This window comes from Camarhynchus parvulus, unplaced genomic scaffold (assembly GCF_901933205.1).
Source record: "Camarhynchus parvulus unplaced genomic scaffold, STF_HiC, whole genome shotgun sequence".
Lineage (NCBI taxonomy): Eukaryota > Metazoa > Chordata > Aves > Passeriformes > Thraupidae > Camarhynchus > Camarhynchus parvulus.
The window spans coordinates 1-117,209 of record NW_022148655.1 but is presented as its reverse complement, the minus strand read 5'-3'; the positions used below and the strand labels follow the sequence as shown (position 1 = coordinate 117,209).

The 117,209-nt window shown below is 57.6% G+C and overlaps 2 protein-coding genes across 2 annotated transcripts; both read left to right on the top strand.

Moving 5' to 3' along the window:
- Positions 1 to 26,697: 26,697 nt before the first annotated feature.
- C3 (complement C3) lies at positions 26,698 to 71,042 on the top strand. Its single transcript, XM_030970741.1, has 40 exons — positions 26,698 to 26,798; positions 27,813 to 28,005; positions 30,222 to 30,381; positions 31,726 to 31,796; positions 31,888 to 31,982; positions 32,076 to 32,158; positions 32,262 to 32,352; positions 33,234 to 33,336; positions 34,175 to 34,295; positions 34,799 to 34,914; positions 36,029 to 36,175; positions 38,064 to 38,276; positions 40,212 to 40,406; positions 41,973 to 42,131; positions 43,369 to 43,498; positions 44,572 to 44,643; positions 45,522 to 45,722; positions 46,672 to 46,837; positions 47,692 to 47,777; positions 48,655 to 48,794; positions 48,875 to 49,087; positions 50,055 to 50,121; positions 50,853 to 50,939; positions 51,024 to 51,227; positions 53,419 to 53,494; positions 53,577 to 53,736; positions 55,795 to 55,890; positions 55,979 to 56,129; positions 57,541 to 57,704; positions 58,527 to 58,685; positions 59,504 to 59,654; positions 59,770 to 59,821; positions 60,344 to 60,431; positions 61,586 to 61,672; positions 62,355 to 62,460; positions 63,850 to 63,939; positions 65,900 to 65,986; positions 67,053 to 67,136; positions 68,788 to 68,923; positions 70,901 to 71,042. Exons 1-40 carry the CDS (start codon positions 26,698 to 26,700, stop codon positions 71,040 to 71,042), a joined length of 5,043 nt encoding a protein of 1,680 aa, XP_030826601.1.
- Positions 71,043 to 82,380: 11,338 nt separating this feature from the next.
- On the top strand, positions 82,381 to 113,977 carry ILVBL (ilvB acetolactate synthase like). The gene is made up of 18 exons (XM_030970740.1): positions 82,381 to 82,446; positions 82,500 to 82,544; positions 89,328 to 89,529; positions 91,260 to 91,387; positions 92,196 to 92,296; positions 92,844 to 92,881; positions 93,590 to 93,701; positions 96,278 to 96,371; positions 102,688 to 102,785; positions 104,125 to 104,264; positions 104,958 to 105,092; positions 106,222 to 106,336; positions 108,886 to 109,055; positions 110,672 to 110,742; positions 111,549 to 111,649; positions 112,548 to 112,624; positions 113,674 to 113,686; positions 113,734 to 113,977. The coding sequence occupies exons 1-18, from the start codon at positions 82,381 to 82,383 to the stop codon at positions 113,900 to 113,902; spliced, it is 1,875 nt and encodes a 624-aa protein (XP_030826600.1). The 3' UTR covers positions 113,903 to 113,977.
- Positions 113,978 to 117,209: the final 3,232 nt, after the last annotated feature.

Below are 117,209 nucleotides of genomic sequence, written 5' to 3'. Positions count from 1 at the left end.
AAATCCCCCCTGGGATGCCCAAATCCCCCCTCGGGACCCCCCAAAATCCCCCCAAAGCGCCCCCAGCCCCACCCTCATGGCGTCCAGCGCCCCCCTCAGCCGCTCCCGCGCGGCCGCGTCCGGGGTCAGCTTCACCAGCTCCTGGGGTCAAAGGTCAGCGTGGGCCCAGGTGTGCCCAGGTGTGCCCAGATGTGTCCCCAGGTGTGTCCCAGGTGTGCCCAGGTGTGTCCCAGGTGTGCCCAGGTGTGTCCCAGGTGTGTCCCCAGCTGTCCTCAGGTATCCCCAGGTGTGCCCAGGTGTGTCCCAGGTGTGACCCAGGTGTACCTAGGTGTGCCCAGGTGTGTCCCAGGTGTGCCCAGGTGTGCCCAGGTGTGCCCAGGTGTGTCCCAGGTGTGCCCCAGGTGTGCCCAGGTGTGTCCTGGTGTCCCCAGGTGTGCCCAGGTGTGTCCATGTGTGCCCCAGGTGTGTCCCCAGGTGTGTCCCCAGGTGTGCCCAGGTGTGTCCCAGGTGTGCCCAGGTGTGCCCAGGTGTGTCCAGGTGTGTCCCAGGTGTGTCCCAGGTGTGTCCCCAGCTGTCCCCAGGTGTCCCCAGGTGTGCCCAGATCTGTCCCAGGTGTGCCCAGGTGTACCCCAGCTGTGTCCATGTGTGCCCCAGGTGTGTCCCCAGCTGTCCCCAGGTGTGCCCAGGTGTCCTCAGGTGTGTCCCAGGTGTGCCCAGGTGTGTCCATGTGTGCCCCAGGTGTGTCCCCAGGTGTGCCCCAAGTGTGCCCAGGTGTGCCCAGGTGTGTCCCAGGTGTGCCCAGGTGTCCCCAGGTGTGCCCAGGTGTGTCCCAGGTGTCCCCAGGTGTGCCCCAGATGTGTCCCCAGGTGTCCCCAGGTGTGCCCCAGGTGTGCCCCAGGTGTGCCCCAGGTGTGCCCAGGTGTGTCCCTAGGTGTGCCCAGGTGTGTCCCCAGCTGTCCTCAGGTATCCCCAGGTCTGCCAAGGTGTGCCCCAGCTGTGTCCATGTGTGCCCTAGGTGTGCCCTAGGTATCCCCAGGTGTGCCCCAGGTGTGTCCCAGGTGTGCCCAGGTGTGTCCAGGTGTGTAATGGGTGTCCCCAGCTGTCCCCAGGTGTCCCCAGGTGTGTAATGGGTGTCCCCAGGTGTGTCCCAGGTGTGCCCAGGTGTGTCCCCAGGTGTGCCCAGATGTGTCCCCAGTTGTCCCCAGGTGTGTCCCAGGTGTGCCCAGGTGTGTCCCCAGCTGTCCCCAGGTGTCCCCAGGTGTGTCCCAGGTGTGCCCAGGTGTACCCCGGTGTGCCCTAGGTGTGTCCCTCCCCTCCAGGTGTGTCCCAGGTGTGCCCAGGTGTGTAATGGGTGTGCCCATGTCCCCCCAGGTGTGTCCCATGTCCCCCCAGGTGTCACCTGGAGCAGCAGGTGATATTTCAGCACCCTCTGCATGGGCACCATCAGCAGCTGCTGATCCCAGGTGTGCCCAGGTGTACCCAGGTACCCCCCATGTCCCCCCAGGTGTCACCTGGAGCAGCAGGTGGTATTTCAGCACCCTCTGCATGGGCACCATCAGCAGCTGCTGATCCCAGGTGTGCCCAGGTGTACCCAGCTGTCCCCATGTCCCCCCAGGTGTGCCCAGGTGTGCCCAGGTGTGTCCATGTCCCCCCAGGTGTGCCCAGGTACCCCCCATGTCCCCCCAGGTATGCCCCAGGTGTGCCCAGGTGTGTCCCAGGTGTCACCTGGAGCAGCAGGTGGTATTTCAGCACCCTCTGCATGGGCACCATCAGCAGGTCCCGCAGCGAGAATCGCCCGTTGGTGGCGCGCTGGGAGCACTCCTGGGGACAGCGGGGACAGTGGGGACATTGGGGACATTGGGGACATTGGGGACATTTGGGGTTATCTGGGGACATTTGGGGACATTGGGGACATTTGGGGCCGTTTGGGGTCATTGGGGACATTGGGGTCACTTTGGGGACGTTTGGGGACACGTGGGGACATTTGGGGACATTTGGGGTTATCTGGGGACATTTGGGGACATTGGGGACATTTGGGGACATTTGGGGACATTGTGGTCATTGGGGTCATTGGGGACATTGGGGTCATTCGGGGACATTGGGGACATTGGGGATCATTCGGGGACATTTGGGGACATTTGGGGCCGTTTGGGGTCATTGGGGACATTGGGGACATTGGGGACATTTGGGGACATTTGGGGACATTGGGGATCATTCAGGGACATTTGGGGTTATTTGGGGACATTGGGGTCACTTTGGGGACGTTTGGGGACATGTGGGGACATTTGGGGACATTGGGGTCACTTTGGGGACGTTTGGGGACACGTGGGGACATTTGGGGACATTTGGGGTTATTTGGGGTCATTCGGGGACATTTGGGGTCACTTTGGGGACAGGTGGGGACATTTGGGGCCATGTTGCGCATGGGGACATTTAGGGTCACTTTGGGGACACTTGGGGACATTGGGGTCACTTTGGGGACATTTGGGGCTATTTGCGGACATTTTGGGACATTTGGGGACATTTGGGGACACTTTGGGCTCATTTGGGGACATTGGGGTCACTTTGGGGACATTGGGGACATTTGGGGACATTTGGGGACATTGGGGTCACTTTGGGGTCAATTTGGGGCAATTTTGGGTCACTTTGGAGTCACTTTGGGATCATTCGGGGACATTTGGGGACATTGGGGTCACTTTGGGGACATTTGGGGACATTGGGGGTCACTTTGGAGACATTTGGGATCACTTTGGGGTCAGTTTGGGGACATTTTGGGGCCATTTGAGACATTTGGGGTCAGGTGGGGACATTGGGGTCACTTTGGGGACATTTGGGGACATTTGGGGACAGGTGGGGCCATTTTGGGGCCATTTGGGCCATTTGGGGCCATTTGGGGACAGGTGGGGACATTGGCGTCACTTTGGGGACATTCAGGGTCATTTTGGGTCAGTTTGGGGTCAGCAGGGACATTTGGAGCAATTTTGGGTCAGTTTGGGGCCGTTTGGGGTCAGTTTGGGTAATTTAGGATAATTTGGGGTCACTTTGGGGTCATCGGGGTCATTGGGGTCACTTTGGGGTGATTCGGGGTCACTTTGGGGACATTTTGGGGATTTTTGGGGCCCACCTGGAGCTTCTTGGGGAGATTTTGGGGGATTTTGGGGTGGTTTGGTGGTTTTTTGGGGGGGCTCACCTGGAGCTTTGTGGGGAGATTTTGGGGGATTTTTGGGGGATTTTTGGGTGTTTTTGGGTGTTCTGGCGGTGGGTTGGGATTTTGGGGGGTTCATGGAGAGGTCAGGGAGGATTTTGGGGCGGTTTTGGGGTTTTTGGGGCTCACCTGGAGCTTCATGCGCAGGTCCGTGCAGGTGGAGAGCTGGTCCAGGCGCCGCGCGGCCGCTTCCACCTGGCTGCAGTAGCGGCCGTAGAGCAGGAACCTGCCAGGGAGACCCAAAATCACCCCAAATTCACCCAAAATCCAACTAAATCCAACAAAATAAAAAAAATCCCAAAAAAACCCAACAAAATTCACCCAAAATCCAACAAAATTCATCCAAAATCCACCCAAAATCCACCTGGCTGCAGTAGCGGCCGTAGAGCAGGAACCTGCCAGGGAGACCCAAAATCACCCAAAATTCACCCAAAATTCACCCCAAATTCGCCCAAAATCCAACAAAATCTGACAAAATCCAACAAAATAAAAAAAAAAAATCCAACAAAATCCAACAAAATTCACCCCAAATCCACCCAAAATCCAATTGGCTGCAGTAGCGGCCGTAGAGGAGGAACCTGCCAGGGAGACCCAAAATCACCCAAAATTCACCCAAAATCCAACTAAATCCAACAAAATTCACCCAAATTCCGACCAAAATCCAACAAAACTCACACCCCCACAAAAAAAATCATCAAAAATCCAACAAAATTCATCCAAAATCCAACAAAATTCACACAAAATCCACCCAAAATCCACCCGGCTGCAGTAGCGGCCGTAGAGCAGGAACCTGATGTGGAAACCCAAAATCACCCAAAATCACCCCAAATTCACCCAAAATCCAACTAAATCCAACAAAATAAAAAAAATCACCAAAAAATCCAACAAAATTCACCCAAAATCCAACAAAATTCATCCAAAATCCACCCAAAATCCACTCGGCTGCAGTAGCGGCCGTAGAGGAGGAACCTGCCAGGGAGACCCAAAATCACCCCAAATTAACCCCAAATTCACCCAAAATTCACCCAAAATCCAACAAAATCTGACAAAATCCAACAAAATAAAAAAAATCACCAAAAAATCCAACAAAATTCACCCAAAATCCAACAAAATTCACCCCAAATCCACCCAAAATCCAATTGGCTGCAGTAGCGGCCGTAGAGGAGGAACCTGCCCTGGAGACCCAAAATCACCCCAAATTCACCCAAAATCCAACTAAATCCAACAAAATAAAAAAAATCACCAAAAAATCCAACAAAATTCACCCAAAATCCAACAAAATTCACCCCAAATCCACCCAAAATCCAATTGGCTGCAGTAGCGGCTGTCGAGGAGGAACCTGCCCTGGAGACCCAAAATCACCCCAAATTCACCCAAAATCCAACTAAATCCAACAAAATAAAAAAAATCACCAAAAAATCCAACAAAATTCACCCAAAATCCAACAAAATTCACCCAAAATCCACCCAAAATCCACTCGGCTGCAGTAGCGGCCGTAGAGCAGGAACCTGCCAGGGAGACCCAAAATCACCCCAAATTCACCCAAAATCCAACAAAATAAAAAAAATCCCCCAAAAATCCAACAAAATTCATCCAAAATCCAACAAAATTCACCCAAAATCCACCCCAAATCCACCCGGCTGCAGTAGCGGCCGTAGAGGAGGAACCTGCCAGGGAGACCCAAAATCACCCAAAATTAACCCAAAATTCACCCCAAATTCGCCCAAAATCCAACAAAATCTGACAAAATCCAACAAAATAAAAAAAAAAATCCAACAAAATCCAACAAAATTCACCCAAAATCCACCCAAAATCCAATTGGCTGCAGTAGCGGCCGTAGAGGAGGAACCTGCCAGGGGAGACCCAAAAATCACCCAAAATTCACCCAAAATTCACCCCAAATTCACCCAAAATCCAACTAAATCCATCTAAAATTTGCCAAATTCCAAAAAATATCCCACAAAATTCACCCAAAATCCAACAAAATCCACCCAAAATCCAACTAAATTCACACAAAATCCACCCCAAATCCACCCGGCTGCAGTAGCGGCCGTAGAGGAGGAACCTGCCCTGGAGACCCCAAATCACCCAAAATTAACCCAAAATCCAATAAAATCCAACAAAATTCACCCAAATTCCGACCAAAATCCAACAAAATTCACACCCCCACAAAAAAAATCATCAAAAATCCAACAAAATTCATCCAAAATCCAACAAAATTCAAGCGAAATCCACCCCAAATCCACTCGGCTGCAGTAGCGGCCGTAGAGCAGGAACCTGATGTGGAAACCCAAAATCACCCAAAATCACCCCAAATTCACCCAAAATCCAACTAAATCCAACAAAATAAAAAAAATCACCAAAAAATCCAACAAAATTCACCCAAAATCCAACAAAATTCACCCCAAATCCACCCAAAATCCAATTGGCTGCAGTAGCGGCTGTCGAGGAGGAACCTGCCCTGGAGACCCAAAATCACCCCAAATTCACCCAAAATCCAACTAAATCCAACAAAATAAAAAAAATCACCAAAAAATCCAACAAAATTCACCCAAAATCCAACAAAATTCACCCAAAATCCACCCAAAATCCACTCGGCTGCAGTAGCGGCCGTAGAGCAGGAACCTGCCAGGGAGACCCAAAATCACCCCAAATTCACCCAAAATCCAACAAAATAAAAAAAATCCCCCAAAAATCCAACAAAATTCATCCAAAATCCAACAAAATTCACCCAAAATCCACCCCAAATCCACCCGGCTGCAGTAGCGGCCGTAGAGCAGGAACCTGCCAGGGAGACCCAAAATCACCCAAAATTAACCCAAAATTCACCCCAAATTCACCCAAAATCCAACAAAATCTGACAAAATCCAACAAAATAAAAAAAAAAATCCAACAAAATCCAACAAAATTCACCCAAAATCCACCCAAAATCCAATTGGCTGCAGTAGCGGCCGTAGAGGAGGAACCTGCCAGGGAGACCCAAAATCACCCAAAATTCACCCAAAATTCACCCCAAATTCACCCAAAATCCAACTAAATCCATCTAAAATTTGCCAAATTCCAAAAAATATCCCACAAAATTCACACAAAATCCAACAAAATTCACCCAAAATCCAACTAAATTCACCCAAAATCCACCCCAAATCCACCCGGCTGCAGTAGCGGCCGTAGAGGAGGAACCTGCCCTGGAGACCCCAAATCACCCAAAATTAACCCAAAATCCAATAAAATCCAACAAAATTCACCCAAATTCCGACCAAAATCCAACAAAATTCACACCCCCACAAAAAAAAATCATCAAAAATCCAACAAAATTCATCCAAAATCCAACAAAATTCAAGCGAAATCCACCCCAAATCCACTCGGCTGCAGTAGCGGCCGTAGAGCAGGAACCTGACATGGAAACCCAAAATCACCCAAAATTTACCCCAAATTCACCCAAAATCCAACAAAATCTGACAAGATCCAACAAAATAAAAAAAAAAATCCAACAAAATCCAACAAAATTCACCCCAAATCCACCCAAAATCCACCCGGCTGCAGTAGCGGCCGTAGAGCAGGAACCTGCTGTGGAGACCCCAAATCACCCCAAATTCACCCAAAATTCACCCCAAATTCACCCAAAATCCAACTAAATCCATCTAAAATTTGCCAAATTCCAAAAAAAATCCCACAAAATTCACCCAAAATCCAACAAAATCCACCCAAAATCCAACTAAATTCACACAAATCCACCCAAAATCCACCCGGCTGCAGTAGCGGCCGTAGAGGAGGAACCTGCCCTGGAGACCCAAAATCACCCCAAATTCACCCAAAATCCAACTAAATCCAACAAAATAAAAAAAATCACCAAAAATCCAACAAAATTCACCCAAAATCCAACAAAATTCACCCAAAATCCACCCAAAATCCACTCGGCGTAGCAGAGCAGAACCTGCCAGGGACCCAAAAACCCCAATCACCCAAAAAACAAAAAAAAAAATCACCAAAAATCCAACAAAATTCATCCAAAATCCAACAAAATTCACCCAAAATCCACCCCAAATCCACCCGGCTGCAGTAGCGGCCGTAGAGCAGGAACCTGACATGGAAACCCAAAATCACCCAAAATTCACCCAAAATTCACCCCAAATTCACCCAAAATCCAACAAAATCTGACAAAATCCAACAAAATAAAAAAAAAATCCAACAAAATCCAACAAAATTCACCCAAAATCCACCCAAAATCCACCCGGCTGCAGTAGCGGCCGTAGAGGAGGAACCTGCCCTGGAGACCCAAAATTCACCCCAAATTCACCCAAAATCCAACTAAATCAACAAAATAAAAAAATACCAAAAATCCAACAAAATTCACCCAAAATCCAACAAAATTCACCCAAAATCCACCCAAAATCCACTCGGCTGCAGTAGCGGCCGTAGAGGAGGAACCTGCCAGGGAGACCCAAAATCACCCCAAATTAACCCCAAATTCACCCCAAATTCGCCCAAAATCCAACAAAATCTGACAAAATCCCACAAAAAAAAAAAAAAATCAAAAAATCACAAAATACCCCAAATACCCAAAACAATGTGCAGTAGGAGGAGAACCAGCGTGGAAACCCAAAATCCAACTAAATTCATCCAAAATCCAACAAAATTAAAAAAAAAAAATCCAACAAAATTCACCCAAAATCCCCCCCAAAATCCCCCACAACCCCCCCCCCCAAATCGCCCACAAACTCCCCTAAATCCCCCCCAAATCGCCCCCAAGACCCTCTCGGGACCCCCCAAATCCCCCCAGTTCCCCCCCGTACCTCTCCTTGTACCGCAGGAACAGGGGGGGCAGCGCCCGCCCCCCCCCGGGACCCCCCAAATCCCTTCAGAACCCCCCAAATCCCCCCAAGGATCCCCCAAACCCCCCCAAATCCCCCCAAGGACCCCCCAAATCCCCCCAAGGACCCCCCATATCCCCTCAGAACCCCCCAAACCCTCCCAAGGACCCCCCAATTCCCCCCGTACCTCTCCTTGTACTGCAGGAACAGGGGGGGCAGCGCCCGCCCCCCCCCGGGGCCCCCCAGCGCCGCCCGCAGCTCCCCCAGGAACCGGCGGTGGAGCCCCAGGAGCTCCTGCGGAGCGCGGGGACCGGGATGGGACTGGGAGCACTGGGAGCACTGGGAGCACTGGGAGCGCTGGGAGCACTGGGAGCAGTGGGAGCGCTGGGAATGGGGACTGGGAACGGTGGGAATGGGGACTGGGAGCACTGGGAGCACTGGGAGCACTGGGAGTGCTGGGAATGGGGACTGGGAATGGGGACTGGGAGCACTGGGAATGGGGACTGGGAATGGGGACTGGGAGTGCTGGGAATGGGGACCGGGAGCACTGGGAGCGCTGGGAATGGGGACTGGGAGCGCTGGGAGCACTGGGAGCGCTGGGAGCACTGGGAGCACTGGGAGCGCTGGGAATGGGGACTGGGAGCACTGGGAGTGCTGGGAACACTGGGAATGGGGACTGGGAGATGGGGACTGGGAGCACTGGGAGCACTGGGAATGGGGACTGGGAGCGCTGGGAGCACTGGGAGCACTGGGAGTGCTGGGAATGGGGACTGGGATGGGAATGGGGACTGGGAGCACTGGGAATGGGGACTGGGAGCACTGGGAGCGCTGGGAATGGGGACTGGGAATGGGGACTGGGAGTGCTGGGAATGGGGACTGGGAGCACTGGGAGCGGGACTGGGAGCACTGGGAGCACTGGGAGCACTGGGGAGTGCTGGGGAATGGGACTGGGAACACTGGGAACACTGGGAATGGGGACTGGGAGCACTGGGAGCACTGGGAGCACTGGGAGCACTGGGAATGGGGACTGGGAGCACTGGGAGCACTGGGAGCACTGGGAGCACTGGGAGCGCTGGGAATGGGGACCGGGAGCACTGGGAATGGGGACTGGGCACTGGGAGCGCTGGGAACACTGGGAGTGGGGACTGGGAATGGGGACTGGGAGCACTGGGAGTACTGGGAATGGGGACTGGGAGCGCTGGGAGCACTGGGAATGGGGACTGGGAGCACTGGGAGCACTGGGAGCACTGGGAGTGCTGGGAATGGGGACTGGGAATGGGGACTGGGAGCACTGGGAATGGGGACTGGGAGCGCTGGGAATGGGGACCGGGAGCACTGGGAACGTTGGGAATGGGGACTGGGAGCACTGGGAGCACTGGGAGCACTGGGAGCACTGGGAATGATGACTGGGAGACTGGGGGCACTGGGAATGGGGACTGGGAGCACTGGGAATGGGGACTGGGAGCACTGGGAGCACTGGGAGCACTGGGAGTGCTGGGAATGGGGACTGGGAGCACTGGGAATGGGGACTGGGAGCACTGGGAGCACTGGGAGCACTGGGGCACTGGGAGCACTGGGAATGGGGACCGGGAGCTGGGAATGGGGACTGGGAGCACTGGGAGTGGGGGGCACTGGGAGCACTGGGAGCGCTGGGAATGGGGGACCGGGAGCACTGGGAGCACTGGGAGCGCTGGGAGCACTGGGAGCACTGGGAATGGGGACCGGGAGCACTGGGAATGGGGACTGGGAGCACTCGGAGCACTGGGAGCACTGGGAATGGGGACTGGGAGCACTGGGAGCACTGGGAATGGGGACTGGGAGCACTGGGAATGGGGACTGGGAGCACTGGGAGCACTGGGAGCACTGGGAGCACTGGGAGCACTGGGAATGGGGACCGGGAGCACTGGGAGCACTGGGAGCACTGGGAGCACTGGGAGCACTGGGAATGGGGACTGGGAGCGCTGGGAATGGGGACTGGGAGCACTGGGAGCACTGGGAATGGGGACTGGGAGCGCTGGGAATGGGGACTGGGAATGGGGACTGGGAGCACTGGGAGCACTGGGAGCGCTGGGAATGGGGACTGGGAGCGCTGGGAATGGGGACTGGGAGCACTGGGAGTGCTGGGAATGGGGACTGGGAGCACTGGGAGCACTGGGAATGGGGACTGGGAGCACTGGGAGCACTGGGAGCACTGGGAGTACTGGGATGGGGACTGGGAATGGGGACTGGGAGCACTGGGGATGGGGACTGGGAGCACTGGGAGCACTGGGAGCACTGGGAGCACTGGGAATGGGGACCGGGAGCACTGGGAGCACTGGGAATGGGCACTGGGAGCGCTGGGAGCACTGGGAGCACTGGGAGCACTGGGAATGGGGACTGGGAGCACTGGGAGTGCTGGAATGGGGACTGGGGCCTGGGAGCACTGGGAATGGGGACTGGGAGCACTGGGGGCACTGGGAGCACTGGGAGTGCTGGGAATGGGGACTGGGAATGGGGACTGGGAGCACTGGGAATGGGGACTGGGAGCACTGGGAGCACTGGGAGCACTGGGCTGGGAGCGCTGGGAGCACTGGGAGCACTGGGAATGGGGACCGGGAGCACTGGGAATGGGGACTGGGAGCACTGGGAGCACTGGGAATGGGGACTGGGAGCACTGGGAGTGCTGGGAATGGGGACTGGGAGCGCTGGGAGCACTGGGAGGGTTTACTGGGAACAGTGGGGGGGCACTGGGAGTGCTGAGAGGGGTTACTGGTGTCACTGGTGTCACCGGTGTCACTGGTCAGTGTCACTGGTCAGCGTCCCCATGTCCTGGGGTCCCCTGTCCCCATGTCCCCAGTGCCACTGTCACCTCCCCGTCACTGGTGTCACTGGTGTCACTGGTGTCACTGGTCAGGGTCCCCTGTCCCCATTGTCACCTCCACGTTGATGAAGACGTTCTCCATGCCCCCCTGTCCCCCTGTCCTGGTGTCCCATTGTCCCCTGTCCCCATTGTCACTGTCACCTCCATGTCACTGGTGTCACTGGTGTCACTGGTGTCACCGGTGTCCCCCTGTCCCCATGTCCCCATTGTCACTGTCACCTCCATGTCACTGTTGTCACTGGTGTCACTGGTGTCACTGGTGTCCCCCTGTCCCCATGTCCCCATGTCCCCATTGTCATTGTCACCTCCATGTCACTGGTGTCACTGGTGTCACCGGTGTCACTGGTGTCCCCCTGTCCCCATGTCCCCATTGTCACTGTCACCTCCATGTCACTGGTGTCACTGGTCAGTGTCACTGGTGTCACTGGTGTCACCGGTGTCCCCCTGTCCCCATGTCCCCATTGTCACTGTCACCTCCATGTCACTGGTGTCACTGGTGTCACTGGTGTCACTGGTGTCACCGGTGTCACTGGTCAGTGTCCCCTGTCCCCATTGTCACTGTCACCTCCATGTCACTGGTGTTACTGGTCAGTGTCACTGGTGTCACTGGTGTCCCCCTGTCCCCTGTCCCCATTGTCACCTCCACGTTGATAAAGACGCTCTCCATGTCCCGGGGGCTCAGGAAGTGCCGCAGCGGCCGCAGGAAGTGCTGGGGACACCAGGGGACATGAGGGACATGAGGGGACATGAGGGGACACCGGGGACACCGCGACTTACTGGGAGCACTGGGAGCACTGGAAGGCCACCTCTGTCCCCAATGTCCCCAATGTCCCCAGTGTCCCCAAGCCCCCAATGTCCCCAGTGTCCCCAATGCCCCCGATGTCCCCAGTGTCCCCAGTGTCTCCGATGTCCCCAAGGTGTCCCCAGTGTCCCCACCTGGCAGATGGACTCCAGGGTCTCCGTGTACCCAGTGTCCCAATGTCCCCAATGTCCCCAATGTCCCCAGTGTCCCCAGTGTCCCCACCTGGCAGATGGACTCCAGGGTCTCCGTGTACCCAGTGTCCCCAATGTCCCCAGTGTCCCCAGTGTCCCCAATGTCCCCAGTGTCCCCGTGTCCCCAGTGTCCCCACCTGGCAGATGGACTCCAGGGTCTCCGTGTACCTCTCCTCCGTCTGCCGCAGCTCCTGGAGGCAGCAGAGTCCCGGGTCCAGGCCCCTTCTGTGGCGCCACGTGGCCAGAGGGCCCAAGGTGTCCCCCTTCTGTGGCGACACCGGGGAAGATGGACAGTGGGGTCACCACAGAGTGCCCAAGAACGTCCCCTTCTGTGTGGACACAGGGGACACAGGGGACAGTGGGGACACCGGGCAAGGGGACCCTCAGGACGTCCCCTTCTGTGGGGACACAGGGGACAGGGGACAGTGGGGACACAGGGGACAGAGGGGACAGTCAGGAACGTCCCCTTCTGTGGGGACACAGGGGACAGAGGGGACAGTGGGGACACAGGGGACAGAACAGACAGTCAGGAACGTCCCCCCCTTTCTGTGGGGACACAGGGACAGAGGGGACATCAGGGACGTTGGGGACACAGGGGACACAGGGGACAGTCAGGAACGTCCCCTTCTGTGGGGACACAGGGGACACAGGGGACAGTGGGGACACAGGGGACAGAGGGGACAGTCAGGAACGTCCCCTTCTGTGGGGACACAGGGACACGGGGGACACAGGGGACAGTGGGGACACAGGGGACAGAGGGGACAGTCAGGAACGTCCCCTTTCTGTGGGGGACATGGGGACAGAGGGGACACAGGGGACAGTGGGGACAGAGTGGACAAGGGGACAATCAACCAATCAATCAATCAATCAACCAATCAACCAATCAATCAATCAATCAATCAACCTCTGAAAACCACCTGGGAGCCCAAAACACCTGGGACCACCCCAAAAACACCTGGGACACCACCAAACATCTGGGAGTCCCCAAAACACCTGGAACCACCCCAAAAAACACCTGGGAGTCCCCAAAAACACCTGGGAGTCCCCCAAAACACCTGGAACCACCCAAAAAAACACCTGGGAGTCCCCAGAAACACCTGGGAGCCACCCCAAAAACACCTGGGACACCACCAAACATCTGGGAGTTTCCAAAACACCTGGAACCACCCCAAAAACCACCTGGGAGTCCCCAAAAACACCTGGGGCCACCCCAAAAACACCTGGGACCACCCCAAAAACACCTGGGACACCATCAAACATCTGGGAGTCTCCAAAACACCTGGAACCACCCCAAAAACACCTGGGAGTCCCCAAAACCACCTGGGGCCACCCCAAAACACCTGGGAGTCTCAAAACACCTGGGAGTCCCCAAAACACCTGGGACCACCCCAAAAACACCTGGGACACCACCAAACATCTGGGAGTCTCCAAAACACTTGGAATCACCCCAAAAAACACCTGGGAGTCCCCAAAAACACCTGGGACACCATCAAACATCTGGGAGTCTCCAAAACACCTGGGGCCACCCCAAAAACACCTGGGACCACCCCAAAAACACCTGGGGCCACCCCAAAAACACCTGGGACACCATCAAACATCTGGGAGTCTCCAAAACACTTGGAACCACCCCAAAAAACACCTGGGAGTCCCCAAAAACACCTGGGGCCACCCCAAAAACACCTGGGACACCACCAAACATCTGGGAGTCTCCAAAACACCTGGAACCACCCCAAAAAACACCTGGGACCACCCCAAAAACACCTGGAACCACCCCAAAAAACACCTGGGAGTCCCCAGAAACACCTGGGGCCACCCCAAAAACACCTGGGACACCACCAAACATCTGGGAGTCTCCAGAACACCTGGAACCACCCCAAAAAACACCTGGGAGTCCCCAAAAACACCTGGGGCCACCCAAACCCACCTGGGAGTCCCCAAAAACACCTGGAGGTCCCAAAACCACCTGGGAGCGTCCCCAGAAACACCTGGGGGTCCTTCTCAAATATTTGGGACACCATCAAACATCTGGGAGTTGGGTTCCCAAATACTTGGGGTTCCCACCCCAAACACCTGGTATTTTGGTCCAACCCTTTTGGCCCCCTAAAACCTGGGTCTCCAAAACCTATTTTGGGGTTCCCCACCACCTGGGACATCCAGTGTTTTTGGGGGTTCCCAGGTATTTTTTTTGGGGTTCCCAGATATTTTGGGGGTTCCCGGATGATTTTTTTTGGGGTTCCCAGATATTTTGGTTCCCGGATATTTTTGGGAGTTCCCAGGTATTTTTGGGGCTCTCCCAGGTATTTTGGGGGGTTCCCAGCCTTTTGGGGGGTCCGCCTTGGGGATTCTAATATGGGGTCGGTTTTGGGGGTTCCAGATTTTTGGGGGGTTCCCAGATATTTTTTGGGGTTCCCAGATATTTTGGGGTGTCCCGGATATTTTTGGGAGATCCCAGGTATTTTTGGGGGTTCCCAGGTCTTTTTGGGAGGTTTTTTTGGGGGTTCTCAGATATTTTTGGGGTTCCCGGATATTTTTGTGGGGGTTTCCGGATATTTTTGGGGGTTCCTAGATATTTTTGGGGTTCCCAGATATTTTGGGGTGTCCCGATATTTTTGGGAGATCCCAGGTATTTTTGGGGGGGTTCCCAGGTATTTTTGGGAGGTTCCCAGCCCTTTTTGGGGGTTCCCGGCTCTTTTTTTGGGGATTCTCAGATATTTTTGGGGTTCCCGGATATTTTTTGGGGTTTCCGGATATTTTTGGGGGGTTCCCAGATATTTTTGGGGTTCCCAGATATTTTGGGGTGTCCCGGATATTTTTGGGAGATCCCAGGTATTTTTGGGGGGGTTCCCAGGTATTTTTGGGAGGTTCCCAGCCCTTTTTGGGGAGGTTCCCTGCTCTTTTTTGGGGGTTCTCAGATATTTTTGGGGTTCTCGGATATTTTTTGGGGTTTCCGGATATTTTTGGGGGGTTCCCAGATATTTTTTGGGGTTCCCAGATATTTGGGAGTGTCCCGGATATTTTTGGGAGATCCCAGGTATTTTTGGGGGGTTCCCATGTGTTTTTGGGGTTTCTCAGATATTTTTGGGGTTCCCAGATATTTTTTGGGGTTCCCGGATATTTTGGGGGGTTCCCAGATATTTTTTGGGGTTCCCAGATATTTTGGGGTGTCCCGGATATTTTTGGGAGATCCCAGGTATTTTTGGGGGGGTTCCCAGGTATTTTTGGGAGGTTCCCAGCCCTTTTTGGGGGTTCCCCGCTCTTTTTTTGGGGATTCTCAGATATTTTTGGGGTTCCCGGATATTTTTGGGGTTTCCGGATATTTTTGGGGGGGTTCCAGATTTTTTTGGGGTTCCCAGATATTTGGGGGTGTCCCAGATATTTGGGGGTGTCCCAGATATTTTTGGGAGATCCCAGGTATTTTTGGGGGGTGTCCCAGATATTTTTGGGGGTTCCCCACTCTTTTTTTGGGGTTCCCGGATATTTTTGGGGTTCGCAGATATTTTGGGGGTGTCCCGGATATTTTTGGGAGATCCCAGGTATTTTTGGGGGTATTCCCATGTGGTTTTTTGGGGCGGTTCCCCACTCTTTTTTTGGGGGGTTCCCGGCTATTTTTTGGGGTTCCCAGCTATTTTTTTGGGGGGTGTCTCAGCTGTTTTTGGGGTCGGGGGTCCCACCCACCGCGGCCGGGGGGGGCTCCACCCTCATCAGGTCCTCGTAGACGTCGTCGCCGTCGTCGCCTTCGGCCTCCACGCAGTCGTAGAGCTCGTCGTCCTCCTCGGCCGTGTCGCTGCGGGCGCGGGATACTTGGGGACACTTGGGGACACTTGGGGACGCTTGGGGACACCCCCCGGAGCCCCCCAAAATCCCTCGGGGGGCTCTGACCGTCCCCAAATCCCTCGGGGGTCCCCAAGTGTCCCTGATTGTCCCCGAATGTCCCTGACTGTCCCCAAAATCCCTCAGTGTCCCCAGAATGTCCCTGATTGTCCCCAAGACTCCTCCCAATGTCCCCAAATGTCCCTGATTGTCCCCAAAATCCCTCAGTGTCCCCAAATGTCCCCCAGTACCCCCACAGACCCATTAATGTCACCCAAAATCCCTCAGTGTCCCCAAATGTCCCTGATTGTCCCCAAATGTTCCTGATTGTCCCCAAAATCCCTCGGGGGTCCCCAAATGTCCCTGATTGTCCCCAAATGTCCCTGATTGTCCCAAAGACTCCTCCCAATGTCCCCAAATGTTCCTGATTGTCCCCAAAATCCCTCGGGGGTCCCCAAATGTCCCTGATTGTCCCCAAATGTCCCTGATTGTCCCAAAGACTCCTCCCAATGTCCCCAAATGTCCCTGATTGTCCCCAAATCGGGGTCCCAAATGTCCCTGATTGTCCCCAAATGTCCCTGATTGTCCCCAAAATCCCTCGGGGGTCCCCAAATGTCCCCCAGTACCGCCCACAGACCCATTAATGTCACCCAAAACCCCTCAGTGTCCCCAAATGTCCCTGATTGTCCCCAAGACTCTCCCGAATGTCCCCAAGACTCCTCCCAATGTCCCCAAATGTCCCTGATTGTCCCCAAAATCCCCCCAATGTCCCCAGATGTCCCTGATTGTCCCCGAAATCCCGCAATGTCCCCAAATGTCCCCAAATGTCCCTTATTGTGCTCAAAATCCCTCGGGGTCCCCAAATGTCTTTTTTTTGTCCCCAATGTCACCTCCAGTGTCCCCAAATGTCACTGATTGTCCCCAGTATCCCCCAATGTCCCCCCCAAATAACCCCAAACCCCCCCAGTAGCCCCCAGTGGCCCCGGCACCCCAGAATCCCTCAATGTCCCCAAATGTCCCTGATTGTCCCCAAATTCCCCCCAGTGCCACCAAATGTCCCTGATTGTCCCCAATGCCACCCCCAGTGACCCCAAACCCCCCAGTATCTCCCAGTATCCCCCTGTATCCCCCAGTAGCCCCTGGCACCCCAAAAACCTTCAATGTCCCCAAATGTCCCTGATTGTCCCCAAAATCCCCCCAATGTCCCCAAATGTCCCTGATTGTCCCGAATACCCCCAAATGTCCCCAAATGTCTTTTCTTGTCCCCAAACGTCCCTTTTTGTCCCCAGTGCCACTCCCCAATGACCCCGAACCCCCCCAGTAGCCCCTGGCATCCCAAAAACCTTCAATGTCCCCAAATGTCCCTGATTGTCCCCAAATCCCCCCAATGTCCCCAAACGTCCCTTTTTGTCCGCAGTGCCACCAGACCCCCCCCCAGTGTCCCCAGTGTCCCCAGTGTCCCCAGCGCTCACTCGATGAGGTCGGAGAGGCCGCTGTAAACGTCATCGTCCCCAACACTGTCCTCGGACGGGAACGGCCTGGGGGACACGGCCGGACACGGCCGGACACTGCTGGACATTGGGGCTGGACAGGAGTGACCACTGGGACTGGACACTGCTGGACACTGCTGGACACTGGGGCTGGACACTGCTGGACACTGCTGGACATTGGGGCTGGACAAGAGTGACCACTGGGACTGGACACTGCTGGACACTGCTGGACATGGGGACTGGACACTTCTGGACACTGGGACTGGACAGGAGTGACCACTGGGACTGGACACTGCTGGACACGGGGACTGGACAGGAGTGACCACTGTGGACTGGACACTGCTGGACACTGCTGGACATGGGGACTGGACACTGCGGCTGGACACTGGGACTGGACACTGCTGGACACTGGGACTGGATAGGAGTGACCACTGGGACTGGACACTGGGACTGGACACGGCCGGACACTGCTGGACACTGGGACTGGACACTGCTGTCCCTTGGGGACTAGACACTGGGACTGGACACTGGGACTGGACACTGCTGGACACTGCTGGACACTGGGGCTGGACACTGGGACTGGACACTGCTGGACACTGGGGCTGGACGCTGGACACTGGGACTGGACACTGCTGTCCCTTGGGGACTAGACACTGGGACTGGACCCCACTGACCATGAGGGACTGGACACTGCTGACCCTCAGGGACTGGACATCATGGACTGGACATTTGGGACCCTCATGGGACTGGACACCTGGGACTGGACACTGGGGTCCCTCAGAGATGGGACTGGACACCAGGCACTGGACACCAGGGACTGGACACTGGGACTGGACACTGGGGTCCCTCAGAGATGGGACTGGACACCAGGCACTGGACACCAGGGACTGGACACTGGGGTCCCTCAGAGATGGGACTGGACACCTGGACTGGACACCAGGGACTGGACACTGGGACTGGACACTGGGGTCCCTCAGAGATGGGACTGGACATCACGGACTGGACACTGGGGTCCCTCAGAGAGAGGACTGGACATCATGGACTGGACAGTTGGGACCCTCAGGGACTGGACATCATGGACTGGACACTGGGGTCCCTCAGGGACTGGACTGGACACCTGGACTGGACATTTGGGACTGGACACTGGGACTGGACACTGGGGTCCCTCAGGGAGGGGACTGGACATCATGGACTGGACATTTGGGACTGGACACTGGGACTGGACACTGGGGTCACTCAGGGAGGGGACTGGACACCTGGACGCTCAGGGACGGACACCTGCGCCCTGTGCACTCACGTGAATCCTTTGCTCTGCGCGATGGGCGTCCAGGAGAGCGTGGAGAGCGTCTCGATCACCTGGGGACAGCGGGGTGACATCGGGGCACGGACAGGTGACCCCCGGGCGCCACCCCCGGGACAGCCGGTGCCCCGAGCCCACCTTGCCGAAGTCCTGGACGTCGAAGAGGTCGAAGGCGCCGAAGAGGCGGTGCTTGGGGAGCCCGAACTTGTCGGCGCAGGCGGTCAGGAAGGTGCGGATGTTCCTCAGGCACAGGAACTGTGGTGGCACCGGTGGCACCAGCGTCACCAGCGTCACCACTGGCACCCCCCGTTGTCACCATCAAAATCAGTGTCTTTGTCCCGCCATGGGTGCGACCACGGTTGTCACCAGTGGTGACGTCATCTCTGTCACCGGCGCTGTCATTGTCATTGTCAACCCCGCGAACATTGCCACCATCAGCATTGTCATTGTCACCCCAAGAACATTGCACCATCATTGTCATTGTCACCCCTGTGAACATTGCCGCCATCATTGTCATTGTCACCCCAAAAACATTGCCACTATCATTGTCATTGTCACCCCAACTCTGTGATTGTCCCTGTCCTTGTCACCCACTTGGCGCCACCAGCATTGCCATTGTCACCCCCATCAACATCACCACCAATGGTGGCAGTGGCACTGCCATCATCTCTGTCACCAACACTGTCATTGTCACCCCTGTGAACATTGCCACCAGCATTGTCATTGTCACCCTGTCAACGATTGTCCCTGCCCTTGTCACCCACTCGGCGCCATCCCAGCCACCGGCATTGTCATTGTCACCCCATCAACATCACCACCGTTGTCACCAATGGTGACATCATCTCTGTCACCGGTGCTGTCATTGTCACTGCCACCCTTGTCCTTGTCACCCCTCGGCACCATCATTGCTAAGATTGTCACCATCGGCACCGTTGTCCCTGTCCCTGTCACCTCCTTGGCACCGTGGCTACCGTTGTCACTGTCATTGTCACCATCACCGCATTGTCACTGCCCTTGTTCTCACCAGCCCTGCCATTGTCACCATCAATGTCACCACCATCATCATCCCCATTGTCCCATCATCATCATCATCATCATCATCATCATCATCATCATCATCATCATCCCCCCCCGTCTCTCAATCACGGCAGTCCCATCATTGTCACCATAAATGTCACCATCACCATCATCCCCATTGTCCTATCATCATCATCATCATCATCATCACCCCAGGTCACGCCAGTCTTGTCATTGTCACCATCATTGTCACCATCAATGTCCTCATCATCATCCTCATTGTCCCCATCATTGCCGCCACCCTCTTCCACACCCACCATTGTCACCATCAACGTCCCCATCTCCATTGTCACCATGAACATCCCCATCCCCACTGTCCCCATCACCCACCACTGTCACCATCAATGTCACCACCATTGTCACCATCAACGTCCCCATCTCCATTGTCCCCACCATTGTCCCCATCCCCATTGTCCCCATTTTGGCTCTCACCTGTGACATCTGTGGCCGGGGCAGATGTCCCGCGGTGGCACGGCGCGGGGCAGGAGGACATTGTCACCCCCATGTCCCCACCATTGTCCCCTCACTGTCCCCATGGTGGCTCTCACCTGTGACATCTGCGGCCCGGGGCAGATGTCCCGCGGTGGCACGGGGCAGGAGGACATTGTCCCCACCATTGTCACCCCCATGTCCCCATGGTGGCTCTCACCTGTGACATCTGCGGCCGGGGACAGATGTCCCGCGGTGGCACGGGGCAGGACATTGTCCCCACCATTGCCGCCCCCATGTCCCTACCATTGTCCCCACCATTGTCCCCACCATTGTCCCCTCACTGTCCCCATGGTGGCTCTCACCTGTGACATCTGCGGCCGGGGACAGATGTCCCGTGGTGGCATGGGGCAGGAGGACATTGTCCCCACCATTGTCACCCCCATGTCCCCATGGTGGCTCTTACCTGTGACATCTGCGGCCGGGGACAGATGTCCCGCGGTGGCACGGGGCAGGACATTGTCCCCACCATTGTCACCCCCATGTCTCTACCATTGTCCCCACCATTGTCCCCACCATTGACACCCCCATGTCCCCATTGGGGCTCTCACCTGTGACATCTGCGGCCGGGGGCAGATGTCCCACGGTGGCACGGCGCGGGGCAGGAGGACATTGTCACCCCCATGTCCCTACCATTGTCCCCATCATTGTCCCCATCCCCATTGTCCTCATGGTGGCTCTCACCTGTGACATCTGCGGCCGGGGGCAGATGTCCCGCGGTGGCACGGGGCAGGACATTGTCCCCACCATTGTCACCCCCATGTCCCCATTGGGGCTCTCACCTGTGACATCTGCGGCGGGGCAGATGTCCCCGTGGCACCGGGCAGGACATTGTCCCCACCATTGTCACCCCCATGTCCCCATTGGGGCTCTCACCTGTGACATCTGTGGCCGGGGGCAGATGTCCCGCGGTGGCACGGCGCGGGGCAGGAGGACATTGTCACCCCCATGTCCCCACCATTGTCCCCTCACTGTCCCCATGGTGGCTCTCACCTGTGACATCTGCGGCCGGGGGCAGATGTCCCGCGGTGGCACGGGGCAGGACATTGTCCCCACCATTGTCACCCCCATGTCCCCATTGGGGCTCTCACCTGTGACATCTGCGGCCGGGGGCAGATGTCCCGCGGTGGCACGGGCAGGACATTGTCCCCACCATTGTCACCCCCATGTCCCCATTGGGGCTCTCACCTGTGACATCTGCGGCCGGGGGCAGATGTCCCGCGGTGGCACGGGGCAGGACATTGTCCCCACCATTGTCACCCCCATGTCCCCATTTTGGCTCTCACCTGTGACATCTGTGGCCGGGGGCAGATGTCCCACGGTGGCATGGCGTGGGGCAGGAGGACATTGTCACCCCCATGTCCCTACCATTGTCCCCATCATTGTCCCCATCCCCATTGTCCTCATGGTGGCTCTCACCTGTGACATCTGCGGCCGGGGGCAGATGTCCCACGGTGGCATGGGGCAGGAGGACATTGTCCCCACCATTGTCACCCCCATGTCCCCATTTTGGCTCTCACCTGTGACATCTGCGGCCGGGGACAGATGTCCCGCGGTGGCACGGCGCGGGGCAGGAGGACATTGTCCCCACCATTGTCGCCCCCATGTCTCTACCATTGTCCCCACCATTGTCCCCACCATTGTCACCCCCATGTCCCCATGGTGGCTCTCACCTGTGACATCTGTGGCCGGGGGCAGATGTCCCGCGGTGGCACGGCGCGGGGCAGGAGGACATTGCCACCCCCATGTCCCCACCATTGCCACCCCCATGTCCCCATTGGGGCTCTCACCTGTGACATCTGCGGCCGGGGGCAGATGTCCCTCGGTGGCACGGGGCAGGACATTGTCCCCACCATTGTCACCCCCATGTCCCCATTGGGGCTCTCACCTGTGACATCTGTGGCCGGGGGCAGATGTCCCGCGGTGGCACGGTGCGGGGCAGGAGGACATTGCCACCCCCATGTCCCCACCATTGTCACCCCCATGTCCCCATTTTGGCTCTCACCTGTGACATCTGCGGCCGGGGGCAGATGTCCCGCGGTGGCACGGCGCGGGGCAGCAGCGCGTTGAGCAGGTGGCACAGCAGGACCCCGTCGCGCAGCGCCTGCGCCAGGTCCCACACCTGCCCCCCGGGGCTGCTGGCCCGGTGTCCCGCGGGCAGGACGCGCGCGGCCACCAGCCAGTGGGCGCACTGCCGCCACACCTCCATGGGGACACCGTGGGGACACCGCGGGCAGGTGGCTCCTGGTGGGATGGACTGCTGGGGAGGTGGGGCCTGGTGGGAGGAGCTTCAGTGGAAGAACTTCGATGGAGGTGGGTCCTGGTGGGATGAACTTCAATGGAGGTGGGTCCTGGTGGGATGAACTTCAATGGAGGTGGGTCCTGGTGGGATAAACTTCAATGGAAGAACTTCAATGGAGGTGGGTCCTGGTGGGATGAACTTCTGTGGAGGTGGGTCCTGGTGGGATGAACTTTAATGGAGGAACTGATGGAGGTGGGTCCTGATGGGATGAACTTCTGTGAAGGAGTTGATGGAAGAGGGTCAAACCATCAACCTCTGGCCAGGAGCTGATGGAGATGGGATCCTGGTGGAGATGAGATCTGGAGGAGGTAAGATCCCAGTGGAGATGGGATCCTGGTGGAGATGGGATCCTGGAGGAGATGGGATCCCGGTGGAGATGAGATCCCGGTGGAGATGAGATCCCAATGGAGGTGGGATCCTGGAGGAGATGAGATCCCGGTGGAGATGAGTTCCCAATGGAGGTGGGATCTTGGTGAAGATGAGATCCTGGAGGAGATGGGGTCCTGGTGGAGATCCCAATGGAGATGAGATCCCAATGGAGATGAGATCCTGGCGGAGATGAGATCCTGGTGGAGATGGGATCCTGGTGGAGATGAGATCCCGGTGGAGATGAGATCCCAATGGAGGTGGGATCTTGGTGAAGGTGAGATCCTGGAGGAGATGGGGTCCTGGTGGAGGTGAGACCCCAATGGAGATGAGATCCTGGTGGAGATGGGATCCTGGTGGAGATGGGATCCTGGTGGAGATGGGATTCCAGATGAGATCCCAATGGAGATGAGATCCTGGTGGAGATGAGATCCTGGTGGAGATGGGATCCTGGTGGAGATGGGATCCTGGTGGAGATGAGATCCAGGTGGAGATGAGATCCCAATGGAGGTGGGATCTTGGTGAAGGTGAGATCCTGGAGGAGATGGGGTCCTGGTGGAGGTGAGACCCCAATGGAGATGAGATCCCAATGGAGATGAGATCCTGGCGGAGATGAGATCCTGGAGGAGATCCCAATGGAGATGAGATCCCAATGGAGATGGGATCCTGGCGGAGATGAGATCCTGGAGGAGATCCCAATGGAGATGAGATCCCAATGGAGATGAGATCCCGGTGGAGATGAGATCCCAATGGAGATCCCAATGGAGATGAGATCCCAATGGAGATCCCGGTGGAGATGAGATCCCCGTGGAGATTCGATCCTGGTGTCACCACTCCTGCCCAGAGCAGCACCCGCTGAGGCCCTGCCTCGTGTGGCCTTGGCAGGACCGTGTCCGGCGAGGAACCTGTGGATGACCCCTGGATGACCCCTGGATGACCCCCGGACGCCCCCCGGACGCCCCCTGGCCAAACCTCAGCCCCTCCCAGCGCCCCTGGGCCCCCTCCCCCGGCCCGGGAGGTCCCTCCCTTCCCCCCAGGAAAGGGAGGAACCGGAGGCGCCGGGGCCCCGTGGGGCCACCACCGGTGACAAGTGACAAACGCCGCTCCCGGCGCCACCGCCACGTCCCGAGGGTCCCGATGGGCTCCTCCTGCGGCTGGAGAAGCTCCGGTGGCCTGCAGGAGCTCCTGGGGTGGCCGGCGGCGGCCTGGTGGCCAAGGCAGAAGTGTCACACCCCGGAGGTGACACAGGGGGTGACACAGGGGGTGACTTCCTGTCCCAGCGGTGGCACCGGGGAGGAGCTGCCACCAGGGGGGTGGTGGCCACGAGGGGACAACGGGGGGGACGTGGGACACGGCGGGGGATCTGGGCTGGTGGGGCTTGGAGAGGGGACAAGGTCACAGGAGGGTCCTGGTGGGATGGACATGGTGGGGCCAGGGGATCCAGGAGAGGTCCAGGTGGGCTGGAAGTGGTGGCCCAGGGGGTCCAGGTGGGCTGGATGTGGTGGACCAGGAGGGATGCAGGTGATCTGGACATGGTGGAGGTGGGTCCAGGTGTGTTGGAAATAGTGGACCAGGGGGTCCAGGTGGGCTGGACATGGTAGCCCATGGAGTCCAGGAGGGGTCCAGGTGGGCTGGACATGGTGGAGATAGGTCCAGGTGGGCTGGACATGGTGGTCTGGGGGGTCCAGGAGGGCTCCAGGACCTGTCAGGGGTCTCAGGATGGACCCAGGTGTCCAGGCCCAGGTGGGCCCCAGGTGTGCAGGTCCTACCAAAGCTCCAGAAGGACACCTGGACGTTCCAGGTGTCACCCAGGTGTCCAGGCCCAGGTGTCCAGGACCACCGGGGGTGGCTGGAGGTGGTCGCAGGGGTCCAGGAGGTCACCCAGGACCTGTCAGGGGTCACCCAGGTGTCCAGGTCCTACCAAAGCTCCAGAACGTCACCTGGACGTTCCAGGTGTCACCAGGTGTCCAGGCCCAGATGGGCCCCAGGTGTCCAGGTCCTACCAGGGTCCAGGAGGTCACCCAGGACCTGTCAGGGGTCTCAGGACAGACCCAGGTGCTCAGATCCAGATGTCCCCTGCTGTCCCCTGCTGTCCCCTGGTGTCCCCAATGTCCCCCCGTGTCTCTGCTGTCCTCTGATGTGCCTGGTGTTCCCCACTGTCCCCCACTGTCCCCTCGTGTCCCCTGTTGTCCCCTGCTGTCCCCCTCAGTGTCCCCCGCTGTCCCCAATGTCCCCGCTGTCCCCCGGTGTCCCCCCAGCCCCGGTGTCGCGCTCCCCCCTCGGCTGTCCCCAATGTCCCCGCGGTGTCCCCTGCTGTCCCTCTCTGTCCCCTCGTGTTCCCCACATCTCCCGCTGTCCCTGGTGTCCCCCGGTGTCCCCCGGTGTCCCTCCCCTCCGCGCTGTCCCCTGCTGTCCCCCTCTGTCCCCGGTGTCCCCCGGTGTCCCTCCCCTGTCCCCGCGCTGTCCCCCGCTGTCCCCGCTGTCCCCCGCTGTCCCCCGCTGTCCCCCACTGTCCCCTGCTGTCCCCCTCTGTCCCCTCGTGTCCCCCCCTGTCCCCGGTGTCCCCCCCTGTCCCCGCTGTCCCCGCTGTCCCCCCGCTGTCCCCCGCTGTCCCCCGCTGTCCCCGCTGTCCCCGCTGTCCCCCGCTGTCCCCCACTGTCCCCTGCTGTCCCCCTCTGTCCCCTCGTGTCCCCGCTGTCCCCGGTGTCCCCCTGTCCCCGCTGTCCCCTGCTGTCCCCTGCTGTCCCCGCTGTCCCCCCTGTCCCCCTGTCCCCTTTGTCCCCCGCTGTCCCCCCGCTGTCCCCGCTGTCCCCAATCCCCGCTGTCCCCCGCTGTCCCCCACTGTCCCCTGCTGTCCCCCTCTGTCCCCTCGTGTCCCCCGCTGTCCCCGGTGTCCCCCCTGTCCCCCGCTGTCCCCCCCTGTCCCCGCTGTCCCCCGCTGTCCCCCGCTGTCCCCGCTGTCCCCAATCCCCGCTGTCCCCTGCTGTCCCCTGCTGTCCCCCTCTGTCCCCTCGTGTCCCCGCTGTCCCCCCTGTCCCCGGTGTCCCCCCGCTGTCCCCGCTGTCCCCGCGCTGTCCCCGCGGTGTCGCAAGCCCCGCGCTGGCCCCGCGCCCGCTCCTTCCCCGAAATGAGCAGCGCCCGCCCCTCCCCCACCCCACCCCGCCCCTCCCCCACCCCAACCGGTGCCACCCCACCCCCACCCCCCCTTTGTCACCGGGGTCCCCGCGGTGTCACCCCCAGACCCACACGGGTGGCCACAGGTGACAGAAAGTGACCAAAGGTGGCCGGGGGTGGTCGCAGGTGACAGAAAGTGACCAAAGGTGGCCGGGGGTGGCCGGAGGCGGCCAAAGGCCGTCGCAGGTGGCCGCAGGTGACCAAAAGTGGCCGGAGGTGGCCGGGGGTGGTTGGAGGTGACCGAAGGTGGCTGGGGGTGGCCGACGGTGGCCGGAGGGGACTGAAAGTGACCAGAGGTGGCCGGGGGTGGCCGGAGGGGACTGAAAGTGACCAGAGGTGGCCGGGGGTGGCCGGAGGTGACCGAAAGTGGCCGGGGGTGGCCAAAGGTGGTCACAGGTGTCCGCAGGTGACCAAAGATGACCAAAAGTGGCCGGGGGTGACCGAAGGTGGCTGGAGGTGACCGAAGGTGGCTGGAGGTGGCCGGGGGTGGCCGAAGGTGGCCGAGGATGACCAAAGGTGGCCAGAGGTGGCCGGAGATGGTTGGAGGTGACCGAAGGTGGCCGGAGGTGGCCTGGGGTGGCCGGAGGTGGTCACACCTGGCTGGGGGTGACCAAAAGTGACCGGGGGTGGCTGGAGCGCCCCTCCCACCCCACCCCCCACCCTGACCCCTCCCATGGGTGGGGGCGGGGCTCGGGTTACCCATTAACCGCCCCGGGGCCACCCCCATAAAGGGACCCCCCCGTGTCCCTGTCCCTGTCGCTGTCGCCGTCGTTGTCGCCGTCGCCGTCGCTGTCGCTGTCGCCGCCCCCTCCCTGCGGCCATGGGGGCTCCGGCGCTGCCGCCCCCTCCTCATCCTCATCCCCTCCTCTTCCTCCTCCTCGGATCCCTGGCGCTGCTCGGGACCCCCGCCCGCGCTCAGCTGTGAGACACCGGGGACCCCCGCCCCAAACCCAACCCCCACCCGTGGGACCCCCGCCCCAAACCCAACCCCCGCCCGTGGGACCCCCGCCCCAAACCTTGGGACCCCCCCCACCCATGGGACCCCCGCCCCAAACCCAACCCCCACCCGTGGGACCCCCGCCCCAAACCTTGGGACCCCCCCCATTCATGGGACCCCCAACCCAAACCCACCCATGGGACCCCCACCCCACCCATGGGACCCTCATGGGACCCCCAACACACCCATGGGACCCCCACCCATGGACCCTCACCCCCACCCCATTCATGGGACCCCCACCCCAAACCCACCCATGGGACCCCCACCCCATTGTCCATGGGACCCCCCAAACCATGGGACCCCCATCCAAACCCCACCCCCACCCATGAGACCCATCCCCACCTATGGGTGCTCTGGGGTTGTGGGGTTTCTGGGTCCCCGAGGTGTTTTTGGGACAGATTTTGGGGTTTCTGGGTGCTCTGAGGTCCCCAATTGGAACAGATTTTGGGGGTTTTGGGACAGATTTTGGGGTTTTTGGGACAGATTTTGGGGTTTCTGGGTCCCCAAGGCGTTTTTGGGGCAGATTTTGGGGTTTCTGAGGTCCCCAAGGTGTTTTTGGGGCAGATTTTGGGGTTTCTCGGTTCCCAAGGTGTTTTTGGGGCAGATTTTGGGGTTTCTGAGGTCCCCAAGGTGTTTTGGGGACAGATTTTGGGGTTTCTGGGTTCCCACGGTGTTTTTGGGGTTTCTGGGTCCCCAAGGTGTTTTTGGGGCAGATTTTGGGGTTTCTGAGGTCCCCAAGGTGTTTTGGGGACAGATTTTGGGGTTTCTGGGTCCCCAAGGCGTTTTTGGGGACAGATTTTGGGGTTTCTGAGTTCCCCAAGGTGTTTTTGGGGCAGATTTTGAGGTTTCTGGGTCCCCAAGGTGTTTTTGGGGCAGATTTTGGGGTTCCTCATTCCCGTGCCCCCCCGAGCCCCATGCCAGCCCGCTGCTGTCCCCAGGGTGACCATGGTGACCCCGGCCGTGCTGCGGCTGGAGACGGACGAGCAGGTGCTCCTGGAGGCCCCCGGGGTGGCTGCGGCCACCCAGGCCCTGCTGCTGGTCCAGGACTTCCCCCAGAAGCGCCAGGTCCTGTTCCGGACCAACGTGGCCCTGAGCCCGGAGCAGGGCATGATGGCCACGGCCACCATCAAGGTACGGGTCACCTCCCCGCCCTGGCCAGTGTCACCTCCCCCTGGTCAGTGTCACCTCCCCTTGGTCACTGTCACCATCAAGGTACGGGTCACCTCCCCACCCTGGTCAGTGTCACCTCCCCCTCTGGTCAGTGTCACCATCAAGGTACGGGTCACCTCCCCATCCTGGTCAGTGTCACCTCCCCTTCTGGTCAGTGTCACCATTCCCTTCTGGTCAGTGTCACCTCCCCCTCTGGTCAGTGTCACCTCCCCTTGGTCACTGTCACCATCAAGGTACGGGTCACCTCCCCCTCTGGTCAGTGTCACCTCCCCTTGGTCACTGTCACCATCAAGGTACGGGTCACCTCCCTGCCCTGGCCAGTGTCACCTCCCCCTTCTGGTAACTGTCACCCCCCCCTGGTCACTGTCACCTCCCCCTTCTGGTAACTGCCACCATCCCCTTCTGGTCACTGTCACCTCCCCCTGGTCACTGCCATCCCCCTTCTGGTCAGTGTCACCTCCCCCTGGTCAGTGTCACCTCCCCTTCTGGTCAGTGTCACCTCCCCTTCTGGTCACTGCCACCATCCCCTTCTGGTCAGTGTCACCTCCCCGCCCTGGTCAGTGTCACCAACCCCCTCTGGCCACGGCCACCATCAAGGTATGATGTCACCTCCCCACCCTGGTCACTGTCACCTCCCCGTGGTCACTGTCACCATCAAGGTACGGTGTCACCACCCGCCCCCGGTCACTGTCACCACTCCCTGGTCAGTGTCACCAACCCCCTCTGGCCACGGCCACCATCAAGGTACGGGTCACCTCCCCACCCTGGTCACTGTCACCTCCCCACCCTGGTCACTGTCACCTCCCCCTTCTGGTAACTGCCACCATCCCCTTCTGGTCACTGTCACCTCCCCCTGGTCACTGCCATCCCCCTTCTGGCCAGTGTCACCTCCCCTTCTGGCCAGTGTCACCTCCCCTTCTGGTCAGTGTCACCTCCCCATGATCACTGTCACCATCCCCTTCTGGTAACTGCCACCATCCCCTTCTGGTCAGTGTCACCATCCCCTTCTGATAACTGCCACCATCCCCTTCTGGTCAGTGTCACCAACCCCCTCTGGCCACGGCCACCATCAAGGTACGGGGTCACCTCCCCGTCCTGGTCACTGTCACCTCCCCACCCTGGTCAGTGTCACCTCCCCGTGGTCACTGTCACCATCAAGGTACGGTGTCACCACCCGCCCCCGGTCACTGTCACCACCCCCTGGTCAGTGTCACCAACCCCCTCTGGCCACGGCCACCATCAAGGTACGGGTCACCTCCCCACCCTGGCCAGTGTCACCTTCCCACCCTGGTCAGTGTCACCTCCCCCTTCTGGTAACTGCCACCACCCCCTTCTGGTCACTGTCACCTCCCTGTGGTCACTGTCACCATCAAGGTACGGTGCCACCTCCCCCTTCCAGTCACTGCCACCCCCTTCCAGTCAGTGCCACCACCCCATTCCAGTCAGTGCCACCACCCCCTGGTCAGTGTCACCACCCCCTGGTCAGTGTCACCTCCCTGGTGACCAGCATGGGTCACCGTCCCCACGGTCACTGCCCAGGACGGGAAACGGGAACTGACCCTGACCGGGGCTGGGGAATGGCCGGAGGGGACAGAGGGGTGGTCACTGCTGGGGACAGTGGTCACTCCTGGGGACAGAGGGGTGGTCACTCCTCGTGTCCATGGGGATGGTCACCTTCAAGTGTCCCCACAGATGTCCCCAATGTCCCCAATGTCCCCTGTCCCTGTGGATGTCCCCAATGCCCCCTGTCCCCAATGTCCCCTGTCCCACAGATGTCCCTGTGGATGTCCCCAGTGTCCCCAATGTCACCCTGTCCCCAATGTCACCCTGTCCCCAATGTCCCCAGTGTCCCCAGTGTCCCCAATGTCCCCAATGTCCCCAATGTCTCCAGTGTCCCTAATGTCCCCTGTCCCCTGTCCCTGCAGATGTCCCCAATGTCCCCAATGTCCCAATGTCCCCAATGTCCCCAGTGTCCCCAATGTCCCCAATGCCCCCAATGTCTCCAGTGTCCCTAATGTCCCCAGTCCCTGCAGATGTCCCCAGTGTCCCCAATATCCCCAATGCCCCTGTCCCTGTGGATGTCCCCAATGTCCCAAATATCCCCTGTCCCTGCAGATGTCCCCAATGTCCCCAGTGTCCCAGTGTCCCCAGTGTCCCCAGTGTCCCCCTGTCCCCAGGTGCCAGCCAAGGCGCTGCCGCAGGCGCCAGGGAAGCAGTTTGTGGTGGTGACAGCGCGGGTGGCCGCGGTGACACTGGAGAAGGTGCTGCTGGTGTCCCTGCAGAGCGGCCACATCTTCGTGCAGACCGACAAACCCATCTACACCCCGGGCAGCACGGGTGAGGGGACAGCCGGGGACACCCTGGGGACACCCTGGGGACAGCTGGGGACACTGCGGGGACAGCTGGGGACATTGGAGGGGATGGGGACACCGAGGGGACACCCTGGGGAACCCCGGACACTGCAGGACAGCTGGGGACATTGGAGGGATGGGGAGGGGAGGACACGTGGGACACCGAGGGGACACCCTGGGGACACCCGGGGACACCCTGGGGACAGCTGGGGACACTGCGGGACAGCTGGGGACATTGGAGGGGATGGGGACACCGAGGGAGTGGGGACACTGTGGGGACACCGAGGGAATGGGGACACCCTGGGGACATCCTGGGGACACCCTGGGGACACTGCAGGGACACCCCGGGGACACCTGGGGACATTGGAGGGGATGGGGACACTGAGGGAGTGGGGACACTGTGGGGACATTGGAGGGGATGGGGACACCCCGGGCAGCACCGGTGAGGGGACACCCTGGGGACACTGCGGGGACAGCTGGGGACACTGCGGGGACACTGCGGGCACAGCGCAGGGATACTGCAGGGACAGTTGGGGACATCTGGGGACACTGCAGGGACACCCCGGGGACACTGCAGGGACAGCTGGGGACACTGCGGGGACATTGGAGGGGATGGGGACACTGTGGGAACATCAAGGGGGTGGGGACACCTTGGGGGCTTGGAGACACCCCCGGGGAGCACCGGTGGGACACCCTGGGGACAGCTGGGGACACTGCAAGGACAGCTGGGGACACTGCGGGGAGGGCAACATTGTGGGAACACCAAGGGGATGGGGACACTGAGGAGATGGGGACACTGTGGGAATGGGGACACTGTGGAGATGGGGACACTGTGGGGACATCACAGACAGGGGGACACCCGTGGCAGAACCGCTGAGTGACCCTGGGGACACCTGGGGAGAGAAGGGGACACTGGGGGACACCGGGGGACACTGCAGGGACAGCTGGGGACATTGGAGGGGATGGGGACACCGAGGGGATGGGGACACTGTGGGGACATCACAGGCAGGGGGACACCCCCAGCAGCACCAGTGAGCGACCCTGGGGACACTGGGGGACACCAGGGGACAGCTGGGGACACTGCAGTGACACTACAGGGACAGCACGGGGACACTGCAGGGACACCTGGGGACAAGGTGGGGGGACACAGGGGACACGTGGAGACAGCCAGAACTGGGAGGGGACACAGGGGACAAGGTGAGAAGGGACATGTGGGGACAGCCAGCACCGGAGGGGACACTGTGTCCCCTCACCTTGTCCCTTGTGTCCCTTTACTTTGTCCCCTCACCCTGTCCTTGTCCCCTCACCTTGTCCCCGTGTCCCCTGCCAGTGCTCTGCCGCCTCTTCACCGTGAACCACCTCATGCAGCCGGTGGCCAAGACGGTCACCGCGGAGGTCAAGGTGAGTGCCCTGGGGTGACACGGGTGGGTGACACAGGTGGGTGACACAGGTGGGTGACACGGGTGACACGGTGCCACCCGCGTCCCCTCAGACGCCCGACAACGTCATCATCAAACAAGTCCTGGTGTCGTCTCCGGCCAAAAACGGGATCCTGTCCCTCACCCACAACCTGCCCGAGGTCGTCAGGTGGGTGTCACCGTCCCCCGCGGTGGCCTGGGGACACCCCCAGGTTGTCACCTCCCTGTCACCTCGCTGTCACCTCCCTGTCACCTCCCCCAGCTTGGGCATGTGGACGATTTCGGCCAAATTCGAGGATTCTCCGGATCAGGATTTCAGCACCCAATTCGAGGTCAAGGAATACGGTGGGTGAGGGGTGAGGGGTGGCCTTGGGGACAATCGGGGCTGTCCCCAAGGGGTGGCGGTGTCACCGATGTCACCGGTGATGTCACCGCTGTCACCCCGCAGTGCTGCCCAGCTTCGAGGTGTCCCTGACTCCTGAGAAGAAGTTCCTGTACATCGACAGCCAGGAGGACTTCAAGGTGTCCATCCACGCCAGGTGACACCAAAATGTCCCTTTTTGGGGACAAAAGTGTCCCCTCTGGGGTCACAGCTGCGTGGGGGGACAGGGGACAGCTGGGCTCAGCTGGTGGCCCTGGGGGTGGCACGGGGACAGGGTGGAGGGGGACACGGGGTGACATGGGGACATCGGTGGTGGTGGCAGGATGGGGACATGGGGACATTGATGGCATTGGTGGTGGCAGGGATGGGATGGCAGGGACAGGGTGGGGACATGGGGACATCGGTGGTGGTGGCAGGGATGGGATGGGGACATGGGGACATTGGTGGTGGCAGGGATGGGACGACAGAGATGGGGTGACAGGATGGGGACATGGGGACATTGTTGGTGGTGGCAGGGATGGGATGACAGGGACAGGAGTGGCAGGATGGGGACATGGGGTGACATGGGGACATGGGGACAATTGCGGCATTGATGGTGGCTGGGATGGGATGACAGAGACAGGATGGGGACATGGGGACAATGGGGTGACATTGGTGGTGGCAGCGATGGGATGACAGGGACAGGGGTGGCAGGATGGGGACACTGGTGGTGGCAGGATGGGGACACGGGGACATTGGTGGTGGCAGCGATGGGATGGCAGAGGGGTGACAGCATGGGGACATGGGGACAAAGTGACACAGTGACATGGTGGCACAGTGATAGGGTGACACGGTGACACGGTGGCACGGTGACACGGTGACACGGTGACAGGGTGACAGAGTGACACAGTGACACGGTGACATAGTAACATGGTAGCACAGTGACAGGGTGACAGGGTGGCATGGTGACACAGTGATAGGGTGACAGGGTGACAGGGTGAGACAGTGACAGGGTGACAGGGTGACAGGGTGACAGGGTGGCACGGTGGCTGTCCCCAGGTACCTGTACGGGAAGAAGGTGGAGGGGATGGCCTTTGTCCTCTTCGGGGTCATGGTGGACGACGAGAGGAAGAGCATCCCCCAGTCCCTGCGGCGCGTCCCGGTGAGCCTGGCACTGCCACTGCCACTGTCACTGTCACTGTCACTGTCACTGTCACTGTCACTGTCACTGTCACTGCCACTGTCCCGGTGAGCCTGGCACTGCCACTACCACTGTCACTGTCACTGTCACTGTCACTGTCCCAGTGAGCCTGGCACTGCCACTGTCACTGTCCCTGTCCCTGTCACTGTCACTGTCACTGTCCCTGTCCCGCTGAGCCTGGCATTGGCGCCGTCCCTGTCCCCAACCCTGGCATTGTCCCTGTTCCCAACCCTGTCCCCAACCATGTCCCCAACGATGTCCCCAACCATGTCCCCAACCATGTCCCCATGTCCCCAGGTCCAGGACAGTGACGCTGATGCCCTGATGTCCCTCTGCTGTCCCATCCCCATGTCCCCAATGTGTCCCCAATGTGTCCCCAGGTGCAGGACGGTGACGCTGATGCCCTGCTGTCCCTGTGCTGTCCCTAACCCTGTCCCCAATGTGTCCCCAGGTGCAGGACGGTGACGGACGCCCTGCTGTCCCTGTGCTGTCCCTGTGCTGTCCCTGTGCTGTCCCTGTACTGTCCCTAACCCTGTCCCCAATGTGTCCCCAATGTGTCCCCAGGTGCAGGACGGTGACGCTGACACCCTGCTGTCCCTAACCCTGTCCCCAATGTGTCCCCAATGTGTCCCCAGGTGCAGGACGGTGACGCTGACGCCCTGCTGTCCCTGTGCTGTCCCTAACCCTGTCCCCAATGTGTCCCCAATGTGTCCCCAGGTGCAGGACGGTGACGCTGACGCCCTGCTGTCCCTGTGCTGTCCCTAACCCTGTCCCCAATGTGTCCCCAATGTGTCCCCAGGTGCAGGACGGTGACGCTGACGCCCTGCTGTCCATGGCTCACCTGCGCGAGCGCTTCCCCAAGCCCCAGGAGCTGGTGGGACACTCCCTCTATGTCACTGTCACCGTCATCACCGAGTCAGGTCTGTGTGGGGACACGCGGGGGACACGGGGACATGGGGGGGCACGGGGGGACAGGGACAGCACGGGGACACATGGGGACACAGGGGGACAGGGACAGTGAGGGGACAGCGGGGGGACACAGGAGGACATGGGGGGACAGGGACAGTGGTGGGACACAGGGGGACAGGGACAACAGGGGGACACAGGGGCATAGGGACAGTGAGGGGACAGGGACACGGGGGGACACGGAGGGACAGGGACAGCGGAGGGACCCGGGGGGACATGGGGGCACATGGGGGGACATGGGGGGACAGGTACAGCGAGGATGGGGGGACACCTGGGGTGGGGGACACCTGGGGTGGTGACAGGGACGTCAGGTGACACGGCCACCACGGTGTCCCCACAGGCAGTGACATGGAGGGTGGCACGGGGACATAGAAGGGACAGGGATGGCAAGGATGGGGGGACACCTGGGGTGGTGACAGGGCTCGGAGGTGACACGGCCACCGCGGTGTCCCCACAGGCAGTGACATGGTGGAGGCCCAGCTCGGTGACATCAAGATCGTGACGTCCCCCTACAGCATCCACTTCACCCGCACCCCCAAGTACTTCAAGCCGGGGATGCCCTTTGACCTCATGGTTGGTGACATCCTGGGGACAGCGGTGGCCCAGGGGGGTGGCACGGGACCCACGGGGTGTCCTGGGGTGGGGACAGGGCACAGCTGGGGCTGGAGGAGGAGTCAGTCCCTGGGTGACGTCCCTGTGTCACCTGAGAGGGGCTGGGGACTGTCCCCGTGTCACTGGGGTGGCACTTCCTGGTGCCAGTGTCCCTTTGCAGTGCCACCACCCCTTCCTGGTGACATAAACCCCTTCCCAGTGTCCCCTCCCATGGGGACATGGGGACATTGGTGTCACCACCCCTTCCCAGTGTCCCCTCTCAGTGCCACCAGCCCTTCCCAGTATCAGTGTCCCCTTCCCGGTGCCACCACCCCCTCCCGGTGTCACCACCCCTTCCTGGTGTCACCACCCCTTCTCAGTGTCCCCTCCCCGTGCCACCACCCCCTCCCGGTGTCACCAGCCCTTCCCGGTGTCACCACCCCTTCCCAGTGTCCCCTCCCCGTGCCACCACCCCCTCCCGGTGTCACCACCCCTTCCCAGTGCCACCACCCCTTCCCAGTGTCCCCTCCCAGTGCCACCACCTTTTCCCAGTGTCATTGTCCCCAGTGCCACCACCCCTTCCCAGTGTCCCCTCCCAGGGCCACCACACCCTCCCGGTGCCACCACCCCTTCCCAGTGCCACCACCCCTTCTCAGTGTCCCCTCCCAGTGCCACCACCCCCTCCCGGTGCCACCACCCCTTCCCAGTGTCCCTTCCCTCACTCCATGTCCCCCCGTAATGTCCCCACGTCCCCCGGTGTCCCCTCCAAGTTTATGTCCCCATGTCCCCGGTGTCCCCTGCAGGTTTATGTCACCCCCGGTGTCCCCTGCAGGTTTATGTCACCAACCCCCAGTGTCCCCTCCAGGTTTATGTCCCCATGTCCCCGGTGTCCCCTGCAGGTTTATGTCACCAACCCCCGGTGTCCCCTCCAGGTTTATGTCCCCATGTCCCCGGTGTCCCCTGCAGGTTTATGTCACCCCCGGTGTCCCCTGCAGGTTTATGTCACCAACCCCCAGTGTCCCCTCCAGGTTTATGTCCCCATGTCCCTGGTGTCCCCTGCAGGTTTATGTCCCCATGTCCCCGGTGTCCCCTGCAGGTTTATGTCACCAACCCCGACGGGTCCCCGGCGCCGCGTGTCACCGTCCAGGCCGATGGCTTCCAGGGCCAGGTGTCCACCCGGGGCGATGGCACGGCCAGGCTGGTCCTCAACATGCCGGCCACCAAGGACAGCGTCCCCATCACCGTGAGTGGGGACACCGCTGTCACCTCACCGCGGTGGCACCGGGCTGGGGAGGTGACCGGGGGTTGGGGTGGCTGAGATGGCCGGAGTGACCAAGGACCAGGGGGTTCGGGTGGCCGGAGTGACCCATGGTGGAGATGACCAAGGGTCAGGACAGCAGGACTGGACATCCATGATGGTCACAGGACCATCCAGGACAGCAGGACTGGACATCCATGATGATCACAGGACCATCCATCCACTGGATTGTGGTGGTCAGCTGTCCAGAGCATCCAAGGACCAGGGGGTTGAGGTGGCTGAGATGTCCAAAGTGACCCATGGTGGTGATGACCAAGGCTCAGGACAGCAGGACTGGACATCCATGATGGTCACTGGACTGTGGTGGTCAAGATGTCCAGAGTGACCAAGGACCAGGGGGTTGGGGTGGCCGGAGTGACCAAGGACCAGGGGGTTCAGGTGGCCGGAGTGACCCATGGTGGTGATGACCAAAGGTCAGGACAGCAGGACTGGACATCCGTGATGGTCACTGGACCATCCATCCACTGGACTGTGGTGGTCAAGATGTCCAGAGTGACCAAGGACCGGGGGTTGAGGTGGCTGAGGTGGCTGGAGTGACCAAGGACTGGAGGGTTGAAGTGGCCGGCGTGACCCATGGTGCTGATGACCAAGGGTCAGGACAGCAGGACTGGGCATTCATGATGGTCGCTGGACTGTGGTGGTCAAGATGTCCAGAGATCTCCATAGTGGCCAAAATCTCCATGATAACCAGCACACTTCCATAATGGCCAAGACCTCTATGGAACCCTGTGGTGGCCAAGATCTCCATGATGGTCAAGGCCTCTATGGTGGCCAAGACCTTTATGGAACCTCTGTGGTGGCCAAGACTTTTATGGAACGTCTATGGTGGCCAAGCTCTCCATGATGGCCAAGGCCTCCATGATGGCCAAGACCGCCATGATGGCCGAGCCCTCCATGATGGCCAAGACCTCTATGGTGGCCAAAATCTCCATGATAACCAACACAACTACATGATGGCCAATACCTCTATGGAACCTCTGTGGTGGCCAAGACCTCCATGATGGCCAAGACATTTATGGTGGCCAAGACCTTTATGGAGCCCCTATGGTGGCCAAGCCCTCCATGATGGCCAAGAGCTCTGTGGTGGCTAAGCCCTCCATGATGGTTCCTCTATGGAACCTCTATGGTGGCCAAGACCTTTATGGAACCTCTGTGGTGGCCAAGCCCTCCATGATGGCCAAGACCTTTATGGTGGCCAAGACCTTTATGGTGGCCAAGACCTTTATGGAACCTCTGTGGTGGCCAAGCCCTCCATGATGGCCAAGACCTTTATGGAGGCCAAGACCTTTATGGAACCCCTATGGTGGTCAAGCCCTCCATGATTGCCAAGGCCTCTATGGTGGCCAAGACCTCTATGGAACCTCTCTGGTGGCCAAGCCCTCCATGATGGCCAAGCCCTCCATGATGACTAAGACCTCTCTGGTGGCTAAGCCCTCCATGATGACCAAGACCACCATAGTGGCCAAGCTCTCCATGATGGCCAAGACCTTTATGGTGTCCAAGACCTCTATGGAACCTCTCTGGTGGCCAAGCTCTCCATGATGGCCAAGGCCTCTCTGGTGGCCAAGGCCTCCATGATGGCCAAGACATTCATGGTGGCCAAGACCTTTATGGAGCCCCTATGGTGGCCAAGCTCTCCATGATGGCCAAGGCCTCTATGGTGGCTAAGCCCTCCATGATAGTTCCTCTATGGAACCTCTCTGGTGGCCAAGACCTCTATGGAACCTCTGTGGTGGCCAAGCCCTCCCTGCTGCCCCCAGGCAGGCCCGTGTCCCTCCCCGCTGACCGAGTGCCACCGTGTCACCTGTGCCAGGTGCGGACGGCGCAGGCGGGGCTGCCCCCGGAGCGCCAGGCCTCGCGGCAGATGACGGCCCAGGCCTATCGCAGCCAGGCCGGCTCGGGCAACTTCCTGCACCTGGCGGTGGCCGCCACCGAGCTCCAGCCCGGGGACAACCTGGCCGTCAACTTCCACCTCAAGACCAGCAACAACAACGTCCGCAACTCGGTCCCGTTCTTCACCTACCTGGTGGGTACCCGTGGTTGATCGGTGGTGCCCCCACCTTGACCACCTGGATGTCCAGGGACCTGGAGGACATTTGGATGAGCTTGGGGGAACCGGGGAGGTCCTTGAGGGGTTTGGGGGGGTCCTTGAGGGTTTTAGGAGGTCCTTGAGGGAACTGAAAGGTTCTTGAGGGGTTTGGGAGGTTCTTTAGGGAACTGAGAGGTTCTTGAGGGGTCTGGGAGGTCCTTGAGGGGTTTGGAAGGTCCTTGAGGGAACTGAGAGGTTCTTGATGGGTTTGAAAAGTTCTTGAGGGAACTGAGAGACCCTTGAGGGAACTGAGAGGTTCTTGAGGGGTTTGGAAGGTCCTTGAGGGAACTGAGAGGTCCTTGAGGAACTGAGAGGTCCTTGAGGGGTCTGGGAGGTCCTTGAGGGGTTTGGGAGGCCCTTGAGGGAACTGAGAGGTTCTTGATGGGTTTAGGAGGTTCTTGAGGGAACTGAGAGACCCTTGAGGGAGCTGAGAGGTTCTTGAGGGGTTTGGAAGGTCCTTGAGGGAACTGAGAGGTCCTTGAGGGGTCTGGGAGGTCCTTGAGGGGTTTGGGAGGTCCTTTAGGGGTTTGGAAGGTTCTTGAGGGAACTGAGAGGTTCTTGAGGGAACTGAGAGGTTCTTGAGGGGTTTGGAAAGATCTTGAGGGAACTGAGAGGTTCTTGAGGGGTTTGGGAAGTCCTTGAGGTGTTTGGGAGGTCCTTGAGGGAACTGAGAGGTTCTTGATGGGTTTGGAAAGTCCTTGGGGGAACTGAGAGATCCTTGAGGGAACTGAGAGGTTCTTGAGGGGTTTGGGAGGTCCTTGAGGGAACTGAGAGGTCCTTGAGGGGTCTGGGAGGTCCTTGAGGGGTTTGGGAGGTCCTTTAGGGGTTTGGAAGGTTCTTGAGGGAACTGAGAGGTTCCTGAGGGTTTTAGGAGGTCCTTGAGGGAACTGAGAGGTTCTTGATGGGTTTAGGAGGTTCTTGAGGGAACTGAGAGACCCTTGAGGGAGCTGAGAGGTTCTTGAGGGGTTTGGAAGGTCCTTGAGGGAACTGAGAGGTCCTTGAGGGGTCTGGGAGGTCCTTGAGGGGTTTGGGAGGTCCTTTAGGGGTTTGGAAGGTTCTTGAGGGAACTGAGAGGTTCTTGAGGGAACTGAGAGGTTCTTGAGGGGTTTGGAAAGATCTTGAGGGAACTGAGAGGTTCTTGAGGGGTTTGGGAAGTCCTTGAGGTGTTTGGGAGGTCCTTGAGGGAACTGAGAGGTTCTTGATGGGTTTGGAAAGTCCTTGGGGGAACTGAGAGATCCTTGAGGGAACTGAGAGGTTCTTGAGGGGTTTGGGAGGTCCTTGAGGGAACTGAGAGGTCCTTGAGGGGTCTGGGAGGTCCTTGAGGGGTTTGGGAGGTCCTTTAGGGGTTTGGAAGGTTCTTGAGGGAACTGAGAGGTTCCTGAGGGTTTTAGGAGGTCCTTGAGGGAACTGAGAGGTTCTTGATGGGTTTAGGAGGTTCTTGAGGGAACTGAGAGACCCTTGAGGGAGCTGAGAGGTTCTTGAGGGGTTTGGAAGGTCCTTGAGGGAACTGAGAGGTCCTTGAGGGGTCTGGGAGGTCCTTGAGGGGTTTGGGAGGTCCTTTAGGGGTTTGGAAGGTTCTTGAGGGAACTGAGAGGTTCTTGAGGGGTTTGGAAAGATCTTGAGGGAACTGAGAGGTTCTTGAGGGGTTTGGAAGGTCCTTGAGGGAACTGAGAGGTTCTTGAGGGGTTTGGGAAGTCCTTGAGGTGTTTGGGAGGTCCTTGAGGGAACTGAGAGGTTCTTGATGGGTTTGGAAAGTCCTTGGGGGAACTGAGAGATCCTTGAGGGAACTGAGAGGTTCTTGAGGGGTTTGGGAGGTCCTTGAGGGGACACTGAGGGATGTCCAGGTGGTCACCAAGCTTGGCTTCCTGGCAGATCATGACCAAGGGACGCATCCTCCGAGCCGGCCGGCAGCGGCACGAGGCCGGGCAGAGCTTGGTGACCATGACCCTGCCGGTGACGGCCGAGCTCATCCCGTCCTTCCGCATCGTGGCCTACTACTACGTCCTGCCCGGCGAGATCGTGGCCGACTCCGTCTGGGTGGACGTCAAGGACACCTGCATGGGCTCCGTCAGTGTCCCCTGGTGGTCCCAGGGGGGTCAAAGGGGGTCTTGGAGACATTGGATGGGCCTTGGTGGTGGCTGGAGTGGTCCTTGAGGTGGACCTGGAGGGATCTGGGAGGTCCTTGAGGTGTCTGGGAGGTCCTTGAGGGACCTGGGAGGTCCTTGAGCGTTTTGGGAGGTCCTTGAGGGGTTTGAGAGGTTCTTGAGGGAACTGAGAGGTTCCTGAGGGTTTTGGGAGGTCCTTGAGGGGTCTGGGGGTCCTTGAGGGACCTGGGAGGTCCTTGAGGGTTTTGGAGACATTGGATGGGCCTTGGTGGTGGCTGGAGTGGTCCTTGAGGTGGCCCTTGAGGGATCTGGGAGGTCCTTGAGGGGTCTGGGAGGTCTTTGAGGGTTTTGGGAGGTCCTTGAGCGTTTTGGAAGGTCCTTGAGGGGTTTGGGGGGTCCTTGGGGGTGTTGGAGACATTGGATGGGCCTTGGTGGTGGCTGGAGCGGTCCTTGAGGTGGCCCTTGAGGGGTCTGGGAGGATTTGGAGGTGTTTGGGTGGTCCTTGAGGGGTCTGAGAGGTCCTTAAGGGGTTTGGGAGGTCCTTGAGGGGTCTGGGAGGTCCTTGATGGGTTTGGAGGTCCTTGAGGGGTTTGGGAGGCCCTTGATGGGTTTGGAGGTCCTTGAGGGGTTTGGGAGGTTCTTGAGGGGTTTGGAAGGTTCTTGAGGTGTTTGGAAGGTTCTTGAGGGAACTGAGAGGTTCCTGAGGGGTTTGGGAGGTTCTTGAGGGATCTAGAAGGTCCTTCAGGGACTTGGGTGGCCTTGAGGTCCTTGGGGTGGCCCTCAAGGGGTCTGGGAGGATTTGGAGGTGTTTGGGAGGTCTTTGAGGGGTTTGGGAGGTTCTTGAGGGGTTTGGGGGGTCCTTGAGGGACTTGGGTGGCCTTGAGGTCCTTGAGATGACCCTTGAGGGTTTTGGGAGGTCCTTGAGGGTTTTGGGAGGTCCTTGAGGGGTTTAGGAGGTCCTTGAGGGACCTGAGAGGTCCTTGAGGGACTTGGGTGGCCTTGAGGGACCTGGAGGACATTTGGATGAGCTTGGGGAGCACTTGAGGGACTTGGGGGGCACCTGAAGGGCTTGGGGGACCTTTGAAAGTGTTTGGGGGAGTCTTGAGGGAGCCTTGAGGGGTTTGGGGGCTTCTGGAAGGGGTGGGTGGGACCTTGTGGGACCTGCGGGTCCTTGAGGGTCCTTGAGGGATCTGGAGAACTTTTGGAAGGGTTTGGGGGACCTTGAGGTCCTTGGGAACCTTTGGAAGAACTTGAGGGGACATTGAGGGACCTGAGTGGTCCCTGGTGGGGATTTGGTGTCACTTGTGTGGTTTTGGACACTCCATGGGGAGCTTGGACATCTCCTGGGTGACCCAGGTGGCCCTGGTGGCACTGGTGGCCCTGGTGGCCCAGTCATGGCCCAGTCATGGCCCAGCCCATGGCCACCAACTGCTCCTGAGGTCCAAATTTGGTGTCTGCCGTGGTGGGGGGTGGACAAAAGTGGCTTTTGGGGACATCCTGGGGACGTCACCTCCTGTGTCTGTGGCAGCTGGTGGTGAAGGGGGCGACAGAAGGTGACAACCGTGTCCAGGAGCCGGGGACAAGGATGAGTCTGCGCATCGAGGGTGACCACAAGGCCCACGTGGGGCTGGTGGCCGTGGACAAGGGGGTCTACGTCCTCAACAAGAACAAGATCACCCAGACCAAGGTGGGTGGCCCTGTCCTCGATGTCCCATGGTGGTGGCCACCATGGTTGTCCCTGTCCCCATCATCCCCTGGTGGTGGCCACCATGGTTGTCCTTGGGCCTGATGTCCCCTCGTGGTGGCCATCACAGCTGTCCCTGTCCCCATTGTCCTTGGATGGTGGCACTGGCTGTCACAACTGTCCTGTCACCTCTGGGTGGTGGCAGTGGCCATCACAACTGTCCTGTCACCTCTGGGTGGTGGCAGTGGCCATCACAGTTGTCCCCATCACCCCTGGGTGGTGGCACTGGCCATCGCAGCTGTCCTGTCACCCCTGGGTGGTGGCAGTGGCCGTCACAGCTGTCCTGTCACCCCTGGGTGGTGGCAGTGGCTGTCACAACTGTCCTGTCACCTCTGGGTGGTGGCAGTGGCCATCACAGCTGTCCTGTCACCTCTGGGTGGTGGCAGTGGCTGTCACAGCTGTCCTGTCACCCCTGGGTGGTGGCAGTGGCCGTCACAGCTGTCCCCATCATCCCTGGGTGGTGGCAGTGGCCGTCACAGCTGTCCTGTCATCCCTGGGTGGTGGCAGTGGCCATCACAACTGTCCTGTCACCCCTGTGTGGTGGCAGTGGCCGTCACAGCTGTCCTGTCACCTCTGGGTGGTGGCAGTGGCCATCGCGAGTGTCCCCATTGTACTTGGATGGTGGTGGTGACCATCACAGCTGTCCTGTCATCCCTGGGTGGTGGCAGTGGCCGTCACAGCTGTCCTGTCACCTCTGGGTGGTGGCAGTGGCCATCGCGAGTGTCCCCATTGTACTTGGATGGTGGTGGTGACCATCACAGCTGTCCTGTCACCCCTGGGTGGTGGCAGTGGCCGTCACAGCTGTCCTGTCACCTCTGGGTGGTGGCAGTGGCCATCACAGCTGTCCCGTCACCCCTGGGTGGTGGCAGTGGCCATCACAGCTGTCCCGTCACCCCTGGGTGGTGGCAGTGGCCATCACAACTGTCCTGTCACCTCTGGGTGGTGGCAGTGGCCGTCACAGCTGTCCCCATCACCCCTGGGTGGTGGCAGTGGCCATCACAACTGTCCTGTCACCTCTGGGTGGTGGCAGTGGCCGTCACAGCTGTCCTGTCACCCCTGGGTGGTGGCAGTGGCCATCACAACTGTCCTGTCACCTCTGGGTGGTGGCAGTGGCTGTCACAGCTGTCCTGTCACCCTGGGTGGTGGCAGTGACTGTCACAGCTGTCCCCTGTGGTCGCAGGTTTGGGACACGGTGGAGAGAAGCGACATCGGCTGCACGGCGGGCAGTGGCCGGGACAACGTCGGCGTCTTCGCGGACGCCGGCCTGAGCCTGACCACCAGCGTCAAGGTCACCACGCCCCAGCGGTCAGGTGGGGACAGCTGTGGTGGCATCTCGGGGACAGGGTGTGGCACCTCAGGGAGGTGGCGTCTTACAGAGGTGGCACCTCGGGGATGGAGCAGGGGACGGGGATGGTGGAGGTGACACCTCAGGGATGGGAGAGGTGACATCTCGGGGATGGTGGAGGTGACACCTTGGGGATGGTGGAGGTGACACCTTGGGGATGGTGGAGGTGACACCTCAGGGATGGGAGAGGTGACACCTCAGGGATGGGAGAGGTGACATCTCGGGGATGGTGGAGGTGACACCTTGGGGATGGAGGAGGTGACACCTTGGGGATGGTGGAGGTGACACCTCAGGGATGGGAGAGGTGACATCTTGGGGATGGAGGAGGTGACACCTTGGGGATGGAGGAGGTGACATCTCGGGGATGGTGGAGGTGACACCTCGGGGATGGGAGAGATGACATCTCAAGGATGGTGGAGGTGACACCTTGGGGATGGTGGAGGTGACACCTCGGGGATGGGAGAGGTGACATCTTGGGGATGGAGGAGGTGACACCTTGGGGATGAAGGAGGTGACATCTCAGGGAGGATGGAGGAGGTGACAGCTTGGGGATGGAGCAGGTGACACCTCAGGAATGGTGGAGGTGACACCTTGTGGATGGGAGAGGTGACATCTCAGGGATAGTGGAGGTGGCACCTCAGGGATGGTGGAGGTGGCACCTCAGGGATGGGGGAGGTGACATCTCAGGGATGGTGGAGGTGACACCTTGGGGATGGGAGAGGTGACACCTCGGGGATGGTGGAGGTGACACTTCAAGGATGTGGCACCTCAGGGACAGGGGAGGTGACACGTTGGGGATGGAGGATGTGACATGTCAGGGATGGTGGAGGTGACACCTTGTGGATGGGAGAGGTGACACCTCAGGGGTGGTGGAGGTGACACCTCAGGGGTGGTGGAGGTGACACCTCAGGAATGGTGGAGGTGACACCTCAGGGATGGTGGAGGTGGCACCTCAGGGATGGGAGAGGTGATCCTGAACTTTGGGATGTGACACCTGGGACACCGTGGGGTCCTGACCAATGTCCCCTCTGTCCCCAGAGCTCCTGTGTCCCCAGCCTGCCAAACGCAGGCGGCGCTCGCTGGCACTCGCCGAGTACAAGGGCACCAAGGGTAGGTGGCACTGCGGTGTCCCTTGTCCCCAGGGGTCCCCATCCCAGGGCCACCAGAGTGTCCCACACCCCGAGGTCCCCATGTTCCTGAGAGCCACCAGAGTGTCCCACACCCCAAGTTCCCCATTCCAGAGCCACCAGAGTGTCCCACACCCCGAGGTCCCCATGTTTCTAAGGGCCACCAGAGTGTCCCACACCCCAAGATCCCCATCCCAGAGCCACCAGAGTGTCCCACACCCCTGAGGTCCCCATTCCAGAGCCACCAGAGTGTCCCACACCCTGAGGTCCCCATCCCAGAGCCACCAGAGTGTCCCACACCCCCGAGGTCCCCATGTTTCTAAGGGCCACCAGAGTGTCCCACACCCCTAGGTCCCCATTCCAGAGCCACCAGAATGTCCCACACCCCTGAGGTCCCCATGTTTCTAAGGGCCACCAGAGTGTCCCACACCCCAAGGTCCCCATCCCAGAGCCACCAGAATGTCCCACACCCCTGAGGTCCCCATGTTTCTAAGGGCCACCAGAGTGTCCCACACCCCAAGGTCCCCATCCCAGAGCCACCAGAATGTCCCACACCCCTGAGGTCCCCATTCCAGAGCCACCAGAGTGTCCCACACCCCAAGGTCTCCATTCCAGAGCCACCAGAGTGTCCCACACCCCTGAGGTCCCCATTCCAGAGCCACCAGAATGTCCCACACTCCAAGGTCTCCATCCCAGAGCCACCAGAGTGTCCCACACTCCAAGGTCTCCATTCCAGAGCCACCAGAATGTCCCACACCCCTGAGGTCCCCATTCCAGAGCCACCAGAATGTCCCACACCCCAAGGTCCCCATTCCCAAGGGCCACCAGGGCCTGTCCCAGCCCTGTCCTGGTGTCCACCAGCGGCCGAGTACTCGGACAAGCTGGAGAGGAGGTGCTGCGAGGACGGGATGAAGGACAACCCGATGGGGCACGGCTGCGAGCAGAGGAGCGAGTACATCCTGGAGGGCGAGTCCTGCGTCCGCGCCTTCCTCGACTGCTGCAGATACATCAAGGCCAAGCGGGACCGGCAGAACCTCTCACCCAGCGCCGGCCTGGCCAGAAGCAAGTGTTGGGGCACGGAGGGTGGGAGAAGGTCAGGGGAGGTTGGAGGAGCCTCGGGTGGAGCTTTGGTGGAGTGTCTTAGGTGGGTTTTGGGTGTTCCTTGGTGGAACTCGGGTGAAGGTGAGCTTGAGCAGAGCTTGGGTGAAGGTTGGATGTTCTTTGGTGAAGGTCAGGTGAACCTTGGGTGTTCTTTGGTGAAGGTCAGGTGAACCTTGGGTGTTCCTTGGGTGTTCCTCGGATGTTCCTTGGGTGTTTTTTGGATGTTCCTTGGGTGTTCCTTGGGTGTTCCTTGGGTGTTCCTTGAGTGTTCCTTGGAGGTTCCTTGGGTGCTCCTTGGATGTTCCTTGGGTGTTCCTTGGGTGTTCCTTGGGTGTTCTTTGGGTGTTCCTTGCATGAAGGTCAGGTGAACGTTGGGTGCTCCTTGGGTGTTCCTTGGATGTTCCTTGGGGTGACACTGGGTGACACTGGGTGGCACTGGGTGACACTGGGTGACACTGGGGTGACACTGGGTGACACTGGGTGGCACTGGGGTGGCACTGGGTGACATTGGGTGACACTGGGTGACACTGGCTGGCACTGGGGTGGCACTGGGTGGCACTGGGTGAGAGTGGGTGACACTGGGTGACACTGGGTGACACTGGGTGGCACTGGGGTGGCACTGGGTGGCACTGGTGGCGCTGGTGGCACTGGGGTGACACTGGGTGACACTGGGGGGCACTGGAGTGACACTGGGTGGCACTGGGTGGCACTGGGTGACACTGGGTGACACTGGGGCACTGGGGTGACACTGGGGTGACACTGGGTGACACTGGGGTGACACTGGGTGACACTGGGTGGCACTGGGTGACACGGTGACACTGGGGTGACACTGGGAATGGGGTGATGGGGTGACACTGGGGTGACACTGGGTGACACTGGGGTGACACTGGGTGACACCGGCTCCGCTCAGGGGTCTCAGCCCTGAGGCCACGTTCGAGGGGTCCGATGCCACCACCCCCAGGCTATGAGGACGAGGACCCCTTCATGCAGGACGACGAGATCACCTCGCGGACCCTCTTCCCCGAGAGCTGGCTGTGGCAGGTGGAGCAGCTGACGGAGCCGCCCAACGAGCTGGGGTGAGCCTGGACCTCCTGTCCCACCAGCCTCCCACCCCACAGCCCGGCCTGGGCACGGTCACCCTGTCCCCATCCAGCTCGGACATCTCTGGGGAGCGGTTACGGTCACCCCAAAGCCGGACAAAGGTCACTGCTAAACTCCCGGGCCAGCCTCAGGGGTTCTTGGTCCACTCAGGGGTCATCTCCAAGCTCCTGGTCCTGCCTGGGGATCTGTGGGGCGGGGACATCTCTGGGGACCAGGGAGGTCCCACTGAGGGTTTGGGATATCTCTGGAGACCAGGAAAGCCCAGCTGTGGGTTTGGGACATCTCTGGGGACCAGGGAGGTCCCATGGTGGCTTTGGGACATCTTTGGAGACCAGGAAAGTCCAGCTGTGGGTTTGGGACATCTTTGGAGACCAGGAAAAGTCCAGCTGTGGGTTTGAGACATCTCTGGGGACCAGGGAGGTCCCACTGAGGGTTTGGGACATCTTTGGGGACCAGCAAAGTCCAGCTGTGGGTTTGGGACATCTTTGGGGACCAGGGAGGTCCCATGGTGGCTTTGGGACATCTTTGGAACCAGGAAAGTTCCACCGAGGGTTTGGGACATCTTTAGGGTCCATGGAGGTCCCACTGAGGCTTTGAGACATCTCTGGGGACCAGCAAAGTCCAGCTGTGGGGCTGGGACATCTTTGGAGACCAGCAAAGTCCAGCTGTGGGTTTGGGACATCTTTGGGGTCCATGGATGTCCCACTGTGGGTTTGGGACATCTCTGGGGACCAGGGAGCTCCCACTGAGGCTTTGAGACATCTTTGGGGACCAGAGAAGTCCCATGGTGACAGCCCTTGACCCCCTTGGTCACTCCTGTCCTCTCCAGGGTCTCGGCCAAGACGGTGCCCGTGTACCTGCAGGACTCCATCACCACCTGGGAGGTCCTGGCCGTCAGCATCTCCCCCACCAAAGGTACGGGGTCATGGAGGACAAGGGGGGTCCTGGGGTCAGCAGAACATCCCCAAACCTTGTGGGGGGTCCGTGAGACCTGAAGGTCCCCTAAAGCCTGGAGGGGTTCACCAGGGATTTGAGGGATCTCCAAAATCTGAGGGGGACATGCCCCAAAGCCTGGTGGCCATCCTAGGGATTTGAGGGATCTCCACGGAACTTGAGGGATCTCCTAAACGTTGGGATTCAAGGGGTCTCCTAGACCTTGGGAGGACTCTCTGAGTCTTGATGGATCTCCTAATCCTTGGAAGGATCCCATAGTTCTTGATGGATCTCCTAAGCCTTGGAAGGATCCCATAGTTCTTGATGGATCTCCTAAGCCTTGGGAGAATTCTTTGAGATTCAAGGGATCTTCCAAACCTTGGGAGGACTCCATGGATCTTGAGACATCCACCAAACCTTGGGAGGACTCCATGGATCTTAAGGGACCTCCCAAACTTTGGGATTCAAGGGGTCTCCTAAACCTTGAGCAGATCTCACAGTTCTTGATGGATCTCCTAGATCTTGTGAGGACTCTGTGGGCCTTGATGGATCTCCCAAACCTTGGGAGGTCCCACAGTTCTTGATGGATCTCCCAAACCTTGGGAGGACTCTGTGGGTCTTGATGGATCTCCCAAACCTTGGGAGGATCCCACAGTTCTTGATGGATCTCCCAAACCTTGGGAGGACTCTGTGGGTCTTGATGGGTCTCCCAAACCTTTTGAGGACTCTGTGGGTCTTGATGGATCTCCCAAACATTTTGAGGACTCCCTGGACTTCCAGGGACCTCTGAAGACCTCAGGGCTGCCTTGGGGACACGAGGAATCCCCAGCCCCAAACCCTCACATGTCCCCAACCCCAGGGCTGTGCGTGGCCACCCCCTACGAGATCACGGTGATGAAGCCGTTCTTCATCGACCTCCGCCTGCCCTACTCGGTGGTGAGGAACGAGCAGGTGGAGATCCGCGCCATCCTCTACAACTACATGAAAAACCCCATCACGGTCAGTTGGGGACATTTTTCTGGGGACGCCAAAGGTCACCCTCTCCGGAGCTCAGGTGTGACCTCCTTGTCCCCGTCCAGGTGCGCGTGGAGCTGGTCCACAACCCCGACCTGTGCAGCGCCTCCACGGCCAAGCGGCGCTTCCAGCAGGTGCTGCAGATCAAGGCCGAGTCCTCGCGCGCCGTGCCCTTCGTCATCGTCCCCCTCAAGCTCGGCCAGCTGGACGTCGAGGTCAAGGCAGCCGTCCGCGACCGATACATGGGCGATGGGGTCAAGAAGAAGCTCCGGGTGGTGGTGAGTGGCCACTGGCAGCCGTGGTGGTGGTGGTGGTGGCATCTACGTTCTTGAGATGTTCCCAGCATGGTGGCATCCATGGTGTTCTCCTTCAGTGGTTGGGCGGCCACCATGGGTGGGCCAGGTCCACCACAGCAGAAGGGGGTGGTGGGTGGTGGCACGTCCAGTCAGGCGTGGTGGCACCAAGGGGTCGGTGTGTGTGGCCAGTTTGGTTTGATTGCATTACTGATTTGGAGTTTTTAATCAATATCTTCATTGATCACCTGGATGGGATCAGGCTGACCATGGGATTTGATATTTCAATCAATATCTTCATTGATCACCTGGATGGGATCAGGCTGACCATGGGATTTGATATTTCAATCAGTATCTGCATTGATCACCTGGATGGGATCAGGCTGACCATGGGACCTGATGCCCTCATTGATTTGGTGGTTTTAATCAATATCTTCATTGATCACCTGGATGGGATCAGGCTGACCATGGGACCTGATGCCCTTATTGATTTGGTATTTTCAATCAATATCTTCATTGATGATCTGGATGGGGTCACCAAGCTCAGGCTGACCATGGGACCTGATGCCCTCATTGATTTGGTGTTTTCAATCAATATCTTCATTGATCACCTGCATGGTGTCACCAAGGCCAGGATGACCATGGGACCTGATGCCCTCATTGATTTGGTATTTTTCAATCAATATCTTCATTGATCACCTGGATGGGGTCACCAAGCTCAGGCTGACCATGGTGGCCACACAATGAAGTTGGCCAAGACACAAGAGTCACCTTGGGGTCTCCAGGACCTCAGCGACCTGTGTGACCTGGTGTGGCCTCCTGGGGTTGTCCCCATGTGTCACTGGGGGTACTGGTTTATTCTGGGAGGCCTCTCCCGGCGGTCCAGAGGGGCTGGGACGGGGAGGACCCCAGACCCAAGCCCACCCTCACTGCCGGGCTCTGCCCTGGACAGCCCGAGGGGATGCGGCTGGAGAAGACGGTGAAGATCGTGGAGCTGGACCCGCAGAACAAGGGAGTCAGTGAGTGACATCTCTGGGGAGGTCCCACGGTGGCTTTGGGACATCTTTGGGGACCAGGAAGGTCCCACGGTGGGTTTGGGACATCTCTGGGGTCCATGGAGGTCCCATGGTGGCTTTGGGACATCTTTGGGGTCCATGGTGGTCCCATGGTGGGTTTGGGACATCTCTGGGGTCCAGGAAGGTCCCACGGTGGGTTTGGGACATCTTTGGGACCCATGGTGGTCCCATGGTGGCTTTGGGACATCTTTCAGGATCAAGGAGGTCCCACAGTGGGTTTGGGACATCTTTGGGGTCCATGGATGTCCCATGGTGGGTTTGGGACATCTCTGGGGAGCAGGAAGGTCCCACAGTGGGTTTGGGACATCTTTGGGAACTATGGTGGTCCCATGGTGGGTTTGGGACATCTCTGGGGTCCAGGAAGGTCCCACGGTGAGACATCTCTGGGGTCCATGGAGGTCCCACAGTGGCTTTGGGACATCTCTGGGGTCCAGGAAGGTCCCACGGTGGATTTGGGACATCTCTGGGGACCAGGAAGGTCCCACCGTGGGTCTGGGACATCTGGAGGGATCAAGGAGGTACCTCCAAGCTCAGGTTTGGGACAACTTGGAGGACAAGGGGCGTCCCACCACGGAATTGGGACATCTCAAGGGACAAGGGACACCCTGATGTGGGGTGGGGCTGGGTCACCTCAGGGGAGGATTTGGGGTCACCACGTCCACCCCACCGCACAGACGGGGTTCAGGAGGAGCGGGTGAAGGCCGCGGACCTCTCGGACATCGTCCCCAACACCGAGTCGGAGACCAAAGTCAGCCTCCAGGGTGAGCACCACGGAGAAGACACATGGGGACAACCTGGTTGTGGGGTGGGACATCTTGAGCGTGACGCGTCCTCTCGTGGCCCAGGCAACCCCGTGTCCATCATCGTGGAGAAGGCCATCGATGGGGCCAAGCTGCAGCACCTGATCGTGACGCCGTCGGGCTGTGGGGAGCAGAACATGATCGGCATGACGCCCACGGTCATCGCCGTCCACTACCTGGACAACACCATGCAGTGGGAGACCTTCGGCATCGACCGCCGGGCCGGCGCCATCGAGCTGATCAAGAAAGGTGGGAACGGCCCCAGAATGGTGGGAACGGCAACAAAATGGTGGGAATGTCACCAAAATGGTGGAAACGTCCTCAAAATGGTGGGAACATCCTCAAAATGGTGGGAAAGTCCTCTAAATGGTGGGAATGGCACCAAAATGGTGGGAAAGTCCTCTAAATGGTGGGAAAGTCCTCTAAATGGTGGAAACGTCCTCAAAATGGTGGGAATGGCACCAAAATGGTGGGAACGGCAACAAAATGGTGGGAGAGTCCTCAAAATGGTGGAAATGTCCTCAAAATGGTGGGAATGGCACCAAAATGGTGGGAAAGTCCTCTAAATGGTGGGAAAGTCCTCTAAATGGTGGAAACGTCCTCAAAATGGTGGGAATGGCACCAAAATGGTGGGAACGGCAACAAAATGGTGGGAGAGTCCTCAAAATGGTGGAAATGTCCTCAAAATGGTGGGAATGGCACCAAAATGGTGGGAAAGTCCTCTAAATGGTGGGAAAGTCCTCTAAATGGTGGAAACGTCCTCAAAATTGTGGGAACAGCAACAAAATGGTGGGAGAGTCCTCAAAATGGTGGAAACGTCCTCAAAATGGTGGAAATGTCCTCAAAATGGTGGGAACGGTAACAAAATGGTGGGAATGGCACCAAAAGGGTGGGAATGTCCTCAAAATTGTGGGAACGGCAATGAAAATGGTGGGAATGTCCTCAAAATGGTGGGAACGTCCTCAAAATGGTGGGAACGGCAACAAAAGTGGTGGGAATGTCCTCAAAATGGTGGGAACAGCCCCGAAAGGAGTGGGAATGGCCCCAAAATGGTGGGAATGTCCTCAAAATGATGTGAACAGCCTCAAAATGGTGGAAATGTCCTCAAAAGTGGTGGGAGTGTCCCTCGGTGTCCTCTCTCGGGTCACAGAAGGTCCCTATCATCCGAGGTGGTGCAGAAGGTCGCTCCTCTGGAGGTGACCTGGGTTGGGTGACGCCAGTCTGGGGTTTCCAGAGTTACTGGTGTGCACTGGGAGGGGCTCCAGAGTAGGTTGGTGGCCTGAGGGTTCCTCAGCTTGGGTGGGTGCTCTTTGTGTTGGCCAACGGTTGGAGAACATTGGTGGCCTGAAGCCACCACTGGCCACCCCTCGTGTTGACCAGCAGTTGGAGGCCATTGGTGGCCTGAAGCCACCACTGGCCACTTCTCATGTTGACCAACTGTTGGAGGCCATTGGTGGCCTGAAGCCCACCCAGGCCACCCCTCGTGTTGACCAGAAGGTGGAGGACATTGGTGGCCTGGAGCCACCACCTGCCACCCCTTGCATTGACCAGTGGTTGGAGAACATTGGTGGCCTGAAGCCATCCCTTGAGTTGAACAACGGTTGGAGAACATTGGTGGCCTGAAGCCCACCCAGGCCACCCCTTGTGTTGACCAGCAGTTGGAGAACATTGGTGGCCTGGAGCCACCACCTGCTGCCCCTTGCGTTGACCAACGGTTGGAGAACATTGATGGCCTGGAGCCACCCCTCATGTTGACCAACAGTTGGAGAACATTGGTGGCCTGAAGCCACTACCAGCCACTCCTCATGTTGACCAATGGTTGGAGAACATTGATGGCCTGAAGCCACCACTGGCCACCCCTCGTGTTGACCAGCAGTTGGAGGCCATTGGTGGCCTGAAGCCACCACTGGCCACTTCTCATGTTGACCAACTGTTGGAGGCCATTGGTGGCCTGAAGCCCACCCAGGCCACCCCTCATGTTGACCAGAAGTTGGAGGACATTGGTGGCCTGGAGCCACCACCTGCCACCCCTTGCATTGACCAGTGGTTGGAGAACATTGGTGGCCTGAAGCCATCCCTTGAGTTGAACAACGGTTGGAGAACATTGGTGGCCTGAAGCCCACCCAGGCCACCCCTTGTGTTGACCAGCAGTTGGAGAGCATTGGCGGCCTGGAGCCACCACCTGCCGCCCCTTGCGTTGACCAACGGTTGGAGAACATTGATGGCCTGGAGCCACCCCTCATGTTGACCAACAGTTGGAGAACATTGGTGGCCTGAAGCCACTACCAGCCACTCCTCATGTTGACCAATGGTTGGAGAACATTGATGGCCTGAAGCCACCACTGGCCACCCCTTGTGTTGGCCAACAGTTGGAGGCCATTGGTGGCCTGAAGCCCACCCAGGCCACCCCTCTCATTGACCAACGGCCATCTCCTCGCAGGTTACACCCAGCAGTTGGCCTTCCGCAAGCCCGACAGCTCCTACGCCGCCTTCCTCAATCGCCCCTCCAGCACCTGGTGAGGGACCTGCTGCCACCACCACCACCACCCAGCCCAGGTGACAGGAACAGGTGTGACCCTCAGGTGTCCCCATCTCCAGGTTGACCGCCTACGTGGTGAAGGTGTTCGCCATGGCCAGGAAGCTGACGGACATCGAGCACGGCGAGATCTGCGGCCCCATCAAGTGGCTCATCCTCAACAAGCAGAAGCCGGACGGGGTCTTCCAGGAGGACGCGCCCGTCATCCATAAGGAGATGGTGGTAGGGGGACACCTCAACCCTGTCACTGATGGTGGCCGAAGCTCGGAGGACCTTGGGTGGAGGGTGGGAGGTTTTGTGGGGGTTTTGGGTGAAGGTCTGGTGAACTTTGGGCGTTCCTGGGGTGAAGGTCAGGTGAGCCTCAGGAATTCTTTGAGTGTTCCTTGGTTGAAGTTCAGGTGGGTTTCGGGTGTTCCTTGGGTGAAGATCAGGTGTTCCTTGGGTGTTCCTTGGGTGAAGGTCAAGTGTTCCTTAGATGGTTTTTGGGTGTTCCTTGGACGTTCCTAGGGTGAAGGTCAGGTGAGCCTCAGGAATTCTTTGAGTGTTCCTTGGTTGAAGTGCACGTGGGTTTTGGGTGTTCCTTGGGTGAAGATCATGTGTTCCTTGGATGGTTTTTGGGTGTTCCTTGGAGTTTCTTGGTGTGAAGGTCAGGTGAACCCCAGGAATTCTTTGAGTGTTCCTTGGTTGAAGTGCAGGTGGGTTTTGAGTGTTCCGTGGTTGGTTTTTGGGTGTTCCTTGGAGTTTCCTGGGGTGAAGGTCAGGTGAACCTCAGAAATTCTTTGAGTGTTCCTTGGTTGAAGTTCAGGTGGGTTTCGGGTGTTCCTTGGGTGAAGATCAGGTGTTCCTTGGGTGTTCCTTGGGTGAAGGTCAAGTGTTCCTTAGATGGTTTTTGGGTGTTCCTTGGACGTTCCTAGGGTGAAGGTCAGGTGAGCCTCAGGAATTCTTTGAGTGTTCCTTGGTTGAAGTGCAGGTGGGTTTTGGGTGTTCCTTGGGTGAAGATCATGTGTTCCTTGGATGGTTTTTGGGTGTTCCTTGGAGTTTCTTGGTGTGAAGGTCAGGTGAACCCCAGGAATTCTTTGAGTGTTCCTTGGTTGAAGTGCAGGTGGGTTTTGGGTGTTCCGTGGTTGGTTTTTGGGTGTTCCTTGGAGTTTCCTGGGGTGAAGGTCAGGTGAACCTCAGAAATTTCCTTGGGCATTCCATATGTGAAGGTCAAGTGAAGGTCAAACATTCCTTGGGTCTTCCTTGGGTGACCCTTGGGTGCTTTTTGGGTGTCCCTTGGGCAAAGTTGAGGTATCCCTTGGGTGTCCCTTGGGTGTCCATTGGGTGTCCCTTGAGTGTCCCTTGAGTGTCACTTGGATGTTCCTCACCTGAAGGTCAGGTGAAGGTCAGATGTTCTTTGAGTGTCGTTTGGGTGTCCATTGGGTGTCCCTTGAGTGTCCCTTGGATGTTCCTCACCTGAAGGTCAGGTGAAGGTCAGATGTTCTTTGAGTGTCCCTTGGGTGACATTTGAATGTCCCTTGGCTGTCCCTTGGGTGAAGTTTGGGTGTCCCTTGGGTGTCCCTTGATTGTCCCTTGAGTGTTCCTCACCTGAAGGTAAGATGAAGGTCAGATACCATTTGGATGTCCCCTGGGTGTCCTTTGGGTGTCCCTTCAGTGTTCCTTGAATGTTCCTTGCATGAAGGTCAAGTGAAGGTCAAACATTCCTTGGGTGTCCTTTGGGTGTCCCTTGATTGTCCCTTGGGTGCTCCTCACGTGAAGGTCAGATGTCCTTTGGGTGTCCTTTGGGTGTCCTTTGGGTGTCCCTTGGGTGTTCTTTGGGTGTCCCTTGAGTGTCCATTGAGTGTTCCTCACCTGAAGGTCAGATGTTCTTTGGGTGTCCCTTGGGTGTCCCTTGGGTGTCCCTTGGGTGTTCCTTGGGTATCCCTTGAGTGTTCCTCACCTGAAGGTCAGATGTTCTTTGGGTCTCCCTTGGGTGTCCTTTGGATGTCCTTTGGGTGTCCCTTGGGTGTTCTTTGGGTGTCCCTTGAGTGTTCCTCACCTGAAGGTCAGATGTTCTTTGGGTGTCCCTTGGGTGTCCTTTGGGTGTCCCTTGGGTGTTCCTCACCTGAAGGTCACATGAAGGTCAGATACCCTTTGGATGTCCCTTGGGTGACATTTGAGTGTCCCTTGGCTGTCCCTCAGACCGGTCAAGGACAGATCTTTGCAATGAGCTGCTGGTGGACCACCGAGCGCTTGGAAAACCCCAATCCCGAGGTTTTTTCCCTCTTTTTTGTCCCACAGGGAGGCTACCAAGGTGCCGAGCCCGAGGTGTCCCTCACCGCCTTCGTCCTCATCGCCCTGGAGGAGGCACGGGACATCTGCAAGGACCACATCAACGTGAGTGACCCCACAGGTGACATTCCCGAGGTTCCAGACCACCGTGGAAGCCACCTGAGATGCCAAATTCTCCACCCTTGGTTCCCAGAGCTTGGACGACAGCATCAACAAGGCCGCCGGGTTCCTGGCGCGGCGCTACGAGCAGCTGGCCCGGCCCTACACGGTGGCCCTGGCATCCTACGCGCTGGCCCTGGCCGGGAAGCTCAAGAGCGAGAGGATCCTCATGAGGTTCTCCAAAGGTGACGTCTCAACAGGGTCAAAATTGGGGTGAAAGGAGGTGGGTTTGGGTCTTCAGGAGGTTCTCCAAAGGTGACACCAAACCTGGGGTGGAAATTGGTCAAAATTGGGATGAAAGGAGGTGGGTTTGGGTCCTCATGAGGTTCTCCAAAGGTGACGTCTCAAATGTGGTCAAAATTGAGGTGAAAGGAGGTGGGTTTGGGTTCTCATGAGGTTCTCCAAAGGTGACTTCTCAAACGGGGTCAAAGTTGGGATGAAAGGAGGTGGGTTTGGGTCTTCAGGAAGTTCTCCAAAGGTGACACCAAACCTGGGGTGGAAATTGGTCAAAATTGAGGTGAAAGGAGGTGGGTTTGGGTCCTCATGAGGTTCTCCAAAGGTGACATCTCAACAGGGGTCAAAATTGAGGTGAAAGGAGGTGGATTTGGGTTCTCATGAGGTTCTCCAAAGGTGACTTCTCAAACGGGGTCAAAGTTGGGGTGAAAGGAGGTGGGTTTGGGTCTTCAGGAAGTTCTCCAAAGGTGACACCAAACCTGGGGTGGAAATTGGTCAAAATTGAGGTGAAAGGAGGTGGGTTTGGGTTCTCATGAGGTTCTCCAAAGGTGACGTCTCAAACAGGGGTCAAAGTTGGGATGAAAGGAGGTGGATTTGGGTCATCATGAGGTTTTCCAAAGATGACGCCTCAAACGAGGTCAAAGTTGGGGTGAAAGGAGGTGGGTTTGGGTTCTGATGAGGTTCTCCAAAGGTGACGCCTCAACAGGGGCCAAAATTGGCATCAGGAAAACTGGTTTTGGGTCTTCATGAGGTTCTTCAAAGATGACACCAAACCTGGGGTGGAAGTTGGTCAAAATTGAGGTGAAAGGAGGTGGGTTTGGGTTCTCATGAGGTTCTCCAAAGGTGACGTCTCAAATGTGGTCAAATTGGGGTGAAAGGAGGTGGGTTTGGGTCCTCATGAGCTTCTCCAAAAGTGACACCTCACCTTGGGGTTAAAAGGGATGAAAATGGGGTGAGGGGAGGTGGTTTTGGTTTCTCCTGAGGTTCTCCAGAACGGATTCCTCTCCCAGGGTGGGAATTTGGGGTCAGGGGAGGTGGTTTTGGGTCCTCCTGATGTTCTTGAAGGTGACACCTCACCTTGGGGTTATGAGGGATGAAACTGGGGTGAAGGGAGGTGGTTTTGCGTTCTCCTGAGGTTCTCAAAGGTGGTTTTGGGTTCTCCTGAGGTTCTCCAACCTCACCTTGGGGTTATAAGGGATGAATCTGGGGTCAGAGGAGGTGGTTTTGGGTTCTCCTGAGGTTCTCCAGAAGTGGTTTAGGACCCTCCTGAGATAACGCCTCACCCGGGGCTGTAACTTGTGGCCGGGCTGAGGTGGCCGTGGGGGTCCCTGGTGGCCGAAGGTGTCCCCGATGTCCCCGCAGGTGGGGCCAGCTGGGAGGAGCGCAACGCCCGCACCTACAACATCGAGGGCACGTCCTACGCGCTGCTGGCCCTGGTGCAGATGAAGAAGTCCGAGCTGGCCGGGCCGGTGGCCCGGTGGCTGGCCCAGCAGAACTACTACGGAGGGGGCTACGGCTCCACCCAGGTGGGACACGGGACATCCCCGGGACACCTGGTGGCGCTGGGGGTGACAGGGATGGGCGTTGTCATTTTGGGGACGTCTTGGGGGGCACAGGAGCCAAAGGTCACTCAGGAGAGTTTGGGGGTGCTCCAGGTGATGTCCCCAAGCCCTGGTAACACTGGTGTCCCCTCAATGCCACTCAGAAGATCTTGTGGGTTCTCCACCAGTGTCCCCAAGCCCTGGTGACCCCCATGTCCCCTCAGGCCACCATGTCCACCCAGGAGTCTTTGTGGGTTCTCCATCAGTGCCCCCAAGCCCTGGTGATCCTGGTGTCCCCTCAAGGCCACTCAGAAGACCTTGTGGCCTCTCCGCCAGTGTCCCCAAAGCCTGGTGACCCCGATGTCCCCTCATGCCACCCAGGAGTACTTGTGGGTTCTCCATCAGTGTCCCCAAAGCCTGGTGACTCCAGTGTCCCCTCAGGCCACCATCCTGGTGTTCCAAGCACTGGCCCAGTACCAGGTGGACACAGAGCTGGTGTCCCCAAGCCCAGGTGGACACACAGCTGGTGTCCCCAAGCCCTGGTGATCCCGATGTCCCCTCAGGCCACCATCCTGGTGTTCCAAGCGCTGGCCCAGTACACACAGCTGGTGTCCCCAAGCCCTGGTGATCCTGATGTCCCCTCAGGCCACCATCCTGGTGTTCCAAGCGCTGGCCCAGTACAAACCCAAGCCATGGTGACCGCAATGTCCCCTCAGGCCACCATCCTGGTGTTCCAAGCGCTGGCCCAGTACCAGGTGGACACACAGCTGGTGTCCCCAAGCCATGGTGACCCCGATGTCCCCTCAGGCCACCATCCTGGTGTTCCAAGCGCTGGCCCAGTACCAGGTGTCTGCGCAGGACCAGCAGCAGCTGGAGCTGGACGTGTCGGTGCTGCTGCCGCGCCGCGCCAGCCCCGTCAAGTACCGCATCGAGAACCGCAACGCGCTGGTGGCGCGCTCCGCCGAGGTGATGTCCCTGGCACCTGTCCCTGGCACCTGTCCCTGTCCCTGTCACCTGTCCCTGGCACCTGTCCCTGGCACCTGTCCCTGGCACCTGTCCCTGGCATTGTCACCTGTCCCTGGCATTGTCACCTGGCACTGTCCCTGTCCCTGTTACCTGTCACCTGTCCCTGGCATTGTCACCTGTCCCTGACATTGTCACCTGTCCCTGGCATTGTCACCTGTCACTGTCCCTGCCCCTGTCCCTGGCACCTGTCCCTGGCATTGTCACCTGTCCCTGGCATTGTCACCTGGCACTGTCCCTGTCCCTGTTACCTGTCACCTGTCCCTGGCATTGTCACCTGGCACTGTCCCTGCCCCTGTCCCTGGCACCTGTCCCCTCTCAATGTCCCCTGTACTCTCCTGATGTCACCTGTCCCCTTCCCAATGCCCCCTGTCCCCTCTCGATGTCCCCAATGTCCCCTGTCCCCTCCCAATATCCCCACCGTCCTCTGTCCCCTCCTGATGTCCCCAATGTCCCCTGTCCCCTCCTGATGCCCCCAATGTCCCCTGTCCACTCCCGATGTCACTACGTCCCCTGTCCCCTTCCCAATGTCCTCTCCTGATGTCCCCTGTCTCCTCCCAATGTCACCAATGTCCCCTGTCCCTCCTGGGGATGTCACCTGTCCCCTCCCAATGTCTCCTGCCCCATTCCCGATGTCCCCTGTCCCCTCCTGATGTCCCCAGTGTCCCCGTCCCTCCTGGGGATGTCGCCTGTCGCCTCCCAATGTCCCCTATGTGCCCTGTCCCGTCCCGATGTCCCCAATGTCCCCAATGTCCCCTCAGACCAAGCACAACGAGGACTTCACGGTCAAGGCGGAGGGCGTGGGCAAGGGGACAATGACAGTGGTGACCGTGTACCACGCCAAGGTCCCCGAGAGGGAGGACAAGTGTGACAAGTTCCACCTGAGCGTGGACGTGCAGGAGGTCGACAAGGGTGGGTCCCCAGCTGTCCCCTCCCTGTCCTGGCGGTGTCACCGCCAGCCCCTCCCCGTGTCCCCTCTGTGAGTGCCTCGTGTCACCTGCGATGTCACCTCGGTGTCCCCACCCAGGCAGGGAAGAGGAGGACGTCATCAGGACGGTCAAGATCAACATCTGCACCAGGTGGGGACACTGGGGACGCTGGGGACAGAGGGGATATTGGGGACACTGGGGACATTGGGGACACTGGGGACTTTGGGGACTGGGTGGGGACATTGAGGGGATTTGGGGACATTGGGGACATTGGGGACTGGGTGGGGAATGGGATGGAGGGACATTGGGGACAGGGAGGAAAAAAGGACACTGGGGACAGGGACATCAGGGAGAGGATGGGGACATTTGGGACAGGGTGGGGACATTGGGGACATTGGGGACAGAGATGAGGTGTTGGGGACAGGGACATTGGGGAGAGGATGGGGACATTGAGGACAGGGAGGGGACATTGGGGACAGGGAGGGGATGTTGGGGACAGGGACACTGGGGACACTGGGGACACTGGGGACACTGGGGACACTGGGGACATTGGGCACAAGGATGATGACGCTGGGGACAAAAGGCACTCACCTTGTCCCATGGGGACATTGGGGACATTGGGGAGAGACGGGGGTGGGGACAGGCGGGGTGGCCTCAGCTGTGTCCCCACAGGTACCTGGACACCGTGGATGCCACCATGTCCATCCTGGATGTGTCCATGCTCACGGGATTCACACCGGACGTGCAGGACCTCAGGAGGGTCAGTGTGGGGACATGGGGACACTGAGGGGCACCATAGGGACATGGGGGCACCAGGGGAACATGGGGACACTGAAGGGACATGGGGACACCACAGGGGACATGGGGACACTGAGGGGACATGGGGACAAAGACAGGGGACCCCAAGTCTTTGTGCCATCATGTGCCACCATGTCCCCTCATTGCCACACGTGCGTCCTCGTGTCCCCACATCCTTGTTGTCCCCATCTGTCCCCACGGTCCCAGTGTCACACTGTCCTGCTGTCCCCATTGTCCCCTGTGCCTGGTGTCACACTGTCCCTGCTGTCCCCGGTGTCACACTGTCCCCACTGTCCCCACCATCCCTAATGTCCCCAATGTCACTGTGTCCCCACTGTCCCTGGTGTCACACTGTCCCCGGTGTCACACTGTCCTGCTGTCCCCATTGTCCCCTGTGCCTGGTGTCACACTGTCCCCGCTGTCCCCAACGTCATGCTGTCCCCGGTGTCACACTGTCCCCAATGTCCCCAATGTCACTGTGTCCCCGCTGTCCCTGGTGTCACACTGTCCCCGGTGTCACACTGTCCCCAATGTCCCCAATGTCACTGTGTCCCTGCTGTCCCCAGTGTCACACTGTCCCTGGTGTCACTGTCCCCGCTGTCCCCAATGTCCCCCGTACCCCATGTCACACTGTCCCTGCTGTCCCCGGTGTCCCCAATGTCACTCTGTCCCCAGTGTCACTGTGTCCCCGCTGTCTCCGGTGTCACACACTGTCCCCGCTGTCCCTGCTGTTCCCGGTGTCACTCTGTCCCTGCTGTCCCCAATGTCCCCAATGTCACTCTGTCCCCAATGTCACTGTGTCCCCGCTGTCCCCAGTGTCACACTGTCCCTGGTGTCACTGTCCCCGCTGTCCCCAATGTCCCCCGTACCCCATGTCACACTGTCCCTGCTGTCCCCAATGTTCCCAATGTCACTCTGTCCCCAATGTCACGTGTCCTCCCTGTCACACTGTCCCATGTCTGTCCCCAATTCCCTGTCCCGTGTCAAATTCCCAATTCCCAATGTCACTCTGTCCCCAATGTCACTGTGTCCCCGCTGTCCCCGGTGTCACACACTGTCCCCAATGTCCCCAGTGTCACTCTGTCCCCAATGTCACTGTGTCCCCGCTGTCCCCAGCTGTCCGAGGGCGTGGACAGGTACATCTCCAAGTTCGAGCTGGACCAGGACAAAGAGCGGAGCAACGTCGTCATTTACCTGGACAAGGTGGGGACATTGGGGACACTGGGGACACGGGGGTGGGGACAGGACTGGGGTGGTGGCAGGGACAGGATGGGACAGTGGCAAGGTGGGACAGGGACAGGGACAGGGACAGGGGCAGGGACAGGGACAGGGAGAAGGTGGGACAGGGGTGGGGACAAGATGGGACAGGGACCACGGTGGAGTTGGGGACATGAGCAGGGACAGGAGGGTGACAGTCGTGATGATGAAGGTGGGGACAGGGGGGACACTGGGGACAGGGACAAGATGGGACAGGAATGTGAGAGGACAGGGATGTGGACAGGGACAGGACAGGGACAGGGGTGGGGGGGACAATGCCGGGGGACAGGGGTAGGGACAGGGACAGGACAGGGACAGGATGGCACAGGGATCAGGATGGAGTTGGGGACATGGACAGGGACAGGAGGGGGACAGGGCTGTGACAGGGACACAGCTGGGGACAGGGGTGGTGACAGCAGCAGTCTCAAGGTGGTGACAAGGACAGGGATGAGTGGGGACAGGACCAGGTGTGCTGGGGAGGTGACTCGCAGCCTGAGTGCCACCCCCATGTCCCCTGTCCCTGTCCCTGCCATTGTCCCTGTCCCCTATCCCCTGTCCCGATTACTGTCCCTGTCACTGTCTGATGTCCCTGTCCCTGTCCCTGTCCCTGTCCCCGTGCTGTCCCCAGGTGTCACACAGGGCCCAGGAGTGTTTCGCCTTCAAGGCCCACCAGAGGTTCCAGGTGGGGCTGATCCAGCCCGCGGCCGTCAGCGTCTACAGCTACTACAGCATCGGTGTGTCATTGTCACTGTCATTGCCACTGTCATTGTCACCTCTGTCACTGTCTACAGCTACTACAGCATCGGTGTGTCACTGTCACTGTCATTGTCACTGTCACTGTCACTGTCACTGTCACAGTCATTGTCACCTCTGTCACTGCCTACAGCTACTACAGCATCGGTGTGTCATTGTCACTGTCATTGTCACTGTCACTGTTCACTGTCACTGTCACTGTCATTGTCACCTCTGTCACTGTCTACAGCTACTACAGCATCGGTGTGTCACTGTCACTGTCATTGTCACTGTCACTGTCACTGTCACTGTCATTGTCACCTCTGTACTGCCTACAGCCACTACAGCACGTGTGTCATTGTCACTGTCACTATCGCTGTCACTGTGTCACTGTCACTGTCACTGTCATTGTCACCTCTGTCACTGTCTACAGCTACTACAGCATCGGTGTGTCACTGTCATTGTCACTGTCACTGTCACTGTCACTGTCACTGTCACTGTCACTGTCATTGTCACCTCTGTCACTGCCTACAGCTACTACAGCATCGGTGTGTCACTGTCATTGTCATTGTCACTGTGTCACTGTCACTGTCACTGTCACTGTGTCACTGTCACTGTCATTGTCATTGTCACTGTGTCACTGTCACTGTCTACAGCTACTACAGCATCGGAGTGTCATTGTCACTGTCACTGTCATTGTCACTGTGTCACTGTCACTGTCACTGTCATTGTCACTGTCATTGTCACCTCTGTCACTGTCACTGTCTACAGCTACTACAGCATCAGTGTGTCATTGTCATTGTCATTGTCATTGTCATTGTCATTGTCACCTCTGTCACTGTCATTGTCATTGTCACTGTCACTGTGTCACTGTCCCTGTCTACAGCTACTACAGCATCAGTGTGTGACTGTCATTGTCCCTGTCCCTGTCCCTGTCCCTGTCCCCTTTCCCTGTCCCCAGTGTCACCCAGGTCACCTCTGTCACCCGTGTCCCCATCTCCTTGTGTCCCACTGGCTGATGTCCCCTCTGTCCCCTGCCATCCCCTGCTGTCCCCTCTGTCCCCCGCTGTCCCCTGCTGTCCCCACTGTCCCCACTGTCCTCACTGTCCCCTGCCATCCCCTGCTGTCCCCTCTGTCCACTGCTGTCCCCTGCTGTCCCCACTGTCCCCACTGTCCCCTGCTGTCCCCCGCTGTCCCCTGCTGTCCCCTGCTGTCCCCTGATGTCCCCTGCTGTCCCCACATTCCCTGTCCCCAGCTGTCCCCTGCTATCCCTCACTGTCCCCTCTGTCCACCACTGTCCCCAGCTGTCCCCTGATGTCCCCACTGTCCCCACCGTCCCCTCTGTCCCCTGCTGTCCCCTGCTGTCCCCTGATGTCCCCGTGTCCCCGCAGACGATCGCTGCACCCGGTTCTACCACCCGGACAAGGAGGGAGGGAAACTGAACAAGATCTGCCAGGGGGACGTTTGTCGCTGCGCCGAAGGTGACACGGGGACACGGGGACAGGGTGGGACACGTCATGGCCATGGTGGGACAGTCATGGCCATGGTGGGACACGGTGATGTGATGGGACACGTCATGGCCATGGTGGGACATATCATGGTCATAGTGGGACGCGTCAATGATGAGATGTCACATGTCATCACAATGGGGATGTGTCATGGTCATGGTGGGACACATTGATGTGATGGGGACATGTCCCTGCCATGATGGGAACATGTCATGGTCATGGTGGGACCCATCAATGATGAGATGTCACATGTCACCACAATGGGGATGTGTCATGGACATGGTGGGACACGTTGATGTGACGGGGACACGTCCCTGCCATGATGGGAACATGTCATGGTCATGGTGGGACACGTCAATGATGAGATGCCACATGTCACTGTGATGGGGATATGTCATGGTCATGGTGGGGACATGTCATGGTCATGGTGGGACACGTTGATGTGATGGGACACTACATGGCCATGGTGGGACAGTCATGGTCATAGTGGGACACGTCAATGATGAGATGTCACATGTCACCATGATGGGGACATATCCTGGCCATGGTGGGACACACTGATGTGATGGGACACTTCATGGCCACGGTGGGACAGTGGTAGGACACGTCATGGTCATGGTGGGACACATCAATGATGAGATGTCACATGTCACCACAATGGGGATGTGTCATGGTCATGGTGGGGACATGTCATGGACATGGTGGGACACGTTGATGTGATGGGGACATGTCCCTGCCATGATGGGAACATGTCATGGTCATGGTGGGACACATTGATGTGATGGGACACGTCCTGGCCATGGTGGGACACGTCGTGGTCATGGTGGGACCCATCAATGATGAGATGTCACATGTCACTGTGATGGAGACATGTCCTGGCCATGGTGGGACACGTCATGGCCATGGTGGGGACATGTCACGGCCATGATGGGACAAGCCACATCCAAGGTGGGACATGCCCCTGAGGAACTGTCACATGTTACCACCATGATGGGGACACGTCCCTGCCGTGGTAGAACACATCACGGCCATGGTGGGGACATGTCACGGCCATGATGGGACAAGCCACATCCAAGGTGGGACATGCCCCTGAGGAACTGTCACATGTTACCACCATGATGGGGACACGTCCCTGCCGTGGTAGAACACATCACGGCCATGATGGGGACACGTCCCTGCCGTGGTGGGACACATCACGGCCGTGATGGGGACACGGCCCTGAGGAACTGTCACATGTTACCACCATGATGGGGACACGTCCCTGCTGTGGTGGGACACATCACGGCCGTGATGGGGACACGGCCCTGAGGAACTGTCACATGTTACCACCATGATGGGGACACGTCCCTGCCGTGGTGGGACATGTCATGACCCTGGTGGGGACATGTCATTGATGACATGTCACATGTCATGACTGTGATGGGGACACGTCCCTGCCACAGCTGACCTTGTCATGGTTGTGTCCCCATGATGTCCCCATGATATCCCCACAATGTCCCTGTGATATCCTCATGTTGTCCCTGTGATGCCACTGTGATGTCCCCACAGTGTCCCCATGATGTTCCCATGATGTCCCCGTGTCGTCCCTGCGATGTCCCTGCGATGTCCCTGTGATGTCCCCATGATGTCCCCATGATATCCCCACAATGTCCTGTGATGTCCCCGTGTTGTCCCCGTGTTGTCCCTGTGATGTCCCTGTGATGTCCCCACAGTGTCCCCATGATGTTTCCACGATGTCCCTGTGTCATCCCTGTGTCGTCCCTGTGATGTCCCTGTGATGTTCCTGTGGTGTTCTTGTGATGTTCCCATGATATGTCCCTGTGATACCCCATGATGTCCCCGTGATGTCCCCGTGATGTCCCCACGATGTCCCCATGATGTTTCCATGATGTCCCCGTGATGTCCCTCTGATGTCCCCGCGATGTCCCCACAGAGAGCTGCTTCAAGCGCCAGGAGGAGCCCAAGGACATCACGGTCAACCAACGCATCGAGAAGGCCTGCGAGCCCGGGGTGGACTTCGGTGGGACATGGGGACATTGGGGACATTGGGGACATTGGGGGACATTGGGGGACATTGGGGGACATTGAGGGCATTTGGGACATTGGGAACATTGGGGACAATGGGGGCAATGGGGACATTGGGGACATTGGGGGACATTGGGGGACATTGGGGGACATTGAGGGCATTTGGGACATTGGGAACATTGGGGACAATGGGGGCAATGGGGACATTGGGGACATTGGGGACAATGGGGGACATTGGGGGACATTGAGGGCATTTGGGACACTGGGGGCACTGGGGACAATGGGGACATTGGAGACACTGGGGGGATTTATGACACTGGGGACATTGGGGGACAATGGGGACATTGAGGGCATTTGGGACATTTTGGACATTGGGGACAATGGGCACATTGGGGACATTGGGGACAATGGGAGCATTGAGGGCATTGGGGACATTGGGGACAATGACGACAGTGGGGACATTTGGGACATTGGGGACATTGGGGACATTGGGGACAATGGGGACAATGGAGACATCAGGGATGTTGGAGACGTGGTGACATTGGGAGGATTGGGGACATTGGGGACAATGGGGACATGGGGGACATTGGGGGCATTGGGGACACTGGGGACACTGGGGACATGGGGTGATACGGGGTCATGGCAGGTGGCATTAGGGACATCGGGGACATGGCAGGACCGGGGACGGACACAGTGGGGACAGGGGACGCAGAAGGGTCACCCTGGTGGGGGTGACTGTCCCCATTGTCCCCAGTGTGTCCCCTGGCAGTGTACAAGGTGAGGGTGGTGGCGGGGGTGACTGTCCCCATTGTCCCCATGTGTCCCCTGGCAGTGTAAAGGTAGTGGTGGGTGACTGTCCCCATTGTCCCCATGTCCCCTGGCAGTGTACAAGGTGAGGGTGGTGGCGGGGGTGACTGTCCCCATTGTCCCCATGTCCCCTGGCAGTGTACAAGGTGAGGGTGGTGGCTGTCCCCATTGTCCCCAATGTGTCCCCTGGCAGTGTACAAGGTGAGGGTGGTGGCGGGGGTGACTGTCCCCATTGTCCCCATGTCCCCTGGCAGTGTACAAGGTGAGGGTGGTGGCCCAGGAGGAGACCCCGGCCTACGACAATTACATCACGGAGGTGCTGTCGGTCATCAAGATGGGTACGGCCACCATGGGCTGGGGACAAGGCCACCTCAGGGGGGGGACAAGGCCACCTCGGTGAGGACAAGGCCACCTCGGGGGACAAGGCCACCATGGGAAGGGACAAGGCCACCTTGGGCGGGGGACAAGGCCACCTGGTGGGGACAAGGCCACCTTGGGAAGGGACAAGGCCACCATGGGCTGGGGACAAGGCCACCTCGGTGGGGACAAGGCCACCTCAGGGGGGACAAGGCCACTACAAGGGGACAAGGCCACCTTGGGAAGGGACATGGTGGGGGTCACCTGCAGATGGGGACACTCAAGTGGGCTGGTTGGGGACAGCCAGGTGGGTCGGTGTCACCTGGGTGGGGTTGGTGTCACCCAGGTGGAGTCAATGTCACCCAGCTGGGGTCAGTGTCACCCATCTGGGGTTGGTGTCACCCAGATGGGTTGGTGTCACATAACTGGAGTCAATGTCACCCAACTGGGGTCGGTGTCACCCAACTGGGGTCGGTGTCACCCAGGTGGAGTCACTGTCACCCAGCTGGGGTCAGTGTCACACAATTGGGGTCGGTGTCACCCAGCTGGGGTTGGTGTCACCCAGCTGGGGTTGATGTCACCCAGATGGGTTGGTGTCACCCAGGTGGGGTCAGTGTCACCCAACTGGGGTCAGTGTCACCCAACTGGGGTCGATGTCACCCAATTGGGGTCGGTGTCACCCAACTGGGGTCGGTGTCACCCAGCTGGGGTTGGTGTCACCCATCTGGGGTCGGTGTCACCCAGATGGGGTCGGTGTCACCCAGGTGGAGTCAATGTCACCCAGCTGGGGTCAGTGTCACACAATTGGGGTCGGTGTCACCCAAATGGGGTTGATGTCACCCAGCTGGGGTCAGTGTCACCCAGGTGGAGTCAATGTCACCCAGATGGGGTCAGTGTCACCTGGGTGGGGTCGGTGTCACCCTGGTGCACTGGGGACACCAAGGCTGATGACAAAGCTGGAGGCAGCCGGTGCCACCACAGCTGGCACCGCTGTGGGCCATGTTTGGGGGGTGGAGGTGACACAGTGACACAGTGACACAGTGACACAGTGCCATGGTAACACGGTGACACGGTGACACAGTGACACAGTGCCAAGGTGCCACGGTGCCATGGTAACACGGTGACACGGTGACATGGTGACATGGTGACATGTGACACAGTGACACAGTGACACAGTGCCATGGTAACATGGTGACATGGTGACACAGTGCCACGGTGACACGGTGACACGGTGCCATGGTGCCATGGTAACATGGTGACACAGTGCCACGGTGCCATGGTGACACGGGGCCATGGTGACATGTGACACAGTGACACAGTGACACAATGCCAAGGTGCCACAGTGCCACGGTGACATGGTGACATGTGACACAGTGCCACGGTGACACGGTGCCATGGTGACATGTGACACAGTGACACGGTGACACGGTGACACGGTGCCATGGTGCCATGGTAACATGGTGACACAGTGCCACGGTGCCACGGTGACATGGTGCCATGGTAACATGGTGACACGGTGCCACAGTGACATGGTGACATGTGACACAGTGACACAGTGCCATGGTAACATGGTGACACGGTGCCACGGTGCCATGGTGACATGTGACACGGTGACACGGTGACACATGACAGGCACGGACGAGGACCCGGCCGGCAGCAACAGGACCTTCGTGAGCCACCAGCAGTGCAGGGACGCCCTGAGGCTGCAGAGGGGACAGGACTACCTGGTCTGGGGACAGGCCAGCGACCTCTGGGCCAGCGGCAGACAGTAGGACACGGTCCCCACTGTCCCCTGGGTCCCCTGGGTCCCCAGTGTCCCCTATGCCCCAATGTCCCCTGCCCCCATTGTCCCATTGCCCCCTGTGTCCCCAGTGTCCCAACTGTCCCCACTGTCCCCACTGCCCCTCTATCCCCATTGTCCCCACTGTCCCTCTTGCCCCATAGTCCCCTGTGTCCCCAGTGTCCCCAGTGTCCCCACTGTCACTATTGGCCCTATATCCCCACTGTCCCCATTGCCCCTCTATCCCCATTGGCCCCTGAATTCCCGATATCCCCATTGTCCCCACTGCCCCCTCTATCCCCACTGTCCCCATGTCCGTCTCCTGTGTCCCCATTGTCCCCTATATCCCCACTGTCCTCACTGTCCCCATTGTCCCCATTATCCCCCTGTCTGTCCCCATGTCCCCCTGGCTGTCCCCATGTTCCCTGCTGTCCACTATGTCCCCTCTGCCCCCTCTGCCCCCATATCCCCGCTGTCCCCACGGCTGTCCCCGTGTCCCCCTGGCTGTCCCCACGTCCCCATTGTCCCCACTGTCTCCATTGTCCCCACTGCCCCATGACCCCATGGCTGTCCCCCCGTCTGTCCCCCTGTCTGTCCCCATGTCCCCCAGCTGTCCCCGTGTCCCCAGCTGTCCCCGGTGTCCCCACGTATAGGTACCCTGGTCGGAAGGACACCTGGCTGGCGGAGTGTCCTCCAAGGGCCACTATATCCCCACTGTCCCCACTGTCCCCATTGCTGTCCCCATTGTCCCCACTGTCCCTATTGTCCCCACTGTCCCCATGTCCCCCTGTCTGTCCCCATGTCCCCCTGTCTGTCCCTGTGTCCCCAGCTGACCCGCGTCCCCAGCTGTCCCCGTGTCCCCAGGTACAGGTACTTGATCGGGAAGGACACCTGGCTGGAGGAGTGGCCTCCAAGGGCCACTATATCCCCACTGTCCCCACTGTCCCCATTGTCCCCATTGTCCCCATTGTCCCTATTATCCCCTCTGTCCCCATGTCCCCCTGTCTGTCCCCATGTCCCCCTGTCTGTCCCTGTGTCCCCAGCTGACCCGTGTCCCCAGCTGTCCCCGTGTCCCCAGGTACAGGTACTTGATCGGGAAGGACACCTGGCTGGAGGAGTGGCCTCCAAGGGCCACTATATCCCCACTGTCCCCACTGTCCCCATTGTCCCCATTGTCCCCATTATCCCCACTGTCCCCATGTCCCCCCGTCTGTCCCCGTGTCCCCAGCTGTCCCCTGTGTCCCCAGGTGTCCTGCGTACAGGTACCTGATCGGGAAGGACACCTGGCTGGAGCAGTGGCCCTCGGAGGCCGCCCCTATATCCCCACTGTCCCCACTGTCCCCATTATCCCTATTATCCCCTCTGTCCCCATGTCCCTCCATCTGTCCCCCGTGTCCCCAGCTGTCCCCGTGTCCCCAGGTACAGGTACCTGATCGGGAAGGACACCTGGCTGGAGGAGTGGCCCTGGGAGGCTGCCCCTATATCCCCACTGTCACCATTGTCACCATTGTCCCCATTATCCCCTCTGTCCCCGTGTCCCCAGCTGTCCCCCGTGTCCCCAGCTGTCCCCGTGTCCCCAGGTACAGGTACCTGGTCGGGAAGGACACCTGGCTGGAGGAGTGGCCTCCAAGGGCCACTATATCCCCACTGTCCCCACTGTCCCCACTGTCCCCATTGTCCCCATTGTCCCCATTATCCCCTCTGTCCCCATGTCCCCCTGTCTGTCCCCGTGTCCCCCTGTCTGTCCCCGTGTCCCCAGCTGTCCCCCTGTGTCCCCAGCGGTCCCCGTGTCCCCAGGTACAGGTACCTGATCGGGAAGGACACCTGGCTGGAGGAGTGGCCTCCAAGGGCCACTATATCCTCACTGTCCCTATTGTCCCCATTGTCCCCATTGTCCCCATTATCCCCTCTGTCCCCATGTCCCCCTGTCTGTCCCCGTGTCCCCAGCTGTCCCCATGTCCCCAGGTACAGGTACCTGATCGGGAAGGACACCTGGCTGGAGCAGTGGCCCTCGGAGGCCGCGTGCCAGGACGCGGCGCTCCAGCGGCGCTGCCAGGACTTCGTCGAGTTCTCCGAGTCCATGACGTTCTTCGGCTGTCCCAGCTGAGTCCCCGAGGTGCCACCACCCTGGGGTGCCACCACCCCGGGGTGTCACCAACGCGCCGGTGGCACCCGGTCCTGGGGTGTCACCGCTCTTCTCCTGTCGATTTTTGTCCCCTCCTCGCCTTTTTTTGTTTTGGGTTTTTTTCGGTTAAAAAAGTCATTTCTGAGCAACTGGGTTTGGTGTCCTTGAGGGGGGGGACATGTGGGGGGGAGTGGGGACACCAAGGGGACATGGAGACATCAGAGGGGACAGGGGGACATCAGAGGGGACAGGGGGACATCACAGGGGATGTGGGGACACCATAGGGGACATGGGGACATCACAGGGGATGTGGGGAGATTGTAACAGACATGGGGACATCACAGGGGACATGGGGACATCATAGGGGATGAGGGGACATCATAGGGGATTTGGGGACACCATAACGGACATGGGGACACAGAGAGGACATGGGGACATCACAGGGGGACACACATGGGGACATCCTGATAGAGGTCATGGGGACACCAGAGGGGACATGGGGACATCACAGGGGACATGGGGACACCACAAGGGACATGGGGACATGAAAGGGACATGGGGACATCACAGAGGACATGGGGACATCCTGATAGAGGTCATGGGGACACCAGAGGGGACATGGGGACCTCACAAGAGAGACATCATAGGGGGCATGGGGACATGGTAAAAGACATGGAGACACCATATGGGACATGGGGACACCAGAGGGGACATGAGGACATCACAGGGGACATGGGGACATCACAGGGGATGTGGGGACATCATAAGGGACATGGGGACACCACAGGGGTCATGGGGACATCACAGGAGAGACATCATAGGAGACATGGGGACATGGTAAGAGACATGGGGACACCATGAGGGACAGGGGGACACCAGAAAGGTCATGGGGACACCACAGGGGTCATGGGGACATCATAGGGGACATGGGGACATCACAGGGGTCACAGGGAGTCCGTAGGGGACAGGGAGACACCACAAGGGACATGGGGACATCATAGGGGGCATGGGGACATCACACCAGTCAAGGATTCCAAACCCCACACCCCAATCCCCACACCACAAACCCTGCACCCCAAATTCTGCACCCCAAAATCCGCACCCCAAATTCACACCCCAAAATCTGCACCCCAAATTCTGCACCCCAAAATCTGCACCCCAAATTCTGCACCCCAAAATCCGCACCCCAAATTCTGTGCCCCACATTTCACATCCCAAATTTCACACCCCAAAATCCGCACCCCAAATTCTGCGCCCCAAACTCTGCACCCCAAATTCTGCACCCCAAAATCCACACCCCCAAATTCTGCACCCCAAAATCTGCACCACACACTCAGGACCCCAAACTCTTCACCTCCAAACCCCACACCCCAAAATCTGCACCCCAAATTCTGCACCCCACATTTCACATCCCAAATTTTGCACCCCAAACCCCACACCCCCCACACAATTTTGATGTCTCAGGCAAATTTTGGGGACTCTGGGGCAAATTTTGGGGTCTCTGGGGCAAATTTGGGACATGGGGACAAAACTGGGGACTCTGGGGCAAATGTTGGGGTCTCCAGGGCAAATTTTGGGGTCTCTGGGGCAAATTTGGGGGTTCTGGGGTTAAATTTGGGGGGTTCTGGGGTAAATTTGGGGGTTCTGGGGTAAATTTTGGGAGATCTTCAGCAAATTTGGATTTCCTGGGGCAAATTTTGGGGGATTTGGGGGTAAATTTGGGGGATTTGGGGGTAAATTTGGGGGTTGCAGGTGGGGACCCCCCGATGTCCCCTCAGCGCCACCCCAGGGTTGTCACCCCCGTTTTTTTTGGGGACAATCCAGGCGGTAAAAAGAATCCATAAATAAATTTATTCATTAATTAATAAATAATTAATTAAGGTGAGTCATTAATAAATAATTAATTGAGAACAATAATGAATTGAGGACAATAATTAATTAAGGACAGTAAGGGACCACCCCCCCAAAGTGTCCCCAATGTCCCCAAGGAGGTCCCAAGTGTCCAGCACCGGGTCCCCAAATGTCCCCAAATGTCCCCAGGTGTCCAGCACCGGGTCCCCAAATGTCCCCAAATGTCCCCAAATGTCCCCAGGTGTCCAGCACTGGGTCCACGAGGTCCCCAAATGTCCCCAAGCACCAAATTGGGGGCTCAGTGATGTCACTCAACGTCCCCAGATCTTCAGGTGAGGAGGTCACCGATGTCACTTGATGATGTCCCCAATCTCTGGGTGAGGAGGTCACCAATGCCCCTTGATGTCCCCAAATCTCCAACCATGGATGTCACCAATGTCCCTCGATGTCCCCAAACCTTTGGGTTTTCACCGATGTCCCTCAATGTCCCCAAACCTTGGGGTTTGGATGTCACCGATGTCCCTCAATGTCCCCAAACCTTGGGGTTTGGATGTCACCGATGTCCCTCAATGTCCCAAATCTCTGGGTTTGGACGTCACCGATGTCCCTCAATGTCCCCAAACCTTTGGGTTTTCACCAATGTCCCTCGATGTCCCCAAACCTTGGGGTTTGGATGTCACCAATGTCCAATGTACCCAAATCTCTGGGCATTGTCCCCAAATCTCCAACCACGGATGCCGCCGATGTCCCTTGTCCCCAGATCTCGGAGCATGGAGGTCGTGTCCCCAAATCTCTGGGTTTGGACGTCACCGATGTCACCTGATGTCCCCAAATCTCTGGACACAGGGCTCTCGTCACTCAAATCTCCAGCCATGGACATCACTGATGTCCCTTGTCCCCAAACCTTCGGGTTTGGATGTCACCAAAGTCCCTTGTCCCAAATCTCTGGGTTTGGACATCACCGATGTCCCTTGTCCCCAGCTGCTGGGTTTGGATGTCACCAATGTTCCTCAATGTCCCCAGATCTCCAACCATGGAGGTCACCGATGTCCCTTGTCCCCAAACCTCCAACCATGGAGGTCACCGATGTCCCTCGATGTCAAACCTTTGGGTTTGGACATCTTCGATGTCCCTCGATGTCCCCAGATCTCCAACCATGGACATAACCAAAGTCCCTTGTCCCCAGACCTTCAGGTTTGGATGACACCGATGTCCCTTGATGTTCCCAAACCTTTGGGTTTAGACGTCACCGATGTCCCTTGGTGTCCCCAAACCTCCAACCATGGAGGTCACCGATGTCCCTTGGTGTCCCCAGATCTCTGGGTATGGCTGCCACCAATGTCCCTTGTCCCAAACCTTGGGTTTGCACATCACCGATGCTCCTCGATGTCCCAAACCTCCAACCATGGACGTCACTGATGTCCCTCGATGTCCCCAAACCTCCAACCATGGAGTCACAATGTCTGATGTCCCCAACCTCCAACCATGGACGTCACTGATGTCCCTCGATGTCCCCAAACCTCCAACCATGGACGTCACCATGTCCCTTGATGTCCCCAAACCTCCAACCATGGACGTCACTGATGTCCCTCGATGTCCCCAAACCTCCAACCATGGACGTCACCAATGTCCCTTGATGTCCCCAAACCTCCACTCTCGGGACTCACAGATGTCCCCAAGCCCCAGCCCGGCAGGTGACCAGCAGGACACAAGGCTGGCCACCCCCTCGTCACCCCGGTGCCACCACCAGGTGCCACCACCCGGTGCCACAACCCGGTGTCACCACCAGGTGCCACCCCCTCATCACCCCGGTGCCACCACCCGGTGTCACCACCCGGTGTCACCACCCGGTGTCACCACCCGGTGCCACCCCCTCGTCACCCTGGTGCCACCACCAGGTGCCACCGCCTCATCACCCCGGTGCCACCACCCGGTGCCACCACCCGGTGCCACCACCCGCTGTCACCCTAGTGCCACCACCCGGTGCCACCACCCGGTGCCACCGCCCGCTGTCACCCGCCCGCGATCCGCAGCAGCCCCACAAAGTTCCCCTCGCGCTCCTCCTGCTCCAGCTGCCACCCGCCCGTGTCCCCAGCGCTGTCCCAACGCTGTCCCCAACGCTGTCCCCTGCCAGCTCCAGGCTCAGGATGTCCCCAGGCCACAGCTGGGCCACCGCCTGGGCCAGCGCTGCCCGCTGGCGATGTCCCCCGGCCGCGGGCGGCAGGGACAGGGACACGGCCAGCAGCGGCCGCGGGGACGCGGCGCGGCGCAGCCGCAGGGTGACACCGCCTTGGGGACAGCTGGGCGCCACGCAGGTGACACCCAGCTGGCCGTAGAGCAGGTAGAGGCCGCCGGACGCCACCCGGAGCGATGTCCCCGAGGTGTCCGGCCGGATGTCACCGCTCTGGAAAACGCCCCGGACGCCGTCCTGGTAACGCCAGCGGGGGGACGGGGACAGCGAGCCTGGGGACAGAGGGGACAGCGGTCAGGGGACACAGGGACACTGGGGACACAGGGACACTGGGGACACAGGGGACAGCGAGCCTGGGGACACAGGGGACAGCGAGCCTGGGGACAGAGGGGACAGCGGTCAGGGGACACAGGGACACTGGGGACACTGGGGACAGCGAGCCTGGGGACACAGGGACAGCGGTCGGGGACACAGGGACACGACACAGGGACACTGGGGACACAGGGACACAGGGACACTGGGGACACTGGGGACAGCGAGCCTGGGGACACTGGGGACACTGCGGACAGCGAGCCTGGGGACACAGGGACAGCGGTCAGGGGGGACATCAGGGGACACTGGGGACAGTGAGCCTGGGGACAGAGGGACAGAGGTCAGAGGACACTGGGGACACTGGGGACAGTGGGGACAATGGGTGACAGAGGGAAGATGGGAGCCTGGGGACACTGGGTGGGGCTGGGGACAGAGGGGACAACGGGGGGTAGGGGACAGTTGGGGACACCCTGGGGACACTGAAACCTTGGGGACACTCTGGGACACCCTGGGGACATTCCACGACAGCTTGGGGACACTCTGGGACACCTTAGAGACGTTCTGTGACAGCTTGGGGACATTGAAACCTTGGGGACACTCTGGGACACCCTGGGGACATTCCATGACATCTTGGGGACACTCTGGGACACCTTAGAGACGTTCTGTGACAGCTTGGGGACATTGAAACCTTGGGGACACTCTGGAACACCCTGGGGACATTCCAGGACATCTTAGGGACATTCCGTGACACCCTGGGGACATTCTGGGACATCCTGGGGACATTCCAGGACATCCTGGGGACTACAGGGGACAGGGACACTCCGTGACACCCTGGGGACAGTCTGGGACACCTTGGGGACAATTCGTGACATCCTGGGGTCATTCCGAGCCATCCTAGGGACACCCCGTGACACCCTGGGGACAAGGACATCGTGGGGACAATGACACCGTGGGGACACCCCGTGACACCCTGGGGACACTCCAGGACACCTTAGGGATATTCCATGACACCCTGGGGACATTCCATGACACCCTGGGGACAATGACACCCTGGGGACAATGACACCGTGGGGACACCTTATGACACACCTGGGACACTCCATGACACCGTGGGGACAAGGACATCGTGGGGACAATGACACCGTGGGGACACTCCGTGACACCCTGGGGACACTCCAGGACACCTTAGGGGTATTCCATGACACCCTGGGGACAATGACACCCTGGGGACAATGACACCTTAGGGACAATGACACCCTGGGGACACTCCATGACACCCTGGGGACAATGACACCCTGGGGACCACATGGACAGGGACACTCCGTGACACCTTAGAGACACTCTGGGACCTCTTGGGGACAATCCATGACACCCTGGGGACAATGACACCCCGGGGACATTCCGACACCCTGGGGACAATGACACCCTGGGGACATTCCATGACACCCTGGGGACAATGACACCCCGGGGACAATGACACCCCGGGACAGTGACACCCTGGGGACAATGACACCCTGGGGACACTCCGTGACACCCTGGGGACAATGACACCTTAGGGACAATGACACCCCGGGGACATTCCATGACACCCTGGGGACACTCCGTGACACCCTGTGGACAATGACACCCCGGGGACAATGACACCCCGGGGACAGTGACACCCTGGGGACACTCCGTGACACCCTGGGGACAATGACACCCTAGGGACAATGACACCCTGGGGACATTCCATGACACCCTGGGGACAATGACACCCTGGGGACAATGACACCCTGGGGACATTCCATGACACCCTGGGGACACTCCGTGACACCCTGGGGACAATGACACCCTGGGGACAATGACACCCCGGGGACACTCCGTGACACCCTGGGGACAATGACACCTTAGGGACAATGACACCCCGGGGACATTCCATGACACCCTGGGGACAATGACACCCCGGGGACAATGACACCCCGGGGACATTCCATGACACCCTGGGGACACTCCGTGACACCCTGGGGACAATGACACCCTGGGGACAATGACACCCCGGGGACATTCCATGACACCCTGGGGACAATGACACCCTGGGGACGATGACACCCTGGGGACAATGACACCCTGGGGACATTCCATGACACCCTGGGGACAATGACACCCCGGGGACAATGACACCCTGGGGACAATGACACCCTGGGGACACTCCGTGACGCCGCCTGTGCCACCCCCGGATGTGGCGGGAGAGGTGACATCGGGGAGGGGACACGGGGGAGGTGACACTTCCTCTGCGAGGAGCCCGGGTGACAATTTCGAGATGACTCCGGTGGGGGGAGGGGGAGGTGACATCAGGGGACAGGAGGGGACACCAAAGGACAGGAGGGGACATCAGGGACAGGAGGGGACATTGGGGACATCAGGGACATCAGGGACAGGAGGGGGACAGCAGGACAAGAGGGGACAGGAGGGGACAGGAGGGACATCAAGGGACATTGGGGACACAGGGGACAGGAGGGGACACAGGGGACAGGAGGGGACACAGGGGACATCAGGGGACATTCAGGACTTACCGGGGCTGAGCAGGATGTGGGCAGCGGTGGCAGCCTGAGGGGACAGGAGGGGACAACGTCAGCAGGGGGGTCCCCAATGTCCCCAAGGTGTCCCCAAGGTGTCCCCAATGTCCCCAATGTCCCCACAGTGTCCCCAAGGTGTCCCCAATGTCCCCGATGTCCCCAATGTCCCCAATGTCCCCAAGGTGTCCCCAAGGTGTCCCCAATGTCCCCAATGTCCCCAATGGTGTCCCCAGTGTCCCCAATGTCCCCAGTGTCCCCAATGGTGTCCCCAATGTCCCCAATGTCCCCAAGGTGTCCTCAATGTCCCCAATGTCCCCACAGTGTCCCCAATGTCCCCAATGTCCCCGATGTCCCCAATGTCCCCAATGTCCCCAAGGTTTCCCCAATGTCCCCAGTGTCCCCAAGGTGTCCCTGTTGTCCCCAAGAAGGGAAAGTGGAAAACACAGGACGGACACCTGGGTGGACAGATGGACACCCAGACAGACGGACGCCCGGACAGACGGACAAAGCCCCGGGCAAGGAGGACGCCCAGACGGACAAACACCTGGACAGACGGCTGGACACACAGCCGGCCGGACGGACAGACGGACAGCTGGACAGTCAGGTTGGTCACCGGACACCCGGACGGACGGACGCCTGGGCGGACACCTGGACGGACAGACAACCAGACGCTCGGACAGACGGACGCCCGGGCGGGCGGACACGCCCCCAGAGGGACGGACAGACAGACAGACAGACGGAAAGCAGGCAGACACCTGGATGGACAGCTGGACAGCTGGACACCGGGACGGACAGAGGGATGGACACCGGGACACACGGACAGCCGGGCAGACGGACAACCGGACACCTGGGCAAGGGAACAGCAGGACAGACGGACACCGGGACAAACGGACACCCGGACAAACAGACGCCAGGACAAATGGACACCAGGAAAATCACCCAGACAAACGGAAAACCGGACACCCGGACACCAGGACAAACGGACACCGGGACAAACGGACACCGGGACAAACACCTGAACAACGGGAAAACCGGACACCAGGACAAACGGACACCGGACAAATGGACACCGGGACAAACGGACATCAGGACAAACGGACACCGGGACAAACAGCTGAACAACGGGAAAACCGGACACCTGGACAAACGGACATCAGGCCACAAGGACAAACGGACACCAGGACCAGCGGACGCTGCGACAAACGGACACCGGGACAGGACGGACGGACACCACCGGGACAAACGGACACCGGGACACGCCAAGACCCCGGAAGGCCGGGGAGAAGGGGACAAGGGTACCCGGCCCCAAAGAGGAGGGGAGGAGAAAAAACGAGGGGAAAAAGGACACGGGACACGCCGACCCCGGGGCAAGCGGCCACCCCGCCCTCAGGACAGACGGACGGACAGACGGAGGGACAGACGGACAGACCCCTCCCCCGCCCCGTGCCCACCTTCACCGGGGGCGGCCCCCGGAGCGCGGCCAGGGCGGCGGCGGCGGCGGCTCCGAGCGCGGCCAGGGCGGCGATGGCGGCGAGCGCCGGGAGCAGCGACCGGCACCGGCACCGCGGCTGCCAGCGGGCCCGGCTCCGCTCCCGGGCCCGGTTCTGCTCCAGGTCCCGGCTCCGCTCCCGGGCCCGGTTCTGCTCCAGGTCCCGGCTCCCCTCCCGGTTCTGCTCCAGGTCTCGGTTCCGCTCCAGGTCCCGGTTCTGCTCCAGGTCCCGGCTCCGGTCCCGGTCCCCGTTCTGCTCCCGGTTCTTTTCCCGGTTCATGTCCCACTTTTGGTCTCGGTCCCGGGTCACGTCCCGGTCCCAGTTCCGGTCCGAGTTCTCGTTCTGGTCCCAGTTCTGGTACCGATTCGGGTCCCAGTTCTGGTGCCCGTTCATGTCCCGGTTCATGTCCCACATCCGGTCCCGGTTCCGGTCCCAGTTCTGGCTCTGGTGCGGGTTCTGGTCCCGGTTCTGGTGCCCGTTCATGTCCCGGTTCATGTCCCGGTTCTGGTCCCAGTTCTGGTGCCCGTTCATGTTCCGGTTCATGTCCCGGTTCTGGTTCTGGTGCGGGTTCTGGTCCCTGTTCATGTCGCGGTTCCGGTCCCAGTTCTGGTTCTGGTGACCGTTCTGGTGCCAATCCCGGCTCTGGTCCCGGTTCGGGTCCCGGTCCCGGTCCCGGTTCGGGTCCTGGTTGTGGTCCCGCTCCTGGTGCCAGTCCCGGTCCCGGTCCCGGTTCGGGTCCCGGTCCTGGTGCCAGTCCCGGTCCCGGTCCCGGTTCTGGTCCCGCTCCTGGTGCCACTCCCGGTCCCGGTCCCGGTTCGGGTCCCGGTCCTGGTGCCAGTCCCGGTTCGGGCCCCGCTCCGGCTCCGGGCAGAGGCACCGGCAGGGCCGCGGGGCCGCCGTGGGATTCTCGGGGTCGGCGAGCGGCGACATCGCGGCGACATCGGCGACAGAGCGGAGCGGGGCCGCCTTTAACGGGACAGGAACGGGGAGGGGACAGTGACATCAGGGAAGGGACATCACGGAGGGGACAGCGGGGAGGGGACAGCGGTGACATCAGGGAATGCACCGGGGACAGCGGGGAGGGAACAGCGGGGAGGGGACAGCGGTGACAACAGGGAATGGAGCGGGGACAGCGGGGAGGGGACATTGGGGAGGGGACAGTGGGGAGGGGACCGTGGAAGGGACGGTGACATGAAGCAAAGGGACATCGGGGAGGGGGCGGCGACATCGGGGAAGGGACTGCGGGGAGGGGACAGCGGTGACATCAGGGAATGCACCGGGGACACGGGGAGGGAACAGCGGGGAGGGGACACGGTGACATCAGGGAATGCACCGGGGACATTGGGGAGGGGACATTGGGGAGGGGACAGGGACAGCGGGGAGGGACGGGGGACATCAAGGAATGGAGCGGGGACATCGGGGAGGGGACACGGTGACATCAGGGAATGCACCGGGGACACGGGGGAGGGGACAGCGGGGAGGGGACACGGTGACATCAGGGAACGGGACATGGGGACGGCCAGGTGTCACCTGTCCCCAGCGTTCCCCATCGCACCGGTGCCACCTGTGGTCACCACGGGGTCACCACGGAGTCAGGGGTGACACCAGTGCCACCAGTGTCACCTCAATGTCCTCCGTGCCACCGGTGCCACCAGTGTCACCTGTCCCCGGTGTCGCCCCTTGTTCCGCCTGTCCCACCTGTCCCACCAGTGCCACCGGTGTCCCCTCAATGTCCTCCATCGCACCAGTGCCACCAGTGTCACTTCCCCAGTGTCCCCTCCATGTCCTCCGTGCCACCAGTGCCACAGTGCCACCAGTGCCACCAGTGCCACCTGTCACCGGGGAGGTGACATCGGGGAATGCACCGGGGACACCGGGGAGGGGACAATGACACCGAGGGGGGGCAAGAAGGAGTTGGGGACACCGAGACGGGGTTGGGGACACCGGGGAGGGGTTGGGGACACTGGAGAGGGGACAGTGACACACCAAGGGGGGACCTGGAAAGGGTTGGGGACACCGGAGAGAGCACGGCGACACCGAGGGGACATCGAGGAGGGGTTGGGGACACTTTGGAGGGACCGAGGGGACCCCGAGGGGACAACGGCGACACCGGGGACAAATCCATGGGGGGAGGTGACAAAAGCCACCCCGGGGGTGGGGACAGAGGAAGCGGCGACACCGTGGGCGGGTGGGGGAGGGGAGGTTTTGGGGACCCTCCCGGCCGTGACGTCACGGACGGGAATTGTCCCCAAGGTGTCCCCGAGTGTCCCCAGCGCCACCCGCGGGGGTTTCCGGCGGGGACGGAAATTTTGGGGCCTCTCGGGTTTTGGGGGGGAGGGGAGGGGGAGGTGGGGACAGCCTGGGGGGGGGGAGAGACCCCCAAAAACCAAATCACCCCAAAAATGGGACCTCAAAAAAGCTCAAACCCCCCCAAAAAACCCCAAAAACCCACCAGAGTGGGACCCCAAAAAAACCCCAAAAACGCCCGAGTGGGACCCCCAAAAAACCCCAAACCTCCCTCAAAACACCCCAAAGAACCCCCCAGAGTGGGACCCCCAAAAAACCCGAAACCTCCCCCAAAAAACCCCAAAAACCCCCAGAGTGGGACCCCAAAAACCCCAAATTCCCCCAAAAAACCCCCAGAGTGGAACCCCAAAAAACCCCAAATTCCCCCCCAAAAAGACCCAAAAAAACCCCAGAATGGGACCCCCATAAAAACCCCAAACCCCCCCAAATACTTTATTTATTTTATTTTATTTTATTTTATTTTATTTTATTTTATTTTATTTTATTTTAATTTTTATTCCCCTCCTTGTCCCCCGCAATTGGGGGCTCCCAAGGGGGCGTGGTCTCCCATCGCCCCGCCCACTCCCCCGCCCTTTTTGCAACCCACCAATCACCGCGCCGCGTTGGGGGGGCGCATGCCCATGACGTCATCGGGCCGACCCGGAAGCGAGGCGAGCGCGGAGCGCGGGGGGGGAAAGGCGGTGCGCGCGTCACGTGACCGCGAGGGGGCGCGCGGATTGGGCGGGGCCGGCAGGTGTGGGCGGGGCCGCGGCGCGCGCGGCGCTTCCGGGAACGGCAGGTGAGGGGACGGGGGAGTCTGGGGACATCTGGGGACATTTGGGGACATCTGGGGACATCTGGGGACATCTGGGGATATCTGGGGACATTTGGGGGGGTCCTGGAGAGTTTTGGGGCACTTGGGGACACCTGGGGGGGGGTTGGGGACATTTGAGGGGGTTTGGGGACACCTGAGGGGGTTGGGGACACCTGGACACACCTGGAGGAGGTCCCGGCCGTTGGGGTGGCCTTGGGGACAAAGGTGACAATGTGGGATCGAGGTGGCTTTGGGGACACTGAGGGACCGGGGTGGCCTCGGGGACAAGGGGGACAATCAGGGGTTGAGGTGGCCCTGGGGACAAGGGGGACAATGAGGAACTGGGGTGGCTTTGGGGACAATGAGGGCCCAGAGTGGCCTTGGGGACAAAGGTGACAGTGAGGAACAGGGGTGGCCCTGGGGACACTGAGGGGTCGAGGTGGCCCTGGGGACAAGGGGGACAATGAGGGCCCAAGGTGGCTTTTGGGGACAGGGTGGCCTTTGGGGACAAAGCTGACAGTGAGGAGCCGGGGTGGCCTCGGGGACAGGGGTGACAATGTGGGACTGAGGTGGCCCTGGGGACAATGAGGGACCGGGGTGGCCTTGGGGACAAAGGTGACAATCGGGGATCGAGGTGGCTTTGGGGACACTGAGGGACCGGGGTGGCCTTGCAGACAAAGGTGACAATGAGGAACCAAGGTGGCCTTGGGGACAAAGGTGACAGTGAGGAACAGGGGTGGCCCTGGGGACAATGAGGGGTCGAGGTGGCCTTGGGGACAAGGGGGACAATGAGGGCCCAAGGTGGCTTTTGGGGACAAGGGGGACAATGAGGGACTGGGGTGGCCTTGGGGACAAAGGTGACAGTGAGGGATTGAGGTGGCCCTGGGGACAATGAGGGATCAAGGTGGCCTCGGGGACAGGGGGGACAATTGGGGGTCTGGGTGACCTTGGGGACAATGAGGGACTGGGGTGGCCTTGGGGACAAAGGTGACAATGTGAGACCAGGGTGGCTTTGGGGACAAAGGTGACAATGTGAGACCAGGGTGGCTTTTGGGGACAAAGGTGACAGTGAGGAACAGGGGTGCCCTTGGGGACAAAGGGGACAGTCAGGGATTGGGGTGGCCTTGGAGTTAAGGTGGCCCTGGGGACACTGAGGACCCAGAGTGGCCTTGGGGACAAAGGTGACAATGAGGGACCAAGGTGGCCTTGGGGACAGGGGTGACAGTGTGGGATCGAGGTGGCTTTGGGGACAAAGGTGACAATGAGGGCCCAAGGTGGCCTTGGGGACAAAGGTGACAGTGTGGGATCGAGGTGGCTTTGGGGACACTGAGGGGTCGAGCTGGCCTTGGGGACAAAAGTGACAATGAGAGACCAAGGTGGCTTTGGGGACAATGAGGGACCAAGGTGGCTTTGGGGACAAAGGTGACAAAAACCCCAAAACCGCCAGGACTGAGCTCCTTTGTCCCCTCATTGTCCCCTCATTGTCCCCTCATTGTCCCCTCATTGTCCCCTCCCTGTCCCTTCCCTGTCCCCGTCCCCAGCAGGTACCAACCCCCCCCGGAAATGCCCCAAAATTGGAGATTTTTACCCCAAAATTTGGAATTTTGGACCCAAAATTCGGAGGGTTTTGCCCCAAAATTTGGAATTTTCGCCCCAAAGTTGGGATTTTTGGACCCAGAATTTGGAATTGTCACCCAAATTTGGAGATTTTTGCCCCAAAATTGGAATTTTCGCCCCAAAATTTGGAATTTTCGCCCCAAAATTGGGATTTTTGGACCCAGAATTTGGAATTTTCACCCAAATTTGGAGATTTTTACCCCAAAATTGGAATTTTCGCCCCAAAATTTGGAATTTTCACCCAAATTTGGAGATTTTTACCCCAAAATTGGAGATTTTTTGACACAGAATTTGAGGATTTCACCCCAAAATTTGGAATTTTCGCCCCAAAATTGGGGATTTTGGACCCATAATTTGAGGATTTCACCCCAAAATTTGGAATTTTCACCCCAGATTTGGAGATTTTTGCCCCAAAATTTGGAATTTTCGCCCCAAAATTGGGGATTTTGGACCCAGAATTTGAGGATTTCACCCCAAAATTGCGAATTTTTACCCCAAAATTTGGAATTTTCACCCCAGATTTGGAGATTTTTGCCCCAAAATTTGGAATTTTCACCCCAAAATTGGGGATTTTGGACCCAGAATTTGGAATTTTCCCCCCAAAATTTGGAATTTTCCCCCAAAATGTGGAATTTTCTCCCCAAATGTGGAGATTTTTGCCCCAAAATTGGGAAATTTTCCCCAAAATTTGGAGATTTTTGCCCCAAATTTGGGATTTTGGACCCAGAATTTGAGGATTTCACCCCAAAATTGAGGATTTTTGGTTAAAATCGGAGATTTTGGACCCCAGTTTGGGATTTTTTTACCCAAATTTGGGAAATTTGCTCCAAAATTTGGGATTTTCTCTCCAAGATTTGGAATTTTTTTGGGCCCCAAAATTGGGAATTTTTGCCCCAAATTTGGGGGTTTGGGGAATTCGGGAATCCCAGGAATGTTTGGGGGAGGGGCGAAAGTTCGTTAGGGGTAATTAAGGCGGTGGTGATTATGCAAATGAGCCTCTGATTATGCAAATGAAGGTGGGCGGGTGGAGGAATCCGGATAAACCGGGACTGGTTAAACCGGGTCCAATTAACCCAGAGCTTAATTAACCCAGTCTAATTAATTAAACAGGGTTCAATTAATCCAGAGTTTAATTAATCCAATCTAATTAATTGGGATGGGTACAATTAATCTAGAGTTTAATTAATCCAGTGTAATTAATTAAACGGGGTTCAATCAATCCAGAGTTTAATTAATCCAATCTAATTAATTAGGATGGGTCTGATTAATCCAGAGTTTAATTAATCCAATCTAATTAATTGGGATGGGTACAATTAATCTAGAGTTTAATTAATCCAATGTAATTAATTAAATGGGGTTCAATCAATCCAGAGTTTAATTAATCCAATCTAATTAATTAGGATGGGTACAATTAATCCAGAGTTTAATTAATCCAATCTAATTAATCTGGCTTCAGTTAATCCCGAAGTGTAATACCAATCTAATTGGGATGGGTACAATTAATCCAGAGTTTAATTAATCCAGAGTTTAATTAATCCAGTGTATTTAATTAAATGGGGCTCAATTATCCCAAAGTTTAATGAATTCAGTCTAATTAATTAAACTGGCTTCAATTAATGGAGAGTTTAATTAATCCAATTGAATTAGTTAAGCTGGGTCCCATTCATGCAGAATTTGAATCCAATCCATTTAAACTGGCTTCAATCAATCCAGAGTTTAATTAATCCAACTATTTTAGATGGGTTATCCAGAGTTTATAATCCAATCTAATTATTGGGTGGGTACAATTAATCTAGAGTTTAATTAACCAGTGTAATTAATTAAACGGGGTTCAATCAATCCAGAGTTTAATTAATCCAATCTAATTAATTAGGATGGGTCTGATTAATCCAGAGTTTAATTAATCCAATCTAATTAATTAGGATGGGTACAATTAATCTAGAGTTTAATTAATCCAGTGTAATTAATTAAATGGGGCTCAGTTATCCCAGAGTTTAATTAATCCAATCGAACTAATTAAACTGGCTTCAGTTAATGCAGAGTTTAATTAATCCAATCGAATTAATTAGGATGGGTACAATTAATCCAGAGTTTGATTAATCCAATCTAATTAATTAATCTGGCTTCAATTAACCCGGAGTTTAATTAATCCAATCTAATTCATGAAATGGTGTTCCGTTAATTCCTGGTCATCCCTGGTGTCCCCAAGGTGTCCCATGGTGTCCCAAGCTGTCCCTGGTGTCCCCAAGGTTCCCACAGTGGCCCTGGGTGGTTCCTGGTGTCCCCAAGCTGTCCCTGGTGTCCCCAAGCCATTCCTGATGTCCTCAGGCCATTCCTGGTGTCCCCAGGGGTTCCTGGTGTCCCCAAGCTGTCCCTGGTGTCCCCAAGCCATTCCTGGTGTCCCCATGGGTTCCTGGTGTCCCCAAGCCATTCCTGGTGTCCCCAAGTCGTTCCCTGGTGTCCCCGTTGGGTTCCTGGTGTCCTCAGGCCATTCCTGGTGTCCCCAAGCCGTCCCTGATGTCCCCAAGCCATTCCTGATGTCCTCAGGCCATTCCTGGTGTCCCCAGGGGTTCCTGGTGTCCCCAGGCCGTTCCTGGTGTCCCCAAGTAGTTCTGGTGGCCCCGTTCGGTTCCTGGTGTCCTCAGGCCATTCCTGGTGTCCCCAGTGGGTTCCTGATGTCCCCAAGGAGTTCCTGATGTCCTCAGGCCATTCCTGGTGTCCCCAAGCCGTCCCTGATGTCCCCAGATGTCCCCCAAGGGTTTTCCGTTCCTAGGTGTCCTGTCGGCCATTCAGGTGTACCCAGGGGCTTGGGGCTGAGGTGCCCGAGGACTGTGCACAGGTGGCCCCGTGGCACGGAACACACGGGACAGGTGGGTGGTTCACTACTGACCCCAGGCCATTCCTGGTGACACAAGAGACACGGGACAGGGACATGTGCCACAGGTGGCATTCGTGGCACAGAGGATCCTCAGGCCATTCCTGGTGTCACCACGGGTCTCATGGTGTCCCCATGCTGACACTGGTGTCCCCGAAGTGAATGTGCACAGGTGGCCCTGTTGGTCACAGAGTACACGGGCCATTCACCGTGTCCCCAGTGGGTTCCTGATGTCCCCATGGGTTCCTGATGTCCTCAGGCATTCATGGGCCCCAAGCAGTTCCCACTGACCCCCCAGAGTTCCCACGGTGGCCCCAGGTGGTTCTTTGCAGCTGCGGGGTTCGGCCCCAGTGGCCCAGGGGCATTGGGGGACGGTCCGCTGGTGGTGGCCAGGTGGCACCGGTGGCACGGAAGACACGGGGACAGGTGGCACCGGTGTCACCACTGACCTCATGGTGACCCCTTGGGACACTGGGGGACCAGGGGCTGGGGAGGGGAATGTTGGGACATTGTGGGGACATTGTGGGCACTGGGGACATTGGGTTGTTTGGCACTGGGGTCACATTGGCTGTTTGGTGACACTTGGGACATTTGGGAATGGGGGACATTGGGACATGGGACATTGGGGACACTGGGGACATTGGGGACTGGGGGCATTGGGTGTGTGGGGACATTTGGGACATTGAGCTGGGGCACCATGACTCTGGTGACCCCTTGGGGACATTGAGTATGTGGGGACATTTGGGACACTGGGGACATGGGCACAGGTGCACTGGGGGACAGGGGAATGGGGACATTGGCAGCGGTGTGGACCACTGGGGACCTTTGGGAGAGCCGGTTGGGACACCTGGGGACATTGTGGGACAGTGGTGGGGACATTGGGGACATGGGCGCAGGTACCATACACCTTGGTACACGTGGTGACACTGTGGACTGGGACAGAGGTGGCCCCGTTGTTTTGCAGCTCCTGCCATGGATTTGGTGACCGTCCTGGTGGCCCTGGTGGCCTTGGTGGCCCTGGTCCTGCTGGTGGTGGCCCCAGGGTCTCCTCTTGTACGCCCCACAGGTCTCCAGGGGACACTGGGGACATGTGGGGACATTGGGGACACTGGGGGGACACTGGGGACACTGGGGACACCAGGGGCTGGGGGGAGGTTGGAGATGTTGGGGACATTGTGGGGACACTGGGGAATGGGGGACATTGGGTGTGTTTGGGACATTGGGGACATTTGGGAATGGGGGACATTGGGACATTGGGGGGACATTTGGGACATTGGGGACATTGTGGGGACACTGGGGACATTGGGGAATGGGGGACATTGGGTGTGTTGGGGACATTTGGGACATTGGGAGCTGGGGGACATTGGGGACATTGGGGGGACGTTGGGGACATTGGGGACATTGAGCATGTTGGGGACATTGGGGACATTTGGGAGTGGGGGACATTGGGGACACTGGGGACATTGAGGGGACATTGGGATCTGAGGGGACACTGAGGACACCTTGGGGACATTGGGGACACTGGGGACTGGGAGCACACTGAGCTCAGCTGTCCCCTCGGCGTCCCCAGGTGGACACTGGTGGCATGGAGCACACTGAGCTCAGCTGTCCCCATGGTGTCCCTGCGGTGTCCCCAGGTGGACACTGGTGGCACGGAGCACCCTGAGCTCAGCTGTCCCCTTGGTGTCCCTTTGGTGTCCCCTCGGTGTCCCCAGGTGGATACTGGTGGCACGGAGCACACTGAGCTCAGCTGTCCCCATGTTGTCCCCACGGTGTCCCCTCGGTGTCCCCTCGGTGTCCCCAGGTGGACACCGGTGGCATGGAGAACATTGAGTTCAGCTGTCCCCTTCGGGTGTCCCCCCTCAGGTGGACACTGGTGGCACGGAGCGCCCTGAGCTCAGCTGTCCCCTTGGTGTCCCCTCGGTGTCCCCGTGGTGTCCCCAGGTGGACACTGCTGGCATGGAGAACATTGAGCTCAGTTGTCCCCTTGGTGTCCCTTCGGTGTCCCCTCGTGGTGTCCCCAGGTGGACACCGGTGGCATGGAGAACATTGAGCTCAGCTGTCCCTCATGTCCCCTCGGCGTCCCCAGGTGGACACCGGTGGCATGGAGAACATAGAGTTCAGCTGTCACCGGTGGCACAGAGCACACTGAGCTCAGCTGTCCCCATGGTGTCCCCGTGTCCCCTCGGTGTCCCCGCGGTGTCCCCAGGTGGACAATGGTGGCACGGAGCACACTGAGCTCAGCTGTCCCCTCGGTGTCCCCTCGGTGTCCCCAGGTGGACACGGCGAGTCCCCGTCACGGCGGCGAGCTGGTGGCCGAGGTGCTGCGGGCGCACGGCGTGCGCTTCCTCTTCACGCTGCCCGGGGGACACATCTCGCCCGTGCTGGTGGCCTGCGAGAAGATCGGCATCCGCGTGGTGGACACGCGCCACGAGGCCACCGCCGTCTTCGCCGCCGACGCCGTCTCGCGCGTCTCGGGTCAGCGCCGGGCCCCGGTTGTCCCCAATTGTCCCCATTTGTCCCCGAGGGATGGAGGTGGCCCCATGGCCGACATCTCCTGAGGGTTCTGGGGTGTCCCACATTGGTGGGTCCTGGGTGACCTCAGAGGGTTCCAAGAGTTTGGGATGTCCAGGGTGGGATTTGTCCCCATTTGTCCCCGAGGGATGGAGGTGGCCCCATGGCCGACATCTCCTGAGGGTTTTGGGGTGTCCCACATTGGTGGGGTCCCAGGTCACCTGAGAGGCTTCAAGGACTTTGGGATGTCCAGGGTGGCATTTGTCCCATTTGTCCCCAAGGGATGGAGGTGGCCCCATGGCCGACATCTCCAGAGGGTTCTGGGGTGTCTCACATTGGTGGGTCCTGGGTGACCTGAGAGGGTTCCAAGACTTTGGGATGTCCAAGGTGGCATTTGTCCCCATTTTGTCCCCATTTTGTCCCCATTTGTCCCCAAGGGATGGAGGTGGCCCCATGGCCGACATCTCCAGAGGGTTCTGGGGTGTCCCACGTTGGTGGGTCCTGGGTGACCTGAGAGGGTTCCAAGACTTTGGGATGTCATCCCAGGTCACCTGAGAGGCTTCAAGGACTTTGGGATGTCCAAGGTGGCATTTGTCCCCATTTTGTCCCCATTTGTCCCCAAGAGCTGAAGGTGGCCCCATGACCGACATCTCCAGCGGGTTTTGGGGTGTCCCACATTGGTGGGTCCTGGGTGACCTCAGAGGGTTCAAGGACTTGGAAAGGTGGGATTTGTCCCCATTTGTTCCCTCCTGGATCAAATCTGTCCTTGGTGCCACCATGGAGCCATCTTGGTGCCACCATGGAGCCATCTTGGTGCCACCATGATGTCACCTTGGCGCAATCTTTGTGCCGCCTTGAGGCCATATTGGCGCCATCTTGATGTCATCTTGGTGTCACCATGGAGTCATATTGGTGCCACCATGGAGCCATCTTGGTGCCACCATGATGTCACCTTGGCGCAATCTTTGTGCCATCTTGAGGCCATATTGGAGCCATCTTGGTGCCACTGCGGTGCCACCATGGAGCCATCTTGGTGCCACCTTGATACCACCTTGGTGCCACCATGATGTCATCTTGGTGCCACCTTGGAGCCACCTTGGTGCAACCATGATGTCACCTTGGCGCCATCTTGGTGTCACTTTGGCATCACCTTGGCACCATCTTGAGGCCATACTGGTGCCATCTTGAGGCCACCTTGGTGCCACCATGGAGCCATCTTGGTGCCACCATGATGTCACCTTGGTGCAATCTTTGTGCCATCTTGAGGCCATATTGGCGCCATCTTTATGTCATCTTGGTGCCACCATGGAGTCATATTGGTGCCACCATGATGCCACCTTGAAACCATCTTGGTGCCACTGCGGTGCCACCATGGAGCTATCATGGTGCCACCTTGATACCACCATGGTGCCACCATGATGTCACCTTGGCGCAATCTTTGTGCCATCTTGAGGCCATATTGGCGCCATCTTGATGTCATCTTGGTGCCACCATGGAGTCATATTGGTGCCACCATGGAGCCATCTTGGTGCCACCATGACGTCATCTTGGCACAATCATGGTGCCGTCTTGAGGCCATATTGGAGCCATATTGGTGCTACCTTGGTGCCACCATGGAGCCACCTTGTTGCCACCATGGTGCCACCTTGTTGCCCGCTTTGTGCCCCGCTGGTGCCACCGCGCTGTCCCCTCAGGCCGCATCGGCGTGGCCGCGGTGACGGCGGGTCCCGGTGTCACCAACGCGGTGACGGCCGTCAAGAACGCGCAGATGGCCGAGTCCCCGCTGCTGCTGCTGGGCGGCGCCGCCGCCTCCCTGCAGAAGGTGGGAACGGCCCAGAAACGGCCCTGCTCCTCGCCAGTTCCCGAATTCCCGGTGCCATTCCCGAGTTCCCGAATTCCCGAATTCCCGCTGCCATTCCCGAATTCCCAAATTGCCAATGCCATTCCCAAATTCCCGATGCCATTCCCGAATTCCTGAATTCCCGGTGCCATTCCCGAGTTCCCGAATTCCCCAATTCCCGCTGCCATTCCTGAATTCCCAAATTCCCGAATTCCCAAATTCCCAGTGCCATTCCCGAATTCCCGAGTTCCTGAATTCCCGGTGCCATTCCCGAATTCCCGAATTCCCGGTGCCATTCCCGAGTTCCCGAATTCCCAAATTGCCGCTGCCATTCCCAAATTCCCAAATTGCCAATGCCATTCCCAAATTCCTGAATTCCCAAATTCCCGAATTTCCGGTGCCATTCCCGAATTCCCGAGTCCCCGGTGCCATTCCCGAATTCCTGAATTCCCAAATTCCCGGTGCCATTCCCGAATTCCCAAATTCCTGAATTCCCGAATTCCCGATGCCGCATTCCCAAATTCCTGGTGCCATTTTGGAATTCCCGGTGCCATTCCCGCATTCCCGAATTCCTGAATTCCCAAATTCCCAAATTTTCGATGCCATTCCCGAATTCCTGAATTCCTGAATTCCCAAATTCCCAGTGCCATTCCCAAATTCCTGAATTCCCAGTGCCATTCCCAAATTCCCAAATCCCTGAATTCCTGAATTCCCAAATTCCTGGATTCCCGAATTCCCAAATAATTCCCAAATTCCCAGATTCCCAAATTCCCAAACTCTGGGATTCCAGGGCCGCGGGGCTCTCCAGGACATCCCGCAGGTTCCACTGTTCCCAAATCCCCTTTGCCATTCCGAAATTCCCAAATCCCTGAATTCCCAAATTCCCAAATTCCCCGAATCCCTGAATTCCCAAATCCCCGAATTCCTGAATCCCCAAATAATTCCCAAATAATTCCCGAATTCCCAAAATCTGGGATTCCAGGGCCGCGGGGCTCTCCAGGACATCCCGCAGGTTCCTCTGTTCCCAAATCCCCTTTGCCATTCCCGAATTCCCAAATCCCCAAATTCCCAAATCCCCGAATCCCCGAATTCCCAAATAATTCCCAAATAATTCCCGAATTCCCAAACTCTGGGACTCCAGGGCCGCGGGGCTCTCCAGGACATCCAGCAGGTGCCGCTGTTCCCAAATCCCTTTGCAAATCCCGCTCTCCGTGCGGCGCCCTGATCCCCAAATATCGTCCCCGCGTTCCCAACCAATCCCACCCCCCCCCCCCCCCCCCCCCCCCCCCCCCCCCGCCCCACCGCCATGGAGGGCACGCCCGGTGAGGAGAGACCAGAATTCCCAAAATTCCACAAAATTCCACAAAATTCCCTAAAATTGGGGGTTGGGATGGGAAGAATCCCAAAATGGATCCCAGAATTGGGAATTCCCGTCCCCACCCTGCGCCATCGCCACCGCCATGGAGGGCACGCCCGGTGAGGAGAGCGTTCCCGACGTTCCCAAAAATTCCCAAAATTCCACAAAATTCCCCGAATTTCCTTGGGTTGGAATCGCAAAATTCCCATGGGTTGGAATCCCCAAATTCCCAAAATTTCCTTGGGTTGGAGTCCCAAAATTCCCAACATTTCCTTGGGTTGGAATCCCAAAATTCCCATGGGTTGGAATCCCAAAGTTCCCAAAATTCCCATGGGTTGGAATCCCAAAATTCCCCAAAATTCCCAAAATTTCCTTGGGTTGGAATCCCAAAATTCCCATTGGTTGGGATCCCAAAATTCCCAAAATTTCCTTGGGTTGGAATCCCCAAATTCCCCAAAATTCCCATGGGTTGGAATCCCAAAATTCCCAACATTTCCTTGGGTTGGAATCCCAAAATTCCCATGGGCTGGAATCCCAAAATTCCCCAAAACTCCCAAAATTCCCGAGGGTTGGAATTCCAAGATTTCCTGGGATTGGGGTCCCAAAATCATCCCCAGGATTTGGGGGTTTTTTGGGGTTTTTTGGGGTTTTTTGGGGTTTTTTGGGCGGTTATTTGGTTTCTTTTAGGGTGGGGGTTTTGGGGGGTTTTTTTTGTTGTTTTTTTAGGGTTTTTTGGGGGGTCCTGGTGTGGAATTTGTTTCCCAAGGCCCCTGGAGGGGTGTTGGGGTGCCCCTGATGGATGTGGGGTATTTTTGGGGTGCCCCCAGGGCCCGTGTTCGTGGAGCTGCCCATCGATGTCCTCTACCCCTTCCACGTGGTGCAGAAGGAGCTCGGGGGCTCCAAAACCCCGCGGGGGCTGCGGGGGAAACTCGTCCAGTGGTGAGAAAATAACCCCAAAAAAACACCCCAAAAACACCCCAAAAATACCCCAAAATCACCCCAAAATCACCCCAATAACTGCCCCAAAACAACCCCAAAATCACCCCAAAAATACCCTGAAAACCACCCCAAGACAACTCCATAACCACCCCAAAATAACCCCAAAAACCACCCCAAAATCACCCCAAAACAACCCCCAAAAATCACCCCAAAATCACCCCAAAAATACCCAAAAAAAACCCCAAAATCACCCCAAAACAACCCCAAAAACCACCCCAAAAACCCCCAAGACAACTCCAAAACCACCCCAAAATAACCCCCAAAACCACCCCAAAATCACCCCAAAAATACCCCAAAAACTGCCCCAAGACAACCCCAAAACCACCCCAAAATACCCCCAAAAATACCCCACAAACCGCCCCAAAACCACCCCAAAAATACCCCAAAAATCACCCCAAAACATCCCCAAATCTCCCCCCAAAAACCACCCCAAAACAACCCAAAAGAAATCCCAAAATAACCCCGTAAATACCCCCAAAACCACCCCAAAAACAACCCCAAAAACAACCCCAAAATCACCCCAAAACAACCCAAAAGAAATCCCAAAATAACCCCAAAAAACACCCAAAAATACCCCAAAAACCACCCCAAAACAACCCCAAAATCACCCTAAATCTCCCCCCAAAACCACCCCAAAACAACCCAAAAGAAATCCCAAAATAACCCCATAAATACTCCAAAATAACCCCAAAAACCATCCCAAAATCACCCCAAAACAACCCCAAAATAACCCAAAAGAAATTCCAAAATAACCCCATAAATACCCCAAAAACCACCCCAAAAATACCCCAAAAATAACCCCAAAATAACCCCAAAATAACCCCAAAACTGCCCCAAAACAACCCCAAAATCCCCCCAAAACCACCCCAAAAATAACCCCAAATCCCCCCAAAATAACCCCAAAACCCCCCAAAAACCACCCCAAAATAACCCCAAAAATCCCAAAATAACCCCAAAAACCACCCCAAAATACCCCCAAACTACCTTAAAAAAACCCCAAAATAACTCCAAAAATACCCCAAAAATTACCCCCAAAATACCCCCAAAACACCAACCTGAAAAATACCCCAAAACTGCCCCCAACCCCCCCAAAACAGCCCCAAAAATACCCCAAAAATCATCCAAGAAATGCCCCAAAACCACCCTGAAAACACCCCAAAAATATCCCAAAAACCACCCCAAACCACCCCAAACCCCACAAAAACCCCAAAACTCTCCCCAAAACCCCAAATCCTATAAACCCCCCCAAAATCCCAATATTCCCCCAAAATTCCATAAAACCTTCACAAAAAAACCCCATTAAACCCTCAAAAACTAAACAAAAAAACCCAAAAACCCCCCAAAATATACCCCCAAAATAACCCCAAATCCCCTCAAAACCCACCCTAAGAACTGCCCCAAAACCACCCTAAAACCACCCCAAAAATATCCCAAAATAATCCCAGAAACCACCCCAAAAATGCCCCAAAAATACCCAAAAATAACCCCAAAATACCCCCAAACCACCCTAAAAAAACCAAAATAACCCCAAAACTCACCCCAAAATCACCGTAAAAAAACACCAGAAATACCCCAAAAATTCCCCCCAAAATACCCCTAAAACAACCCCAAAATAACCCCAACAACAACCTGAAAAATACCCCAAAACTTTCCCCAAGCCACCCCAAAACAGCCCCAAAAATACCCCAAAAATCATCCCAGAAATGTCCCAAAACCACACTGAAAACACCCCAAAAATATCCCAAAATAACCCCAGAAACCGCCCCAAAACAGCCCCAAAAATAACCCTAAAACCACCCCAAAAACCCCAAAAATACCCCAAAAACCACCCCAAATCCCCCTCAAAACCCACCCCAAAATACCCCAAAAACCCCCCAAAATAAGCCAAAAATCCCAAAAAACCCCAAAAATACCTCAAATCCCCCCAAAACCACCCCAAAACCACCCCAAAACCAGCCCCAAAAAACCCCCAAAACCACCCCAAAATACCCCCAAAAACCCCCAAAATAAGCCAAAAAAATCCCAAAATACCTCAAATCCCCCAAAACCACCCCAAATCCCCCCAAAAACCACCCCAAAATACCCCAAAACCCCCCAAAAAAGCCAAAAATCCCAAAAGAAACCCCTCAAAATCCCCCAAAATACCCCCAAAACCACCCCAAATCTCCCTCAAAAACCACCCCAAAATACCCCCAAAACCCCCAAAAATAAGCCAAAAATCCAAAAACCCAAAATAACCCCAAATCCCCCCAAAACCCACCCCAAAACCACCCCAAACCAGCCCCAAAAATATCCAAAAACCACCCCAAAACCACCCCAAACCCCCCCAAAAACCCCCAAACCCCAAATCCTATAAAACCCCCCAAAAAACCCAATATTCCCCCAAAACCCCATAAAACCCCCACAAAAAACCCCCATTAAACCCTCAAAAACTAAACAAAAAACCCCAAAACGCCACAAAAACCCCCAAACCCCCAACCTATAAAACCTCCCCAAAATCCCCCAATCCCCGATAGGTACCTGCGGAATTACCTGGCCGATCTCTTTGCGGGGCCTGGGAGCCCAAAACACCACCCTGAAAATAGCATCCCCAGGGCCACCCCGCAGCAGGTGAGAGCCAAAAAAAAAACCCAAAAAAAACCCTAAAAAAACCCCCCAAAAAAATCCAAAAAAACCCCCCCAAAAATCCCCAAATGGGGGAAAAAAAAACCACGAAAAACTGGGGAAAAAACGCTGAAATTTGAGGGAAAAAAGCACCAAAATGGGGGAAAACCCCAAAAGGGGCAGAACCCCGCAGCAGGTGAGAGCCAAAAATCCCCCCCAAAAAAACCCAAAAAAACCCAAAAAATCCAAAAAAACCCCCCCAAAAAATCCCCAAATGGGGGAAAAAAAACACCAAAAAGTGGGGAAAAAACAGTGAAATTTGGGGGAAAAAAAGCACCAAAAATGGGGGGAAAACCCCAAAAGGGGCAGAACCCCGCAGCAGGTGAGAGCCAAAAAACCCCCAAAAAACCCCAAAAAAATCCCCAAATGGGGGAAAAAAAAACCACCAAAAATTGGGAAAAAACAGTGAAATTTGGGGAAAAAACCAAAAAAATGGGCGGAAAAGCTGTAAAATTTGGGTTGAAACCCCAAAAGAGGTGAGAGCCTAAAAAACCCAAAAAAAAACCCAAAAAAAACCCCAAAAAATCCCAAAATGGGGAAAAAACCAAAATAGGGGAAAAAGACCGAAAATTGGGGAAAAACGCTGAAATTTGGGGAAAAAAAAAAAAAGAGGGGAAAAACCTGTAAAATTTGGGGTGAAACCTCAAAAGAGGTGAGAGCCTAAAAACCCCAAAACAACCCCCAAAAAAACCCAAAAATCCCAAAATGGAGGAAAAAACCAAAATGGGGGAAAACCAGCAAAACTGGGGAAAAAACGCTGAAATTTGGGGGGAAAAACCCCAAAAATCGGGAGGAAAACCTGTAAAATTTGGGGTGAAACCCCAAAAGAGGTGAGAAACTAAAACCCCAAAAAAACCCCAAAAAATCCCAAAATGGGGAATAAAAACCCAAATGGGGGAAAACCCACCAAAAATTGGGGGAAAAAGCCACTGAAATTTGGGGGAAAAAAGCACCAAAAATGGGGGAAACCCCAAAAGGGGCAGAACCCCGCAGCAGGTGAGAGCCAAAAACCCCCAAAAAACCCCAAAAACCCCCCAAAACCCCCAAAAAACCCCAAAAATCCCCAAATGGGGAAAAAACCACCAAAAGTGGGGAAAAAAACGCTGAAATTTGGGGGAAAAAGCACCAAAATGGGGAAATTGTAACATTTGGGGTGAAACCCCAAAAGAGGTGAGAGCCTAAAAACCCCAAAAAATCCCCTAATGGGGGGAAAAAAAACAACAAAAATTGGGGAAAAAACAGTGAAATTTGGGGGAAAAAAGCACCAAAAATGGGGGAAACCCCAAAAGGGGCAGAACCCCGCAGCAGGTGAGAGCCAAAAACCCCAAAAAACCCCCAAAAAAAATCCCCAAATGGGGAAAAAATCACGAAAAATTGGGGAAAAAACGCTGAAATTTGGGGGAAAAAATCACCAAAAAATGGGGGGGAAAACTGTAACATTTGGGGTGAAACCCCAAAAGAGGTGAGAGCCTAAAAACCCCAAAGCAACCCCAAAAAATCCCAAAATGGGGAATAAAAACCCAAATGGGGGAAAAAGACCAAAAATTGGGGAAAAAACGCTGAAATTTGGGGGAAAAAAGCACCAAAAATGGGGGAAACCCCAAAAGGGGCAGAACCCCGCAGCAGGTGAGAGCCAAAAACCCCCCAAAAAAACCCCAAAAAAACCCCCCAAAAAAACCCCAAAAAATCCCCAAATGGGGGAAAAAAACCACCAAAAAGTGGGGAAAAAACGCTGAAATTTGGGGAAAAAAAGCACCAAAAATGGGGGAAAACCCCAAAAGGGGCAGAACCCAGCAGCAGGTGAGAGCCAAAAAAACCCCAAAAAACCCCAAAAAATCCCCAAATGGGGAAAAAAAACACCAAAAATTGGGAAAAAAACAGTGAAATTTGGGGGAAAAAAACCAAAAAAATGGGCGGAAAAGCTGTAAAATTTGGGTTGAAACCCCAAAAGAGGTGAGAGCCTAAAAAACCCAAAAAAAAACCCAAAAAAAACCCCAAAAAATCCCAAAATGGGGAAAAAACCAAAATAGGGGAAAAAGACCGATAATTGGGGAAAAAACGCTGAAATTTGGGGGAAAAAAAAACAAAAAATGAGGGGAAAACCTGTAAAATTTGGGGTGAAACCTCAAAAGAGGTGAGAGCCTAAAAACCCCAAAACAACCCCCCAAAAAAACCCAAAAAATCCCAAAATGGAGGAAAAAACCAAAATGGGGGAAAACCAGCAAAACTGGGGAAAAAACACTGAAATTTGGGGGGAAAAACCCCAAAAATCGGGAGGAAAACCTGTAAAATTTGGGGTGAAACCCCAAAAGAGGTGAGAAACTAAAACCCCAAAAAAACCCCAAAAAATCCCAAAATGGGGAATAAAAACCCAAATGGGGGAAAACCCACCAAAAATTGGGGGAAACCGCTGAAATTTGGGGGAAAAAAGCACCAAAAATGGGGAAACCCCAAAAAGGGGCAGAACCCCGCAGCAGGTGAGAGCCAAAAACCCCCAAAAAACCCCAAAAAAACCCCCAAAACCCCCCCAAAAAAACCCCAAAAAATCCCCAAATGGGGGAAAAAAACCACCAAAAAGTGGGGAAAAAACGCTGAAATTTGGGGGAAAAAAAGCACCAAAAATGGGGGGGAAATCTGTAACATTTGGGGTGAAACCCCAAAAGAGGTGAGAGCCTAAAAACCCCAAAAAATCCCCTAATGGGGGGAAAAAAAACAACAAAAATTGGGGAAAAAACAGTGAAATTTGGGGAAAAAGCACCAAAAATGGGGAAACCCCAAAAAGGGCAGAACCACGCAGCAGGTGAGAGCCAAAAACCCCAAAAAAACCCCCAAAAAATCCCCAAATGGGGGAAAAAAAAACTAAAAAAATTGGGGAAAAAACGCTGAAATTTGGGGGAAAAAATCACCAAAAATGGGGGGGAAATCTGTAACATTTGGGGTGAAACCCCAAAAGAGGTGAGAGCCTAAAAACCCCAAAGCAACCCCAAAAAATCCCAAAATGGGGAATAAAAACCCAAATGGGGGAAAAAGACCAAAAATTGGGGAAAAAACGCTGAAATTTGGGGGAAAAAGCACCAAAATGGGGAAACCCCAAAAGGGGCAGAACCCCGCAGCAGGTGAGAGCCAAAAACCCCCCAAAAAAACCCCAAAAACCCCCAAAAAACCCCAAAAATCCCCAAATGGGGGAAAAAAACCACCAAAAAGTGGGGAAAAAACGCTGAAATTTGGGGGAAAAAAAGCACCAAAAATGGGGGGAAAACCCCAAAAGGGGCAGAACCCAGCAGCAGGTGAGAGCCAAAAAACCCCCAAAAAAACCCCAAAAAAAACCCCAAAAAACCCCCCCAAAAAAAACCCCAAAAAATCCCCAAATGGGGGAAAAAAACCACCAAAAAGTGGGGAAAAAACGCTGAAATTTGGGGGAAAAAAAGCACCAAAAATGGGGGGGAAATCTGTAACATTTGGGGTGAAACCCCAAAAGAGGTGAGAGCCTAAAAACCCCAAAAAATCCCCTAATGGGGGGAAAAAAAACAACAAAAATTGGGGAAAAAACAGTGAAATTTGGGGGAAAAAAGCACCAAAAATGGGGGGAAACCCCAAAAGGGGCAGAACCACGCAGCAGGTGAGAGCCAAAAACCCCAAAAAAACCCCCCCAAAAAAAAATCCCCAAATGGGGAAAAAAATCACGAAAAATTGGGGAAAAAACGCTGAAATTTGGGGGAAAAAATCACCAAAAATGGGGGGAAAATCTGTAAAATTTGGGGTGAAACCCCAAAAGAGGTGAGAGCCTAAAAACCCCCCAAAAAACCCCAAAAAATCCCAAAATGGGGAATAAAAACCCAAATGGGGGAAAAAGACCAAAAATTGGGGAAAAAACGCTGAAATTTGGGGGAAAAAAGCACCAAAAATGGGGGAAACCCCAAAAGGGGCAGAACCCCGCAGCAGGTGAGAGCCAAAAACCCCCCAAAAAAACCCCAAAAAACCCCCCCAAAAAACCCAAAAAATCCCCAAATGGGGGAAAAAACCACCAAAAATTGGGGAAAAAACGCTGAAATTTGAGGGAAAAAAAGCACCAAAAATGGGGGGAAAAGCTGTAAAATTTGGGGTGAAACCCCAAAAGAGGTGAGAGCCTAAAAACCCAAAAAAACCCAAAAAAAAACCCCAAAAATCCCAAAATGGGGAAAAAACCAAAATGGGGGAAAAAGACCGATAATTGGGGAAAAAACACTGAAATCTGGGGGGAAAAACCGCCAAAAATGGGGGGAAAAATCTCTAAAATTTGGGGTGAAACCTCAAAAGAGGTGAGAGCCTAAAAACCCCGAAAAAAACCCCCAAAAAATCCCAAAATGGGGAAAAAACCAAAATGGGGGAAAACCCACCAAAAATTGGGGGAAACCGCTGAAATTTGGGGGAAAAAAGCACCAAAAATGGGGGGAAACCCCAAAAGGGGCAGAACCCCGCAGCAGGTGAGAGCCAAAAAACCCCCAAAAAAACCCCAAAAAAACCCCAAAAACCCCCCCCAAAAAAACCCCAAAAAACCCCAAATGGGGGAAAAAAACACCAAAAATTGGGGAAAAAACAGTGAAATTTGGGGGAAAAAAGCACCAAAAATGGGGGGAAAACCCCAAAAGGGGCAGAACCCAGCAGCAGGTGAGAGCCAAAAACCCCCCAAAAAAAACCCAAAAACACCCCAAAAAAACCCCAAAAAACCCAAAAAAATCCCCAAATGGGGGAAAAAAACCACCAAAAATTGGGGAAAAAACGCTGAAATTTGGGGGAAAAAAGCACCAAAAATGGGGGGAAAAGCTGTAAAATTTGGGGTGAAACCTCAAAAGAGGTGAGAGCCTAAAAACCCAAAAAAACCCAAAAAATCCCAAAATGGGGAAAAAAGCAAAATAGGGGAAAAAGACCAAAAATTGGGGAAAAAACACTGAAATCTGGGGGAAAAAACCAAAAAATGGGGGGAAAACCTGTAAAATTTGGGGTGAAACCCCAAAAGAGGTGAGAGCCTAAAAACCCCAAAACAACCCCCCCAAAAAATCCCAAAAAATCCCAAAATGCGGGAAAAAACCAAAATGGGGAAAACCACCAAAAATTGGGGAAAAAACGCTGAAATTTGGAGAAAAAAAAAAAACCAAAATGAGGGGAAAACCCTCAACATTTGGGGGAAAACCCCAAAATGGGGCAAAAACCCCAAAGGAGGTGAGACCCCAAAAAAACCCCAAAACGACCCCAAAACAGGAAAACCCCCAAATGGGACAAAACCCCAAGGGAGGTGAGAGCAAAAAAACCCCAAAATGGGGGGAAACCCCTCAAAATTTAGGGAAAAAGTCCCAAAAGAGGTGAAAGCCCAAAATGGGGAAAAAAAAACCCAAAATGGGGCAAAACCCCAAAAGAGATGTGAACCCAAAACCCCAAAAGTGGGAGAAAAATCAAAATGGGAGGAAACCCCCCAAAATTTGGGGAAAAAACCCCAAAAGAGGTGAAAGCCCAAAATGGGGGAAAAAACCCAAAACGGGCAAAAGCCCCAAAATTTGGGGCAAAACCCCACAGCAGGTGGGACCCCAAAAGCCCCGGGGTTTGGGGTTAATCCTGGTTTTAGAGCTGTCTGAGCCAGGTTTTGGGGTTAGTCCCGACCCTTTTGGGGTTAATCCCGCGTTTGGGGCTGTCTGAGCCAAGGTTTGGGGTTCATCCCGGGTTTGGGGTTCATCCCGGGTTTGGGGTTAATCCCGGGTCAATCCCAGCTCTATTTAAATTAATCCCGGGTTAATCCAGGTCCAGCAGCGCTCAGAGCTCCTGAGCCGGGCTCTGTTGGGGTTAATCCCGGGTTAATCCCGGGTTAATCCCAGCTTGTTGGGTTATCCCTTCCTTGTACCTTTTTGTTCGTTTTTTTTGTTGGGTTAATCCCGGGTTAATCCCAGGTTAATCCTGGCTCTGTTTGGGTTAATCCCGGGTTAATCCTGGCTCTGTTTGGGTTAATCCCGGGTTAATCCCGGGTTATTCCCGGCTCTGTTTGGGTTAATCCAGGTCCAGATCTGGCTGTACTCTGTTTGTCCCTAATTCTTTTTTCTTTATTTTTTTTTTTTTTTTTAATCTCGTAATCTCGGTCAATCCCGGGTTATCTCGCTCTGTTTGGGTTAATCCCGGGTTAATCTCAGGTCAATCCTGGGTTAATCCCAGCTGTCTTTGGGTCGATCCGTTCTGTTTTTTCGGTTAATCTCAGGTTAATCCCGGGTTAATCCCGGCTCTGTTTGTGTTAATCCAGGTCCAGCAGTGCTCGGAGCTGTTAAGCCGGGCTCAGCGGCCGCTGCTGCTCGTGGGCAGTCAGGCCCTGCTGCCCCCAACGCCGGCTGAGGAGCTGCGGTGAGACAGCGGGGGGGACTGGGAGGGACTGGGATGGACTGGGATGGGATTGGGTTATACTGGGATGGACTGGGACGGACTGGGAGGGACTGGGGTGGACTGGGGCAAACTGGGACGGGATTGGGTTATACTGGGATGGATTGGGAGGGACTGGGTTATACTGGGAGGGACTGGGATAGGATTGGAATGGACTGGGAGGGACTGGGACAAACTGGGATGGGATTGGGTTACACTGGGATGGACTGGGAGGGACTGGGTTATACTGGGAGGGACTGGGATAGGATTGGAATGGACTGGGAGGGACTGGGACAGACTGGGATGGACTAGGGGGGACTGGGAGAGACTGGGACAGACTGGGAGGAACTGGGATGGACTGGGGTAAACTGGGATGGACTGGGAGGGGCTGGGATGGGATTGGCTTATACTGGGATGGACTAGGAGGGAACTGGGATGGACTGGGACAGACTGGGAGGAAACTGGGATGGGAGTGGATTATACAGGGAGGGACCGGGTTATACTGGGATGGACTGGGATAGGATTGGAATGGACTGGGACAAACTGGGAGGGAACTGGGATGGGACTGGGATGGAGTTGGGGGAACTGGGATGGACTGGGGGGGGACTGGGATGGAGTGGGACAAACTGGGAGGGAACTGGGAGGGACTGGGTAATACTGGCAGGGGATTGGGAGCCGGTTTGGGGTCAAACGGAGCCGGTTTGGGGTCAAATGGAGCCGGTTTGGGGCCAAACGGAGCCGGTTTGGGGCCAAACTGAGCCAGTTTGGGGTCAAACGGAGCGGTTTGGGGTAAATGGAGCGGTTTGGGGTCTGGATGGAGGGTTTGGGGTAAACGGGCGGTTTGGGGCCAAACTGGAGTTTGGGGTCAAACGGAGCGGTTTGGGGTCAAATGGAGCCGGTTTGGGGTCTGGATGGAGCCGGTTTGGGGCCAAACGGAGCCGGTTTGGGGTCAAATGGAGCCGGTTTGGGGTCAAATGGAGCCGGTTTGGGGTCTGATGGAGCCGGTTTGGGGTCAAACGGAGCCGGTTTGGGGTCAAATGGAGCCGGTTTGGGGCCAAACGGAGCCGGTTTGGGGCCAAACGGAGCCGGTTTGGGGTCAAATGGAGCCGGTTTGGGGTCAAATGGAGCCGGTTTGGGGTCTGGATGGAGCCGGTTTGGGGTCAAACGGAGCCGGTTTGGGGTCAAATGGAGCCAGATTGGGGTCAAACGGAGCCAGATTGGGGTCAAACGGAGCCGGTTTGGGGTCAAACGGAGCCGGTTTGGGGTCAAATGGAGCCGGTTTGTCCCCCCAGTCTGTCCCCACTGTCCCCTCCTGTGTCCCCAGCTCGGCCCTGCAGTCCCTGGGGGTCCCCTGCTACCTGGGGGGGGCGGCGCGGGGGCTGCTGCCCCCCGAGTGTCCCCTGGGGCTGCGGCAGAACCGGCGGGACGCGCTGCGCGACGCTGCCGACCTGGTGCTGCTGGCAGGTACGCGGGGACAGCGCGGGGACAGTGTGGGGACAGTGTGGGGACAGTGAGGGGACAGCGCAGGGACAGCGCGGGGACAGCGTGGGGACAGTGTGGGGACAGCGTGGGGACAGCGCGGGGACAGCGTGAGGGACAGCGCGGGGACAGCGCGGGGACAGTGTGGGGACAGCGCGGGGACAGCACGGGGACAGTGTGGGGACAGCGTGGGGATAGAGTGGGGACAGTGTGGGGACAGAGTGGGGACAGCGTGGGGACAGCTCGGGGACAGCGCGGGGACAGCGCGGGGACACTGCTGGGGACAGCGCGGGGACATGGCATGGGGACACCGCTGGGTGGGGACAGCATGGGGACACCATTGGGGACACTGCTGGGGACAGTGTGGGGACAGTGTGGGGACAGTGTGGGGACAGCGTGGGGACACCATTGGGGACACGGCTGGGGACACCATTGGGGACACTGCTGGGGACAGTGTGGGGACAGTGTGGGGACACCATGGGGACACGGCTGGGTGGGGACAGCATGGGGACACCATTGGGGACACCATTGGGGACAGTGTGGGGACACCATTGGGGACAGCGTGGGGACACCATTGGGGACAGTGTGGGGACACCATTGGGGACACGGCTGGGGACGCCATTGGGGACGCCCCCGATGTCCCCCGTCCCCTCGTGACCGCCCCGGTGTCCCCGGCAGGCACCGTCTGCGATTTCCGTCTGTCCTACGGGCGCCTCTTCGGCCGCGGCGCCGCCGTGGTGGCCGTGAACCGCGACCGCGAGCAGCTGCTGAGGAATTCGGACGTTTTCTGGAAACCGCGGCTGGCCGTGCAGGGTGAGGGACTCTGGGGACACAAATGGGGACACAAATGGGGACATTGGGGACACAAATGAACCGGTTTGGGGTTAAAATGAGGCAGTTTAGGGTTGGAATGAGGCAGTTTTGGGGTCAGAATGAGGCAATTTTGGGTCAACTGTGACCGGGAGCAGCTGCTGAGGAATTCGGACGTTTTGGAAACCCCGGCTGGCCGTGCAGGGGGAGGGACTCTGGGGACATTGGGGACACAAATGAATCGGTTTGGGGTCAGAATGAAGCTCTTTGAGGTCAGAATGAGGCGGTTTTGGGGTTAAAATGAGGCGGTTTTGGGTCAAACCGCAACCCGACGTCTTCAGGAAACCCCGGGTGGCCGTGCAGGGTGAGGGACTCTGGGGACATTGGGGACACAGATGAACCGGTTTGAGGTGGGACTGAACCGGTTTGGGGCGGAACTGAACCGGTTTGGGGTGGGACTGAGCCGGTATGGGGTCCGTTGGTACTTTTGCAGTGCCTGGTGACATTTGGTGTCCCTCAGGTGACCCCACGTCCCTGCTGGTGGCACTTTGGGGTCCCTGGGTGACACTTTGGGGTCCCTGGTGCCATTTTGGGGTCCCACAGGTGACCCCGCGTCCCTGCTGGTGGCACTTCGGGGTCCCTGGTGACACTTTGGGGTCCCTGGGTGACACTTTGGGGTCCCGCAGGTGACCCCACGTCCCTGCTGGTGGCACTCTGGGGTCCCTGGGTGCCACTTTGGTGCCACTTTGGGTGACACTGTGGTGTCCCACAGGTGACTCCGCGTCCCTGCTGGTGGCACTTTGGGGTCCCTGGTGGCACTTTGGGTGACACTGTGGGTGGCACTTTGGGTGACACTGTGGGTGGCACTTTGGGGTCCCTTGGTGACACGTTGGTGTCCCGCAGGTGACCCCGCGTCCCTGCTGGTGGCACTTTGGGGTCCCTGGTGGCACTCTGGGGTCCCTGGTGGCACTTTGGGTGACACTTTGGGGTCCCTGGTGACACTCTGGGGTCCCTGGTGACACTTTGGGTGACACGTTGGGGTCCCGCAGGTGACCCCGCGTCCCTGCTGGTGGCACTTTGGGGTCCCTGGTGGCACTTTGGGGTCCCTTGGTGACACGTTGGGGTCCCGCAGGTGACCCCGCGTCCCTGCTGGTGGCGCTGTCCCGGAGCCTCCCGGGCTTCTCGTGCCCGCGGCCGTGGCTGCAGCGGCTGCGGGAGGCGGAGGCGGAAAAGGAGCGGCTGAACCGGTGAGAGACGGACAGACGGACACGGGGGGGACAGGCGGACAGGGGGACAGGGATGGGGAATGGCTGAACCGGTGAGAGACGGACAGACGGACATGGGGGAGACAGGGGGACACGGGGGGGGGACAGACGGACACGGGGGGACAGGGGACACGGGGGGGACAGACAGACACGGTGGGGACAGGGGGACACGGGGGGGACAGACGGACACGGGTGGGACAGAGGGACACGGGGGGACAGAGGGACAGGGAGCGGCTGAACCGGTGAGAGACGGACAGACGGACACGGGGGGGACAGGGGGACAGGGACAGGGGGACAGGGATGGGGAATGGCTGAACCAGTGAGAGACGGACAGACGGACACGGGGGGGACAGACAGACACGGGGGGACAGACGGACACGGGGGGGACAGGGGGACACGGGGGGACAGACGGACACGGGTGGGACAGAGGGACACGGGGGGGACAGAGGGACAGGGAGCGGCTGAACCGGTGAGAGACGGACAGACGGACACGGGGGGGACAGGGGGACAGGGACAGGGGGACAGGGATGGGGAATGGCTGAACCAGTGAGAGACGGACAGACGGACACGGGGGGGGGGACAGACAGACACAGGAGGGGACAGACGGACACGGGGGGGACAGACGGACACGGGGGGGACAGGGGGACAGGGACAGGGACGGGGACACCAAGGTGGGGACCGGGACATTTGGGGGATCCCATTCCCGGTTTTGGGGCCGCCACAGCCCCTCCCCAACCGGCCCTGGGGGGTTGGGATTTTGGGGTTCATTCCCCTTTTTGGGGGGTCATTCCCATTTTTGGGGGATTTTTAGGTTCAGAACCCCCCAGTCTGTGATTTTTGGGTTCATCCCCCCCAGTTCAGGATTTTTGGGTTCATTCCCCCCCAGTCTGTGATTTTTGGGTTCATTCCCCCCCAGTTCAGGATTTTTGGGTTCATTTCCCCCCAGTTTGTCATTTTTGGGTTCATTCCCCCCCAGTTCAGGATTTTTGGGTTCATTCCCCCCCAGTTTGTCATTTTTGGGTTCATTCCCCCCCAGCTCAGGATTTTTGGGTTCATTCCCCCCAGTCTGTGATTTTTGGGTTCATTCCCCCCCAGTCTGTGATTTTTGGGTTCATCCCCCCCAGTCTGTGATTTGTGGGTTCATTCCCCCCCAGTTCAGGATTTTTGGGTTCATCCCCCCCAGTCTGTGATTTGTGGGTTCATTCCCCCCAGTCTGTGATTTTTGGGTTCATCCCCCCCAGTTCAGGATTTTTGGGTTCATTCCCCCCCAGTTCAGGATTTTTGGGTTCATTCCCCCCCAGTTTGGGATTTTTGGGTTCATTCCCCCCCAGTCTGTGATTTGTGGGTTCATTCCCCCCCAGCTCAGGATTTTTGGGTTCATTCCCCCCAGTTTGGGATTTTTGGGTTCATTCCCCCCCAGTCTGTGATTTTTGGGTTCATCCCCCCCAGTCTGTGATTTGTGGGTTCATTCCCCCCAGTTTGTGATTTTGGGTTCATTCCCCCCCAGTTCAGGATTTTTGGGTTCATTCCCCCCCAGTTTGGGATTTTTGGGTTCATTCCCCCCCAGTCTGTGATTTGTGGGTTCATTCCCCCCCAGTTCAGGATTTTTGGGTTCATTCCCCCCCAGCTCAGGATTTTTGGGTTCATTTTCCCCCAGTTCGGGATTTTTGGGTTCATTCCCCCCAGTCTGTGATTTGTGGGTTCATTCCCCCCAGTTTGTGATTTTTGGGTTCATTCCCCCCCAGTCTGTGATTTTTGGGTTCATTCCCCCAGTTTGTCATTTTGGGTTCATTCCCCCAGTCTGTGATTTGTGGGTTCATTCCCCCAGTTCAGGATTTTGGGTTCATTCCCCCAGTCTGTGATTTTTGGGTTCATTCCCCCCCAGTTCAGGATTTTTGGGTTCATTTCCCCCCAGTTTGTCATTTTTGGGTTCATTCCCCCCCAGCTCAGGATTTTTGGGTTCATTCCCCCCCAGCTCAGGATTTTTGGGTTCATTCCCCCCCAGTTTGTGATTTTTGGGTTCATTCCCCCCCAGCTCAGGATTTTTGGGTTCATTCCCCCCCAGTCTGTCATTTTTGGGTTCATTCCCCCAGTCTGTGATTTTTGGGTTCATCCCCCCAGTCTGTGATTTTTGGGTTCATTTCCCCCCAGTTCAGGATTTTTGGGTTCATTCCCCCCCAGTTCAGGATTTTTGGGTTCATCCCCCCAGTCTGTGATTTGTGGGTTCATTCCCCCCAGTTTGTCATTTTTGGGTTCATTCCCCCCCAGTCTGTGATTTTTGGGTTCATCCCCCCCAGTCTGTGATTTGTGGGTTCATTCCCCCCAGTCTGTGATTTTTGGGTTCATTCCCCCCCAGCTCAGGATTTTTGGGTTCATTCCCCCCCAGTTTGTCATTTTTGGGTTCATCCCCCCCAGTCTGTGATTTGTGGGTTCATTCCCCCCCAGTTTGTGATTTTTGGGTTCATTCCCCCCCAGTCTGTGATTTGTGGGTTCATTCCCGGTTTTCTGTGCTCGCCCCCCGTCCCTCGCAGGGCCAAGGCCGCGGTGCCCCCCCCGTGCCACCTGAACCCCCTGATGCTGCTGCAGGCCCTGGAGCGGCTCCTGCCCCCCCAGAGCCTCCTGGTGGCCGACGGCGGCGACTTCGTGGGGACGGCGGCGTACACGGTGCGGCCCCGGCAGCCCCGGGGGTGGATGGACCCGGGTAAGGGACACTGGGGACACTGGGGACATTGGGGACATTGGGGACACTGGGGACATTGGGGACACTGAGTGGACACTGGGGACACTGGGTACATTGGGGACACTGGGGACATTGAGGGACAGCGGCGTACACGGTGCGGCCCCGGCAGCCCCGGGGGTGGATGGACCCGGGTAAGGGACACTGGGGACACTGGGGACATTGGGGACATTGGGGACACTGGGGACATTGGGGACACTGGGGACACTGGGGACACTGGGGACACTGGGGACATTGGGGACACTGGGTACATTGGGGACACTGGGGACACATGGGGACATTGGGGACACTGGGGACACAGCGGTGTACACGGTGCGGCCCCGGCAGCCCCGGGGGTGGATGGACCCGGGTAAGGGACACTGGGGACATTGAGGGGACATTGGGGACACTGGGGACACTGGGGACATTGGGGACATTGGGGACACTGGGGCCACTGGGGACACTGGGGACATTGGGGACATTGGGGACACTGGGGACACTGGGGACATTGGGGACACTGGGTACATTGGGGACACTGGGGACACATGGGGACATTGGGGACATTGGGGACACTGGGTACATTGGGGACACTGGGGACACATGGGGACATTGGGGACATTGGGGACACTGGGGACACTGGGGACACTGGGGACACATGGGGACATTGGGGACACTGGGGACATTGGGGACACTGGGTACATTGGGGACACTGGGGACACATGGGGACATTGGGGACATTGGGGACACTGGGGACATTGGGGACACTGGGGACACTGGGGACATTGGGGACATTGGGGACATTGGGGACACTGAGTGGACACTGGGGACACTGGGTACATTGGGGACACTGGGGACATTGAGGGGACAGCGGCGTACACGGTGCGGCCCCGGCAGCCCCGGGGGTGGATGGACCCGGGTAAGGGACACTGGGGACACTGGGGACACTGGGGACATTGGGGACACTGGGGACACCCAGGGAACACTGGGGACACAGCCAGAGCACATGGGGACGCACAGGGACACGTGGGGACACGGCCAGGGTGGTGGCAGTGATTTCCCTGGTGTCCCCTCTGTCCCTGGTGGCACTGGTGTCCCATCATGTCCCCAATGTCCCTGCTTTGGTGGCACTGATGTCCCCAATGTCCCCTGTGTCCCCGGTGGTGTCCCTGGTGGTGTCCCCAATGTCCCCATTGTCCCTGGTGGTGTCCCTGATGTCCCCACTGTCCCCATTGTCCCCTCAGGTCCCTTTGGCACTGATGTCCCCAGTGTGTTCAGTGGTGGCACTGCTGTCCCCGGTGGTGTCCCTGATGTCCCCGCTGTCCCCATTGTCCCTGATGTCCCCACTGTCCCCATTGTCCCCTCAGGTCCCTTTGGCACTGATGTCCCCACTGTCCCCGCTGTCCCTGATGTCCCCGCTGTCCCTGATGTCCCCACTGTCCCTGGTGGTGTCCCTGATGTCCCCGCTGTCCCCATTGTCCCCTCAGGTCCCTTTGGCACTGATGTCCCCACTGTCCCCGCTGTCCCTGATGTCCCCACTGTCCCCCCTGTCCCCATTGTCCCTGCTGTCCCTGATGTCCCCACTGTCCCCATTGTCCCCTCAGGTCCCTTTGGCACTCTGGGCGTGGGCGGAGGATTCGCGCTCGGGGCCAAACTCTGCCGGCCGGAGGCTGAGGTGACACCTGGGGACAGCGGGGGGACATGGGGACGTGGGGGGATGGGGGAATGGAGGGGACATTGGGGGGGATGGGGACACCGGGGACAGCGGGGGGACATTGGGGGGGTACTGGGGACGTGGAGGGGATGGGGGAATGGGGGGGACATTGGGGGGACATTGGGGGGACATTGGGGGGGTACTGGGGACGTGGAGTGGGACATCGGGGACATTGGGGGGATGGGGGGGACATGGTGACATTGGGGACATTGGGGACATTGGGGGGGATGGGGACACTGGGGACAATGGGGGCACTGAGGAATTTGGGGACATTGGGGGGATGGGGGGGACATGGGGACATTGGGGACATTGGGGACATTGGGGGGATTGGGGACATTGGGGACATTGGGGGGTATGGGGACATTGGGGACATTGGGGGATTTGGGGACACTGGGGACATTGGGGGCACTGAGGAATTTGGGGACATTGGGGGCCAGGGGGACATTCTGGGGGGTAGGGACATTGGGGTATGGGGGCAGGGGGGACAGTGGGGGGGACATCGTGGGGACAAAGGGACATCAGGGACATTGGGGACACGGGAGGGGACATTGGGACATGGGGACATTGGGGCCATCGGGGTCAGGGGGGTGCAAAGGGGATGGGGACATCGAGGGGGACACTGGGGACATTGGAGGGGCCAGAGGGTCCCCAGGGCCACCCACGTGTGGCACTCGGTGACATTTGGGGACTGTCCCAGGCGTGGGTGACACTCGGTGACACTCGGGTGACACTCGGTGACACCGGGTGACATTTGGGGACCCTCCCAGGTGTGGGTCCTGTTCGGGGACGGCTCCCTGGGCTTCAGCCTGATGGAGTTCGACACCTTCGTGCGCCACAAGGTCACTGTCACCGTGTCTGTGTCATTGTCATTGTGTCATTGTCATTGTCACTGTGTCACTGTCACTGTCACCGTGTCACCATGTCACTATGTCACTGTCACTGTGTCATTGTCACCGTGTCTGTGTCATTGTGTCACTGTCACTGTGTCACTGTCACCGTGTCTGTGTCATTGTCACTGTCACTGTGTCACTGTCACCGTGTCTGTGTCATGTCATTGTCACTGTGTCATTGTCACTGTCACTGTGTCACTGTCACTGTCACTGTGTCACTGTCACCGTGTCACCATGTCACTGTCACTGTGTCACTGTCACCTGTGCTCTGCCTGTCACTGTCACTGTGTCACTCTGTGCCTTGTCCCCGCCAGGTGTCCCTGTTCCCTGTGTCACTCTGTCCCTCCTGTCCCTGTCCCCCTGTGTCCCTGTGTCCTCTGTCTGTGTCCCTGTGTCACTCTGTCCGTGTGTCCCTCTGTCCCTGTCCCTGTCCCTGTGTCACTCTGTCGCTCTGTCTGTCCCTGTCCCTGTGTCACTCTGTCCCTCTGTCCCTGTCCCCAGGTCCCTGTGTCACTCTGTCCCTGTGTCCGTGTCCGTGTGTCACTCTGCCCGTGTGTCACTCTGTCCCTCTGTCCCTGTCCCCAGGTCCCTGTGTCCTCTGTCACTCTGTCCCTCTGTCCCTGTCCCCAGGTCCCTGTGTCACTCTGTCCCTGTGTCCCTCTGTCCGTGTGTCACTCTGTCCCTCTGTCCCTGTCCCCAGGTCCCTGTGTCCGTTTGTCACTCTGTCCGTGTGTCACTCTGTCCCTCTGTCCCTGTCCCCAGGTCCCTGTGTCACTCTGTCCCTCTGTCCCTCTGTCCCTGTCCCCAGGTCCCTGTCCTCTGTCCGTGTGTCCTCTGTCCGTGTCCTCTTCCCTGTCCCCCCTGGCAACGCCGCACGCGCGGCTGGACCCAGATCAGCCGCGAGCAGCTCCCCCTGCTGGGCAGCGCCGTGGGCTGCGGCCTGGCCTACAGCGGTGAGTGACCACTGAGTGACCAACTGACCACTGAGTGACCACTGAGTGACCAACTGACCCATAACTGACCCACAGTGAGCACTGAGTGACCACTGACCCACATGACACTGAGTGACCTACACCTCCTCTGGAGTCCGCTGCAACTGACCACTGAGTGACCACTGAGTGACCACTGACCGTGAGCACAGCCCAAACTGGTACACACTGAGTGACCACTGAGTGACCAACTGACCCATAACTGACCCACAGTGAGCACTGAGTGACCACTGACCCACAGTGAGCACTGAGTGACTGACCCATAACCGGTACAGCAGCTCCCCCTGCTGGGCAGCGCCGTGGGCTGCGGCCTGGCCTACAGCGGTGAGTGACCACTGAGTGACCACTGAGTGACCACTGAGTGACCAACTGACCAACTGACCACTGAGTGACCACTGAGTGACCAACTGACCCATAACTGACCCACAGTGAGCACTGAGTGACCACTGACCACTGAGTGACCACTGAGTGACCACTGACCCACAGTGAGCCAACTGACCCATAACGTACAACTCCTGCTGAGTGCACTGTATGCGGCCACACCACTACCACTACCCTGGAGCGTGGGGCGGCCTCCGTAGGACTGTGCTGCCCTGGTGCCTGGTGCCCTCCCTCCCTGGTGACCATGGTGCCACTGTGACCAACTGACCAACTGACCCATAACTGACCCACAGTGAGCACTGAGTGACCAACTGACCACTGAGTGACCACTGACCTATAGTGACCTATAGTGACCACTGACCACTGAGTGCCACTCCCAGCAGTGACAGTGCCACCCCCATGGAGGTGACAATGCCATCTCCTGTCCCTGTGCCATCCCTGGTGACAGTGCCACCCCCTGGTGACAATGCCACCTCTAGCAGTGACAGTGCCACCCGTGTGTCCCCATGGTGACAGTGCCACCCCCATGGAGGTGACAGTGCCACCCCATGGAGGTGACAGTGCCACCCGTGTGTCCCCCTGGTGACAGTGCCACCCCCATGGAGGTGACAATGCCACCCGTGTGTCCCCAGATTACCACGGTGGGTGGCGGCGCTGTGGTGCGCCGCGGCTTGCCCTGGACAGCGGGGAAGTTCGGGGACAAATGGAGGGGACAGCATTGGGGACAGCGCAGGGGACACGGAGGCCAGGGTGGTGGCCGTGCTGAGGGCGGCGCAGGCCGAGTGTCACCGCGGCCACCCCGTCCTCGTCAACGCCCTCCTGGGGCCCAGCGACTTCCGCCAGGGCTCCGTGTCCGTCTGAGGGACACCGGGGGTCACCGGGGACACCAGAGTGTCACCAAATGTCACCGAGGGTCACCAAATGTCACCAGAGGGTCACCAAATGTCACCAAGTGTCACTGAGTGTCATTGAGCGTCATCAACCGTCATTGAGCGTCATCAACCGTCATAGAGGGTCACTGAGTGTCCCCAAGGGCCACCGAGGGTCACCGAGTGTCCCCAAGGGACACCAAGTGTCACCAAATGTCACCAAGGGACACCAAATCTCACTGAGCGCCATCAAGTGTCATTGAGCGTCATCCAGGGTCACCAAATGTCCCCAAGGGTCACCAGGTGTCCCCAAAGGTCATTGAGTGTCCCCAAGGGTCACCAGGTGTCCCCAAGGGTCATTGAGTGTCACCAAGGGTCACCAAATGTCACCAAAGCTCACTGAGTGTCATTGAGCGTCACCAACCGTCATTGAGGGTCATCGAGTGTCCCCAAGGGCCACCGAGGGTCCTCGAGTGTCCCCAAGGGTCACCGAGTGTCCCCAAGGGTCATCCTCAAGTGTCACCAGAGTGTGAGGGACACCAAGGGTCACCAAACCTCACTGAGTGTCATCGAGTGTCATTGAGCGTCATCCAGGGTCACCAGGTGTCCCCAAGGGGTCACCAATGGTCATTGAGTGTCACCAAGGGACATCGAGTGTCCCCAAGGGTCACCAACTGTCACTGAGTGGCCCCAAGGGTCACCAAATGTCCCCAAGGGTCACCAGGTGTCCCCAAAGGTCATTGAGTGTCACCAAGTGTCACCAAATGTCACCAAAGCTCACTGAGTGTCATTGAGCGTCACCAACCGTCATTGAGGGTCATCGAGTGTCCCCAAGGGTCACGGAGTGTCCCCAAGGGTCATCCTCAAGTGTCACCAGAGTGTGAGGGACACCAAGGGTCACCAAACCTCACTGAGTGTCATCGAGTGTCACTGAGCGTCATCAAGGGTCACCAGGTGTCCCCAAGGGGTCTCCAGGTGTCCCCAAGGGTCATTGAGTGTCACCAAGGGACATCAAGTGTCACCCAATGTCATCGAGTGTCCCCAAGGGTCACCAAATGTGACCAAGGGTCACCAGGTGTCCCCAAAGGTCATTGAGTGTCACCAAATGTCACCACAGCTGAGTGTCATTGAGCGTCACCAACCGTCATTGAGGGTCATCGAGTGTCCCCAAGGGCCACCAAGGGTCATCGAGTGTCCCCAAGGGCCACAGAGTGTCACCAGAGTGTGAGGGACACCAAGGGTCACCAAATGTCACCAAGGGTCACCAAACCTCACTGAGCGTCATCAAGGGTCACCAGGTGTCCCCAAGGGGTCTCCAAGGGTCACCAGAGTGTCACCAAGGGTCATCGAGTGTCACCAAATGTCACCAAACCTCACTGAGCGTCATCAAGCGTCACTCACTGTAGTTTCCAGGGTCACCAATGGGGTCACCAGGTGTCCCCAAGGGTCCCCAAGTGTCCCCAATGTCACTGAGTGTCCCCAAGGGTCCCTGAGTGTCACAGAGTGTCCCCAAGGGTCCCTGAGTGGCCCCAAGGGTCACCCAATGTCCCCGAGGGTCATCAAATCTCAACTGAGTGTCACTGAGTGTCCCTGAGTGTCCCCAAGGGTCCCTGAGTGTCCCCAGGGTCCCCAAATGCCACCAGGGTGTCACCGAACGTCACTGAGTAGTGTCACTGAATGGGGAGGAACAGCTGGAACGGGGGAGGGGAACAGCTGGACTGGGGTCTCGACCCCCGGAATGGGGGGCGGTTCACAGCTGGATTTGGGTCAGGAACCGCTGGGATGGGGGGGAACATCTGGAATGGGCCCAGGAGCCCGGAACAGCTGGAACAGGAATGGGGGAGAACAGCTGGATTGGGGGTTCCACAGCTGGATTGGGGGGTTCCACCGCTGGATTGGGGGTTCCACAGCTGGATTGGGGGTTGCACAGCTGGATTGGGGGTTGCACAGCTGGATGTGGGGGTTCCACAGCTGGATTGGGGGGTTCCACAGCTGGATTTGGGGGTTCCACAGCTGGATTGGGGGTCGCCCCAGCTGGAGTGGGGGTTCCACAGCTGGATTTGGGGGGTTCCACAGCTGGATTGGGGGGTTGCACAGCTGGATTGGGGGTTGCACAGCTGGATTTGGGAACAGCTGGATTGGGGGTTCCACAGCTGGATTGGGGGTTGCAGCTGCTGGGGGTTCGGGGAGAACAGCTGGACTGGGGGGTTGCACAGCTGGATTGGGGGGTTGCACAGCTGGATTGGGGGGGTAAGGAACATCTGGAATGGGCCCAGGAGGAGCCCGGAACAGCTGGAACGGGGGGGTGGGGGGTGCACATCTGGATGGGGAGGGACAGCTGGATTGGGGGGCACAGCTGGATTGGGGGTCTCGAGCCCCGGAATGGGGGGGTTCACAGCTGGATGGGGGGGGGAACAGCTGGAACAGGCGGTTCCACAGCTGGAATGGGGGAGTCGCTGGGTTCCTGTGCTCTGGGGGGATTCATTCCCAATTTTTTTAATTTTTCCTTTATTCCCATTTATTTTTCCCTTTTTTCCCATTTTTTGGGTGCTTTTTTCCCCAATTTTTTTTCCTTCATTCCCATTTCTTTGTCCTTTTTCTCCATTTATTTTCCCCTTTATTTTTCCATTTTTTTTGTGTTTTTTCCCCTATTTTTTTCCCTTTATTCCCATTTATTTTCCCCTTCATTCCCATTTCTTTTCCCTTTTTTTTCCCATTTATTTTCCCCTTTATTCCCCATTTTTTGGGGTGTTTTTTCCCCTATTTTTTTTTCCTTTATTCCCATTTATTTTCCCATTTTTTGGGTGTTTTTCCCCTATTTTTCCCCTTCATTCCCATTTATTTCCCCCTTTTTTTCCCCATTTTGGGTTCTTTTTTCCCCTATTTTTCCCCTTTATTCCCCATTTTTGTGTGTATTTTTCCCCCTATTTTTCCCCTTTTTTTCCCATTTTTGTGTGGTTTTTCCCCTATATTTTTTCCCTTTATTCCCATTTATTTCCCCCTTTTTTCCCCATTTTTTGGGCGGTTTTTTCCCTATTTTTCCCCTTTTTTTCCCCATTTTTGGGTGGTTTTTCCCATTTTTTGTGTGTGTTTTTCCCCTATTTTTCCCCTTTTTTTCCCATTTTTTGTGTGGTTTTTTCCCCTATATTTTTTTCCCCTTTATTCCCATTTATTTCCCCTTTTTCCCCATTTTTGGGCGGTTTTTTTCCCTATTTTTCCCCTTTTTTCCCCCATTTTTGTGTGTGTTTTTCCCCCTATTTTTCCCCTTTTTTTCCCATTTTTGTGTGGTTTTTTCCCCT

Bases quoted from the DNA above. Each gene is read 5' to 3' on its own strand.
- ILVBL (XM_030970740.1), top strand. From the start codon at position 82,381: ATGCCCATGACGTCATCGGGCCGACCCGGAAGCGAGGCGAGCGCGGAG. The intron at 104,265-104,957 runs GTACGCGGGGAC...TGTCCCCGGCAG, and splicing joins CGACCTGGTGCTGCTGGCAG to GCACCGTCTGCGATTTCCGT. The intron at 105,093-106,221 runs GTGAGGGACTCT...GGGGTCCCGCAG, and splicing joins ACCGCGGCTGGCCGTGCAGG to GTGACCCCGCGTCCCTGCTG.
- C3 (XM_030970741.1), top strand. From the start codon at position 26,698: ATGGGGGCTCCGGCGCTGCCGCCCCCTCCTCATCCTCATCCCCTCCTC. The intron at 26,799-27,812 runs GTGAGACACCGG...TGCTGTCCCCAG, and splicing joins ACCCCCGCCCGCGCTCAGCT to GGTGACCATGGTGACCCCGG. The intron at 38,277-40,211 runs GTGGGTACCCGT...GCTTCCTGGCAG, and splicing joins TCCCGTTCTTCACCTACCTG to ATCATGACCAAGGGACGCAT.